At 53.8% G+C, this 137,553-nt stretch overlaps 7 protein-coding genes across 22 annotated transcripts; 4 read left to right on the top strand and 3 right to left on the bottom strand.

Moving 5' to 3' along the window:
* Positions 1-47,424: 47,424 nt before the first annotated feature.
* METTL27 (methyltransferase like 27) lies at positions 47,425-50,004 on the top strand. Of its 2 annotated transcripts, XM_075033329.1 has the most exons (5): positions 47,425-47,549; positions 47,617-47,745; positions 47,825-47,960; positions 48,045-48,137; positions 48,580-50,004. In XM_075033329.1, the coding sequence occupies exons 1-5, from the start codon at positions 47,442-47,444 to the stop codon at positions 48,816-48,818; spliced, it is 705 nt and encodes a 234-aa protein (XP_074889430.1). In that variant the 5' UTR covers positions 47,425-47,441; the 3' UTR covers positions 48,819-50,004. The 2 variants fall into 2 exon arrangements, with proteins under 2 accessions (XP_074889430.1, XP_074889431.1); XM_075033330.1 differs by lacking the exon at positions 47,617-47,745.
* A 398-nt stretch (positions 50,005-50,402) lies between these two features.
* On the bottom strand, positions 50,403-59,088 carry LOC142033399 (claudin-4-like). Of its 2 annotated transcripts, XM_075033328.1 has the most exons (2): positions 58,941-59,088; positions 50,403-51,256 (listed from the first exon to the last, which is right to left on the bottom strand). In XM_075033328.1, exon 2 carries the CDS (start codon positions 51,245-51,247, stop codon positions 50,603-50,605), a length of 645 nt encoding a protein of 214 aa, XP_074889429.1. In that variant the 5' UTR covers positions 51,248-51,256; positions 58,941-59,088; the 3' UTR covers positions 50,403-50,602. The 2 variants fall into 2 exon arrangements, with proteins under 2 accessions (XP_074889429.1, XP_074889428.1); XM_075033327.1 differs by lacking the exon at positions 58,941-59,088 and having other exon boundaries at positions 50,403-51,397.
* On the bottom strand, positions 54,406-55,101 carry LOC142033398 (claudin-4-like). Its single transcript, XM_075033326.1, has one exon. It carries the CDS (start codon positions 55,072-55,074, stop codon positions 54,445-54,447), a length of 630 nt encoding a protein of 209 aa, XP_074889427.1. The 5' UTR covers positions 55,075-55,101; the 3' UTR covers positions 54,406-54,444.
* Positions 59,089-62,359: 3,271 nt separating the features above from the next.
* Positions 62,360-63,005, top strand: CLDN3 (claudin 3). The gene has a single exon (XM_075033324.1). It carries the CDS (start codon positions 62,360-62,362, stop codon positions 63,002-63,004), a length of 645 nt encoding a protein of 214 aa, XP_074889425.1. The 3' UTR covers position 63,005.
* A 1,563-nt stretch (positions 63,006-64,568) lies between these two features.
* Positions 64,569-67,373, top strand: ABHD11 (abhydrolase domain containing 11). 3 transcript variants are annotated; one of them, XM_075033331.1, is made up of 6 exons: positions 64,569-64,683; positions 65,024-65,159; positions 65,262-65,435; positions 65,892-66,062; positions 66,336-66,517; positions 66,821-67,373. In XM_075033331.1, exons 1-6 carry the CDS (start codon positions 64,580-64,582, stop codon positions 66,957-66,959), a joined length of 906 nt encoding a protein of 301 aa, XP_074889432.1. In that variant the 5' UTR covers positions 64,569-64,579; the 3' UTR covers positions 66,960-67,373. The 3 variants fall into 3 exon arrangements, with proteins under 3 accessions (XP_074889432.1, XP_074889433.1, XP_074889434.1); XM_075033332.1 differs by lacking the exon at positions 65,262-65,435; XM_075033333.1 differs by lacking the exon at positions 65,024-65,159 and having other exon boundaries at positions 64,581-64,683.
* A 265-nt stretch (positions 67,374-67,638) lies between these two features.
* Positions 67,639-73,786, bottom strand: LOC142032958 (caspase-1-like). 7 transcript variants are annotated; one of them, XM_075032401.1, is made up of 11 exons: positions 73,688-73,783; positions 73,047-73,190; positions 72,602-72,656; positions 71,815-72,087; positions 71,350-71,486; positions 70,933-71,109; positions 70,493-70,727; positions 70,206-70,358; positions 69,452-69,561; positions 68,978-69,084; positions 67,646-68,251 (listed from the first exon to the last, which is right to left on the bottom strand). In XM_075032401.1, exons 3-10 carry the CDS (start codon positions 72,606-72,608, stop codon positions 68,992-68,994), a joined length of 1,185 nt encoding a protein of 394 aa, XP_074888502.1. In that variant the 5' UTR covers positions 72,609-72,656; positions 73,047-73,190; positions 73,688-73,783; the 3' UTR covers positions 67,646-68,251; positions 68,978-68,991. The 7 variants fall into 7 exon arrangements, 6 of the variants coding, with proteins under 6 accessions (XP_074888506.1, XP_074888504.1, XP_074888502.1 ...); XM_075032405.1 differs by having other exon boundaries at positions 67,640-68,251; positions 70,206-70,277; positions 73,047-73,786; XM_075032403.1 differs by having other exon boundaries at positions 67,644-68,251; positions 72,602-72,627; positions 73,047-73,778.
* Positions 72,857-132,722, top strand: MTMR4 (myotubularin related protein 4). 6 transcript variants are annotated; one of them, XM_075032395.1, is made up of 19 exons: positions 72,857-72,878; positions 95,657-95,730; positions 106,174-106,263; positions 108,721-108,837; positions 109,529-109,611; positions 109,837-110,003; positions 111,433-111,529; positions 118,057-118,170; positions 124,039-124,235; positions 124,510-124,638; positions 124,950-125,061; positions 125,488-125,683; positions 126,168-126,353; positions 127,122-127,292; positions 127,412-127,566; positions 127,926-129,171; positions 129,556-129,666; positions 129,958-130,046; positions 130,449-132,722. In XM_075032395.1, the coding sequence occupies exons 2-19, from the start codon at positions 95,728-95,730 to the stop codon at positions 130,624-130,626; spliced, it is 3,441 nt and encodes a 1,146-aa protein (XP_074888496.1). In that variant the 5' UTR covers positions 72,857-72,878; positions 95,657-95,727; the 3' UTR covers positions 130,627-132,722. The 6 variants fall into 6 exon arrangements, with proteins under 6 accessions (XP_074888496.1, XP_074888494.1, XP_074888499.1 ...); XM_075032393.1 differs by lacking the exon at positions 72,857-72,878 and adding an exon at positions 74,208-74,258; XM_075032394.1 differs by lacking the exon at positions 72,857-72,878 and adding an exon at positions 79,480-79,601.
* The last annotated feature ends 4,831 nt before the right edge of the window (positions 132,723-137,553 follow it).

The raw sequence follows: 137,553 nt of genomic DNA, 5'->3' as shown, positions 1-137,553 counted from the left end.
AGAGGAATTGGAGGTCTGGGGTGCCTCAGTGGGGTTGGGGACTGCCTGCTTTCCAACCAAGGCTTCTCTTGGTGAGCAGAGAGATGCAGTCTTCCTGCATGGAGGGCAAGACAGATTTGTCCCGTGTTTGCAAGGGCACATCTGCAGGCAAATGCCATGGTATGAGTGGGTTTGGACACCTCATCCACAGTCCGAAGCTTTCCCCAGCCCTTGCTGTCTGGAGGACCCTCAATCTTCGCTGCAAGACCTGGATCAGGAAGAGCCAGCAAAAGCAGATGTTTCTGTATCGTCTGCCAGGATCCTAGAGTCTGGCCAGGGGTCTGAGAGTGACAGAGGCACAGTTGTCCTCAGGCTACAATCAGTCAGAAGGTGATGCTGCCAGCCACAGCCATCCAGGTACTGCTGTCCTAGCATACCGGTGGCCAGCTCGCAGCCTGGTTTGGCCGGTTTCTGTCTCCAACATGTCTGAGGTTGCTCTGCTGTTGGTGTGACCTCCACTGGCTCTGGATCACCGCTTCCATTCCCAGATCCTTCTCCACAGAGGCCCGTGCTGAACAAAGCCCTTGGCTCAGTGGCCTATTTGGGCTGTCAAGAGGTATGCTCTAGGATGTAAGGACACAGAGGTCAGGATCTGCACTGCTGCCTGATTTCCAGGGTCTTTGTCCAGGAAAGCAGCAGCCCCGTGCATGTCACCATCCAGGACAAGCTGGGAGTCCTGCAGCTGCCCCGTCCGGCCCAACTCATGCTGGTTTGTGCACCTCTGACCCAAAGCCTGTGGGAGGTGAGGTCCATCCCTGCTGCTGGAGACAACCCCGCGCCCATCCCTGCCAGCTTCCCCTCCTGAGACATCTCCTCTCCATCTCCCCTCCAGCACGGCACATCACCTCAGAGCCAACACCCAGCTGGGCTGTTAGCACCTCTCTCCTCCCTGCAAAGCAGTCTTGTGCCTGGCTAGCTTCTGCTCTTATCTGCAACATCCCCCCCCTCCTGCCCCTCCCAGGGTCCCCTGCTGCAAGGACCTCAGAGGCAGCTGCAACCAGACTGAGTACATCTCTCCTGGTACCCTCTTAAAAGAGCCCCACAGTGCTCATCGCCATCATGCAAGGCCTTCACACTCACAAAAACTGGTATGAGTTATTCCCCTCTCTCTCCCCCAGTTCCCTTTTGGCACTTCCAGATTTATTCCTCCCATTGCAGAAGTGTTTGGGATTCCTCTTATCTCTGAACACGGGCTGCATTCATACGTGGGGAATGTCATTTGATTACATCCGACCCAAACTTTAATCCCTCTGTATAAAGTCTCCGTTGTGCTCAGTCTGCACCATTTGCCTATGTTAGGATCTTTTCTGAATTTCATTAGAGGAAAGACTTGCTTAAATAATTTGGGAAACAATTTGGAAATACTTTTACTTATAAAAGCAGTGAGTTCAGTGCGCTGTCAGTTGTGGATTTATATCGCCTTTGTTTGTGAACATCCAGATGGTATTCTCTGACTATTAAAATGCTTTTCATGATGTTCACAATGATTATTCACTTAGAAATTCCCACAGGAAGCTGACAACCCACAATTTGTCAGTCTCCTGCTTGAAAAGCCTCAGCCAGTCCGATGAGGGGCTGAAATGACCCCAGCCCTCCAGGTGACACAACTCCTCTCACCCGGCGGGGACCACGCAGGGTAGGTGCTGGGGAGCACCCCCTCGGCAGCAGGCACTGGTCAGGCATTTTGGAGAAGAGCCGAGCAGGTCGAGCACTCGGCTCCCCCGCAAGTCCATCCAGACACGTCCCGTGGGAGCCCCAGCCAGCCCCGTTACAAGCCTGGCCGCTGCGGTGGCTCCAAATGGGAGCTGGCTTTTCAGAAAGCCTGGCCCCGGCTGTGGTGCTGAGTGCTGGGAAACCTGGCACCGAGTCCTCTGAAATCTGGCTCTTGACACTTAATGACTTTCTCTTATACGATGTGCTCTTATTTAACTAGGAATAAAACTCGGATGTCGATTGCCAGACTCTCTCCATCCTTTGCTGTTTCTGAAGCTGCTCTGCATCAGCATCCCTCCCACGTTCTGCTGCTTTCACCATTGCTCATGATTTTACACAAGTGCAGCGATCAGCTCCTCGGGCAGTTTCTGTGCTCCTCCAATGCCTGTCCCTTGCTCAACTGCACTGGGATGGTTTGTCTACCACCTGCCAGGTTTGCACTCTGGCAGCCTGCCTGCCGTCTGAGGCAGGAGGAGGACAGCTCGATGCCATCTGGACCTGGCCAGGAAACACAGAAGACGCCACATTGTGCAACAGCCCCAATCCCCCACGGAGCCAGGCACAAGGAGCTGGTGAGTTCCCTGATTGCTCCTGCCAGACCAGGGTTTGCTCCTACTGACGAGTCACCCCTCCTTGACTGCACCAGGTGCCAAGCACCTTCTGTGTCCCTGTGCTGTCAACCTGTCCTGGCCCTGGAGAAGCAGGTGGTCCCCGTGTTGCAAACCATCAGTGGCTGATACCTCAGGACTCACTTAACCGTGCCTCAAACCCAGGGGAGGTTTTGGCACCGCTGCCTCTCTGCAGCACGCAGGAGAGGTGAGGGGCTTTCTCCAGGGTTATTCAGGTGCATCTCTGCCTCCTCTCCCACCCTCTCCCCTTGCCTTGCCTCAGCCTCTCTCCCTGCCTGGGCTCGGGATGGCTGAACTTTCGCCAGCACTGGAAAGCGGCTTCACCGCCACGGAGACAGCGTTTCCTCCTCTCCAAAGTACTATAAAGCCAGCTGTGAGCCGGCCGCTCAACTCCCAGACTGGCCGTTTCTGTCCAAGACCCATGCATCCCCAGGCGCGGCGCAGAGATGCCCTACGCGTAGCCTCGCCGCCCTTCATCTCGCTCCAAGCATCCCTGGACCAGCCAGCCAGCCCACCAGACCGCCCTTCCTTCCTCCTCAGGGGGAAAGAGAACAGCCCAGCGACCGCGCATTTACAAAGCGAGGCCTCGGACGCCTCATTTTTCTGCCGGCTCGGCGGGTTTGGGAATTGGCTCCAGGTGTTTTCGCTCGGGTCTCACATGGAGAAAGGGTGCTGCGGAGGGAGAGGCTGTCTGCTGGGCTCAGCTGCAGCCACCGGCCTGCAAAACATCGCACTTCATCAGCTCCCTGGGGAGTGCAGCGCAGTGGGGGGCATCGGGGGAGTGCCTCCCCCCTTCACACATCCCGGTCGGGGTCAGCTCAGCGGAGGGAGGGAGCAGGGACCGCCTTCCTAGGAATGACAGCCACATGGGGAAAATGGTTTTCAGCCCCAAATGCGTCTCCAAAATGAGAACGGGTCCCGCGGTGGGCTAGCCGTGCAGCAGGCGCGCCTTGCCATGTGAAGTCGCGCACACGCGTGGGCGGCGCACGAGTGCACGAGCATCCCCGCACTGCTAAACACATGCCCCGTTATACAAACAGCACGTGGCCAGCCAAGGAACGCAGCACCACTAGCCACAGCATGCCAGAATGAACACACACATCGCCGAGTGCACCTCATTTACAAAACACCACCAGACACACACTCTAAACACAAACCACATGTTGGCCAGCGCGCACGCCCTCCCTGTGCAGACCAGCACAACAACGCCTGCCGCCAGAGACGCGCATCGACGCATGTGCGCGCGCACCCCGCCAGGCACATGCTGCCCGACGCGCTTCCCACGAGCACACGCTGTGTCCCTGCGAGCCTCGCTGCTCCTGGAAGCATGCACGCCTCTGGCCAGCCCCATGCTGATGGTGGACCTGCCCTCCGCGTGGGGACATGTCCCATCCTGTCCAGGTCCCCCATGTTGGCAGTGCCAAAGGCCAGGGCTTGGAGATGCCCTCGAAGAGTCCTGGGGGTCCCCGGCTCCCTGGTGTGGTTGGTGCGGTAGGGATCACCCATCCCTGGGGTGAGGGACACCTGCTCCAACAGCCTCCAGGCTTCAGGGCACCCTGCCCTGCTCTGCTGCCCGTGCCAAGAGTGACAACGGGGTGAGGGATATCTCTGAAGAAGCAGCAGGAGCTTGAGGACCATTAGAAGCTCTCAGCAGAGGAGGAAACCCCAAGTCCCTCTGATGTGGATGCAGAGGAGCTGACTCTGTAGCGGGAGGTTGGGAGCAGGTCTACACCGTCCGCCAGAGAAGACCGCGGCACCGAGAGCTGGGGCTTGTCTTGCTGTGGACAGGGCATCTTGTCCTCTGCACGTCCAACATACCTCAAGGTTGGTTTTCATCTGCTTCTGGGCATCACCTCAGATCTCTTGTGTCAAATGCACACACACTCGGGGTTCCTCAGGCTTTGGTCCATGCAGCCCGCTGCTGCAAGAAGGGCTGGTGGGGCTGCTTGACTCATGAGGCACACACGCCATGCTCCCCTCGCATCCATTTAGGGCTCCTTGGGCAGCCCAGCACTGGTCGGATTCTCCTGAGGCTCATCAGACCCCAGGTGGAGAGTCTGGACCTGGGCTGAGATGGCACAGTCACACCTACAGCATCCCTAGCCAGGGCTGTGCCTTTGAAGAGTTTTTTCCTTCAGAAACACAGCCAGGAGGAAAAGTGAGAAAGCCGCCGCACGAGAGTTGGTCAGAAACATTTAGACAAGACATTTCTCCATTGGAATGTGCTGGCTCATCGCGATGTTTTGTGGAGACAGTTTGATTGCAGTCAAACTCTGCCAAGAAACTGCCAGACCTGCTGCCTGGCAATCCTCCGCCTCCCCCTGCTCCTGAGCTGCTGCCTGGGGCATGGGCAGCAACCCAAGAGCCTAGAGAGTCTGCAAGCCCCAGGTCTCCACTCACCGCTCCATGAGAAGCTCAGCTCCCATGGCTGGCCTGGGTTTTGGCTGGAGGACAGAGCAGCAAGAGGAGTAGCGTGAAGTCAGCGTTCCCAGGAATTCCCTGGGCCTGGGCGTCAGGGCAGCCAGCTTCAGATCCAAGTCCCCCACCCCCGAAAAAAATCTGTCAACTGGAGAAGCTCTGTGTCTTGGGTTCATTCTACATACAAACAAAACCAAATCTCCAAATGATGGATTTGGGGGGGAAAGCAGATTTGCTTCTCTCACTGGACCCAGCTGCCATGAGCACTGTGTTAGTACCAGGCTCCAGGAGCTCCAGGAGCTCCAGTCCCCAGGGAGAAGTGTAGGGACCTGATAGGAGAAAGCTGCCCTCCATGTCTGTCTGCTGTGAAGGAACGACAGTCCTCCCCAGGCAGGTTCAGAGAGAAACTTTGGGTAAAATGTGGGGAAAAGCTGTGCTACGCATCAGCTATGTGCAAAAATCCTTTTGACATGAAGAGGTAAAGTATATATGCTGTTGTGGCAATGAAACAGCGACTGGATCCCTGACCAAAAGTACTCTGCAGCACTGGAGAAAGATTTCTCTGCTCTTGGTAGAAAAGCAGAGACCATGCATTTTGTGGCCAAGATTTGGGGTGTTTATTCCTGTGGCCAAGATGCAATACTGACTCTGGGAAGGATCCCAGTGTGGGGACAAGCAAGAGGTGGGGGATGAACATCTTTGGAGGCTTTCAAGCCTCGGATAGACAAAGACAAAGCCACTCTGACCATGTATTGAGGATGGTCCATCCTGCTGTGAGTCAGAGACTGGAGCCCTCCAGGGCCCCCCTCCCACCACATCTTGGGGGTTTCTGAGAGAATCACCCCAAGGGGATGCTTTCAAAGGCTAGACCTTTCCTGCCAGGAGACGCAGGTGCTCTGCACGCAGGCTGAGGACCATGTTTCATACAGCTGTTTCTTCAGATTCACACTCCTGCCAGCCTGAGTCCAGTCACGGGCAGCCACAGGCCAGGCAAAGAGACTGTGTTCCGTGAGGTATGCGCGGACGGCTGACAGCCTAGCAATCACGGGCGAGGGATCGCCTCCAGTGAACGCTCTGTCAACGCAGTGTGCTGCTGTGGGACAGGTAATTCAATCTGGCCCCAGTTTTTGATTAGAGACTAAACAATATAAAAGCCACATGGCATACGTGAAATGCCATTGAACGCTGGCTGGCTGTCACCTCTCAGAAGCAGCTGAGAGGAGGCCCATCCCTTGTAAGCGAGTTCCTGCAGTTCCAGTCCTCCGCTGTTTAACATGAAGACAACATGATTAATGTTATAAGTGACTAATGGATGAAAACCATGATTAATATTGTCTGCAGATGGCATGGGCTGCAGTGGGAGAAAGCAACCACTATGCCCTGTGAGAAGCAACCTGTTTGTAGCTGCATGTGAAGCAACTCTGGCAGGAGCAGAGCGTGGACCAGGGGCTCTGGCCCCATATCCGCAGACTGAGGGTCCTGACCCCCATTCCCACGGGTGGGGTGCTCCCTCCCAGGAGGCAGCTTGGGGGTCTGTCAGGTAATCTGTCATCATTCTCCCCAAAGCGGTGACACAGGGGAGCTGGAGCAGAAGTGGGAAGGCTGTGAGTGTCCTGGTGTGCCCCCACCAGGGGCTGTGCTCAGCTCACACCCATCACAGGGGAAGCTGGCTGGATGAAAGGTCAGGGAGGAGTCACAAAAATGATTACAGAGAAGAAAGCAGACAGTATCAGGAGCCACTGAACTACAGGGGTCACTTTATGATGTCCACAAAGATGATGTGATGGGCAGTATATGGGGGCTCCATGTCTTTATTCATAGAATGGCGTTTGCAAGCCTGTAAGAGACTGGTTGCATTAAGCAGCCCCTCTTGAAGAAGAGAACAAAACTGTGTCCCTGGGGAGTGACAGGGAGGGAAGGTTCCAGGTACAGCAGGGTAGGCAGGAGCTGGTGTCCCGAGCCGGGAAGGGACAGCTCACCATGGTCAGCTGTCAGTGCTGAAACCCTCACGACGTAAAGGGGACAGAGATCATGGAAACCCTTTGGAAGGACCAGCAGTACAAGGATTCAGAGAGCAATGCCTGTTGTGTGAAATGCAACAGCTTTTCACCCAACAGTGCCGCAAGGGCTGGGAACAGGCAACCCCTCCTGGGAGCACTGGGTAGGTCCCAGCACCTTATGAGTGGTCCCAGCACCTTATGAGTGGTCCCAGCAAGGGACCTGGCCTGGCACTGAGCTCCAGAAAGGACCCTCCAGCTCTCCTTGGAGCAGACACCCCTGTGGAGCAGTGGCCACCCGCCAGCACCCCATAGCCACGGGGCAGGGAGGCACCCGAGCGCTCGTGCTTTGCTCCCCCAGGAGCGAGTGGGACCATCTCAGTTCCACCCCAGACCAGCAGTGACCATTCCCCCAGGAGGTGGCCAGGGGGATTAGCAGCACATACCAGCCGTGAGCGACCGCCGGGTCAGCACGGCGTGGATCAGCAGGGCTTTACCGGCTACCCCTTGGGGGTTATCATGACTCAGTGGCACACTTTATTAAATAAGTATTTTTCCCTGCAGAAATGGGGAATTCGGCCAAGCCATGCCACAGGGAAAGTTGGCGGGGGGGATGGCCCGGGGGGATGCGTGGCTGCCTGAAGGTGGACAGGTCCCCCTCCCCAGGTGCTGCTGGCACCTGCAGGAAGCAATTGTGGCACTGGTCCTCGGGGTCCCGCGGCTCCTGGGGGGATGGCTGGGCTGCCGGCGGCCAGAGGAAGCAGACGTGCGTGTGCAGGGAGGAATGTTTGCTCTGAGCAGGTCCAGCCCCTGCGCTATTTCTGATCCCAAGAGGCCCCGAGGGAGGGCTGTTTATCAGGGATAGACTGTACCAGATTGACTTGGCATCTTTAAAAAAAAAAAACAAACCTCATTTTTGGGTTTTTCTTTTTTTTTTAAGACAAGAGGTAATTACAAGGAAGGCTGAAGGAGAAGGAGGGTGACATGGGATCATTTGGGCTATAACGAAGAGGACAGGGTGTGCTGGAGGGCCAGGCACGGCAGCTAGCAGAGCTCCTTACAATGCATTTTTGGGGCCAGGTCGTCAGCATCCCTGAAGAACAAGAGGGACAGCAAGGAGCATGGTGGGTCAGGAGGCTTCAGGAGACCAGTGAATGGATGACATTGAGAACTGGAGTAAGAGAAAACAGGCATGGTGTGATGCTGCAAGAAGGTTTTGCACTTAGAGCCATCCATGGGAGCTGTGCCGTAAGAGGTGACTTTGTCTGGCAGGAGCCCCCAAGGCAAAGCCAGGCTGCAGACATCAACCCTAAGCCAGCAATATGCAGTAGCTGTGTCACGAGAATCAAAGGGTCAAAAGGATCCTGGGATCACAGAGGCTGGGGTCCTGAGATCAAGGAGATGGGATCCTGAGGCTTGGGATCTGCCAATTCTGTGCTGCTGCTTGTCCACCATGTGCCCTTGTCCTCTCCCTCTCCTGGGAAGCACCAATCCAAGGAGAAGCTGTGCACAAGCCTCCACATAGTTCCCTGAGGACCTGGAGGCTTCCTGCTGTCTCATGCCTGTCATCTCCTGTCCAGCCACGTGCTGGACTGGGTGCTGATGCTGGTGGTGGCGGGACCTGGACCACTCAGAGGAGGGGACAGAAGTACTGCATGGCCTTGGCTCACTGAAGGGAACCTGATGGTTGGGGTTTCATCACAGCTTCCAAGGAAACAAGACCTTGGCCACTGCCGAGAGACATCTCAGATGGGGATTAGGTACCTATCGAGTGTCCGTGTGGGACTGGAGGTGTCTCTGGCCCGTGGGATGGGCACCTAGAGGATGCACGCTGAGCATCCCAAGCATGTGGTGCAGCCAAGACAAGCTGGACTGCTCTCAAGTCATGGGGAGACTAAAACAAGAGACACCTGCCTTTAGCCCACCCAGAAGGAAAGTTGTGAGGACCCACCCTGCTGCTGGGAGCCCATGAGGGCACAGGACACGAGAAGGAGCTGCAGGGCTACAAGCTAAGGGGCATTATCAGCCACAGGACGTCCCGGCTGGCAGGTACCCGAGCCTGCACCTGGAATGATTTCCCAGCTGGGGAACGGTGCCAGCAGAGGCACGGGGTTGGGGACGGGGATGGGGATGGCGATGACGGCAGTTCTTGGCCACACGTCCACCGGGGCAGAGCCTGGGCGCAAGGTTGGTTTCCTTTGGGAGGTGAGCTCATGGCAGAGATCGTGGTGCTGGCTGCACGCGCACCCCTTGCCCACAGGAGCAAGCGGGGGACACGTGGGGAGAGCAGTCGTCCCCGCCGGGGCAGCCCATGGCAGGGCAAGAGCTGGCGCTGGGTGACTCCTTTCAGGAATGCTCACCCACGCAGCTCTCCAGGACTCGCTCTGGCACTGGGAGCCAACTTCCAGGAACTCCTGGCTGCCTGGGAAAGCCTCGGCCGCCTGCACGTCTCCAGCCTTTTAAGGAGCTTGTCCTCCACAGCTGAACTCCCCCTGCATTCTCTGAGCATCCCGGACAGCGTGACGCAGACATGGCCGGCTGCGCTCCAGCACACCGTGCACAGCCAAGCAGGCAGCCCCCACCATGGGGACTCGCTACCTGCACTGCTAGGCGCAGGCAGGATAAGCCGGGGACCCTGCAGCACCTGGGCTTCAGAGGCAGCAGAGGGGACTGCTGGGTGGGAAAGAGCCTGGGCAGGGACTTCTGGGCTCTCCGGACCTGAGCACTGGCAGAAATTGTTGAGGCGCATCACTGTGACACCTCCACTGACCACCGCAGTGTGCACAGGTAGAGCATACGGCCGCTGGGTTGGGGCTGTGTGTCTATGCAGGGGCACCGGGCAGCATAGCAGGAGGGCATCTGTGGCTGTGCATAAGCACACGCATGCATGCTTTGCTGCACCTCCTTCTATGCACTTGTGTGGACGTGGTCCCATTGGTGCACGTTTGCCTGGGTGCTCCCATGCACAGCCTTGGCTTGTGTCTGCGCCCTGAGACGTGCACGATCCATATCTGTGCTAACAAGCACGGCCCCCGTCTTTTTGTGTTTGTGTTCGTGTGTGCGTGCGGGCCTGCCGTGCCCAGCTGCGTGCAGGTCGTGTATGCAGATGTGTACGCGTGGCTCTGCCATCGCCACGTGAAGCCAGTGTACACAGGTTTGTGGGATCCCCGCAGGGAGCGCCGGGTGCTCACTGCCTGCGTGCACGTGCACCCTGCGGTGTGCGCGCCGGGCTGCCCACTGTGGCTGAGCCCCCCCAGCAGGTGTGGGAGTCCAGGCAGGGGGCTGCCTGTGGGGCAGGGGAGGGCACAGCTCCTGCTGCGCTGGCTGGGACCATGCTGGTCCCTACATGCGGCATCACCCCCTGCCAGCCGTCCCAGCAGTTGTCACTTACAGAAGAAATCTCAGGCAGGGTTTGCCGAGGGACACGACTTCCTCCAATTGTCCCCTGAGCAGCGGTGCTGGGCTGGGCACGGGACTGTGATTAGCCCACAGCCTTGGCACCAGGGACACCAGGGCCAGCACCGTGCTAGGTGGGGCAGTGAGATAAGGGGCCCAGACGCAAATAACAGCAAAGCCAAGGCTGCCAAGGCACTGGGACAGAAGATTTCAAGACATGCACCTTCTGGAGGGACACCTTGTCCTTACCAAGGAGGTCATGGCCAGGGGAGATCCTCCCCATGCCCTGGTGCTGTAGGAGACTCAGTGACACCTTGCTGCAGTGTCCCCTGTGTCCTGCTGGCTGCAAAACAGGGTTAGAGGGTGGCAGAGGACAGTGGAGCTGAGAGGCAAGGAGAAACCATTGCTGCTGGCCTCTGCCTCCCAGCTTGTGGCACAGATGAAGACCCCAGGGCTTGGCCACCTCTCTCAGCTCCTTGCAGAAAGTGACCTGGAGTAATCTGTGAGCAAGTGCTTTGCAGCTGGATGGGAGCATCCCCCACCGAGGGAGCTGCCTGGGGCTTGCAACAGGCACTGTGTCTGGGTGAGAGGCTCAGCCCCTGGCAGGCAGCGCGGGACCCCTCTGAAGGCAGCAGGGGTTGGGTGGCTCAGCGCCATCCCAGGGGGGAGCAAGGATGCTGGGTTCAAGCTGTAGGGCAGCCCCCAGCACCAAGAGGGGTTTGGAAGAAGGAGAAAGCACTGGGTGAGCTGAGTCCTCTCCAGCCATGGGAGGACTGAAGCCATGAGGAAAATCCAGGATAGGGCCAGGTGCAGGGAACCCAGCCAGCACAGACCACATTTTCCCCAGGATTGTGCCTGTTTAGAGGCACATGTCATGGAAAAAGTGACCTGTGGAGCTCCAGGTTTAGTTTCTCGCCACAAGTCTTGTGCATTTTTCAAGGCTACTTTGGTTTTTGATCACTAGTTGGGAAAAAAAGTTACTGAAAACTGTTTCATTGAAAACTGTTTATTTTGCACGAGTTGTTGTAACTGAGCATCCAGGTCCTCAGACTTACTTGTGACCCTCTCCATCTGACAACATTTTGGTAGAAGTCACTGCAAGGTCTTTCTCTGGTTCTGGCACTGGGATTTTCTGCAACCATGAGCAGAAGCCCAAGGGCGGCAGCAGCAGCTCTCCAGGTGTTGCCTCATAGCACCAATTTGGCAGTGGCCAGGGATCCAAACTCTGTGCTGCCCCATCCCCGGTCAGCTAGGTCCAGACACATACTGCAGTGCCTTGACACAGTATTTTCCAGCCTTTCCATGTACTCATTCCCCACATCCCTCTTCAGCATCAGGAACATGTCCTTTATCACCAGCTCTTGTCTGAGCCCAAACTCTGCTTGCTGCCAGGATCATCTTGGGGGGCTGGAAGTGGTCTGGCAGGGCTTGGTCCTTCTGGCACATTTTGGGCATCCCATCCCATCCCATCCCATCCCAGCCCCACTTCCTCTGAACACTGCCCATCCCATCCCGCCTGGCAGTCACTGCTGGACGATTTCTCATCCAGAAACAATTCCTGATAGTCGGGGTGACTCCTGGGCAGGAAGAGTTTCCTGCACAGCCTTCGATAGGCTCTTTAGCCAGCCAAAGGGCCGTGGGAAGGTGGAAAGCCTGGAAAGACCTGTCCTCTTCCAGGCAGTCGTGTCTCCGAGGCTGCTGTCCCCCAAGGTCCCCTCATGCAGATAACAGCCTCCTCACCCCATTGCCCAATGCTGGTGCCCCAAAACCACCAAAAGCTTGTTGAGGGGGTCAAGGTCATGGTTCTGCCTGTCATCTGCATGGTGGATAAACAGCCCCGACACAAAGGAAAGGGCTGGAGCAGGGGAGGGAGGGTTTGGACACAAGCTGCAGGGCTACCTGGGGAAGGAGAAGAGCTTCAGGAAACACGAGGAAAGGCCAAGGGGTCCCCAGTGTGGACACAGGACTGCTTGGCCTCCAGAACACTGGCACATGCCTGTCCTGGCACTGCTCATTAGGGTCTCAGAGTGTGCCAAGCCCATCGATGTGGTTTGGAGGTGCCCATGGGGCACAAGCCAGGAGGAAGAGAGGCTGAGTCCATGCAAGGTGTCCCCTGCCCCCAGGAAAGCCTGTGCCAGGCTGGCTTTGCCCCCACAAGCATCTGCAAAGGGGAGCAGGCACCGGCAGTGCCAGCCAGGCCCCTGTGCAACCCACAGCATTGCAGCAAGCACAGGGATTGTTCTGGTGCTTTATTATGCCTCTGGGAGAAGCTGTTTGAAGGCATTTCCCGTGTTGCCTAAGCACAGCTGTGCATTGCCCAGATGCCCAGACCCCCTCGTGCCCAGTGCATCGATCCACCGTGGCTTGCATGCTGCTGAAGAAGCTGGGGTGGACAGCAGGCTGCATGCTGGTGGGCAGACAGGAGCCAGCAGTGCCCGGGCAGAGGGGGCAGGCGGACTGCAGGCAGTCTGCCATGCTCTCCATCCCAGTCTGACCTGGCAGAGGGCCCAGGTGGGCAAGGGGGGAAGGCTGCAAGAACTTGATAAAGGGTGCGGAGGGTGGGGATGTGGGGCTGGCTCCGGGCTGCCCAAGGAGAGCCATGGTCGCAGCTGGGATCCCGGGGTCAGCAGCAGCTGAGGGATGCTGAGGGGCACGAGGGGCTTCTCTGCCTGTCCTCACCAAGCAGAGAAGGGGTCCCTGCAGCCTGGGCTGGCTCAGATGCACCCACACCAGTGCTCAGATCCCCTGTGCTGGAGAGACATGAAGATGCCAGAGCAGAGGAGTCATGCTCTGCCTAGGCATCACCTGCACATTTGTTCTGTCCTCCCTCCCTGCTCACAGGACCCCATGTTTTGGAGCTGCAAGGGGCTTTGGCTGGAGCCTGGTGGTCCGTGGGCTGCCTAGGACACCAAAGTCCAAGGCTTCCTCCTGATGCCCCCTGAGCATGCCCCCAAGATCATCCCCACACTGGCACTGTGCTTCCCATGAGCAATAGTTGTCCAATTAGTCCACCAGTAGTTGGGTGTGCTTAGGCCTTCACTCCACAGGCAAGGGGATGGTCTCCCACCATCACGGTGGTGCTGTGTGCCTCAGTTTCCCCCACTGTCCTAGACATGGGCAGATGGGACGCCAGAGCTTGAACACAACTTGTGTGGCCCGAGCAGAGCAGGGCTGGAGGGGTGATGGTCCGAGACCCACAGGACACCGCAGTGAGACTGGAGCCAAGATGGGAACCTGCTGGCACTCACCCCAAGGGCTTCCTGGCAGGATGACTCTGGCTGGTGCCGGAGCCGTGGGTCAGGGAGCTGGGGAGCAGTGCAGAGGGCAGCCCCATGCTGCTGCCGTGCCCTGCCTGGCCCTGGCTGCTGGTCAGACCATGAGCTGGTATGCTTCTCCTGCTGTATCCCAGCACCTTGCATTTCCCTATAGCATGTCCCAGAGGGATGCCCTCCCCATGGCACCCTGGGGGTCCAGCTCCCTGCTGCTGGATGGAGGCTGCTCAGGACCACCACTGCCTGCGAGGTCCTGCACTGCATCACCTCTCATCTCTGCTCCAGCAACCAAAACAGCCGGCGCTTTCGGAGCCTGCCCAGCCCCTCCTGTGACCCAGACAGGCCCTGCTGCAAGGGAACAGGGGGTCAAGGGCCACGCAAACATCTGGAGGGAGGCACAGCCTGTCCCACACCCTTGCAGAAGGGCTCCCCACAGACAGGCAGCACTTGGGGGTCAGGGAAGTTCCCAGGGGCTCTGCCCCGAGCCCCCTGCTGTGTCAGGGAGGGGTGTGCTGGCAGCAACCCTCAGACACAGCTGGTCTGAGGACTCCCAGCAGCAGCGCACAGCTGGTTCACTGGCCACCATCACATCTGGAGGCACTCAGGCAGGTCCCAGCAACTGCCTGTGGAGTGCATGGCAGCAAGGGCAGGGCTGCACGCTGCCACTCTGCCAGAAGGCAGGACAGGCTTGCGGCGATGGGAGTGCCACCACACCCCACTAGAGCCACACCAGGGCATGTTGCTGTCCCCACTCACTCCCTTGCTCCAGCCCCGGAGGATCCCATCCCTTGTCCCTGGCACTGGGATGGCACACGAGAGCAGCTGAGCTGGGGCAGGGTGCCATAGGGATGCCGTCCCAACCACCCTGTCCAAGGGGCAATGGGCTGCTCTGCCAGCACCCCGTTGCTGCCCACAGGTGTCTCCTGGAGGAACAGACAGGATGGATGGACAGGAACAAGGCACACGAGCAGATGGCATAGGGAGGAAGAAAGGCATGGGCACAGCTGGTTGGGGAGGGTCAGCCAGAGCAGCCCAACTGCCCCTTGCCTTGTTGGATGTGGGTGTTAGTATCAGCCATCCCTGTGGACCTCGGGGTCTGCCTCCCATGCATCCTGTGTCCTTTGCCTGGGATTCCTGCATGCTCCCAAGCAAGAAGCCAGGAAGTTCTCAGGCAGGCTTTGGAGCATCTCCTGGAGATGGTCACCCCATAGTGACAGGGCACATGGGTCAGTGGGGCCACCAGCACAAGAAAAACTTCCCCCACACCCATTCCTGCCTAACAACTCCACCAGCAGCCCAGTGGAGAGCCCCAGCACAGTCCTCCTACTCCACCATCCCTCTTTAGGCAACCTGCCTCTCCCCCTGGCCAAGTCCCCAGGCCAGCCAGGGTCTTTCCATACCAGCTTCCACCAGGGGATGATGCAGTCCCCCAGAGCAGATAATACCTGGGTGCCCTCCTGGGGGCTGGAGACTAGGTCTATCAGCTCTTGTTGTCAGTGCCACGAGCATCACTTCTGCATAAAACAGGCAAAAGCATTGAAAACAGGCATGTTACATTGAAACAGGGCACAGATCCAGAGGTGAAACCCATCCCCTCTCCTGGCCTTGCTGCCAAGCAAGCCCAGATCAGCCTGGTCTGACTCTTGAGCAGATGAGCCAAGTGCCCATGGTGTCACCACGCATTTCCCTACCAGGCACCTTCTACCCTGGAGGACAGCTCGGTACAGCCGGTCCACCAGCACGCTGCTCCCCAGCACCAGTGCTCGGCTCTGGTGAACAAAGCAGAGCAGAGCACAGCCACCTGAAAAAGGCATTCCTCCTCCCCTCTCCAAGGCATGGCTGACTGCTTTAGAGCAAAGGGTCTTGATCCACGTGGTTTCTCCATGCCAGTTTGGCCAATTTCTACCAAACTACCAGCCCAGGGAGGCTCTTGCCCATGCACATGGTGGACTCCGTGCTGCCTGCTATGACAGCTGGACCACTTCCAGAGCATCTGCTGAGCACCAGCCCTTCTCCAGCCACAGAGGAGCCACCGCTGCCCACCAACGAGTTGGCAAGGGAAGGGGAGAGAGGGAGTGGTGTCCCAGTGCTGGAGTAGAAAACATCATTAGCGAAACATCAGTAGCTCATCAGGGGAAAGCAAGGCTGTTCTCAATTAGTGCAGATCTAGATTAGGCAAGAGAGGTGAGTAACAGCGTGGGCTGGACCCATGTAAAGTTATTGGCTCAAATAGACTAAAAAATAAACTAAAAAAAAAAAGGAAAAGAAGAAATACCATATTCAGGTCTGGTTTGTTTATTCAGAAATAGAGAAAATTAAAACATAAGTACTAGGACAAAATATGCCAGCTCTAAATTCTGCCTGAGATGATGATTTTATTAGCAAAGAATCTGGATCTCAAGTTATGTCTCAAAACAACACATAACCAGATGCAGAGGTCAATACTCTCATGCTTAATAACAATGCTTTCAGTGACATCCTTAAGGAAGAGATAGACTCATCGGTATTGCAAGAGACTTTTCAAACAAATTTGGACAGCAAAGAAGACAGCAAGATTTCGCTGTTAGAATCTGCAATTTAAGTTGAGACAGAGCGTAATGAAAGCTCTGTTCCAAATGCAATCCCATGACATCACTACGACTCAACAATTAACATCAGCTGCTTCCCAAGTAGTTTGAAAAATTGAGATAAAGTCATAACTCATCAGCTAAAGTCATCCCATAAGAAAAATCAGCGGTATCCTGAAAAAAAGGGGGGCTTGAAGTCTCAACCTAAAGCCATTTCCAAAGGGACTAACAGCAAAACTAGTAGGAAATAAAAAGTATGTGAAAGTCATACAACTTGAAATGTTCATGATAGAACTAAGACAAATGTAAAAAATATAAAACTCTTGCAGCAGAACCAAGTCACGTGGACAAAACTCTCTCCACTACCAACAAAAGAAAGGATATGTTGAACATCAGCAGGGGCAGATCCTAACATTCCAGGTTTGGAAGAGACTACCCAGTTCCAGAGAATAATGTGGACAGGACAACAGTGTTGTCGACATTAAAAGAAGATATTCAAAAAACAAAACCTAAAGATTGTCACATAAATGTTTAAGAGATCCTGCAACAAAAACAAGTACTGGGGGCACTGGGACCAGATGGCATCTGTTATTTGTCTTAAAAATCTTTCCTTCATTGTGCTCGTTTGTGCACAAAAGTCGAATGTTTTGCACTTCATTGCAAAACTTTCCAAGCAGTCCTGTAAGGGAGGGTTGCAAAGTGACACACGGGAGGTGAGAGCTAATGATGAAGAATGAAGGTTTGGACAGTGATGTGTCTGGCTAACTAAATGTCTCCCAACTATTTGAAAAGTTGGGATTGATCGGATGAGAGCTATGACCACTTTGGCAGACACAGGTATCTCTCATGGGAACAAAAATGGAGAGAGATGGATTAGACACTCTGCAGGTCGACTTCTGGTTGCCTGTCGAGTGCAATGGCTCTGCATGGACGTGGCACGAGTGTCTCCTCCAGCTCCACTCCTGTGGATGTGAGAGGCCCAGCAAGTGCTGTCAGTGGTGTCATAGCTTGCTTTCAGCAAGCGAGATCTCTAATCCAAAGCTGCAATCTAGAAATGGCTAATGTCTGGCAGAGAATCTCCCAAGAGGCCTTCTTGGCTTTCCTTGCTGCTGTCTGTCCTGGAGGAAAAGCTGATGAGTTTCCACCACAAAAAATGCCACTATCTGTCCCTGCTCATTACTGGCATTTAAGATCCCATAGCAACATGCCAGCATTGGAGAAGATATTAAGACATTTTACAGTTTGGAATAGACAAATATGGTATTACAACCATTATAAAAGCATCCAGTGTGGGTGGGAATGGAGTCTCCAATACCATAGGGAACCCTCTCTTATCTTTAAAGAAAGCTACAAATACATGGCATTTGGCATTTTAGAGCGTATTTGTCAGCAATGCTGATGCTAAAAAGAAGCTCCTTTAACTCTTGAAAGTCAAACAAAAAAAAAAACCTGTTTTGGACACTTTGTACTACAGTCATGTCTTATGGTCTCAGTGTGGGAAGAGGAATGACTGAGATGGTTGGATAGGATGGCCAAGGAATAACCTATCATGACCTGAGGGCAGGTGCTTGCAGGACATTTGCAACCAAGCAGCAAGTAAAGCCAAGAAAAGCACTGAATGCTTCATGTTTAGGGAATCTCAGAGAAGGTACAAGGCTGCTATCGGTGGAGTGGTTAGCAGAAAAGAAGAGAAAACTGAAGGATGTGGTGTTGAAGGCTGCCTGTCTGCACTCAGTCAGTTCCTGGGAGCAAAGAGCCACCCCCACCCTGCACAGTCCCCTCCGTGGGTTGCTGTGGATGCTGCTTGAGCCCCCCAGTCTCCCAAAAGCTGCTGCTCTGGCAGCTTGTGCTCTCCTGGCTCCCGCTCACCATCGTTTCAGGTGGCCAGGGGAAAGCACGCGTAGTGCAACCACGGGGCAGGCTCCTTTCCCTGCGGAGTCATGCTCCTAATTGTGGGTTTGGTCTGCAGTTTCAGTTTCCTCCCTCATCCTGGGCCCTCGCGTCTGCAGACAGGAGCATCCAGCAGCTCTGTGCAGTGAGGAGGGTCCAGCCCCTGTGACACCCTGAGCTGGCTCTTGCTGCCCATGGATCCCCAGAGGAGTGACCGCAAGTTTCTAGAGGAAACCAAATCACATCGAGGTTTGGTCCCTGTCTGGCGGCCTGCCCTGAGCAACTCCAACACAGACAAGAAGACTGAGGTTAGCAAATATTGTGGCTTTTCCTGTGGTGCCTGCAGCTTGGCCATAAGGGAGGAGCTCATCCAACTGGGGAAACAGTCCCTCAGCACTAGGTCCAGGTCTACAGACTCACTGCTCTCCCACTTCCAGTGGCCTGGCTCTGACCATGCCCTCTTCTAATAGGAATACAAAGCCCATAGGAACTTTTTCCTTCCTTAAAAACAGCCACATTTTGCCTGGGGAGGGAAAGAGAGCCCAGAAGTTGTGAGACGACCACTGATCTGGTTGCTTGACTGCCTGGAAGCGAGCAGGTGGCTGATGGACATCATTGAGCAAGAGCCAGCAGCAGGGCACTGTTACTGCGCTTGCAGTCTTTCAAATGCACCAAATTTATGGCCATGAGGCCATAAATATGACTTGAACATCAGAGGCCTGACAATGTTGCCCTGTGACCATTAAGACCAGGAACTATCTTTTGGCTTACGATCCTCTGCTGGAAAGGCAGCCAGTCTGCATGTGATGATATTGAGGAGAAGTCAACCTCTGCCCTCTGCAATTAGTTCCAGTCATGGTCAGTGTTGAAATATGTGCTAGTCCACATTTGAGCAGGTCTAGCTTTAACTCCCAGCCTTTGGGTCTCATTGTATTAATTTCTCTGCTAAATAAAAGAGCTCCTGAGTACTCACTTCGTGTTTTGATTTTGCAAGGAAGCAAGCTTTATGTAATCATATGTCTGTTCCTCATACCTTCCTAATGTGTGAAGCAAATTCAGGCAAATTTGACAGACAGCTAGTGGCCTTAGGATGTAGCTTTTAAGAATTTTTTAAAATCAGGGAAATGTGTGGGAGGAGAGAAGCTCTGTTGGTTTCTCTCCCTCCCCATAAAATTCCTCCAGGGAAGAATGTGGAAAAAGCTTTCATTGGTGTCCACATCTTTATAGAGTAGATGATCCAGGAGAGGATCCATTACTCAGACCTCCATTATCTCAGTTAAAATATTGAGACACCCCCTTGGAAACCCTCTGCATGGAACAGGACATCCACCCCATGAGCTCCTTATCACTGGTAATGAGTCATCCTGCTTCTCCCATACAGCCCAGCACCCCGAGCTCCAGGTGCTGGCTTCTGCTCCCCCATGCATGGTCCCTTGAGCTTTGCTGTCACAGGAGGCACTCGCATGCCAGGGATGAGTGGAGACCTTGGAGACAGGCTCTCTGCCTGTACAGCACTCAGATGCTTCCCCCTCCCTCCAGATCTGCGCATACATCACCAGTTTTGCAAAGGGGATTTTCCAGGATAAACAGTTGAGATGAACTCATGGAAATCTGTGGCTTGTTAACCCTCGTTAACAACCACTGGCAGGAGCATGGGGACTCGGACTCCCGGCAGGGGCAGCCTGGTCAGGATTTTAGGGAGAGCTGCTGGGCACAAGGAGCTGCGCAGGTGACCACGGCAGTGGGGCTGGCAGGGCTGGACATCCTGTTCTCCAGTCTCTCAGCCCAGTTAACATCACCTCAGAGAATGAGGTCATTGTAGCGGCCAGACAGTCTGGGAAAACACTTTCACAGCTCCAGGAGGATTTCCTTTTTCCTCTTTTCAATTGTTCCTCTGTGCTGCCCCCCTCTGCTCCCCCCTCCCCATCCATGTCCTCAGGCCTCCTTTGCACTTGGGCAGAGGCAGGCTCCTGGATGCTGTGCTCACATTATTCCTTCGGGGAGGCAGGAGAGGCAGCCACAGCCTGCAGAAGGGCCACATGGGTGCTGGGGGAGACCTCGGTTGCTACAGTGGATTCTGCTCTGCCTGAGCTGTCGCGAGGCTGTGGGAAGGGGGTGGCTGCAGACCTGCTCCTGGCTGCTTCTGGTCAGCCCCAACAAGCGTGTCCCATCCCTGGGAGTGATGGGGAGTGACAGGGCCAGTAGCTCTGTTCTTATCCTCCTCTTGGTCACCTGTTTAGGACACTGATATCTGCTCAGTGTGACAGGCAGGAGAACCTCTATACTTTGTCACCAATAATATGGAAGTCCTCAAAGATGGAAGTCTTCAGAGTAGATATTTATCCAAAAACATGTCTTGCACCAGCATTTGCCAGGATGGCAACAAGGCTCCCTTTGCTTCCTCACTGCAGCTCCCAGATCTAGAGATGCAAAAGTCTGGACACATGTCTCAAGATCTGTCCAAGGTTCCCTCTGAAGTCGTTCCTGTGGGGCCCCTCCAGAAATCCTGTGGGTGCAGCTGCCATTGCCCTCCAGGACCATGCGCAGCCACCTCGGTCTCTGCACTTGGTGATGGTCCCCCTCCTCTGACACCCCGCCCAGCCCCAGCACACAGCTGCACAGCCTCGTGTCCTCCTGCTTCACCAGTGACTCCTTGGCAGGACCTAAGAGTTACTCTCATGTGTAACAGTGACCACCACATCCTCCATCTACATGGTGCTGGGTGTGCATGTGCAGGTGATGGGCAATGCAGAACCAAGCTGCAAGAGAAGTCCCTTTGGGTTGGGAGCTAAACCAGGGCATGGGAAGGAGGGAGACAGGCAGGGGGTGTGAGAGAAGGACTGGGTTGCACTGGCCAAGCTCTTGTGCAATACAGCGAGGCTGCCCTGGGGTCCCAAGGAAGACTCCTTCTGTCCCAGCAGGCCAGGACTGGGCACTTGAAAAGGATTTGCCTGCCCCCTGCCCCCCTGTAATGCCCTTACCATAAAGATGTGGGGATCTGCTTTGTCGGTCCAGATGTCAGGTCCTGCCTGCGAAGCACTCAAGGCTGCTCCAAGGGAGGTAACCCCAGCCACGGAGGACCCTGTGAGGCAGCTCCCAGGCAGGCAGGGCTGGCAGCACCCGAACAGGGATCCCTGCCTGTGCTGAGATGGACCCTGTTCCCCTGCCCAGATCCCACCGGTGAGCACAGCCACTGCCTGCAGGAGCCCCCACAGCCAGCCTCAGTGACTTGAACCCACCCGTGCCTGGGGGTGCAGAGCTCAGGGACTGCGCTAGGTGCTGGGTTTGGCTATGTCACCCACAGTTTTCCTAAAACGTTTGTGTACGTTGCTGTCTCACCCCTTTTATCACAAGCCAGCAGGACCTGACTCCCGATTTCCTTGCCTCCAAATTCATCCAACATGTACTGGCACAAGCTTTCTTGGGAAGCAGGCAACATTTTGAGGGCACTAACAGCAGTTTGGCAAGGAACTGACTCAGATACAGCAAGGTTTAACCATGCCAGAGTAGGGATCACTGATTCACCATCCACAGAAACATCCTCCAAGTGGTCCCTGGTATCCCCATCACCCCTGCCAGCTGCCCAGCTCATCACACTGCCGACCTACATCCATTCCACTGCTCACGGACATCCTAAGGCCTCGCACTGAAGGGCAGTAGGAGCGTGCAGGCAGCAGCTATTGCCGAATCATGTGGCGTTCATTCAGCGACATTGCTCTCCCAACTGCTGATGGTTTGTCTTGTGCATCTTGTTCTGAACTCCTCGGCTTCACATCCTCAGCACCCTGGTCCCTGAGCTGCTCAGGTGCTGCATGGTCACCGCAGTACATGAGGACCCAAGCAAATGAAGAAGTGGGGCATGACACAGGATCCACACTGCATGGAGTGGCTGGTTTGGGGCATGCAAAGGACAGTGTTTGGAGAGGTCGTGTGCCTGTGGCTTTCCAAGGGATCAGATTCTTGCTTTGGGGCACCTCTTCATTCAAACATTGAAGGGGAATATCCAATGTGGCCAAGACATCAAGTAAGAGGGACCCTCAGGACTTGGTATCCTGGCACTCACCTGAAGACAGAGAAGGTTCTGACAGTCCTGGGCCAGGCTGGCCTCAGAGGGGAGATGTGCCTACAGAAAAGACCGCATCCCACAGCCACCATTCAATGCTCCACAAGGCATCCAGGGAAAGGAGATCTGCAAATTCATTCTTCCAAAGGAGCTGCCAGACTTGTCCATGGCTCCACCATGGCCCCGGGCTTTTGCACTCACAAGCTACTGCTGCCTTATCCTTTCTGCACCACAGTGTTTATTCCCATCAGCGCCCACCATCTCTCCCCACCTCAGAAATTGCTCCCATATGCAGCACCACTCTCCCCTCGAGCTCGCCGCCTGCCCTCTGCTCAGAGCAAGCATTCCAGCAAGAGTTTGCCAGGCTGCTGTTAGACATGACCTCAGGCCAGTGTGCAACATGCTCCAGAGGTGCCTGGTTTCCTCTGGGGGGAATCCACAGAACAGCTCAGATACAGGGATACACAAACCCGTCTGATATGTTCAAAGAATTACTGAGCATCTGCAAGGAGAGGGAAAGAAAAACAAACATGCGGATGAAAGGATTCCTGGAACATGACAAAGAGGAAAGAAAAGGAGACAGGGATGAATAAGGCCACCCAGACAGGTCCCAGGCTTTTCTGGGAGCCCACCATCGCCTTGAGGAGAGGTACCCCAGCACCTGCTCTGTGCCCAGACTGTCACTGCCTGCCTGTCCCCTCTGTTCCTCCTCTCTGAAGCATGCAATCAGACAAGCCATCTGGTGCAGCTTCATCAGTGAAGAGCTCCTTTCTGCAAAGCAGGGACATTGGTCCTTAACTTCCTGACCTCTGCCCTGACCACTTGGAGCAGCTAATGGTTCTGCAGCTATTAAATGTGCCTCCTGTCCCTTTCAGACCCTCCCTAAGGAATTCTTCTTTGCTTTCTTTGCATGAAACATGCAGCCCAGCACAGACTTTTCTTACTGTCCTTGGCACCAGTCACATCAGGCACATCAGTCCATCTTCCAGTCTTCCAGGGCTCGCTCCACTGACATTCAGAAGTCTCCCAGATATTGTTCTATAGCTCCTGTTCCCTGCCCCAATATCAAGCAAATGGTTGCAACCATCAAGGGGAAAAAAAAAAAAAAAAAGCAACCTGTGGTCTTCCAGAATAACCAGAGAACCTGCAACTCTGGCTGTACCCAAGGATCACATTGGAGAAGGATGCTGAGAGCAGTTCACATCCCTCAGATATTCAGAACTAGTCTACAAACTCTACACTGCAGCGCTGAGTTTCCACACAGAGATGACACTCCTATGTTCCTGTGCTGTGGAAAATCCCATGGTCCCCAGCAAGAAGCAGGGATGGGGCTGCAGATCTCTAGGAAAGCCACCTTTGTCAGCATTAAGACCTGCTTGCCCTGATGGACCTCCCGTCTGCAGCTCTGCCTTTCCCCACAGAGCCATAACGCTGCTGAGGCAGGGCTGGGTCTACCTGGTGTCACCCACTCTCAAGTGTCCTTAGCCCTGGGATTTGAAGTCACTGCACTACTTAGAAGTTCAGAGCTGCTGTTCACTGCCGTGAGGATCAGGGCCACACTGAGAGATGTCTGGCTCACAAAAAAGAGGGATGAGGGAGGATTACTCCCGTGGTCCCCATGTGCAAGCAGCAGCACTGCAGTCAGGCACTGGTCACGGGGACAGAAACAGTCACTGCAGAAACTGCACTGCCCATAACCAATGCTGCCTTCATGGAGAGAAGCAGTGTGTGGGCACAGCTCGCTCAGCTGCAATGCACAGAGCTCTGACACGTTAAGGACACTGTTCTAAAGCACTGTCAATGTCTTAATGACCCCAAAAAATGGGAGCTGAAAAGGGGAGGTGAACCAGCAGGAAGCTGTTTGCTTTCAGGACTGGTTTTCACCCTGCGCTGTCTCGGTGTGTGACTGCACAAGGGAGTGCGGGTGGGATGGATGGGAAGCAGCAGGGGAACAGAGCTCTCCGGGCAAGGCTTTAGCCTTTGGAGAGACATTGCTGGCTTGTAAAACAAATCAGAATGGGCCTAAGAGAGCTGTCAGTTTGGGACCAGTGCTGCCTGAGAGATCCCATGGGAGACTGGATCACAAGACCAGCACAGTGGGGGAAAAGAGACAGGAAGGGACCAGCACCAGTGGGACACTGCCTGGTCCTGAGGAGCTGGAGGCTCTGGGGCATGTGGAGAGCTCAGAGGCACATGGGCAGCTCTCCACTGCTGCATGTGCAACCCCAGGGCTAACATCAGGTCCAGGTCCAGCTACTGCTCAATGCATAGCTGGATAGCAGGTGTCACTAGAAAGGGAGCACGGGGCAGAGCATGCCCTCAGGGTCTGGCTAACATGGGGACAGGAGGAGGGTCCTGGCAAGGAACCTGTCCCCACCACTTCTTGCCCACGTCCTCTCTACAGGGACCTCTCAGGTGCTCCTGTCTTTATCTACTCGCTCCCCACAGGACCCAGCCCCTGCCCTTGGTCTTTTTCCCACCACAACCATCTCCCCTGATGCTGGACTGATGGCTCCAGCAGTGAGCTGGTCTCTAAGGGGTGCTGTGTGGCTGCAAGGCCTCTTTGCAGCTGTTCCGTCGGGTGCTATTTGACCTCTTGAAGGGGAGACCTCCTAGGGTCCTCCCCCGGGAGGGATGGGATGGGGAGGAATCATGCCTTGATGTGGTGTGCAATGGCAATATCGGCCAGCGACAGCACAAGGCACCCTGACCACACCAGCTTATGGGGACAGCACCAGGAGAAAGCAGGGCATGGCCAGCACAAGACACAGACTGAAGCTCAGCAGCTCTTTCTGGGCTGCGCAAACATTATCGCACCTAGGTCCCAGGCTGAGCTCTCGAGTCAGCAAGTGCCAGGACCATTAATAGTGCAGTGACAGTGTTTAAATTGGAGCTGCCGCCACCACAGATACAATAACTCCTCGTGCCCGAGGAACTGATTAGCAATGGCCCCATGCTACATTTTCCATCACCTCCTGTGGAGCAAGTGAGGGATGTGGCTGGAAAGGAAAAGGTGCAAAGTGGACTTCTGGGGCTATGGTCCACTCTGCTATCACCAGGTCCTTCCCTATAGCTGTGCTCCATACCCTCTCCCTCATGTCCGGCCGCTTGAGCCCCTTCTGCAGAGCTTCAGGGCTGTGCTGCGACTTATTGTCGAGTGTTTACTGTCATTGCCGGGGAGACATTAGTTCAGATTATGTCAAAACAAAGTTATTCCAAGCTCAATCCTAGAGAAAAATATTATTGTAAGCACTGATTGGCGAGGGGCAGTGTGTCCACCGCCAGCAATCCCAAAGCCCAGGGGGTGGGGGGAGATAGGATCTTTGTTTTCAAGCCAGGCTCCCAGCCAAGAGCAGCCAAAGCCGAGGTAGAAGGGAGATTTTGTTCGGCAGCCAGCAATTCAGGTCAAAGCTTCATTTTCTCCAGAAAAAAAAAAATCCTTTAAACTGTAAAGAGAAAGTCCTGTTCCAGCCCCAGCCTTGGCCAGAGAGCATATGTGCCATATTGTCCAGGAATTGAATGTAAGGAATCCAGATATACCATGTTATCCAAGAATCACATGTAGGAAATCCAGGAGTGACTTGTTATCTAGGAATCACATGCTGGGAAGCCAGACACCGCCTGTTAGACAGGGATTGTATGCAAGGAATCCAGATGTGGCACATCAGATGGGGGTTGGATGCAAGGAATCCAGATGTGCTGCATTACCCCAAAGCTGCAGGGAGGGATGAGAAACAGGCAAACACATGCAGGCTGCACCTAGCCCAAAAGTGCAGGTACCAGCTGGCTCCAGCTTTAGCTCAGAAACAGATGAAAAGCAAAAAGCAGCCTCAAAAGCAGGCACTATGAGCAGGGCCAGGCCAGTCACAAGCTAGTAGGGTGGGGAACCCGGTGGCCAGCTTGCAGCAGGGCAGAGAGGAACTGGCTGGGGGTGGAGGCAGCTCTGTGGGTTCAGAGACCAGCCCTGGAGATGGGGGTCAGCAGGGAGAGGTGATGGTCCTTCTCACCAGCACTGGCCAATGGCCCCAGGACCACTAAAAGAGGTCCAGGAGCAAGAGGGCAGCTGGTGGAGGGAAGGAAATGCACTAAGGAGGAAAGGAGACGATGCAAGGGTATAAATGAGCCTGAAGAGGTGCAAATAAGGACAGCAAAATGCAGGCAAAGTCTCAGGAGAAATTCCCAGACAGTGAGATAGAGCGGGCAGCGGACACTTCTCCCTAGGGCTGGAGGGATGGATGGGAGCTGTGGAGCTGGCTCCCCGGGGAGGTCAAGGGGACGGAGACGAGAGCAGCCCAGCTGGGCCGGGTGCCCGGCAGTGGGAGCCACCTGGCCCAAGCCCCGGGGAGCTGCAGGGGGACATCTCAGTGGAGTGGTCACCAAGACCACCCCAGGTCCCATCCCAGGCCAAGCAGCAGATCGGGGGTAGCACAGCCCGCTCAGGCAGGGACACAGGCGCTGCGGGAGGCTGCATCCGCACAGGAAGGCAGGCGTGGATGCTACCACCACCCCAGCACCTCCGGAGCCCTTTCACAACCCTGGGCAGTGCTGGGAGAAAGGAGACCTTCCCCAACACATGTCCTCTGGGACCACCACCTAGTTTGGCTGGAGGGACACACCTCTGCAGAGTCACAGTCCCACTCTCAGCCCCTCCTGTGCTGCCACGACATCTTCCCAGGAGCTGGGCAGAGCTTCAAAGCAGCTGGTACCATTCCCTGGCAGTGGAAGCTCATCTGGTCCCATCCTTGAGACTGGGAATGGGTCCCATCCCCCCACTGCTGGGGCGATTCGGTGCCAGCCAGCGATGCAGTGCTGTGAGCTTCCCATAGCAGTGCCCTATGGGGCTCAGGTGCACTGCTCTGACCACATCCCCTCCCCTTCAGGATGTGGTTTCCCATCTGCTTTTTCTCTCAGCATCTATTTTCACCTCTCCCTCCTGCCTGTTGAACAAGTGCCACAGAAATAAAGAACTGGGTGGCTCTGGGGACCGGCCAAAGCACAAGCTGTGCAAATGGCACCAGGCAAAATGCCAGTATTATTCTGGCACTGAAACAGGCACTTTAGAGACTGGCCAGAGCCCTCCCCTTCCCCAGAGCTCCTGGAGGAAGGGGCACCCACAAGGTGGAGGTGAATTGTGCCCCAGCCACAGCAATGCACAGAATCAGTAAAGCCTCCCTCACTTTTTGAGGTCGGGCTGTAGGACGGAGGAGAGGAGGAGGGAGCGGGCAGAGGTGGGACAGCAAGGATGCCCCCAGGCAGATGGGCATCACCACAGCAAGCATCCGAGCACATTGGTGGATGTTCCGGGAAAAGAGCTGCACCCGGTGCCTGATCCTGCCCGTGCCATCTTCTGGGCACCTCTGCTGGGTGATGATGGGCAGATGGGAGACCGTTTCTCAGACTGAGTGAGCTCCTTTTGCAGACACACGGGTGGGTGTCAGCACCACTGGCTGTACCGTTGTCCCCAGCATTGTCTGCTGCTTGTCTGTATTATCATGTTTGGTGGCTTATATCTCTATCCCATAGCATCTTCCGTTCTTCTGCACTGTCTTGTCCATCTCTATTATTTCCAATGTCCACCATCATCCTGGTTTCATGGTCCTCTGTGGGTGGCATGTGTCCTGTGTCCCAAGCAGCTCTTTGCTGCTAGACCTGGACCCAGACCCACTCTCCTGCAAGCACTCTGACCCTTTGCATAGCTGGATACCCCCTACCAAAGGGTAAAGCCCTTTTCCCCACATTAAAACTGCTCTGTCCCCTCTCAGCAGCCTGTCCTCACCGGGGAGGAAGGGGACACAAGCAGGCACTTGCTCCTGCTCTGGGAACCTGCTCTATGCATGGTCTTGCTGGTCCTGTTGGACAGCCTGGAGTGGCTCTCAGCAATGTGACAATGCTGCGGCTTGTGAGCAGACACCATGCCTCCCTCTCCTCTGTTGCTTGTGGCCTTGCGCTACCTGGCCGAGGCACTCCCATCCTCTTCCAGTTCCCAACTGGGGTACCAGAGCCGCAGCCTTTAGCTCATGTGCACTGCACTGCCTTGCATGTGAACCTTGATAGTGGAGAGGTGACAGCCTGTGTCCCATCCTCTCATGAACCTGGGTCACAGTAAGTAGGTGTCCTCCCAGCCCTGGGAGCTGCAATGTGGTCCAAGATCCTCCAGCTCAACCACAACACTGTCTCCATGTCTTCCATCCTGGTGCTGCCTGGAGCCCTGAGGCTGATCAGAAACCTTCCTTTAACAAGAAACTGTGCACACCATGAACACACCAGCCAGTTCCCCACAAGGGCCATGAAGGAACAGGACGAACACCATAATTTGATCCTCATTAGCAAAGGTTACCTGGAGAATTTCTCCTACAAGCTGGCCCAAAGCCTGGCTTGCAGGAAGACATTGTGCTGCAGCGCCAAATCTCCAGGCAACGGTGAATCCTCTCAGCATCCAAAAATCTCCTCCAGTGCCTGGTGACCCTCAAGGAGTGGGAAACTGCAGCTTGTTTCAAGGCTGAATTTGTCTAAATTAAGTTTCCAGCCAGTGGACCGTAGCATGCATTTGTCAACACTCCCAAAAGCCTCCCCCACCAGGAAACATCTTTATGTGCAAGTACCTATAAAAATGATCACGTCACCTCCCAGGCTTCTCTGAGTGAGCGGGATAAACCGAGCCTCGCATCCTGCAGTTCATTTCCCAGCCCATGGGACCAGGGTCCATGATGAGTGGACACCGCGTCTGGTTGCACGTCCCCCTCCCTGGGCCATCAAGCCCTGGCTCCTGGCAGGTCTCCAAGTCCTCGGTATTGTCCTGTCTTTCCAAGACTTGTTCAATGTCAGTGTCAGCATTTCAGGGACTCTTCCAGCAGCTCATTCCCAGCTTGAGGGTGTAAGTTAACCAGGCCTCTTGGTCTGTGGTTGCACAGCCTCCTCCATTACAGATGTTAACTTCTTAAACTCCCCCCAGGCTTGAACGTGTCTTTATGCTTTGACACGAGCACAGGCTGGAGTCATCTACTGAATACTTATGGTTTTGCTTGTTATGATTTGACTCCATTTGTTTTGAGCAGGGCTGGGACTGGGGGTTGGCTTGATTTGGTAAATATATATATATATATATATATATATAAAAATGTATATTTTCAAACACTGCCATTAGCCAGCAACAGCTCGTTGATTTCTTTGGCTTCCCCTTCTACCACCAGCAGTTTCTTTATGTTGCTGCAGCCCTCCTTTTTCCCCATCCTCCCTGGGGTACTCCACCTTCTCCAGCCCATGGGTTGGACCTTGGGTTTTGACACATCCCAGTCTCTTGGCAGGAAGCCTTCTCCATGTAGGAGGAGAGTTCTCCTGCCTGCTCTGCACAAGAGATGGCAGGACAGATGGAAGCATCCCATGGACCAGACGGACTCTGCTTAACATGCTAACCCTAGGTATTTCATCACCACACCTACAAACTTATCCTGTGTCTGTCCACGGCCAACTTGTCAGAGCCCTTCCCGAGGTGGATGGAGCAGCCCAGACAGGAGGCTGGTTGCTCTGCTGGGTCTAAGGGTAGACACTTTTTGAGTCTTCACCAGCTGCCATGATCCTGTGGTCCCAGAAGATGCCACCAAGGTCTCTTTTCTCATCCAATGGCCACTCTGCTCCACACCATCAGCCTTCCCATCATCTGACTCAGCATGAGTCACCCCTCCAAAATGCATGGTTGAAGCAGAAGGAGGATGAGGAGGAGGGGAAGGCACGCTGCCCTCTCCAAGGCAGCAAAACAGAGTAAACACTTCGGCCTTCATCCAGCTTCCTTCCCTCCGCCCCAGATGCTGGCCAGGCTCCCGCCTGGTTCCCACCTGCTGCATCACTCAGGGCAGAGTGGTCCTCCCCCTCCGGCTGCGGGCCACCATGCTTACATGTCCAAACCGCTTCTGACAGCTTCTTCCCTGGGAGAATTATTTTGGTCTATGAAATCATGGCTTTTGGGGCACTGTTGGGATGTCCTTGAACGAGTCCCAGTTTTTGCTAACACCTCCCACTCTAAATTTACAGTCCCAGCTGGTCACGCCAGCGATTGTTTCGCATTTTAGCAAATTGACCTTTCAGACGTCCAAATAAACACTCTGTTCATTGATCTCCAAGGCAAGTGCAGCCACCCCACTCTCTAGTGCCTACGGATCCCCCACGACCAAGCCCAGCAATTAGCCTGTCATTAGCAGAGCAGAGCAGAGCCTGCCTGCTCATTACCCTGACAGTGTCCAGAGCTTTCCATAATGACCGGCACTTATCTGTGATTTTTAGAAACTCCCGAGAAGTTACATTGCTGGCTGCACAAGACATCCGTTAAGCCCCTACCAGGCATCTCCAGGGAAAGAGCTCTTTCCCTCCACAAGCCTTTCCTGTAAGCTGCAATCACGTTTCCCCTAAACGACCCCATCTCTAATTAAAGGAGCTCGGCTGTCTGCGGGGCTGCATGCGGATGCCAGAGCTCTCAGCAATGGTGTCTGTTCCTCTCCTGCCCCTGGGTCAAGCCAGTGCATGTCCCTGCAGCTGCTGTGTGCCCGGGGTCACAGTGTTCATCAAGCCTTTTTATCAGCTGTTCCAGTGCTTGAACAAGCCCTCCTGGCAACAGCGCTTCATTCATTCCTCATCCCATTTTTCCCTCCCTGTGAAACAGTAATATACTTTACCTTTGGGGTTTTTTTTTTTCATTATTCGCCATGGACAGCTCTGCAAACACCCTGAGTTCAGACTAGTCCTTTGCCACGTTTTTGGCAGCCCTGGGGACTGAGTCCTTCCAGCCGCCTTCGTTCCTAAGAGCCGGTTTGTTTGCTTCAAGTTGCACTATTTCTGGCAATAGCTTCACTAGACTGACTGCTGCCACTATATTTGTATCAAGTGTTGGGCAATAGCATGAGAAGACTTCATGTTTCTAAAACCAGCTATTTTTGGGACACGTATAGTGATGCTGCGGCAGAGGTCAGCCATCCAGCCATGTGCACATGCTGACCTCCTGGAGGCTCCTCTGCCCTGTCCCACCTCATGGGACATGCTCTGACACCCAGATGCCCCAAACCTGTGCCAAAGGGCTCAGCTCATCAGCGCAGATCACTCACAGTGGGGACCACCCAGCAGCAGTCGACTCGGGGTCCTGTGCCCACCCAGCTCCCCTCACTCACACAATACGGTCCACACCAAGCTCCCAGGACCTCCTTGATCTCCCAGGAGGTGGGATCATTTGCAGGAAGAAACTTGGCAAGGTTTGGATGCCAAGTTTATAAGGTCTCCACATGCGGTTTGGCACCGGGCACACATTGCTAGGCATTGGAGATGATGTGGGTAGTGCTTCCTTGTTGGTCACACCAAGAACTGCTGCTCCAGGAGGTGCCCACCCAGTGCTGCCTGCTGTCTCCCACCCCCATGTTACCCAACAGCACATGTGACTGGTCCATCAGCAATGGTATGAACCTGGCTCCAAGCATGTTGCAGGGACTATTCCCTCTCAATGCACCTTCCATGGCATCTGGATTCCTCCGTGGGGATCAGCCAGGGCAGGGGTATGGTCACGTCCTCCCCCAAGGAGCCACATCTCCACCATGAAGGTCCACATCAGGCCAAGGTTTCTGTACCATGTGGGAGCGGGCCAGATCCCACCACACCAAAATGGGCACTGCTGACGGATGTTCCCACACGCGGAAAGACAGAGGCCATAGCATCCCTTGGACCCAAGCAGACGGGATGGGAAAGGCCATCGGCTCCAGCACAATGCTGGTCTCCTCCAGGAGAGCCCTTGTCCCACAGGCAGACCCTTGACCTTGAAGATCTGCAGTGTGTTGTGCTGTCAGACTCAGGACCCTGGAAGGAAGACCCAGGTCCAGGGGACAAGGTGGCAAGGGCTGTCCAGGCTGCTGCTGGCAGCAGACAGAGATGTCCAGGGGGACTTATCAATCCTGACAGATGCCAGTGCCCATCTGAGCTCCCCATGGGTATGGAGCAGCTCTGCTCTGGGTGTCCACAGCACATCCGACATGCAGCAGCCCCTGGGCAACCGCGTGGGGTTTTGGAGGCGCCGTCAGTGACAGCGCGGGCGTCGGTGACTCATGGAGTGAGAACAGGCAGTTCTGCAGGACCGGGGAGCCCGGGGAGACAACAACAGTCTGAGATTTATTCCGCAAAGCAGCCTGAAAACAAACCCAAGGAATGTTTATTAATTTTCCTATGTGGCAGGGAAATAAAGCACGATTGTGTCTCGCCTGGAAATGCTGGCATCCCTACACATGGCTCCTCCACTGAGATAGCGTCCGCAGCTGGACACTCCCAGCCTTGAGTCAGGGCTGCCTCTCCATGGTCCACACTGCAGAGGAAGAGAGATTTATGGAGTGACTGAATCCCTGGGAGAGAGCCCACTGGAAAAGCTAGGAAAGGTCATCCCGAGCCGCAGGAGCACCTGCCGCAGATGCAGCCGCTTGGGTTTTCTTTTCCTGCAGCACAGCCCCTAGTGATGGGTATGCATCGAGAAGGCATGCCATCACCCCTTCCCCCGGAGCTGTTTCCCCCTAACGAGGGGAATGCATTGGTGGCACGAGAGGGCTGGGACCTGCTGTGGGGCCGCTGCATCAGGATGCTCATGTCAAGTCCACACCTTGCATGCCTGCTGCACGCTCCCTCGGCATCCTCCCAGCCCACAGCCCCGCTCCCTCCCCTCCCCAGCCCCCAGGCCCCAGCCCCCACCTCTCCTGGCTCCAGCAAAGGCCAAGGAAGGTAACACCTGGTACCTCATTGATCAAACAGCACCCACCCCAGCCCAGATCCTCTGCAATGAGCAGCCAGCAGTGCTGGAGTCACTGGGCAAGATGTTAGAGATTCTGCATATCCAGCACTAGCGCCCAGGCACCCCACAGACAGCACAGATTCACCCCAAAACCCAGCTGGTCTCACCCTACACCACACCCCATCCAGATGCTCTCTTTTGCTCTGCTAACACACCGCTTCCAAGAAAAGCAAGTCTTTGCATCCCTCCCTAGGGTGCCGTTCCCCCACGGTACCAGTGCTGCACCCTCCTGGGGTGCCATTCCCCAGTGCTGCACCCTCCCTTTCCCAGGATCAGGAATAGCAGCACTGAGACCAGTATGAACTTGGAGGGGGGGATATGCAAACATCGCTGGGAGAAGGGTCCTGGGAAGAGAAGGTGTTGGCAGCGCTCGGATTAGCAGTTCATCAAGATGTTAACACATCCACATGCAGCCTCACCAGAGCACCCAGGCTGGGAAAACAAAGGACTGGCTGCCCCAAAGGACGAATTGAAGCCACTAAAAGTTGATAGCTGGAAGTCGGAGTCGTAAAACTCCCAGGTGAGGAGACAAAGGACCACGAGCCCATCAGCAGCGCTGATGCCTTATGATTTCCAGAGGTGGGCCAGGACGCAGAGAATAAAGACTGCGGGCAGTGCCAGCCCGTGCATGGTGACTGCAGCTGCCCCCAGCTCATGTTTTCCACACCCCACCATCCCCTTGACAAGCCAGCCTGCAAGCCAGGCTCCTGCTGGCTGGGGGCCTTCTCTGCAATTTGGTCTTGCAAGTCTTTCCAGCTTTGACCTCAGTCCTGCTGCAGTACGTGAAGCCTCGGCAGGCTTGGGAGGGCTGGTGCTGGTCCCGCTCCCTGCCCTGTCTCGCAGGGCCCAGCCCTTTACAAATCAAGAATGTTTATTTAAAATAATTAAAAAAAAAAAAAAAAAGAAAAACTCACATAGAGCTAGGGAAGCCCTGAGACAACAAATGAACATGAGTGTGCTACTAAGCTTCAAAAGGGCAGGCAGAACCGGTCTGTGCCTCATAAAATAATGAGTGAGTATTAGGAAAAGATCCTTAAATACCACAGATAAAAAAAGCAAAAGCATCTGGCACAGACCATTTGCAAAGAACATCTCTTGCCTGAGAAACTTAATTGTTTTGTCAGGAAGAATTACTGGAAGAGGCCAATTAGAGCTGGATTTTGGTACGGTGCCTGGTCTGATGGCCCCAAAGATTAGCACCCACACGCATCTCAGTGTCCCGAGTAGTGTCACACCAGCCCTGGCCCAGCATATGGAGCAATTCCTGGGAACTGCTGGGGGGCACAGAGATGTGTCATGGTTTACATGGCCACCAGCCACCCTAGGAGGCGGTTCAGGATCCATTCCTGAGCCCTGTGGACACCAGGCTCAGAGCGGCTGGACTGCTGTTGCACAGAGACGTGAGAGCAGCGAAGCAAAGCCCTGGAACCCTCGGATCCCATGGCTGGTCCATGGGGGACATCCCCTGAAGGGTCTGAGAAACTGAACTGGGGAGAGTGGCCCTGAGAGCTGGAGAGGACAGTGAGGAAAGATGAGTTTGCACCGTGATGGGGAAGCAGGATCATCCCTGGGACATAGGCTCGTGCTCAGAGGCACCGTGTCCAGGAGCAGCCCATCACAACCTGCTCTGGTACCTGGGAGAGGATGTGCAGCTCCATCAGCAAAGCGATGCTGGCAGATCAGGACCATCCCAGCAGTGGGTCAGGTGCTGGAGCCAGTAGGAGGGTCACATCCCAGGCAACTAAGCTGGAAAAACACCTTTAACCAGAGTCTGCAATGAACAGCCCAGGGCTCAGTATCGAGGTCAGGGTCCCAGGGCACCCTCGGCGAGCAGCCCCATCCTGCATCTTCTTCACCCCTTTTCTGCAAACCTCCTTCGTGGTTTCCCCCTTCGTTGACAAGCCCTGGTGGTGCCATCTCTCAGTGCCTTCAGCCCCTCGGGCACGATTCTCACCTCGTTGGGCAAGCATCCCTGTGTGCTATCAGAAAATTACAGAGTAACTGGGGTTGGAGGGGGCTTGTGGAGGTGTCCGGTCCAGCCCCACTCCCCCAGCACAGCAGGTCTAACATGATGATGTTGGCTAGGGCCATGTTCAGTCAAGACTTGAACTTCTCCAAGAGCAGGCGTCCCACCAACCGCTCTGTTCCTGTGTTTGACCACCCTCATGGTGGGAAAAAAATTTCCAGCAGGAAAGATTCTGATGATTCCCCATGTTGCAACCAGTAGCCATCACCTCTGGTCCTCCTGTGCACCCCAGCAAGTGAGGTCACCAGACCATGCGGGGCATGGAATGGTGCAGCCCCTGGCACCCCTTCCCTGCTGCTCCCCTCCTCCTCCTCAACCCCATCATCCTGCTACACAGCCCTGGCCTGTCTCCTGGCCAAAACAGCCCTGCGCCCTGGTCAGGGGATGGGTGGCTGGTGGGAGCACTCGATTTCTCGGTACATCCAAGCCTGCAGGTGCTGTGCTTTCCGGGAGCCTTTGCCCTGCCCGCACTGCAGCGGCTTTGGGCTCAGGGCCGAGGGGACCATGGAGGTCTGTGAGGGCAGCACGGGAAGTGGAGAAGGGCAGAGACAAGGAAAGCTTTGGAACAGCCCTTGCTAACGGAGACATCGATTCACGGCAGACAGCGACCCAAAGCATGAGTGAAACCAGACCCTGGCGGAGAGATAACAGCACAGTTACAGTGAAACGGAATTCAAACCATGGCTTGCTTGCTCTTGTCTGGGAAAAGAGCGGAGAAAATAACAAAAGACCTACCACACGCACACGCACCCAGGCACTGGCCTCTGCCTGCTAAGCGCTGCCCCAGAGAGCTCGCCGTTGGCAGGAGCCAGGGCAGGGGGTCATGCCCACAGTCGGATGGGGCTGGTGGCACCCAGGCAGGCTTTTGTGGGGCTCTTTATGGTATCTGACCTCTGCAGAGTGCTGCCAGCCTGGGTGCCGGATGAGTATCCCACCCCACCCCGGGGGCTATGCCCACTGACCCCCACAGGTTGAGGAAAAGAGGGGTCTGAGATCCCACACACTTTCCCAGCATTGCCCCTCATGGCAGGGCTGCAAATGATGCCCAGGACCTCACTTATTTGATTAATGGCTGGGATTTTTTTTGCAAAACCAGCTGCAGTCATGGGGTCTAAGCCCTGTCAAGACACATCCCTGGTGCTTCACAGCTCTAGCCATGGGGGATGATCTGAGGCAATTCCTTCTTCCAAGTTGCACCCCATAACTGTGAAAATCACTGTTCTGCCTTCTGCACGAGTGGGAGACTGAGGGCCAAGCAGGGAAAAGCCAGGGCACTGAGCCCCCCTGTCAGCAGGGAGCTAGCAGGGGCAAGGGGTGAGTGGCTGGGGGCTGGCAGGGCGTGAGCTGGAGGCACATGGAGGAGAGAGCCTGTTCTCCACCCCAATCTCACCCTCAAAGCACTCAGGGATGCAGCCCTGAGCTTGAGCCTGTCTTGGTCTTCCCGTTGCCTCAAGCCAGGATGGATGTCTGGTAGGGCCATGGGGAAACCAGCTGCTCCCACCCAAAGCCCCATCAAAGAGCTCAAAATACTAGTAACCCCAGTGGCCATCAGGCCTCCAGTGCTTGCTCCCCACCGCAGTCCTGCTGCCGTGTCCATCCCCCCACCAAGATCAGTCACGCTTGCAGAGGGCAATCAGGGACAAGCCCAGGCACAGCAAATCCACTCATTGACTTTGCTCCGAGAGGAGCAGAGCATCTGCTGTGGATGCATTCCCCTGAGGTGTACATCACTGGCATTTTTAGGCTCTTGTGACACCCTTCGGGGCCATGCATCTGTGCCCAACAGCCCCGCACCCCAGCACAGCACCCACGTAGCAAAGGTCCTGGAGCAATGTACACCCTTGCACAGCCTGTCAGTTCCATCCTAGCAGTGACAGACCCCTGCAGAGAGCTGTACATCAGTGATGGGTTTCCCTGCCTGGGCAGGTTTCTGGGCTGGAAGCACCCTTCACACCAGCCTTGGAACAGGGCAGCAAGAGGGCTACAGATTTGGGATTATGGGGTGTAATCCTGGAACATCGGACCCCTGGCACTCTCATCATGGGACAGAAAACATAAAGTAGTCCCTGGGAAAATACATTGTGGGGGGTGCCTCATCACCCCTGACTCCCCAGGCTCCCAGAATTGGTAGTAGGCTGCCCCTCTCTGCCCACGAGCCCCTGCAAGGGGACAGGGCAGCTCCCCAGACAGCTGCAAGCTCTCCTCTCTCTGCTCAGTGCAGAAGCACACCTTCCCAGGATGTGTGCTTGTCAGGAGGAGGAAAGCAGACCATAAATCACTCCAGCTGTGATGGGAGCTGGGTCTGGGCCATGACCATGGCAGCTCCTTCTGCTCCCCTTGCCAAAGGGAACAAGCAGGGCACTGGGGTGCTGGCTGTGCTGCCACAAGACGCAATCTGTCTGCAATGCTGCTTGTCCAGCCAGGGGGCCGGGCAGCTGCAGTGTGTATTTATATCAAACAGGGGGAAGGGTTGTATTATTTAATTTTTATTTTTTTTTCAGTACAGCAGGAAATAGCTGGGATAGTTACATACCTGGCGAGATGGCCAAGGAACTGGGGGCCAAGAAACATAGAAGCTCTGGCATGACCTGGAGCATCTGTGCGGCACACAGCTTGCAAGCACTGGGGCCGTGCGTGTATCTGCGTGCCTGACAGGGGGGCAATGGGTCACAGCAAGGACCCCCACATATGGCCAACGCTTCGGGAAACCGGTGGTGAGCAGCCAGCATGCACTGGGTGGCTTGAGGTGAAGCACTGAGCTCCATCCACCCAGCAGTGAAGCGCGGCTCTCCAGCAAGCTGCAAGCAAGCACACAGAGCCCAGCCACCTTCCCACCTTGGGACCAGGTTCAGACACCCCCTCATGTCCCCAACACCTGGTTTATCTGCTGACCCACAGCCCAGGAGGGGACCAAGCTCCTCCACAGCCCACGGGGACCATAGGAGAGAGGTCCAAAGCAAGACCTGCAGAGCCCTTGTGCTTCCTCCTGTCCCAGCCAGAAGCTGGGACACTGCCACAGAGAAGTTCACTGCTCCTGTTGCCCATGGCCCACCAAGCCCCAGCACCGGACCTGGCATCGGGCTGGTCTCTGGGGTTGGCAGTAGCAGAGGTTGGATGAGGGACCTCCGGAGGTCTTTTCCACCCAGCTCTGCCATCGTTTGTTTCAGAGCCAAGGCACATTAAGCTCTGCCATCCATCCTGGACACCCCATGGTGAACCCCAGACCAGACATCCTCCTCCAAGTCCCGCTGGGCCAGCTGGAGACTCACTGCTTGCAGACCAGACCTGATGAAAATCACGTGGCTGTGGCACCAAGGGGTGACCTTCCTGCCTCATCCTCGTGGCAGGACAGCTCCAGCAGAGAGCAGACATGAGTACAGCTTGGTCTGGACGAGGAAGGCTGTCTCTGGCTTGGCCAAGCACATGATGTCAAGTGGGCTGCAAGAGACAAAACCTCAATAGCAGGGATAGGATGAACCTGGAGAGACTCTTTTAGGACTTTGGGCACAGAAGTCTGCTCTGACACTGGTACTTCACTGCTGCCATCTCAAACCCCAAATCCTAGCCCTACCAGCAAGGCAATTGTCCTTCCCTTGCTGAGGCCGATCAGACCAGGTCCCTCCTGGCCCTGCTCTCCATCCCCCATGGTGCTCCTCCAGCCCCCTTCCTTCCCAGCACGGTCAGCCTGGCTGCATCTTCCTGCCTGAGAGTTTCCTTTTACAGCATCTCCCTTAATGAGGTGGGTTATGGGCTGGGGTTTTTTTTATAAGATCATTTCTTCAACATGTCAGGATTATTTTGAACTCTGAGTTGGTCCTTCAAGGCTTCTCACAGGGCCGTGGAGTCTGCAAATGCATGGTCTTCATTCAAGGGTGTTGAGGATTTCTCTTTGGAAACCGCATCTGCACACAGGTTATAATAGTCCCAGGTGATTCATGCTCCCTGCTGACCAGCGTGAAACAGCATGAGAAGCCTTCCTACAGCCAAGGGTCAGACATGTGCCTTTTCCACCTGACTTTTCACTTGCTGCAGAAGGAGGTTCATTGCCTTCCCCCTGCACTGAAAGGTGGCTGCAGTGCCCCAAGGCACTGTGCATCCCACCAGCAGAGGTGAACAGCAGAAGCACAGGACCCACACAGGGTGACACATCCTCAAATACTTTCCCAGCTTACAGCAGTTTGCAGTTCACGGACCTACTGAGCCAGAGCTGAGCCTTTTTATGTGATAATCCCTGGTGGATTTTTCTTCCGTGAACTTGTGCTGAACCCACCCTTTGAACCCACGTGAGCTCCTATTTTTCTTGTTCTCAGAAATAATCCGCAGACGAGATTTCTTCAGCCAGTGTTCAAAGTGCCGTAAGACAAAACTCCATCATCAGGCTTTTAAAAATAGGGGGTTTATCCAAACACCCTTTGCCCACACCTCCAGCCCACCCTAGGCTGAGCTCTCAGCCCTGCTGGGAGGACATCGGCTGCACTCCCCACCCAATGCCGAAGCAGAAAAGGAAAGCAACCACCAGCCATCCCAGAGCCAGACATGGTCACACCTCCCCGGGACCACTGGGATCACCTTCACCTTCCCTGTAGACCCTTTGAAAGATATCAGCTATCTCCAGCAGGTCATGCTGTATCTGCCCGTGCACTCATGTTACCCTGTCTTTAATGATTTAATGTTGTTTCCGCTGTCTGGGCCCCTCCTCCTTGTTCTTGAGATAATTTCAGAGATTTCCATTTTGCCAGATTCCTAGCCGCTCTCTGAACTTACTCCCTTAAAGCTGTTTCTGAAGGACCAGGCAGCTGCCCTGAGGTATCCTCCCTCGCACGTGCTTCAGGGAAGTTATTACGTAGCAGTTCTCAGTCTGTAGTCTTCGTTTTGCTGCTCTCCCTCCTTCCTTTTCCAAAACATTAATTGCACATCCTCTTTCCAGCTGCAACTGTGAGTTAGGATAGACCCACCACTAGACTGCCTAACCAGGTCATTTGGATCAACATGGGTTGGAAAGCATTCAGACGAGCAGCTCAAGCCAGGAAATCCAAAGATGCAATCCTCCAGCAAAATCCTCCAAAGCTCAAATCCTCCGGCAAAGAGAGGGCAAGACTCAACAGCCAGGATTGCTTGGTTGACATCGTTTCAACCACAAAAGAACATGCCATCGAGCTCTAGGACGGGTGAACTCTCGGTCCATGGTCACCATCACCCAAACCATTGTCACCTCTCTGCCCATTGCTCTCTGCTGGTCAATCCAGACTCAAAGCCACTTCTTCCTCTATCTTCTGTGCATGCTTTCCCTGAATGTGTTACCTGGTCCATGTCTGGTGATTTGGCTCCAGTTGGAATTGGCAAAGCTCAGCTCAGGTTCAGCTCAGTTCAAGAAAAAAATAACAGTTTGACCTATTTGGCTCCACTCCCCAAGGGAACCCCACAATTCTCATTTGGCTAGGGTGGGCAGGGGGTGAAGCAACCGAGGGATCCTCTGTCCCTCTTACCAAAGGCGAGCTGCTGGCCTCACAGCAGAGCTGGGATTCACAGATGCCCCTGCGAAAGGAAGGCCTGGGCTCCAGGAGATAATGCAAGACCCTGAGGATAAAATAGCTAGAGGCAAATTCGGTGCAGCAGCCCATCCTCTTTCCTGAATATCTGTAGAGTTGGGTGCTAGTAGAGGGAATTAAAAATTGCTTTTTAAAATTCAGATACCCAAATACCACCTATGCCCCGGTGTAGACAGAGTTGAGATGGCTTGACCTCACCAAATGTCCAGAAGTGCTTTAGGATCATCAAGATGGACCTCAACAGATAAGGTCCAGACTACCCAGGGCTCCCTATGCTGTCTGCTTGGGCTACACCCAGCCTTACTGAAAGCACAGAGTCACCTCTTACAAGTCACAAGAAATCCTTTGTTTATTTATGGCCACTAATCCGGTCATTAATTCCTGCTCTGGTGAAAGCTTGCACCTTATTACTGAGCTGAACCTTACTGACTCCAGCTCTCACCCCCTGGATCTCATCCAGCCCGTCCCTGATGCTTCCCAGGAAGCAGCAGTCACTTCCCGAGATACACGGGCAAACCAGGGAAGTCTCAGGGATAAGATCTGGGAGCTGGGCTGAGTCTCATGGGGGCAATCTGGGCAGTCAGGCCGGTGGCAGAGAAGGCGGTCGAGGGGATTTGCACCCAGCTATGGGGTTGTGGTCTGCAGTCCTACCTGGAGTCCCAGGGACACGCTTCAGGACTTACACCACGTGGCAGGGACGTGATCAGCAAGTCACGCTGGATCTCAGGGTGGGAACGGGGAGCTCCTGGGGTGTGCCCGGGGAGGAATGCTGAGTCACGAGGGTGCTGTCCCACGAGGGACGCTGAGCCACGGGGCTGAGGTCTGCCGAGGTGGTCACGATGCGATGGCACTGCCTGTGGGCGTGGGAGCGGGCAGGCGGCAGCGTGGGATGCCTGGCTGCCAGCAGGGCTGCGAGGAAGGGGGAGTGTGTAGAGGACATGATGGGGTGTGACAGAGCGGGCAGGGGTTGTATGGGTGTGGGTGGGAGCTGAGCCGAGGGAGCAGGCTCTCAAGGTGTGTTGGACATGACCAAGGTGGGAAGTGGAAGTCTCCGGTCAGGGGAAGAGAGCAGATGGCAAATGAGGACAACAAGAAGGAGCAAGGGGGAAGGAGGAAAGTGCAGCTGGGGCAGAGATGGGAGTGAGGTCCATGGGCTGGGGGTGCGGACATGGTCTGCGTGGGGCTGCTCAGTGGTGAGGAAGAGGTTGAGCTGGGCAGCGGCTGCTCAGGTGAGAGCTGCAGAAGGAGCGCACATCGCGAGCAGAGTTGCTGGCATTTGAGATGGGGACGGTGAGAAATGGGAATGTCATCACTGTGGGAGCACCATGCCCCCATGAAATACCGACATGGGACTACTGTGCCCTGGGGGGGGGGGGGGGGCACACCAAGCATTAGGGGTACAGGAGGGGTGGGAGCACCGTGCACGAGGGGTGCAGGAGGGTTTTGGGTACCACACATTGGGTGTGCAGGGGGGATGGAGCCCATACACTGGGGGTGCAGGGGAATGGAGCACTGTGTCACTGGGGGTGCAGGGGAATGGAGCACTGTGTCACTAGGGGTGCAGGAAGGATGGGAGCACCATGCACTGGGGATACAGGAAGGGTGGGAGCACCATGCATTGGGGGTGCAGGTAGGATAGGATGCATGTGATGCTTGTACAGAGGCTGGGCCTGATGTGGAAGCACCATGGCCTGGGGATGTTCTCGGCATGGCAGGCATGTCTTGCTGCGACCTGGCCCTGGGGAGCAGCCGTGATCAGAGCCCTGCAGGGTGGCAGGCCACAGCCACAGGGACCATATCAGGTCCCCAGGGGCTGTGTGTGGTGTGGGCAGCACGGCTCGCTGGCGGGAGGACAAACGTTCCCAGCCATGCTAGCAGTCATGAATCAGCTATGTGAGCTGCTCCCCCAGTCTGTCTGCCTGCTTCGCCAGTCTGATCTCCGGCCAGCTCTGCGCCATGCCATGCTGATTTATATCTCAGCTTTTTCTTGCTACCTGGTTGTAAGCCATGCGGGCGTTAGGGGCCGGTGCAGATGGTTTAGTGACAGCAGCCCTGGCTGCCATCAATCACAGCAACGCTTGGATTTACAAACTGAGAAGTCAGGCAGGAGCCCAGCAATCCGGGGGGGCTCGTGGTGCTGAGTGGTGTGCGTTAGGCAGCAAAATCCTCCTGTCCCTGGACACCACAGGGCTGGGTTTTTGGGAAAGACTGGGCAGTTCGGGGGCTTGACAGATTCCAGCCACATTTGGATGCTGGGAAAGGAAAACGCTGTGTCCTCTAAGCATGCAAGTGCAGAGCCGTCCCAGCCCGCAGCAGCGCTGGTGTGCAACACCCCACCAGCTACCCTGTCCGTCCTGCTGTCTGCCACCTCCTGGGCCATGGGGAGATGCACCCTCCTGCCTCTGGCTCCCCACAGAGGCTCTCCAGGTCCCACCTGGCTGGCACCCCATGGGGTTTTCCTGCCCTGCCCTATTTTTCCTGCACCCTGCAGAGCACCCCACTTCAGCAGGGCAAGTCCTGCACCTTGTAGAGCTCAAATGCCCCACAGGATGGCTGTCCTTGCTGCCCCAGGCTCAGGATGTGCAACAGAGAGCTCAGAGGACCGTGAGGGGTCCCATCCCAGAGCTGTGCATGCCTTGGGGTGCCCTGAGGACATTCCCCAGCACTGGCATCCTTCCTGCACCACCAAGGAGGACCTGGAGTAGCAAGAGAGGTACAGAGATGCAGTCCATGACCCTGACAGCCTGCAGTGACAGTCACCATGACTGTCACTAAAGTCACCTGAGCCAGAAGCTGCCGAGTCCTCAGCTGGCCCCAATCAAGCATCTGTGCCCTTGCTCGACCCCAAGGAACATGTCCACCCCACAGCTGGACAGAGGGGCTGGAAAACACCTAAGTGCCAGGCTATGAGCTCCCATGAGTGTGAATATTTGGGACCAGAGAAGCACGTGCAAACCCCTGTGCAGCACGGACCTGCCCACGCAGCCCACGCAGCACACCCCAGCCCCTGCAGCACATCGTTACTGCCCATTCATCGTGTCCAAGAAGCCGGACTCTCAGCTGCTGCTGAAGGCAGAATCATGCTGCTGGGGGGGGGGGTCTTTTGGCCATTGTGGTACCCAGGACCTGCAGGGCCCTCGTCCCAAGGGGCTGTGTGGGGCAGAGCACCTCTGGAGCAGGGTGATACACCAGGCTGTGGTGCTGGGGTAGGGGAAGCAGAGAGGAGGCACCTGGGAAGGCTGGCAAAGTACAAGCTGAAGGCGTCTAATTGCTCCATAAACTCAGGGGATGGATGTGGGTGCCAAGGCAGCCCTGCCAGGAGAGAAACTGGGCTCAGGCTGGCATGCCTGCAGCTCCTGTGAGCTCCCAGCAGCCATTGCCAGCAGGACCTGCTCAGAGCAGGGGCTCACTGCAGCCTCCAGCCCACATCCCACCCCTCACAAGCACAGCCGTCGTGGCTGCCGATGGCCTGGGATGCAGGGGCACGTTTGTGGTGGATATCATCTCAAACTACCTGAATGTGTCAGGCTGCTCACAAAAGCACAAGCCTTGTGCACGTGCCTCCCTCCGTGCTCTTGCTGGGAACCAGCTGTCCACCTCTGATTGATGCCACTGGGCTCACACATGGCTGCGTGGGCAACCCAGCAAGTCTCTGGAGCACACAAGGTTGTGGAACCCAGCATCCTGCAGCTCCACCTTGATGAAGAGACTTAGGGACTTCCCACCAGCATTGATTTGTCCAGGGGACAGCGTTAGTCCCACTCAAGGGCCAAGGGCATGCCAGGGATGCCCTGCACAAGCCCTGGGAAATGCAAGCCCACTCGCCTGCTGTACTGACTGTCACTGCACACTTTACCCAGGGGTCCAGGACTGGCTCAGATGTGGGACCTGCAGGCAGTTTAGGAGACAGCTGATGTTGCTAGAGCTGGCAGAGGATCCAAACCCAGCTCAGACATGGTTTTTCCCATTGCCTGTCCTAGCTCAGTGGCAGGTTCGAGGGTGAGGGACCCACCTAAGCTGCCCTTCCACCCCTGCAGCTCTCTCTTGGTGAGGGAGGGCAGGTGAGGTCATGCCGGAGGTCTGTGGGCTCAGGGTGGCCACCCAAGCCCCTGCCTCGGAGACGTGCATCCCCTCAGCCTCCCCGTTGAGGGGTGACGGGAACACCCCACCGGAGTGGTTGCACTGAGCTGGTCCAGCCTCAGCTCCAGGGTCCCAGCAGGACAGGGCAACGTGCCCCATGCCGCCGGCACAGCCAGGGCACAGCCAGATCCCCAGCCACCAGGCAAGGGACAAGGACAGCACCTTAAGGAACTGCACTGCAGCAGCAGGATGGCACGTGCCCCAGTGGGAAGCCCTCCGGTGCCAGGCCACATGGCGGGACAAAGTCCAGCCTCGGCATTGGCACCGGTGCTGGGGAAGCTCTAACCTGTCGCAACCCGGTGCCACGGCCTGGGGGGACCCTGCCGTCCTGCCGCGCATCCTTGGGGGACAGCCCGTGGCCTCCGACATTGGCACTGGGTCTGGTCCAAAGCCTGGCTGGCCGGCGCTGGGTCCAAGCCAGCCCAAAGCCGCCGTGACGTGGGGCGCAGAGCAAAGCTGTTTGCACAGCTGTGCACAGCACGGTGGAGCGAGCCAGCCCAGGGAAGGCAATGTTTGGAAAAGCACTGGCTAATTTGGGACTGGATCTGTGTGGGTCGAGGCTCGGGGAAGGCACAACCCAGCTGCAGCCCAGAGGGCAGTGGAGACAGGGGTGGGGGGCTGCTGGCCGTGTACCCCGCCTCTGGTTTCTCTTGTAAACGAAGGCCAGGCTTCAATTAGCGGCAGGAACCATGTTGGGAGCGTGAAAGCCGTTATTAGAGGCCTGGCCACGAAGCCGTCTGGGGGTCACCGCAGTGCCGGGGCAGGAGGTGTGGAGCTCAGAGAGGGGGTGGGGGCAGGATCGGACCCGTGCGGGCAGCTGCAGAGGGGACAACGTGCCGGTGCACAGCGGCAGGAGCTGTGGCAGGGTTGCAGCCCCCCACGGACCCCCTCCAGGAGCCATCCGTGTGTCCTTGGCGCGGGTGGGGACAATCCCTGCTCTCCTGGGTCCCACCCCTCGCCGCCCCCCGCAGCCCCACGTGTCCCCTCTGCCCCCCCCCCCCCCCCCCCGCCCCCGAGGGATGCTCGGAGGAGGTCACCGGGGGTGACACCGGGCTGCCGCACCGGGCAGTGCCCCGCCGGCGGTGGCGGAGCGTGGGCGGAGGGCTCCCTCTCGAGGTCCCCGGCCAGCACTGCCTATCCCGGGGGCGGGGGCAGAGCCAGCCCCCACGCGTGACCGTGGGCAGGTCCCCACGGGGCTGCCGGCCCCGGAGCAGCTGGATGGAGGGGAAGCGGCCACCACCCCGGGTGGCGGCCAGGAGGACGCAGGGACGACAGAGGAGCGTCAGCAAGGTGCCCGAGGTGCCGAGCGGAGCAGGAGGTGATGGGAGCCACCAGCTCGGGGCAGCCACCGGCTCCTTCAGGGCACCCTCATTTTCTCTCTGTCATTAATTAGCGGCTGGATTTGTCTGCTTCGCTCCTGGAAGAAGCCAGAAGCCAAGTGATGGGTCACAACAGTTGAGGGTCGTTCCCCCCAAGCCAGAGCTTGTCTCACGACCTCCACCACAAACATCGAAGGTTGGTTCAGCAGAAGACAAGAGTCACTCCCGATGCAGCGCAGACTCACCACACAACAAGTGGGCAACCTCCCACAGAAAGTACCTCCAGCTGGGGTCCTAGCTACCCAAGAGCTAATAAACATCTCTCGTCAATCAGCTGGATACGGCACGTTACAACTGCTGGGCAGGTGGATCAGGCATTCCAGAGAAGGATGGAGGAGGAGATATCTTACCAGCTCCCCACGCATCGTGTTGGCACTCAGTGACGTTTCTTGTCGTGCTTCCCACGAGCAAAACCCAAACTTGATATAGCCAAGATGTTCTTCCTCCTTCCCAGCCCTGAGGGTCCGTGCTCCTGTCCTCCATCCCCAAGCCCTGCCCGCTGCTGCACACCTTGTCCACGGGCAAGGGGCCGCACAGAATGACCCCCCCATGGGAGTGCTTGGGCAGCTGGAGATGGGCAGACACGGCAGGAGAGGAAAGACCTGCCCCGGGGGGGGGGGGGTGGGGGGTGGTGTCCCCTTCCCCAGGGGGGCTGGGAGAGCTGCTCAGCGTTAGGATGTCACCTCCACCCGTGGTGGGACACGGTGGGTTCAGGTGGTGGCAGGGGAGCGTGGTCACCACTCGCTCGGCGCTGGGTGGCGAGTCCCAGCGGCAGAAGGTGCAGATGCAGGTGCGGAGGTGAGGGCACAGCACCAGGGCCCTGCGGGGCTGGGACAATGGGCCGGGCAGGAGGTGACCCGTCCAGGGAGCAGAGTCACCCCGCGTGGGACACCAGTGACGCGAGGGATAAGGCAGCAGCGCCTGAGCCGTGCAAGGGACAGAGCGGGGGGTCTTCAGCAGGAGCGGGGTGGGAGGGGGCCTGGGGACACCGCAGGGACAGAACGGTGGCCCTGGGGCACTTGGTGCCAGCTCCGCCAGGGCTCTGGGTGTCACCTCCCCCGGGCACGTGGTGTCACCATCCCTGGGTATCTGGTCACCCCCCCAGGGCACTTGGTGCCACCCCCTCGGGACACTTCGTGGCCCCCTGGGGCACTTGGTCACACCCGGCCCACCTGCTCCTTGCTCCTTGCCCCCTGCCTCCCCCTCCGCCGCACTTGGTCGCGCCCGGCTCGCCGTTCCCCCTAACGGCGCGGGACGGAGGCGGTGGAGGTGACGGCCAAGGTCCGGCAGCCAATGGGGCTCTGGGGGGCGTACCCGGGGCGGGGGCGAGGAGCAATAGAACGTGGGAGGGCGTACCCGAGGGAGGTGGCGCGGAGCCAATGGGGCGCTGGGGGCGTATCCGGGGCAGGGGCGCGGAGCCAATGGGGCGCTGGGGGCGTATCCGGGGCAGGGGCGCGGAGCCAATGGAGCGCTGGGGGGCGTATCCGGGGCAGGGGCGCGGAGCCAATGGGACGCTGGGGGGCGGAGCCCGGGCGGGGGCGCGGAGCCGGCGGGGGATGCAGCTGGCGGCGGGGGTGCGGGAGCGGGTGGCGGCGGTGCACGTCGGCGGGGGGCTGCCCGAGCGCCTGCGGCTGTACGACGGCTGGGCCGCCCGCTACGACCAGGTACCGGGGGCACCGCGGCCGTTCCGCTCCCCTCCTGGGCGCCGCTGACCGCCGTGTCCCCCCGCAGGATGTGGCGGCGCTGGAGTACCGGGCACCGGAGCTGGCCGCCGCTTCGCTCGCCTTCGCCTTCCCCGCGCCGCCCGCCGGGGCGCTGCTGCTCGACGTGGCCTGTGGCACCGGCCTCGTAGCGCGGGAGGTACCGGGGGAGAACGAAACGGGACGGGGCGGGGCGGGACGGGGCGCTAACGGTGCCGTGTGTCCGTCTGTCCCCGCAGCTCCACCGCCGCGGCTTCCGCTGCCTGCACGGCGTGGACGGCAGCGCGGGGATGCTGGAGCGGGCGCGGAGTACCGGCCTCTACCGGCGGCTGCTGCCCTGCGTCGTGGGCCGGGAGCCGCTGCCCGCTCCCGCAGGTAACGGGCCGGCACCGGGGGCGGGGATGCTGCCCCGGAGGGTCCCCCCACCGCCCGCCGGTGATGCCACGCGTGTCCCCACAGAGCACTATGATGCTGTGACGGTGGTGGGGGCCCTGGGCGAGGGGCAGGTGCCGAGCGCGGCCGTGCCGGAGCTGCTGCGTGTCACCAAACCAGGTGAGGGGGTGTCCCCGCGTCCCCCGCGCTGTCGCCTCCCCGCAGGGACCCCCGGGCTGGCGGGACGGCGACACCGGGTCCCGGTGGACGACGCTGGCCCCGTGGCACAGCCGGGACGTGGCCTTGTCCCTGCTGCCCGGTCCAGGCAGGGATGTGCCGTGGCTGCCCGGTCCCTGGTCCTGCCTGCCGGCCAGGCTCGGGCAGGGGGACACGGCAGGAGGTGGCGGTGGCACTCGGGGTGCGTGACAGCATGGGCTTAGGTGTGATGCCCTGCCCAGCCCCTGCCCGCTGGCCTCAGGGCCTGCCTGACCGCTGCCTGCTGGCCTGCCAGCTGACTCCTGCCAGGGTCCCGCTGCCTCCCCTCACCCCCTGCCTTTCCAAGGGGATGCCATCCCCAGCGGAGACACCCGGCGTCAGCATCACCCGTCCCCTCTCCCCACAGGAGGCTTCCTCTGCCTGACGACAAGGAGCAACCCCTCGAACCTGCAGTACAAGGTGGAGCTGGAGGCAGTGCTGGAGAGGCTGGAGAGGCAGGGAGCCTGGCAGAAGGTGCTGGCCCAGGAGGTGGAGCGCTGGGAGAGGGCCACCTCTGAGGAAGAGAGCACCCAGGGCACCGGCTACATCTCTGGGGTGGTCTACATCTATCAGAAATGCCCCATCCCCCCCCTCGAGGAGGGCTGAGAGCTGACACAGCTCTGGGGAGGGGGGACACCACTCGCCCCTCGTAAAACCCAGCCCAGTAACCCCCTCCCGGAGCAGAGGGGCTGCTGGAGGGCGATAACAGTTTTGGGGAGCGTCCCCATTCTCTTCCCTGGTTCCTTCCCCCTGAAGTCTGGCCCCTGGGGGCCTTGCCTGCTCCTCAGCATGGGGAGGGTCTCCTGGTTTCACCAGGGTCTCATGGGCACCACCATTAGCTCTGACACTCAGGTACTGTCCCCGACACCTCGGCCTTCACCGTGACATCTCACAGACCCACCTGGTTGTTCAGAGCCATGTCCTGTCCAGGATGTCTTCTCCCCGCCATGCCCACCTCTCAGCCCTCATGGTCAAAAACAGAATCCTTCTTCATCTTCCCCACCCCAGACCTCTGTGGTCTTTGCCTGGGGGCTGTTGGAGGTGGGTACCCATTGCCACATCCTGTGGTCCCCCCTGTCCTCATCCTCCCCAGGAGTTAACCCCACACACCCTGAGGTGCAGGAGACCTCCATGTCCAAACCAGGAGCAGCTGTGCCAAGGTGACACCCAGCCGGAGAAGCTTTTCAAGCACCACACCAGCCTTTCATCCTGCAACAGCTGCTTTAAGTCTCTCATCTTCCGACAGCTTTGTAGTTAATGGTCTGGGTGGGAAATGAGGCTGAAGGGGACTTCAGGAGCCTGTGGCCGCTCCCCACCCAGGAGCCACCCAGCATCGCCTGCCCAGCCTGTTCCCCAAGCCCCTTGCCATGCTGCCTCCACCCCTCCTCCTCCGCTGCTCCCTTGGGAAGTTTTTTACCCAAATCTCTTGCTGGGATATTTGGTTTTTTCCTTTTCTCTTCCCCCAGACCTGTTCCTGCTCATCCCGTTCCCATGGCCCGGGGGAATAGATTGCTTCCTTCCCCTCAGGAGCTCTTCACCAGTGAGAGACAGTGGTTGTGTTTGTCCCTGTCCTCCACCCTGGACATCCCACATCTCCCACACTCGTCCTCCCCGTGGCTCTTGTCACCCCTCCGCATTGCCCCCCCACGTCTTGGGGTCCCTGCACCCATCATGGGTAGCTGCCCTGTTCCCCTCTCCCCCTGTTTGTCCCCAGCACTGTCCCCTGGGCAGTTGGGGGTCGTGGCTGTCCCCATCCCTGCACTTGGCTGTTGAATAAACCTCCTCCCTCTGCTGCCTGCCTGCCATGTGGTGTTCCCCGAGCAGGGGGGCTGCGGACCCTTTGCAGGGGGCAGGCGAGGGAGCCCAGCATTCGGGGGGGGGGGGGATTTGGCCTTTCTTTGGGGTTGCCTCCCAGTCCCTGGGGGCTCAAAGGACCAAGCTCTGGGAGCCTGGTGTCCCCCCCCATGCCCCTCCTGGCTCTCAGCACCCTCTCCCTGCCTCAGTTTCCCTCCTGGGGGATATGCAGGGAGCGCCCTGGCTGGCTACTGCCCCATCCTCCTGGGGACGTGCCAGGCGCTGGTGCAGCAGCCCCCGAGCTGGCAGCAGGCTGGCAGGGCACAACACCCATGGGACATGTCACCACCCTCTCCCCACCGCACCGCTTCAAAATGAGCCCAGGCAGTCTCGGTGGCACCAAGATGTTTATAGTCCATCGCGAGCACAGCCCCTGCACGCTGGGGAAGGGCACACATGGGAGGACCTGGCCGGCGGTGCGGCCAGCATGGGGATGGGCAGGAGGAGGCAGCGTGTGGGCAGGGAGGGGGGGTGGCACGTGGAGGCAGGATGGGGACAGTGGTGCTCTCCGTTGGGCTGGCACCGGGCATGGTGGCTCACACATAGTCTTTCATGGGGTAGCCCATCGGACTGCAGGTTTTCACCGCTCTGTACTTCTTGGGGTAGGGGTCCTGCTGGGACGGGGGTCCGGAGCAGCACAGGATGCCCCCGCCAAAGAGCTGGAGGGCACTGGAGGCCCAGCCGATGTAGAGGGCAGCCCCCAACTCTCTCTTGAGGGCCTCGGGCACCATGGGGTTGTAGAAGTTGCTGACAATGCTGTTAGCAGACCAGGAGACGGGGATGAGCAGCATGATGCTGGCCAGGACAAAAATGGCACCTGCCACGATGGAGATCCTGGTCTTGGTGCTTTTATCATCCACACAACGGGTGCAGTCTGCACCTGAGATGGCAGTGAGGAAGGCAAAAAAGGCCACGAAGATGGAGGTGACCACCAAGGCACGAGCTGCTTGCAGGTCGGAGGTGAGCTCCAGCAGGGAGTCGTAGACCTTGCACTGCATCTGCCCCGTGCTCTCGTACACACAGTTCATCCACAGCCCTTCCCAGAAGACCTGGGCCACCACGATGTTGGAGCCAATGAAGGCCGTCACCTTCCACATGGGCAGCGCGCAGGTGAGGATGGAGCCCAGCCAGCCCAGCACAGCCAGCATCAGCCCACCCAGCTGCATCGTCATCGTCGCCATCGACAGCACCTGCGGGGACAGGGCACAGCCATCACAGACACAGCCCCGCAGCCAGGTGGGCTTTCTGAAGAGCATGGCCTTCATGCTGGATGCAACCTGTTCCCCATCTGGGTGGGAATGGCTGCAGGTCGGCATGGGGACACGTGTGGCACAGAGCATTGCTGCAGATCAGCATGGGGACGTGTGTCACGGGGCATTGCTGCAGGATGGCATGGGGACACGTGTGGCACAGAGCATTGCTGCAGATCAGCATGGGGACATGTGTCACAGGGCATTGCTGCAGGATGGCATGGGGACATGTGTGTCACGGGGCATTGCTGCACGTCAATATGGGGACACGTGCCGCACTGAGCACCCAGGTCCCGAGGAGGCTGAGGTGCAGGAGCCCCCGTGTGTCATGTTTCCCCCTACAACGTCCCCACGGCACAGGGCAGTCCTCTGCCATCGCCCCAACCCAGCTGGGCTGAGTGCATGGCAAGTGCTAGGGAGGGGATGGCTTTCAGGGAGCAGGATGAGGGGCTCGCTGTGCCCATCCCAGCACACTCCAAAGCACAGACCCCACCCACCCCACGTCCTGCCGTGGTAGCCACCCCACAGCGCCCACCCCATGCCCTGCTCTGTTACTGGTGCTTCAGCCTCCTTGGCCACAAGCATCGCACTGAGGGGCACGGGCAGGCGAGGCAGCCCCCTGCCCTCACCGTGGCACCGTCTGCTCCCTGTTCAAGGGTAGGTTTTGCTTTGCCCTTGGCACCCACCGTGCAGCACCCTTTGGACCCAGGATTTCCTCTCTGCGGTGCTGGAAATGGGTCAGAGCTCAGGTCTGCCTCTGATCCTGGCTGTGGTGCTCAGCACTTTCAGCAATACCCACTCTTCCTTCACACCGGGAGCAGCACTGGGAGGGCAAACTCCTGGCGAGGGCTTACAGAGCCCAGGGTCGTGCACCCCTGGAAGAGGGGTGGCTGGTACACGGGGACACGCCAGACGCCAATGGCTCTGCCGCAGTCACACACGGCCGCCGTGGCCCCTGGCTCAGCCCAAATCACGGCCCAGCCCCACATGGAGCAGAGCCCCTGTACTGCCACGGGGCAGAGTGCACCCACGGGTGCTTGCACTTGTGCTTAGCAACTGGGACCAGCTGAGTTTTTATGAGCCCCAAGCGGCAGCGGGGTATCGACTGTGCCTGGCACACCCTGCGGCACTTGCAGGAGGTTTCACCATCATTTCTCCAGTCCCAGTTTCGGTTTCTGCAGCCTCTCCTCCCCCGTTGTGTCCCCACTCCTTCCCCAGCACCTTTCATCCCTTGGCATCCCGATGGAGACACCCAGCACTGGGACTTTGCCTCCCCAGGGCCAGGAAAGCTCCTTTGGGCCAAAAATAAAGTCCCTCTCCCTGTGAAAGGGAGAGCAGCCTCCCGAGAGGTCAGGGAGCCAGGATGATGGGAACCCATCCCAGGCACCCCTCCCCAGCCAGCGGGACTGGGACCACAAGAGACACCCAAAATGGGGTGCATGACCACCCGCAGCAGTGACAAGCGGTGGCCCCATGGATCCCGGCAGGGACGCTTGACGGATCATCATGCTAACATTTCCACCCAGCCACCGGCGGCACAGGGCTGCAGGAACGTTCTCCACCATTCCCGTTCCCAGTGAAGGGATGGGGGAGCTGGGAGCCCTCAAGCCCCCTGACCCAGATGAGACACCCAGAGCCAGGCGGCTGGTGTCACCCATCATCCCCACGCACCCCGAGGCAGGAGGAAAGGATGTTCCCAAGCCAGCGGAGCGCCAGCTGCGCCCTGGCACAACTTGTCGTGCCGGAAGCGAGATAGGCAAAACACCCGGCGTTGCCCACACTGGCCCCGGGGTGCTCCCAGCCGGGGCTGTCAGGTAGCCCCGGGGCCAGCACGTCCTGACGCGCCCTTGCCAGCGCCCATCACCTTCTTCCTGTTCGCGTGAGAAGACCACGCCAGATCACGCCGGGACAGGCGTGGGGCAGCTCCAAAGCCACCTTTGGCACTGCCAAGGCATCGTGCCATGGAGGCACCCGTCGTCACCCCCTCCCAGGGAGCAAGGGTCTGCAGTGGCCCGAGCAGGGGTGCGGTGGGTGATGCCAGGGCTGGAGCAGGGGTCTGCTGGGATCGTGGGAGGCTCCAGGGAGTAGATTTGGGAGATCTCAGGGGGACGGGAGTCCACAGCACAGGAGCACCAGGCTGTCCCGCCACTGAGGCGGGTGTTGGAGAGGGTAAAGAAAACGAAGCACAGCGGGGTCTGAGCAGCTGCCGTTTAATGTGGGAAGGCTGCGACGCGGGGATGGATGGCAGCACAGTCGGGGGGGGCCACCGCGAGCCACCTCCTCCTGCCCCTGGCCCCGGCACCCCACTGGGGTGGTTGCTGAGGGGCACCGTGGATGGGTGCACCCAAGGGGATAGGGTCGGGTCCAGGAGTCACCCCCCCTCCATGCCGGTGCACAGTCCTGCTCCCGCCTCCCCGACCGGTTCTCCCAGCCCAGCCGCTGCCTTCCCACTCCCAGGATAATGATGCCCCCGCCCCGGGGAGCTGCCGCGAGAAATCACACATTTGTACAGCCGCTCCAAGCCCCAAAAGTAGGTCAAAGTCAAAATTTAGGGTACAGGCAGGTGAGAGCCCCCGCTGCCCCTCGAGACCCTGCTGGGGCTTGCAGATCCACCGCGACCCCATGACCGCGTGGGACAGGTTTGGTGTCCCCGCCAGCACCATTGCCCACCCCGATGGATGCGTCCTGGGTGGTTTTACCCGGCGAGAGCCCCATGCCACCCGCAGGACAGGCCCCGGGGAGCGCCAGGAGCTGCATCACCGCGCGGCACACCCCGATACTGGGAGCCAGCAGATGCTCTGGGTGGGGATCGGGTGGTTTTTCGGAGAAAATGCCACGGCTGGGTGCTCCAGGGCGCGCAGGACCCCCTCTGGGGGGGGGGGCAGCCAGGACAGGATCTCCCTGTTCCCTGTCTCAACCGAGATTAAAGAACCAGCTTCAATCCCCCAGTGAACAAAGGCAGCTCTGTCTGCCCCCCCCTTGCACCGCCCCGGCACCCAGCCCTCCCTGCCCCGGCTCCCGGCCAGCCCCCAGCCCGGCCGGGGGGGGGGGACTGTGGGCCAGGGGCACCCCGGGAGGTCCCAGCTCCCTGGTGTGGCTTGGGGGGGTCCAGACAAGCGGAGCAGCTCCTAGACGTAGTTGCTGGCTGGCAGCGAGCGAGCGGCTGTGAACTTGGCAGAGTACGGCTTCTCGCCCTGGGGGGGGCAGGTGCAGCAGAGGATCCCCCCCCCCAGCAGCAGGAGCGCGGAGGCCGCCCAACCCACGTAGAGGGACGACCCCAGGTCCCGCTTCTGGGAATCAGTGACCAGCGGGTTGTAGAAGTCCCGGATGATGGTGTTGGCCGACCAGGAGACGGGGATGAGGATGAGGATGCCGGCAACAATGAAGATGACGCCGGAAAGGATCATGACCTTGGCTTTGGTGGTGTCGTCCTCCACGCAGTTGGTGCACTTGCCGCTGGCGACGGCGAGCAGGGTGCCCAGGACGGCCAAGACGATGGCCACCACCACCATGGCGCGGGCGGCTTGCAGGTCCTGCGGCAGGGCCAGCATGGAGTCGTAGACCTTGCACTGCATCTGCCCCGTGCTCTGCACCACGCAGTTCATCCACAGCCCTTCCCAGATGATCTGGGCCGTCACGATGTTGTTGCCGACGAAGGCCGTCTCCCGCCACATGGGCAGGGCACAGCAGAGGATGGAGGCCAACCAGCCGATGACGGAGAGGGCAATGCCCAGCACCTGCAGCCCCATGGAGGCCATCGCTCGCCGCCTGCACCCCTGCCCACTTCCCACGGCGCAGTGCCGGCTGCCGGGACCATGGCAGGCATTATATGCCTTTGCAGAGGGAGGAGCACTGCTGCAGCCGCCGTCCTGCCGCCAGCACCGGACGGAGGGGTAAAACCAGTTTCCCGGGATTCCTCCACTCGCATTTCTCCCCGAAGCGATGACACTTATTATCCCGGCTGCTCCCACAGAGGAGGACACAGGGGACGGGCATCAGGCCACCCAGGCGCAGGAGTGCATCCCACTGCTGCCTGTGGGCAGGCAGGAGATGCCAAGGGCATCTCCTGGGGCTCAGCCTGGGATGCTGAAGGGGAAGAGCCAGTGTCCGGGCATCAGGATGTCTCTGCTGTCGCTGCCACAGCCTCCTGCTCCATCACCCAGACGGGGTCCCTCCACTATTTCGTGCCTCAGTTTCCCCCCAGCTCGTGGGGGTGGCTGCTCCGACAGCAGTCCACCCTCCAGCCCCCTGCGGCCCTGTGCTGGGGGAGCAGCACACTGTCCCTGCCCCGCTGCTGGGCTCCATGCCCAGCAGGACACAAGCGGCTCTTGTTTGTTCCTTGGCGTCCGTACCGGCTCTTCCCAGCCCTCCATCAGGCCTCAGGCGTGCGGTGTCACCGCCCAGACCCATAAACCGGTTGGAGCGGCTGCCGGCTCCGCATGGAGGAGAGACGGCGCTGCCTGGGGCGGGATGGGGGCAGACCCCAAAACCCACCCCACCTTGTGCTCCGCTGCCGAGACGCCGTTCACACGGCAGCCCTTGGTCCCAACCCTGCCGACGTCCTGCTGCCTGTGCTGCCTGCGCTGCCTGCAGTGCTGGCCAGGCTCAGCGAGTCAGGGCTGCAGGAGGCAGAGGTGGTGTCGAGGTGTCCCAGTGCCGCTGCTGCCCCACTGGTGACCAGGGTGCCAGGTGCAGGCAGGGCAGCGGGGCCGGCAGGGCTGCGTGTTGCTGACAGCATTTTGGCACAACCAGCCGTTTCCGCTGGCCAGGCTGTGCCGATACCGATGCCAATGGCAATACTGATGCTGATACTTTGGGCACTGCCCGACCTCTCCTCCTTTAATCCATGAGCCCCCCCCGCACACATCCCCTCCCCGCTACCTCCAAAGTCCTTCCAGCTTCTGCGCAGGCGCAGCACGAGGCCAGACAGACTGCAAGGACGGACAGATGGACATTGCTCCGTTCCCCCACGCCAGCTTAATCCTGGGCCTCCAGAAAAGATAACAGTGCCTGAGATAATCTTAGTTTTCACAAGCACTGGGGTTACCGATACGATCCAATCACTTGTGCTAATTGTTTAGCACAACAGGCTCAAGAGCTGTCGCTGCCCACTCCGGGACCTCCCTGAGCATCGTGCCCCAATGCCGTGGGATGAGCCAGGTGGTCCGTGCACCGCGGTGCCATGAGGATGCCAACGGCGCCCGGTCTGGGGATGCCAGTGCCTGGCACAGCAGGAGCAGGCAGGGCAGAGCCCAGGCACTCAAGGATGCTCAGGTCTTGCTGCAGACCCTGACCCATGGGGACAAGCTGGGGTCCTGCCTGCCTGACCTGTGCCGGAGGAGCCACCCAGACACTGGGATGCTCCATCCGTTCATCTGTCTATCCTGCTGGAGCGCCCGCATTGCTTACATACCAGTGTGCCCACCCCGGGGCTGGAGCCTCATGGTCAAGAGCTCCCTTTAATCTGTGGGGCTCTAGAGCATCTCCAGCGGGGCCAGACTCTGCCTGAGGCTGAGCATGGCTTTCACCTCCCAGCCAGCTGCTATAACCACCAAATTATTTGTGGCTGGAGACAGGCACGTGCCAACGCGTGTGTGCACTTTGCATGGGCCGTGTCCCCACAGGCATGTGGGAACTTGCTCCTGGGCTGCGGACAAATGGCAAGGTGGGGACAGGGACTCCTCTGTGCACTGAGCATCAAACACCTGGGCTGCTCACGCTCCCCCTCGGAGCCAGAGCAGGCGCCAGCACAGCCCTCCGACAGCCAATTACTGTAATTAAAGCTGGAACGTGACATATATTCAAACTGGCGGCTGCCACCTAGAAACAGCCCCCGTGCCCTTCCCCACACCCCCCAGCGACACGCTCGCCCAGCCAGCACAGCCAGCCCTGTGTTGCCAGCACTGCCGGCCAGCAGGACAGACGGACGCAAGCTCGGCAGGGAGCAGAGGAGCAACAGCCAACCCTTAGGGCAGCACGCCGTCCCCAACGCCCACTGAGCCAGAGGATGCTGGTGCGGCATGGGTAGGACCGTGGCACTGCCAAGCACCCCAGCACGTGTCGCTTGGGGCCGTCACTGCACGGACACCAGCCCCACAGCCCCATCCCAGATGCCTGGGTGCATCTTGCAGGACCTCAGCCCTGGCTTCGTCCTGGTGCCACCTACAAGTGGACGTGGCACAGGGACATGCTGTGATGGGACCACAGCCCACCCGCTCAGCAGGGAGCTCCTCCACTCCAAAACGGGGTGCTCGCCCCATCCCAAGCCTTTGCCACCCAGCACCTGCCCCAGCACCCAGGCGGGTGCGGGTGCCCTGCCCCAAATCCAGTGAGATTTGCAGAGCGGAGGGGCCTGAGCTCCCGTCCTACTCCACCACATGCTAACAGGGCCGGTGACATCAGAGCTCCCGTCCCGGCACATCAGCCACCAGCCTTCGTGGCTCGGGAAACGGGCTCCACCAATTGTCCCTGCTTCATCAGGATGGGGACGTGCCACAGCCCCACGGCTGGGCAGCGAGGCCATCCTGGGCAGAGAGGTGGCATTAAACCCGGCGTCACCGCGAAGCCAGGCACACCAGTTGCCCGGCCAAGGCTGCGCCGCCCTGACCTTGCCCACGGCAGAGGACACCCCACGGGCAGAGAGCTGGGGGCATGAGCCCTCTGCAAAAAGGCTTGGGGACATCTCCACCCAGGACACACGTGACATTCCCACCTCATGCGCGCACCCAGCACCGGCTCAGCCCCCATGACACTGAGCCAAAAGCCCCTCATCCCCCAGCACCCGCACACAGACTCGCCACCCTGGCTACCTCAAGGTCCTGAAAAGGTTGGCAAAACTTGCCGGCAAGTGGTGATCCACTGGGATCTCCGGCTTCACATCCACCGAGCGAGGCACAGCACCAGCCCTTCTGCTCAGCCGACACGGAGCTGGGCAGCCTCTCCCTGCCAGCGGCTGGGGATTAGTTACCGGCAGCCCAGAGACTAAATGTTCCCAAAAAAAGTACTTGCCCAACATAAAACCCCCGCGACGGGCTCAAATATGCAGAGTCAGGTTGTTTCCCACTAGGGGAAAGCAAAGTCTTATCGGCTCGGCAGGAGAGGAGCGGTGTGCCGGGAGCTGTGGGGTCCCCAGAGGGACACAGCCGCCAGGCAGCAAGTGCTGCTGCGAGAAATGGGACCTTCGGCCTGAAGTCGCTCTGAAAATAAAAGCCCTGCCCAATTTGCTGAGCAAAAAGCATCTCTGAACAGGGAAAATATGCCCAAGTGCTGCCGAGGTGTTTGTCAAAGGGATGGGGGAGACGACAGCCACGGCTCAGGAAGGGGGATGCCAGTGGTGCAATGGGGGTGCCCCCGCAGGCGATGCTCGGAGGAAGCAGGGTGCTGCAGCAAAGCCCCAGAGAAGCTGATCTGAAGCCATCGGGGTTGGGATGCCCCGGGCACACGGAGATTTCGGGCGTCCCGACATTCCTCGTGCGAGCTGCCAGCCCCCTCCAAGGTCCCACCGGACCGTGCCCCCCACCACCCTCCAGCTCCCCGTGTGCCGGTCGGGCGCCGGCGCTGCTGGCAGCTCCATCCCCACCCCGCCGGCAGACAGAGCTACCATTGATGCTTGGAGCTGCCTTACCTGCTCTCCGCCGCCGCCGAAGGGGCTTCAACAATGGGCTGCCTGTGTGCCCTGGCCGGGGCAGAGCCAGCAGCCCCAGCCTGAAATATAAGCAGCCGAGGCAGCATTTACCGCCCCGGCCCAGCTCCCCCAGGGGGGGAAACACGCCGTCACTCCCGAGACCGCAGGGGAGGGGGAACACCCCAAAACCTGTGCTGGCTGCTGGGCGCACGTGAGCGGGACGCGGCCCGCGATGCCCGGGGCGGTTTCTGCTGTCACCTCCTGCTCACCCCCGGGGGTGCTGGGTGCTGGGTGGGGATGGGGGGATGCCTGCAGTGGGTGTCCCCCCCTGCCAGCACAGGAGTCCTTCCCGCAGCGTGGGCCACCAAACCGGCAATGCTCCCTTGACCTTTGGGTCTGACTTTCATCTGGGGTCACCACATTACTGGGGGTGCAAACCCGTCCCCGTGTCACTGGTGGCTCCATGCAGCCATCCCACCTTGTCCCCATCCTGGGGGACCTGCTTTGGGTGATACTCCCCATCCCTTCCCGGCTGCGGGGGGAGAGCAGAACGGTTTCACCAGGGTGGGGGATGCAGCAGCAGCAGAAGGGATGGAGATGCTCCCAGGACCCGCGCAGGGATGCTGGCCCTACTCAGCTGTTTTCGGTAAACACCGGCAAGCCGGTTTGCTCGCCACAAGAATGCATCCTGAAGCGTGTGGCGGTGGCAGCCAGCACCCCGAAACCCCGGTGATTTGCCCCTTCTTCTGTCGTGAGTCAGGTAGCAGCTGCCCCGGGCCGGCACGGCAGCGCGTGCAGCCTGTACTTTGGGCAATTTGGGGTGACGAAGTGGGGACGCGGCGTGCGGGGCTCTGATTGCAGGGTCGGGGGCTGCGGGGCTTTGCCTGCCCCATCTCACCCCATCCCTGCCCCAGCAGCCCCTACCCCAGGGGCATCCCCACTGCCCCATACACCCACCTGGGGTATCCCCCTCTTTTCCTGCCCCACACACCCACCTGGGGGTATCCCCCCCTGCCCCACACTCCTACCTGGGGTATCTCCATTGCCCCACAGCCCTGCATGGGATACCCCCTTGCCCCACACCCCTACCTGGGGTATCTTCCTGCCCCACACCCCCGCCTGTCGTATAACTCTGCCCCTACCCCTGCCCCACAGCCCTGCCTGGGGAACCCCCCTGCCCCGCAGCCCCTGCAGCCATGCGTGTCTGTGGGTGCACGTGCTGGTGCATCTGCAGCCGTGTGCGCGCCCCGTGGGGTGCGCGTGTGAGCACCTGTAGCGCCGTCGTGTGCCTGTTCGCCTCTGTCTGTGAGCGTGTGCCTGTCTGGGTGTGCAGCTGCGTGTCCGGGTGTCCCTGCCGGCAGAGGGGGTGTGCGTTTGTGCGTGTGCGTGCGCATCTACGTGCCTGTGCGCGCCCGCACCCCAGGGCCACCAGCAGAGAGCTGCCTGAGGTGCACGCTGCCGGCACCCCTGCTTGCGGACCTGGGGGGCCCTCGGCCAGCCCAGAGCCCGCTCTGTTTGGGGGTTGGCTGTGTAGTGCCAGCTGCACCCCAGCAGGCCTGGCCCTGTACCCATCATCGCCTGCTGGCAGCACTGGCATCACGGGCACCCCAGGGTGCCCCCGAGGGCCGGGACCCCCAGCACCCCCCAGCAACAAGGGTGCAAATCCCTGGGGTGCTGCTTGCATGGGCTCCCCCTCGGCAGCACATATGGGGTCACCCCTGGGTACCCCCACAGCCACCAATCCTGGCCAGCTGTGAGGGGGTCAGGGTGCCCTCAGAGGGGTGATTAAGGTACAATGGGGTAGCAGAAGCCCACCCAACCAAGATACAGGAGGTTTTGGGGTGCCATGGGGTGGTAGAAGCCCACGTGGCCAGATAAGGGGTATTTTGGGGATGCCCCAAAATGGGGCAAGATGGTTGGCAGAGGCTAACCTGGCTGGATACAGGGTATTGGGGTGTCACAGGGTGCTGGAGGTCAGATACAGGGTGCTGCAAGGGGCTGGAGGCCAACCCAGATGGATACAGGGTGCTGGGGTGACATGGGGTGACAACTGCTGATCCAGCCAGGTATGGGGTGTCGGGGTGCTCTGGGGTGGCAGAGGCTGACCCCACTGGCTATGAGATGCTGCAGGGCAGCAGAAGCTGACCCAGCCAGCTATGGGGTTTCGGAGCGCTGTGGGGCACCTGAAGCCAACACCCCCCTGGCTATGGGGTGTCAGGGTGCTGCGGGGTACAGCCAGGCAGACACAGGGCTCCCCCCCATCGCAGACCTCAGGTGCCCGAGCAGGGAGGGCTCCCACTGCCGTGCCGGCTGCCAGCATCCTGCTGCGCTCTTGAATAGTTAATAAGTCATAGGGGAGATTTCGGTGCAGGCAGGGAACAGGCAGGAGCAAGCCCGTGTCCGGCGGGGGCCAGCAACCACATTCCTGGGGAGGGGGGGACCTGGAAATACTGGCACCACCACCGGCATGCAAGGTTGGGGGGGATGGTTGATGGGGGAGACACATGCACCCCCACAGCCATGGGGCTGCCACTGCCAGGTCTGAGCGTGACTGCCGGCAGCCTGCCTGCACCTGCCTTGGTTTTTTTTTTTCCCTTTGCTGGCTGCCTGCTGGGGTTGATGGGGTGACACTGCTGGGGCAGTTACGTGCCTTATCTGCTTCCTTCAAGGCCAAAATATATCAGCAGGATGAGTAAAGATATTTACCATCCGGTTGGGGGATCCCCACTGGTGTTCCCTGCCCGGCAGGGTGGGAGCAGGAGGGGGCTGGGCGGGGGGGGACCCCCCACCCAGCTCCCTCCTGCTCCCACCCTGCCGGGCAGGGAGACCACCCATGGCTCCCCTAGGACAGCTGTGCCAAAACAACAAGCATCATGGCACGGTGAAAGGGTTGCACTTTGCACGGCGACACAAAGGTGCTCAGCACTTGCCGAACCCCAGTTAAATGTGAGCACTGATAAGACTCTCCAGAAATAAACCAAACCCTGACCTGCTGGCACCTCTGGGGGGGAATAGCAAAGCCGAGGGATTTCCAGGTCCCCAAGGGGGTCCGGTGGGTCCGAATGAGCATGGTGGCCGTGTTTCCCGGTACCCGTTGCCCCGAAACCAAGGGGATGGCCGTAACAGGTGGAGTCTCTCCCCCTCCCGCCCTTCTCCAGTAACCCGGCGCCATCTCTGCAAACAAAGGGGAGGGTGTGGGACGTGGGTGAGGGTGACGGAGGAGCGGAGAGGAGCGTCCGGCGGTGAAACCCCACCCCGGGCGGGCACTTGAGCTGGCCCCGCCAGCCCTTATAAACGCAGGTGCACCCAGGTGTAAGCTGATCCCCCAAGGGCTGCGAGCAGCGAAGGGTGAAGGCGACGGTTTCGGTCCGTGGGTTCTTCTCCGCCATCGCCCGGAGCGCGGCAGCGAACCGGCCACCATGTCGATGGGATTGGAGATCGGCGGGGTGGCCTTGTCGGTGCTGGGTTGGTTGTGCAGCATCATCTGTTGCGCATTGCCCATGTGGAGGGTGACGGCCTTCATCGGCAACAACATCGTGACGGCCCAGATCATCTGGGAAGGGCTGTGGATGAACTGCGTGGTGCAGAGCACGGGGCAGATGCAGTGCAAGGTCTACGACTCCATGCTGGCCCTGCCGCAGGACCTGCAAGCCGCCCGTGCCCTCCTGGTGGTGGCCATCGTCTTGGCCGTCCTGGGTTTACTGGTGGCCATCGTGGGCGCCCAGTGCACCCGCTGCGTGGAGGACGAGAGCACCAAAGCCAAGATCACCATCGTCTCCGGCGTCATCTTCCTCCTCTCCGGCGTCATGACCCTCATCCCCGTCTCCTGGTCGGCCAACACGATCATCCGGGATTTCTACAATCCGCTGGTGATCGACGCGCAGAAGCGGGAGCTGGGCACCTCGCTCTACGTGGGCTGGGCGGCCTCCGCGCTCCTGATGCTGGGGGGGGCCCTGCTCTGCTGCTCCTGCCCCCCCAAAGATGACAGGTACCCCACCGGCAAGGTGGCCTACTCTGCCCCGCGCTCCGCCGTCACCAGCTACGACAAGAGGAACTATGTCTGAGCCCCCCCCGGCACCCCCCCACCCCCGGGATCCTCATCGCCTTCTGTGGGGACCGGGGACGGTGGCATCCGGGCGGGGGGGGCGCGAAGGAGGGGACGGGGACGGCTGCGGGGTCAGGGCTGGGCTGTGTAAATAGAGACGGTTTCGGTTAAACAAGAGGCGGTTTCGGGTCGGCGGGGGAAGCGGCGCCCGGCGTGCCCCTGCCAGCGCCGATGGGGCAGGATGGGGCCGGGGATGGGGATGGTGCCCCCCCCCCAGTGTCGTCGTCGTCGCCGTCGTGTCCCCCCCCCCCCATAGCCAGCGGCCGGGCACCGCCTGTCCCTGTTACGCGTGCTCTGTACCGGTTACATTTGTCAATAAACGTGTCCCGTTTTGGTAGCCCGAGTATCCTTGGGGCAAGGGGGCGCGGGGGGGCAGGACCCCAGCGGGTACGGTGAGCGGGCGCCGAGGCTACAGCCCCCCGCCCCCCCCCAAGCAGCCACCCCCACCCTCTACTACGGCAGCGCCACATTTGGGGTCTCACACCGCAGCCCCTCGTCGCCTCCACCCCGGGGTGGGTGGGGGGACACGGGAAAGTGTCTCTGCTGGGGGAGGGCCGGTCGCCCCCCTGCCCGTTCGGGGGCAGCTTTCTGGCAGCCGTCGTGGCGGGAGCCCCCGCGGAGCAGCCGCGGAAATCCGGCAGCGGCACTCCCTGCCCGCCCGGTCCAAAGTCTGGCTCCGCGGAGGGGAACAGGGGGTGCTCCCCCACCCCCCCCCACCCCACCGCAGCGGCTGGGGCGAGGCCTCCTTGCACAACCGCTCCCTTCGCCGCGGCACGGCCGCGGCACCTGCCTTCCCGGCCACGCTCCAGCGGGCAGGGACAAAGGGAGAAGGAGCTGCCGCAGGTGCACGGCCGGAGCCCGCGCTCCCCCGGGACCGAGCGGGCTCCCCAGGCGCCTGCAACCTTGCCCTGGGGGCTGCCCGCCCCGCTGCCCGCTCCGAGGGGGGGGGGGGGTCTCGGAGCAGCGTTTGGGAAAAGGCTGCCCGCGGGCAGGCGGGAGCGGGAGGTTTCCCCACCCTCGGCCTGGGATGCAGCCGCAGGCAGGAGCGGGCAGCCCGAGCCTGCCTGGCCCCCAGCGCTTTGTCTCGGCGGAGCCCCCGCCGCCCCGCTCGCAGGCAGGTGATCTGCGCGGCTCAAATTCCCCCGGGGCCGCGCCCCGCCTCGCTCCGCTGCCCGGCACGGCTGGCTGCCCGCTCGCTGCAGGCAGGCAGGCAGGCAGGCAGGCAGCTGCGATAAGGATCGGCAGCGCGTCGGCAGGGCGGTCCTGCCCGGCTCTGCCCGGCCCGGCGCTCTGCCTGGCACCGGCCGGGCCGGGGAACGGGGGGGGGGGGCGGCAGATGGGGCCACGGACCCGTTTCCCTGCCCGGCAGGCAGCGCGCGGGCAGGCGGTGACCTTGCCGCCGCCGCGAGTCTGGCAGGCGCAGGCAGAAGCCGGCACCCTCCCGCCGCCAGGGGGCGCCCGCCGCCGGCAGCCGGGCGGGGCGGGGCCGCCCGCGCGCGCACTGCGTCACGGCCCGTGCCCCGCCGCCGCCGCCATGATGCTCCGCCGGCTGCCCCGCGCCCGCGCCGCCGCCCCGCCATGGCGGCTGCGCCCCCGCCCGCCGCCCGCCGCCGCCGCCGCCGCCCGCTCCGTGGTGACGTAAGGGCTCGGCCGCGCGCGGGGCGGGAGCGGAGGGAGGGCTCCCGACAGGAGGGGCGGGGCCGCTACCCGGCGGGTGGGCCCCGCCCCCCCGGCGTTCACCCCGCCTCCGCGCCACGGTTCCCCCCGTCTCCCAAGGGGCTGGGCTCGCCTCTGGGGCCGGGACGCCGGCCACGCCCCCCGGCCGTGGCCACGCCCCAGCCCCCACTGCCGGTTCACCCTCCTTGCCAGCAGGGCAGCCCTTGGCCCTACCCCCTTCGCGCTGGCCACGCCCCCTTCCCCGACCACGCCCCCTTCCCCGCGTCCCCGGCCGCGCCCCCACGGCCCCCTGTCCCCGCAGAGCGGTGCAGCTGGCCCACGCGGAGGTGGGGGGCCGCGGGGACCGGCCGCCCCTGGTGCTGCTCCACGGGCTCTTCGGCAACCGCGGCAACTTCCAGGCGGTGGCCAGGGCGCTGGTGCGCCGCGGCAGCGGCAAGGTGAGGCCCTGGGGCCGGCGGGAGGCTGCAGCGCCCCGAGGAGGGGGGTCACGGGCGGGCAGTGCCCGGGGCTGGGGTGACACGGTGCCCCTGCCCAGGCAGGTGCTGACGCTGGACGCCCGGAATCACGGCGGCAGCCCACACAGCCCGCTGATGACCTACGAAGCGATGAGCCTGGACGTGCAGCACCTCCTGACCCGCCTGGGCATCACCAAGTGCATCCTCCTGGGACACAGCATGGGGGGCAAGACGGCCATGACGCTGGCCTTGCAGCGGGTCGGCAGGCGCAGGGCTCCCGGGGGCTGGTGGGGGGAGCTGGCGGGGGCCGGGGTGCTCCTGGAGCGGGAGGCTGTAGGAGGGGGGGTGGCACCTGTGGGGGCTGTTCACGGGTGCCAGCCTTGCCCACAGCCCCACAGGAGCTGGCTTTTCTCCGCCACGGTCGGGGGTGCTGTCCCGCTCAGAGCTGTAAGCTGGGTTGTGGGAGCAGGAGCAAGTCTCTGTCCACCAGCCCACACTCTGCCCTGTCCCTCCGGCACTGATGGTGAGGGAGCTTGGAGATCTCCCATGCCAAGGCACAGGGAAATAGGAACTTGGGGAGGGGCACGTGGAGCTCTCTGCTGAGGCAGGAGGGAGCTAAAAGCCTTCAGGGAGACTGGGTGGGAGCGGAGCCCCGTGCCCAGTCCCACTGGGGAGATCTCGGCTGGCATCCATCTGCCCCGCTTATGCCCCCAGCCAGACCTGGTGGAGCGCCTCATCTCTGTAGACATCAGTCCTATCTCAACTGCAACAGTCTCCGAATTCTCTGCCTACATCTCTGCCATGAAGTCACTGAAGATCCCGGATGGTCTGCCCCGCTCTGTGGCCCGCCAGCTGGCTGATGATCAGCTGCGTCCAGTGGTCCAGGTAGGAAATCCCACTCCTTGGATGGGGTTTCCGCTCCCAGCCTGTCCCTGGGACCAGAGCACAGGGCTTTAGGGCCACAAGATTCTTTCCACCCCTGCTCACTCACCACTTCGTGGGCAGCTGGAGGACATCTCACCAGGGCTGCAGGGGTGATGAGGAATGTGACAGCATGGGAGATGGGCGGAAGGGGGTGGAGGGGAGGATGGAGGGTGCCAGGACATCTTAAGGGCTTGTTGCTCTTACAGAAGAGTGTATGATACCCTTTTGTGGCAGCTCCCGCAGCTGAGACAGTTCCTCCTCACCAACCTAGTGGAGGTGGAGGGCCACTACATCTGGAGGGTGAACCTGGAGGCTATTTCCCACCACTTGGAAGATATTATGAACTTCCCCACCTTCCACAAGCCGTATCCTGGCCCTGCACTCTTCTTGGGAGGATCCAACTCTCCCTACATCAGGTGGGACTGGAGAGGAGCGGTTTGAACTCTGTGGTTTGACCCCTTGTGCTCTTTGCAGCTGCCGAGGGTGGGAGGAAACCCCTGAGATGGGGAAGGTCCTGGAGCGAGCTCTGTGCCTCCAGCAGCTGGTGACACCAACGTGCTGGAGAGCAAGAGGGAACCTGGGAGCAGTCCTGGGCTTTCCCAGCAGGGAAGGGGACATGGTCAGTTGCAGGATCCCTGTCTGCCTGGGGAGGGTGAGGAGAGACCTGGATGGATGGACCTCTGACCATACTTCCCATTGCTTGTTCCCTTGTCCTGCAGCTCCAAAGACTACCCGGAGATCCAGCGCCTCTTCCCCAAGGCGGAGGTCCAGTACATCAAAGGTGCAGGCCACATAGTCCATCAGGATAAATTTGAAGAATTCGTCACTGCTGTCTTCAATTTCCTGCCACCACCATAGCGCTGGGGACCAGGGTTTCTGCAAGCACCGTGTGGGACCTGAGGAGCCCCGGGCAGTGATGTGGGGCTCTGTGAGAAGGGGCTCGGCCTGGACCGGCTGCCCACTTTGCAGTCTGATCCTGCCTGCAAAGCCTTCTCTCACCCTGGGTTGCCGGGAGCCAGAGCAGAGTGGCACCTCCATCCCACTGGGCTCTCCTGCCACCTCACAGGGACGCGGGGTGGCAGTGGCCCAGGACACTGCCCTTCCCGTGCAGCCTGTCCCACCTGAGCTGGAGTGTCTCAAACACTAGGAGGGGGCAGGAGAGCCCTCTCATTTTCCTGCTGCCAGACCACCTGGTTGTGGATCTGGCTATGACTTTGCAGAACATGCAATAAAGCTGAATCCATGCCAAGGCAGAATATGGTTTGGATGTGGCCGCGGAGGACAGGGAGGGTGGCGGTGGGCACAGGAAGGCGCTCTCGCTTACCAGCGGGGATGCTGGTGGAAGGTGACAACTGAACTGGGCCTGTAACGTGCCGAGCTGTGGGAGCAGCGCACGTTAAGACACAGGTGTGAGGATCTTTCTTGGCTCCCAGGGGGATTCACATCCTTCCTTCACCTTGGGGGCAGCGGGAGGATTGGGGAGTGGGGGAAGCTCCCTTGTGAGCAAGGAGATGCTGCGAGCCTGCAAGGGTGAGGCATGGGAATCCCCCTGGAGCGCACCTGCCCAGCCTGCTCTGAAAGCGGGCATCCCCTCCTCCCTGAGCTCCCCCTGATTTCTCACCTCCCGCCTACTCAGCATCCCCTGAGAAGGCAATGTAACAACAGCTACTGCCAGTCAGGCTAAAGGCAGGGGTGCAGTGCCGTCTGCTGTGAAAATCCCTTTATTCGACAACAGGTAAAGCCAGAGATGGGGCGGAAGTGGCTCTGGGGGTGATGGATCATCTGTTGGAACTGGGGACCAACTGTCTGGGAACAGTTAAGAGAGACACTAACCAGCTTTGCATTTGGTGCTCCAGAGTCAGGTGTCTCTGCTGCTCCCTGACAAGAGTTGGCTCAGTTCGGGGTTGTTTGGAGGCCACAAAAGGAAGGGAGGACAGGAGATCAAGGAATATTTTATTCCAGGTCTGTAATTGCCTACCAGAGGAGGCACAAGTAGCTGGTTTAGAGATTGACTGTGTTTCTGCAGAGCTGCTTGGCTTTTCCTCTTGTCCTTTCTCTCTGGAACAGGGCTGTGTTCACCTTGAACTTGAGCTTTCTGCTGTGTTACACCAAATTCAAACACTTTTGCTGTCTGTGTATTATTTTTTCACCTGCGAAGAACATTAGACCGAGAAGCTCCTGAGACACAGGCTACTGAAACGCCTTGAGAGACTGAAAGAGTTAATATCTCAAACATTGTGGTGGGGCAAGTTCTGCTTAAAGATGAACTCTGCATAACAACAAACCCTGCAGCAGCAAGGAACCAAGGTGAAAAGCCCATCAGCTCAGACATCAGCAACAGGAGGGGGAGGATGTGCTGGAGGGTGTGCAGGTCCCTGTTCTGATAAGCTGTTCCGATACAAAGATCAAACAATGGCAGAGTCTGCAGGGAAGGAGAAGTTATTCCCCAAACGACCCCCAAGCCCAAAGGCTCACAAACTGCTCATTAGCCTAATGACTTCGAGTGCCCACCCAAAGGAGGGGCAAGGATGATAAAAGGACACAAACTGAAGCCCCAGGTGCACAAGTCCACTGGAACTGGACCCCTCAGCTGACTGAACCAACGCTGGACCCAGGACTGGTGAAATCTTCTCTCTTCCTTTTTCTCTCTCTGTCTTCTTTCTTTCCTTTTCCTTCTCCACAATCCCTACACTTCATCAGGCCACAGTCTAGCCCCGGCTACCAGCACACAAGTCCTTTGGATATCCTGTCTGAGCCACAAAGTCTGGAGCCCCGGAGCAATAGGGAATTTCTCCCTGCTCCTCCCCGCTGGCTGGGTATCAGGTGTAGGGCACAGACAAAAGTCTGCCGCAGAGGTGTGAGGTAAAGACACTCACCATGGGCAAGGAGATCAGCAGCCTGGGAAGAGGTAGAACTTCCTGAGCATTGTAGTCCGTTCTTGTGATGGCAACTGCTTAGGGAATTTTCCAAAGGAATATTGGACCTGGGGTGAGAGAGACAGTAGAGAGAAATGAGAGCAGCTCCATTCCCAGCATGGGAAGGGTGCAGGGAGTCATGAGGCATCCCCAGGGACATCCCCAGGCACGTTTCTGGTGGCACAAGGGATGCCACGGGCTGTGCCAACAGGCCAGGCTCTTGCATGCCGTGCCCACAACATAGCAGGGTGCTGATGGCTCCAGAGATCCAGCTGACTTCCCAGGCCAAACCAGATCCCTTTTTGACAGAGCCTGCTCCCAAGAGGCCTGCCGAGAAATGGCATGCCCTGGCCCGAGCTCTGCTCTGAGCAGTATTTCTGGCCATTGGCATGGTTGCATCTGCTGGCACACCTGCACTTAACTACAAAGCCACACCTTTCGGAAGAGCTCCTGTAAGTCACTGTTACAGGCATGGTTTCGAAACTGCTCTATCAGGCGCTGGATGAAAATGGAGCCTGTTTTTGGGCTTCTCCAGGAGACAGTATCTGGGGAGACAGAAGATGCCAAGTGTGATTCCACTGGTGTCCTTCACTGCAACAGTGATGAACGCTGAGTGCTGGAGCAGGAGATGGGCATCTTCTCTGAAATCATTATATTTGGCCCATTAAACCCACAGCATGGGAAAAGGACAGGGCATTTCAGGGAAGACAGAAGGGATGTATTTTCTTCAAGCCTCTCTGCTCTCCCATGCTCTCAGCCATGCCAGCTGCCAGGCTGGCATGGCCTGGAGCCATCTGTAACCCAGCAGGAGAAGATAATTCCCCCAGCCAGCCACTGTGGTGAGATAAATTGGCTGGGGGAGGAGTGCAGGCAGAGCTGGTGGGGAGGGCTGGAGCCAAGGCAAGGTAAGGGAAGGCAGCCAGGCAGGGGCACACAGCACTGGGCCCTGGTGCTGCCACTAAGAGGGATGTGTGGGTGTCCTGGAGCAGCATTGTACCCTGGCATTGGTGGACACTGCCTTTTCCAGAGGCTGTTGGAGCAATGCCCAACCGGTCACCAGATGGAGGGGACCCCCAGCAACCCGCCCTGAGGAGGAGGAGGAGGTGTGGAGGAGACCCATGGCATCAGGAATGGGAGTCCTCTCCTGGCCTGCCCTCCGGCAGGGCAACTATCTCCCGGAACTGCTTACCAGGTGTGGAGGAATGTAAAGTGGCGAAATCACTCTCTAGGTGGACTTCACAGATTGCGTCATCTTCCAGCCCTGCAGGGATCGTGTGAGCTGAGCTGGAAGCGGGCATGGCAGGGTCTGCGGAGTCGCTCACCACCACGAACCCTACCTTGTCTAGGAAGGGAGGGCCAGCCATCAGCGATGATGGGGTGTCCCATCCTGTCCCCACCCTGTGGTCAGGGCTGATGAGCCCTGGGAGAGCCTGGCCAGCTTGCTTGCCTCACAGGCACCTCATAGCAGGGACTCACCTCCACGGCAGGACTGAATAATGACCAATTTGGGTTTGCCCAGCAGTCCCCGGCAGTGCTTGTTGTTGAATTTCTCGTAGATGGTGTCAAGGGAAAGGATGTCTGTGGTCTCGCCTGTGCTTTTGGTCCCGCAGAGCCCAGCCCTGACCCCATGGGACATGAAGACCAGGAAGGTGCTGTCAGAGGTCCAGTGGTCTTTGTGATCTGCAAAATCCTTCATGACTGTAGCCATCCCCTACAAACCAGCATAAATAAGGAAGGAACATCAGCCTTCCATGACCAGCTGTGTGGAGACCCAGCCACCAGCTGTGGGCAGGAGCCACTGCCATTGGGGACAGAGGTGTCCCTGTGGTGCCTGAGCTCCCCATCACTAACACACGCAAGGAGGGTCTCTGCACCACTCCCAGGACTGGTGGGAGCTGCTTTGTGCAGTCCTTTACCTGGGAAGTTAAGTTGCAATGGATGTCCACTATGTAGCCCAGCCCTTCCAGCAGCTCCGTCATCCCCTTTACATCCACTTCAGCCCCATCCCGCCGGCTCAAGTGCTCAAACTCAATGTTGCAGATGAGCAGGGCCCTACGGGTTCGCGTGTCCCGCGGTAGATGGATGGGATAGATCTGTGAGGACAGAGGGAGGCAGCGCTCAGCGGTGGGTGGGTGCAGGGGGCTTTTCTTGGGAGGCAGCTAATAGCAGAGAAGGCCCACAGGTGCAGCAACGACTTCTCCCTGTCCTTGGGCCATCTCCCCACATCTCCTGCCCTGCTCCTTGGTCAGCAAAGACCCTGGCTCCCCTCAGCAAGCCCCTGCCCTCTCCGGCAGGGCAGCCAGCCCTCCTCTCATCTCCTCTGCCTGCAGCACCTGGTCTCCTTCTGTGTCCCTGATGCGCTGGTACTCGCTCAGGGAGCACTGCCGGATCCACTGCTGGCCATGGATGCTGATGGGGGGCCCAAGGGGGGCCTCAGTGCTGGGGGAGGCCAGCTGCGCACCAGTAGGGCCTGCAAGCAGAAAGCCCCACAGTTACATGGGGAAGCGCCTGCAGCAAGAGGGGGCTGTTGCAGGGCATGGGAAGGTGAGCGGAGCTGGGCTCTACCCCTTGGGGGGCTCTGTTCAGCCCCAGGGGGGACAGCCATCCCTGAGAGTCCTGTTGTCACTGCATGGCAAGGGGGCCTCAGTGCCACAGAGCAGTGACACTGACGACACCAAACAGCCACTTGCCTTCAGGCCTCAGACACTCGCCAGGGCCAGGTCTCCCTCTAGCATCCCGCCAGAGGCACCGGGAGCCCCAGCATGGCCGAGGGCAAACCACGGCCCTGAATCTCTCACCCGAGTCAGCAGCCAGACCCAGCTGCTCTGCCAAGGTGCCATCGTGCTTCCTGAGGTTGTTGATGAAGATCTGGCTGGCCTTGGGGCCCTTCAGGCGCACGGTGTCAATGAGGCAGCGAGCCTTGTCGGTGCGCACCACGTATCTATCCTGCACTTCATCCACCTCCTCAAGGCTCAGCACCCCTTGGGCCAGCAGCTCATCCAGCAGTCTAGAGATCAGTGGCTTGCTCACACGCTCCACAAAGGCTGTCCGCACCTTCATGAGCAGCTCATCTGCAGGGCAGCCCCGTCAGTGCCAGAGCCCCCATGCCATGGCTCCGGCTTCCCCCTGCCCCCCGCCCCCCCCACCTCCTTTTCCCCATCTCCTCCCCTCGGTGCTGATCCCTTCCCCATCACCCTTCTAGCTGCTCCCCCTTCCTCATCACCTTCTCTGGGTGCTGCCCCCTTTCCTATTGCCCCCTCCCCAGCTGCTGATCCCCCCCCCATCATCCACCCTGGGTGCTCCCCCTCCTCCATTGCCCACCCAGGTGTGCTGCTCCCTCCTTCACTGCCCACCCAGGGGGCTTTCCCTGCCATTGCCCACCTCCCCTTTTCCCACACAGCCGCAGAAAGTGCCCCACGGGATGCATTTGCAAGAAGCAGGGCCCCAGCTACTCAGGCATGCAGTGTCCCAGGCCCCAGGCCACATGCTGCACTGTGTCCCTGTGCATCGGGCAGGACAGGGCGAGCAGGACCCAGGGAGGCCCCTGTCCCACCACTGAGACCCAGCACCGTTCGTTGTACTCACCTGCCATCACCCCTCAGTCCCCGGGCCTGCCAAAGGAGCAATGAAGTCTGTTCCGCTGGGGCAAAAATGAAAGCAAGTCACAAGTCACTTCCTGTTTCCCTTTTCCTAGGCTGTTGCTACACCCCGCCCAAGCCCCGGTGGTCACCTATTGCTCAGCACATGCCTGTGAGCCCGCTGGGCATGAGGCCAGAGCCCCTGCACCCTTTGCAGCCATGCTTGGATTTCCTCCTGAGGGTGCTCAGCACATCTCTGTGACACCAGGACATCATAAACGCAGGTAACTGGCCCCAGTGTCGCAACACCCAGCACCCGTGGGGCGAGGAGGAGGCTGCCAGCCCTCCTGCACCTCTCAGAGCCAGGCACAGGGCAGCTCCGCTCACAGCTCGCAGTCCCAGGGCCAAGGACCAATACCCCCCTCATTCATATCCCCCAAAACCCTCCAGACCTGAGTGTGGCTGAGCTTGGCTCATCCCTTCCTCTTGCTGCCCAGTCCAGGTGCTGGCAGGGAGACCCTGCAGCATCCTCATCCACCCAAGGGTTTGCCAGCTCTGTCTCCATCCCACAGGCGCTGGGGGGACAGGGAGCCTGCCTGAAATGTAAAATCTGGACTGTAAGAAAGCCTGAGGTTGCACCATAACTATATTAGCAGCGCTGTTTTGCAGGGCAGGTTGAGTGTAAGGTGAGAATGGCAGAAGTAACACCAATGGTGGGGAAACCCAGGGGGTTGAGCCGTGGGGAAGAGGGACACCCAGCCCTTTGGGAGGTAGCAGCAAGCAGCGGCTGGCCACGGAGAACTGCAGCTGCCGAAGGCTGAGCAGGCCGGTAAAACAGGGAGGCCTCACGATCTTCTTTCCATCCAAAGGCTTCGGCAGGCCCGTTGGGAAGGCCTGCCGCACCGCGGCTCCGAGGTGCCCCAACCCCGCGACGGGAGCCCAGCGCCACCCCGCCGTGGCCAGGACACCGCTCGGGGCGGGGGAGGGAGGCGGCGCTGCCTGGCAGGGGCCCAGGCTCCCCCGATGCCAGCCCACACCACGGCCCTCGGCGGGCGGCTGCTGCCTGCGCCGGAGGACGGTGTGGGACACGTACCCCCGGGGGCTGTTTGGGACGGGGCGGGGGGTGCCTCTGCCCCCAGGCCCCCGGCCTCCCCCTCGGGCCGCCGCCCTCCCACGGGCCCCACCGCGGCCGGTTCCCCGCGGCCCGCGGGCGCAGGAGCGGCGGGCGGGGGGCGGGGGGGTGAAGGGGGCCTGGTCACCGGCCGGTCACTTGAGGGGGCGCCCCCCCGCTCCGGTTATGCCCCCCCCCCCCCGGTTATTTTCACGCCCCTCCCCCCCCGTGACCGCCCACCCTTTTCTGAGGGGAAAGGTTAACCGGCCGCGGATTGGCAGCAATGGGACGCGCTGTGATTTCTCATTGGGCGCCGGGCGCTGGGTCCCGCCCCGCGCCGCGCTCCGCGCCGGGTCACGGGATAGGCTTGCGGTCGAGGAGAAGGGCGTGCTCTGGCGGCCGGTGGCGCTGGGCGGGGACGCGTTCACGCCGTTCATTGGCCAGCGGCGCCGGCGGCGCCGGGCGCTGATTGGCTGCGCCGCGGGGGTCGGGGGGGGGCGGCAGGGCGGGGAGCTGCACGCGGCAGAGGCGGGAGCGGCGCGGACGGAGCCAGGTGAGACCCCGCCGGGTCCCCCCTTCCATCCCGCCGCCGCCCCTCGCCCCCCGGGTATCGAGCGCGGCCCCGGCCCTGCCCTGCCCGGGCCCCGCGGCGCTCCTCAGGCTTCTCCCCGCCGCCCGGCCAGGCCCCGCTCCTCCTCCTCGCCGCCGCCCGGTGAGCGGGGCCTCCCCGGGGCCTGTCTGTGAGGGACGGCTGCCGGCCCGGTGGCGGCAGCGCTGAGGCGGCGGGGGCGGACCCATGGCCCGGGCTCGGTGGGGCGGGCGGTGGCGGCGGGCCCGGGCCGGCCTGCGCTGCTGCCCGCCGCAACGCGGGATGGCCGGTGACCGCGGGGGGCGGCCCCGAGGTACCGCCGGGACGGGGGGGGGGGGGAGGTGAAGGCTGGCTCACGTTAAGAGGAAGGAAGGAGACGCGGGGCTTCCGCCGGGTCAGGTCCGGGGCGGAGGCAGCCTGCCCGCTGCCGGCCCTGCCGCTCGGTCCGGCGGCTCTGCTGGGCCTCTGCCCCGCCGTACCGGGAGCAGCAGCCCTTTCCCAGCCCCGCGTGGAGCCGTGCCCGCCGGCGGGAGACCTCGCCTGCGGAGCGGAGGCCGGGGGCCCGGCTCGCCTCCCCCGGACCGAGGAGATCCCGGCTGGAAGGGGCTGGCGGGTGGCGGGATATCCGTGTGCCACACCGACCGTGGTAACGGCACGGGGCTGGTTATTTTGCCAGAGACTTCTCCCACCTGGTGGGGTCAGCCCGGTGCTCACACACACCTTGCAGTTTTTTGGAGAAGGTGCTTCCCCTCCGTATTGGGTAGAAGCCGGCAAAGCTTTCTGTGCTGATTGGAAACTGCTGGTGGCTGAAGTTTGGTGTGGAGACAGTGTTGTAGGTTTGATGCTTACTGAAAAAAACTCAAACAACTATGTGTTGTAAACGTAGGTTTCCCTAAAGCATTTGATATGGCGCCTTCAGGTTTTCCTGCTGAATTAACTGAAGGCGGTGAGCTCAAAATAACCCATGTTAAATTGGTGGCTCTCAGAACTTTGTTTGGGATGTTATGTTAATGGTCTCTTAAGCATCCTACTACTGATTTTGTCAATGACCTGAGGAGAGTTTGCAGCTAAAAGCTGATGAAGCACAGAAGCAACTTGGAGTGCTGAGCAGAAGATAAGAGATGAGGATCCGATCCATTGGTCTGATTAGTTTGGCACTGTACCTCTGGTGAGGCCACGCATCTATTACCAGAGAAAGCAAACTGCTCAGGAATAGTCTGTTACACCAACAGAGAAGCAAGTAAGGACGGAGCAAGGCCTGTCCTAGGGAGCAGTAGTTTTTGCCTGGATTCATCACTATGTTGAACACGGAGTGGTGCTGGAGGCAGGCAGGCAGAGGTGGTCTTTGATACCTCACTGTGGCTCTGGAGGAGGAGGAGAAGGTGTGTTAGCTCAGCTCTCACTGGTGCAAATGCTTCTGCGCTGCTTCACCCAAGTTTGGTGCCTGTGCATGGTGTGAAAGCTGGTGGAAAGCTGGGCAGAGTTCAGAGATGATGTATGAAGGTGGAATTAAAGGTGAAAAAAGCTGCCATGTGGTGGCAAGAACTCCATCTGCTGCATCCAACAAGAAGTTGAGAGAGACTTGGTCAGTCTGCATGTACTTGTGGAGGACAGAAGTTGGACTGTGGGAATTCGGTGTGGCTGGTGATGAGTGTGTGCATGGAAACCAAAGTGTATAGTTGTAATGATAGAGATTGAAGCATGAGAACAAACTTCCCAAAGTCAAGTTATGACTTCATATTTGCTGGCAACTTTTACATCAAGCCTCAATGCTTTTCTTTTTTTTTTATAAAAGCAACAGCAAGTATGGCAGCTTGGCTAACAGCCTGGGAAGTTCTGTGGTCTGCTCTGCTTGGGAGTTTGTAAGGTGGCCATAATGTCTTTCAGAGTGTTTGCTGGAAGATGAATATCTAATGAGATGAAGATTGGGAAATGAATTTAAAAGTTTTACTTATAGTTACTAATTTCTGGGAACCTCTGGTTTCCCCTTTCCTTTGCTGCATTTACAGGAATCTGTTTACGCTGGCAGTGACAGTTATTTGATTTTTCTGAAAGAGCCTGAACTGAGGAAATTTCCTCAGATATATCATTGCTGTTAGTTCTGTGGTAATGTCCTTTCAGCCCTTCTGCCTTGCTGACAGCGTCACTGAGCTGTCAGATTTGTCTGTAGCAAGCTAAAAGAAAAAAAAACAAAACAACCAAAATCAAGGGAAGCTTTAGGGCTAAATCTTACCATGATACGGAGGCTTTGCAGAATGGTGCTGTGCCAGCTTTTATTGTTATCTCGATCTGCCAAAATATACGCTGGCTTGCTTTTGGTTTTTGTTCATATGGGGCTTTTCAAAGTCACCCTTGTCCCGGCTCTGGTGGGAGTAAAGAGGCTGATGTGTGCAGTGATTCCCCCTCCTGGTGGCCTGCATCTCTCTGAGTTTTGCTCACCTGAAGGCAGGCACCAGACCTGGATGGCTCTTGTCCTCCCCATTTGTGAGGATTGCTCCTGGAGCTGGGCAGTCTCCTCCAAGAGACATTACTTTAATCTGTGGTGTTTGAAACGGAGCAATTTCCACTCCTATTCTGTATCCTCAGCTCGTCTTTAGAGGCTGCTGTCATCTGAGGGAGAGAGTTGTTCTCAGTAATAAACTGGTAAGTGAAAAAAAAAATCAAGAGGCTAGAGAGAAAGTGAGATTGTTTCTCAGGTGTGTGTGTGCGGTCACATTGAAAGAGTGTTTGCAGTTGTGTTCAAAATGACTGAGCATGGTTTTACAAGAAAATGAAGCAGTATAATCTAACCCAGATTATTTTTATGAGGGAGAAAGGTGAACAGGAGAAAAAAAATCAGTGCTGCATACTTACACATCACACTCAACTTCCTAGGACAGGAATGTTCCCCCAGGAATTGATAACTAGCAAGCGATTATGAAAGTTCATACCTTTCTCTTCCATCCTTGCTTGTCCACCCTCCAAGGTAGCTCCAGCCAGCCAGTTTTCTGCTTGTTGGTGTGTTTCTGGATTTTGATGCGGGTTTTTATGGTGAGACTCTCCTCTATTGCTGCTTGCAGGAAAACGTCAACATTTGCAGAACTAGATCAGAATCTTTTTTAGATAACGATGAATGGAGAAGATTGCTATTTACAAATTACTTTGCTCTCAGCAAATTCGCGTAACAGGTTAATCCCTGTTTGTAATCCCTGACTTGCTCTCCAGGAGGATGCCTGGTGCTGTTACAGAGCAGGGAGGAATTTTGTCCTGGCACTTTTGAGTGTGCTCCTTGCAGATATAATTGCTTCCCTTCTGTTCCTCCCTAGCCATCCTGCGGAGACTGCAGTTACATGCGCTCTCAACAGCCCAAAAGGATAGGATTTCCCTTAGGAGGGATCAGATGATTAGCATATAAATAGTAAATGCCTGTTCAGGCCTACTTGTGAGTGTGTGTTATTTGGTTGCTGTCTTGCTCTCTGCCTTTGCAACAAGTACAGCTGCATCTGCACCTCATGGCCCAGAACCAAATTCAAGGAAATTGGGCATACTTTCTGTCGGAGATGATGAATTTCTGTGGGAAAGGGAACTCCCCTGGTGCCAGGTGCTTCACCTTTGCAGCCAGAGCTTTAGATGTTGTGATTGATTTGAAAAGCTCTGGCAGCAGTAATGCCCTGTGCTGCTGTGTACACCAGGGTAGTGCCTGGTTCCTTGCCTGTGCAGGAAAATCAGCTCTTTTAACTGGGAACGTGAGCTGAAATGAAACTGAAACGCTTTCAGTGGTTGAATCCTGTTTGAAATGAGCCTGTTTTCCTGCCAGAGAGCATGTGCTGGTACTGAGGAGCCCTTCTGTCTAACCCTGAGCTCTTGGAGTCCTTTTTGGGCTGCACACACAGACATTCCCCTTACCTGCCATCCTACTTCCCTGCAGCTTTGCTTTGTTTATTTCTGGTTTGGTCAGTCTTACAGCTGTTGAGAGGGTTTGATGAACGTGGAGGTTTAGAGTCCATCAAGACTCCTTCCGACTCGGCTCCCTGACAGCTCTCCTGCTGCATTTATGCTCAGCCTTCCTCGTGCTGAGGTTTTGGCATGGAGTCTCCATTCACTCTGATGTACCTGAGGAATGGAGGAATTCTGAGCTGGAGGAGCTCCTTCCCCTTCTCCAGGGCGCTGCACTCTGCTGGGGATGGGGATTGGGATCAAATTGTGGGAATAGTTTTGCATGGGATTTGTTCTGCAGCATCTTACCACAGACTTGAGTGATCTGTGTACGGTAGATTTGAAAGCAGTGTCTTGTCTTTCCTAGGGGAGATAATGTTAATGGGACATAGCAACAACAAAACTAAACAGATGGTTCCTGTTCTTAGCAGTGGTAACGACTTTGTTGTTACTTATTATTTTGATTTGATTTTGTTGCTGTTTCTCAGTTGAGAAATGCCCTCAAATTTCTTCTTCAAGAGGGAGAAGCCTGCCTAAAGGTAACTCTCCTCTCTTGGGATAGGCCATGTCTGTAATATTCTGTTTCAACACATATCGAGTGACTGGCCTCAGAGGCTTCCTTTTTTGTTGTGTGTATTTGTAGGTGCCTTACTCCTTTTAGTCTGTGATTTAGAGCAATACCAATCTTCCTTCCCTTGTGGATCATATCGCTTATCTTCTGGGTGGAGTGTTTGCTCAACGTCATGTTTGATACAGCTGATCCCATGCACTATAAACCCTGTGAAGGTCAGCTGTCCAGGGCATGCACAATAGAGTTTTGCTTTTGCCAATATTTATTTTCTTGGGGGAAAGAAATATCGTGCTGTCTCTTGCAAAGGTGTGGATCTGATTGCACTGTGGAGGACGGGCACGGCATTCACAGGAGGGGTGGCGATGAGGACTGAGATTTATGGAAGCCTTGCGAATGGGGTTAGCTAGAAATAAGGTGGATGGGACTGTTCTGATAGCAAAGTACAGGGTATATATTGGGCACTTCTGTCTGAGACCTATCAAGAAGCCAAATCTGGTGACTTTTGCTGAGGCTGCTAACCACCGTCAGCTCCACCCCTCTTTGGAGGAGTTTGTCCTGGCAGCAGAGACATAGGTAGATGCGGCTCACAACTTATCTGCTCGGGGGCAAAGTCTTGTATCTGAACTTAAGCCCACATTCCCGGCAGGGCATTCTCTAGAGCTCAGCTTTCTTCCATTTCATGGCTCAGCACTGACTGGAAAGTGGAGTCCTTGTTCCTTTTCCAACCTGACCAGTTCTTCATTGCAAAATGAAATTGTGGAATTGTTCTCTCTGGCAGAACGTGCTTGGACATGGTACTGCTTGTGAGTGACAGCTTAATGGTAAGGGCCCTCAAAGCATTTCTACTTTACAGTTGGTTCAATTGCTTAGACTCTGCCAGTCTTTCTCTGATGGTCTCTGTTGAAACTGAGGACTGCTTGGAGCGAGGGGTGCAGTTTGCATTGTTCCTTCTGGAAGCTTCAGAGGATTTTGTTGCTTTGTTTTATTCTAGAAACTTGTTGAAGTAGTCAGCTTTCTCTGAGTGGATGAGTGCCTTGTGGCAATCCAACATAAATGTATTCAGTTGTCTCTGTTATTTCAACTGTACGGCCTGGATTCACAGTATTTTTTCTTTTTTTTTTAAATCTTTCAAAGTAATCGGTGGAAGTGCACTTTATTGCTGGACCATGACTAGCACGTAGCACTTGTTACCACCAGCGCACAGCATGACAGAGCCAGGTAGAACTTTGTGTCACTATTTTAATGTGAACAAGAGAAGCCATTGTCCTGTTAAGTATCTCATTTATGAGGCACCTACATCCAATTTTGAGAATATCTCGCCAGGGGTACTCGGGGAGAGCATGGCTGGCTCCCAGCCCGGAGCTCGGGTTGGTGCCTGTGCTTCCTGCAGCACGGCTTGCCTGCCGGTACCTCCTGGCAGCGTTGTCACCCAACGGGCTCCTCGTGACCCGGGGTGTTCAGGTGTAGGTTTAGGAGGACAGAAGGAGCCCCGGAGTCATTGCTTCTCACCCCAGTCAGCATTGTTTGGGCTTGTACTTGCTTCTGCTTTCTGGCCAGACTGCACAGCCCCCTTCCTGCCTCCCACCAGGTCAGGGCTGCAGCTGCCCCAGTGCCAAAGGCACTTCTGCCTTCCTTTCCTAATGGTAGACTGAATTTCCCAAAGGCTAAAATGTTCTATTCTTACTGAAAACTTTGGAGCAAGTCCATGGCATCTGGGTGCAAACCAAAAAGCCTGTGCTGCTCTGAAGGTCAGACTTGGGTAAGTGGTAGTGAGCCTCTTCAGGCACAAGGCTCGGGGAAGCTGAAGTGGGATGTGAAACGGAGCAGCCTGTGTGTGGTGGGGCAGAAAGCTGTGTTTGGGTGGGGGAAGTACAGCTGTAATGTATTGGAGGGGTTGGTGAGAAGATGCACAGTGAAGTGGGATTTGGTGAGCTCCTTTGGAAGCATCAGTATTGGGTTTTTTTAAGATGCTTTATTTACCACTGAGGATGCTGTGTCTGCTGTACGTTACCAGTGACCTGGGGTGCTAAATTTTCCCTCTGGCTGTGCTGAAGTACAGTTCATGTTTTGGAGTCCTTTTGTCAATTTTTCTGTGCCATTGGGTAGATCTGGGCCCTTGTCAGCCCCTCATTCCCTCTCCAGTGTGATGAGCAGTGTGACTCCAGGGTTTGTCACAGCCTGATCCTTTTATGTCCTCTGCATGTGGGAGTTAGTTCCTTTGATGCTACAGTTCAGTCCTGGTTTTGAGGGTGTTTTTTGTTGGGTGTTTGGTTTTGTTTTTTTTTTTTTTTTTAAAGCTGAGGCCCTGTGACTTGGGGAACTGCTGCTGAGTTCTGGTGTGATGAGTATCTGCCTGCCTCTGTCTGCCATGCTCCTGGGCAGCCATTTCCCTACAGTACCAGTGGGTTAGACAGTCTAATGGCTGGGATCCATGCAGGGTGATTAAGTCTGTCTCGTTTTTCTGGGGTATCAGCTTTTTGTTCTATGTATTTGAATCCTTTGTGCTTCTAGACAAAGTGCCTGGTTCTTCTCAGTCCACTGCAAACATATCTCTCACCTGAACAAGGCTGTTCATCACCTGCCTGGTATGGAGGGGAGATCTTCTGCTTCTATACAGTGTCAGTGCTTAGTATTTCTCTGTTAGGGGAGCTACTGGCTTGTGTTTTTCCGATCTGTGCCCTTTACAGCAGCTGACAAGAGGCGACTACTCTAGGAAAGGGAAGCTCCCAGTGGCCCCTGTTTCTGCACACCTTCTCTGGTGACCTGGTGATACCCGGAGGCCATGGATGTGTGTGCAAACCCAGCAAGTAGCTGTGGATATAGAGAGAGGGAGTCTGAGCAAAGAGAAATCTCATCTTGCTTGCAGCAAGGAAACTTCTCTGTCTGGAATGGGTTTCCACAAGGTGTGAGGGACTCTGTGTGCTGCCTCCTTCCCTTTTGCAGGAAGAAGGAATAACACTGTGTCCAGGGAGAGGGACATTGCTGAGGTCAGTGGTGGCTCTTCACATAAAAGTTATAGCCTACCTGAGCTGATGATCTGTTAACCAAGTGATCGTGAATTTTGGTACTGATGCCAGCTCTGACACTGCTAGGCTTGGCTTGGTACTAGACCTTGCGCAGTACAGTGCCTTTATAAATTAATTTTATTACTAGATTTAGGGAGTTTTATCATCCCCGGGCTAACCCAGTGCTGTGTATCCTTTCCGTTCCTGCTCCAGCTCCCACGCTGCTGCCCTGCTAGGGCCTTGTTGCCTCTAACTCAGGCAGGTGAAAAGTATATTGGGCTCTGAATGTCTGTTATTGATGTATGCTGGGCTTTTGTGTTTGGATTTAGCTGCCTATGCAGAGAGAAAGTACATTGATTTCAAAGGAGAAGTGCTTGTTTAAGCTGTGAAGTCCCTATTTTCCAGGGGTTTTTGAACCTGTAGTGCGTCATCCTAATGGCAGTTGTAACTAAAGGGCATATAACAGTGAGAACACACAATGTTTTCATTAGAAGTCCTGCGGTAAGGGAAGAGGCTGTGGTGGGAGACTCCCAGGTATTGGACGTATGTGCAGAAATCCCCGAGAGGACCTAAGAGCAAGTCCCAGACTTTCCCTGTAGCTTTGCCAGATTGCCCTCTCTTATAGGGCAGTGTCAAGTGCTCCTCTGCCTGGAGTGGAAATGGTACCTTAAACAAAGTTGTTGCTGGAGCAGCTTTGCTCTGATCCTTCTACTGATGTTGGCCCGACAGCTGTGACAGCTTCTTTTCTGTTCCTCAGCCTGGCAGCCATGATCCTTTGAGTGGGTGTCTGCAGTGCCTGGTGAGAATACCAAGTGGGAATTTTGGGGAGGCAGTGTCTTTCAGAGGGGTGACCTGGGCAAAATTAATCTTTGCCTTAAACATTAAGCAATCCATGTTGACTCTGTGTTCCTGTATAATGTTGTGATTCTGTGAGTTATCATAGTGCCAAGCCGAGAAGAGCAGATGCTTTATTTTTGTAGCACAGCAGGTTGGTAGCATGAAGAACCATGTTGGAGAGGAGCTTTTCTGCTTGCTGAAGGTGAGGGATGAGACTTGGTGCAGGAAGTGATAATTAATGGAGTTGCCTCAGGCAGAGATTTGATGGACTTAGACAGGAGCAGGGCCTGCAGGAAAGCCCCTGCAGTACTTTAAGATGAATAAATGATCAGAAGAAATGAATGAACGGGCATGCTTTTGTCTGAAGAATTGGTAATGTCCTTTCTTGTGCCTGTGGCTGACTCACACCACTGACTGTGCCTGTTAGAGCTGGTAGCTTCTAGCATCCAAGGTACTGTGCTCATTATAGGGCAGCCTGGAGACATATTGCAGGCAGCTGCTGGAGGGAATGCCATGTTACCGGCAGGCAGCCAGCACGAACTGGATGCAGAATCACAGGGGGAGTGGATGCCAGGGCTGGTATGTGCCAGCAAGCAACTCATACCCCTCCCTCCTGTCCTTTGCACTTCCTTGGACAGGGGCAGAATCATTTCTTACCTACTCTGTTCTTTGCTCCTTCCCCTTTCTGTAATTTTAAAAGTTAATATATTCGGTCTGCTAGCTCTGCTCTCTGGGGAGTGTTACCACTCCTGGCATGCCAGCAGGCAGATGGATACCTTTCTACTGCTTGTTCTCAGCGTTTCCGTCAGAAAGAGGGTAGCCAAGCACCTTTGGATGCTGGATAAGATGATCCTAGACAGAGCCTGTTTTGTTCAGCATGGAGAGTGAATGGAGATTATTTTTTTAATATAAAACTGTTGAATGCAAAGGTTCTGTGCAGGTCTTCTGGCTGCCTCATTAGGAAACAGTGTGCAGAGCTTTCATTGCCATTGCCAAATGAGGCAAAAGAGGAAGCAAAAGTGTTTTCATCCTGTAAAGTGGACTAACAGTTTTGTTTTATAATAAAACACAGACTTGATGAAAAGTGAAACCCCCTCCCTCTCTCTTCTGCTGCATCTTTCCTTCTTCAATAGGTGTTTCTACTAGAGGAATTTCCAGAAGTATGAGAGAGACTGTTCTGCCTGTGGGCTTGCCTTCTTTTCTTGAAATATGAGAGGAAGTTACTCAGACTTCTCAGACAAGGTTCAATAGGTCTTGTAGCAGAGGAAGTCACATTTTCAGCATGTTTTACTAATGATGAATCGGTCAAAATCGAAGCTCGAATGAGCAGCCAGTTCATCTGTTGGAGTTCCCTGGGGAGCAGGGAGCCCAGCGGGTGTGATCCCACCACACTTGTGCTGCAGATAGCCGTGCTGCAGCTCCTGCTTCCTCCCACCCCCCAAAAATCACAGAGCAAAGGGTTGTTACTGGAGCGACAGAAGATAAGTGGGATACCTCCTCGAGTGCTGCGACTTCAGCTTCTTTCAAAGATGCAGCTTTCCACTCTGCCTGTTCTCCATCACTGCCAGCACCCAGAGCTGTTGTGCTGCAGCCCTGGATGCTGGCTTGCATTGCAGAGCATGTGCTGAAATGAATACACAGTGCTGGGGAAAATCTGGTTTCAGCTGAAATTGCCAATAGATCTGCAGCTGGTTTCAGTGGCAGTGGCATTTCCTCTGTGCGTATCAGTGATGTGCTGATGGGAGGAAGGTGACTATCTCATATTTGAGCAAAGATGATAAAAATCCCCTTGTCTCCTGAAACTTGTCTTTGTGTTTAGATATAATAAATCTGATCCATTTCATTTTTGTCCTAAACCTTTTAGAGGCAGGAATTTGATGCTTAATGAGTTTTAATACAGTCAGTTATTAAAGGTAAGAAATCCCAGGCTCTGTTCCTAGCACTAAAAAAATTTGTGTGAATTGCAGCAGATGAGTATAAATCCTTAGGCTCCTTTCAGTACCAAGTTTGTCACGTGGCTGTCTTCATGCCCTGTCCTGGTAGAAGCTGGCAGCGGGGAAGGGACAGTGCGTGTGAATTTATGCAGCTCTTACTGCTAGATAAACTGGGGACTTGCTATATATATCGAATTGCCTTCTCTTTCCCTTTATTGATTGGCTGGGGATTTCCCTTTCTCAGAGTGCCTTTTGAGAGGATGTCATGGACAGCACTGTTTTTAGAAACAGTTAAGCTCATGGTAGAGAGCAGACATGGTAGCAATTAAGCTCACCTCAACTTGCTTTCCTGCCCCTGTCGTTTGAGGTGAGTTTATTAATGAAAGCAGGTCAGTGTGCAAGGCAGTCCCTTCACATGATTTTCCACTGCTAAAGTGCAACACATTTTCAAAGGCTCCAGATACCTAGAAATTAAAGAGCAGAGGCTCCAGTTTAAACAACCAGAGATTTTGGGGTCTTGGAGTGGCAAAGAGGAATTGTTAAAGGTCAGGTTAGGTATTGGTTGGTATTGGGAGGGATACCACTCCCAGAAAAAGCCTCATGAAGTGCAAGTTTCTGAGTTCATTGCTGTACATGTCTCGTTGGGAAGAGCAGCAGTGACAACATGAAGCCCTGAGACGGCTCCTCTCTACAGTGGCATGGGGAAGGAGGACATCCAGGCTGTTGTTATAACACACCATCCAGAGAAGCTGCCCAAAAACCTGGCATTTCCGCAGGAGCTGACAGCTTTGACCATTGGATGACTGTGCTCAGCAAAAAGCGAGAGATTTCAAGTTGAACATGTAATCAAAAGTGAGCTCTTAACTTATTAATAACAGCTCTCAAGGCTTTTCCTCTCATCTTGTGGTCATCTGTCTTCCTGTAGCTTGATGGTAGAAACCGTGAGCAGATGTTTGTCGCTCTGTTTTAGAGCATTCTTCCTGTGGAAGGTGGAGTTGTGTACTTAATTTGATAATGGTGCAATTACTGCAAGTTTTAGAGAGGAACTGTGTTTTCACCAGGAGCAGGGAGGAGCGTTGAGCAGAGGTGTGTGTTCCCAGCCATGTTTCGAGTGGTTGGACATAGCTGTCAGTGCTGCAGACTGTGGCACAGGATCCTCCTCATCTTGTTGGTGCAGCTGGTTGGTGGGGTGCTGCCAGGGAACATGGGCTTGGTTTCGGTGAGTCAAGAGAAGAAATCTTGATGCTTTATTGTCCTCTCAGACCTGCTGTAGTTTTGGTTGTAGCTTTTTCATGTACATTTTTATGTGGGTAACTAAAAAATGCTTCATTTTAATCCCACAGAAGAAAATGACCCTTGGAGAGAATAGGCTGTCCTAGAAATTTTGTATGCGAATGATGGAGCATGGGCTCTGGCCTGGGGTCTGCCTCTGGTCAGCAGCACATGCAGAACAACCCCTGGGGTCTGCCTCTGGTCAGCAGCACATACAGAACAACCCCTGGGATCTGCCTCTGGTCAGCAGCACATGCAGAACAACCCTTGGGGTTTCAGTGCAGAGGAGGCACAGCTGGAGCTGGAAGTGCGGCTGCCTCAGGGCTGTGAAACCCAGTAGTGTTGTGGGACCACTATAGGGCATGTGATCACCTGGAATAACAGCAATATTTTTTTTTCAGACACTGTTTCTATTGACTGTCTGTCCCAGGGAGGATTCAGATGCTTGCAGGCAGGTACCAGTTTAGTCTAGCACCAGTTTGGATGCCAAATGTATCCTGCCTGGTCTCCAGCTGCTTTTACCGAGGGGTATGGTTCCCTTGTTGGTCCAGTCCTCTGGCTGCAGGCAGATGCCTTAGAAACCTTAGGACTTCTAAAATAATACAGATGAGTATGTTTATGCACCTGTATAAAAGAGTAATAGAAGTTATATTTGTAATAGCAACTGGGCTGAAGTTGTGTTGCTGCTATTTAGTCAAAATTATTTTAAAGTACCCAGATGGTGAGTATGAGTATATTGCAGGTGGGTGCTCCAAAGAGCTGTGACCTTGGCTGGGGAAAGTTTGTGCACACTTCAGGACTTTATCTTTTGATTTCTGAGCCTTCTGGTGGATTTGGATCACATATTTCAGGCTTTTTTCTGCAGTCACAAAGATTGCCTTTCAAAGAAAACTGCAGCTGTTAAAGAGTCCACAAGTTGATGGGAATTAAAAGGTGAATTCTCCTGATGCATAAGAAGTGAGTGTTTGCAGAGACCAGTTTAGACAGCGCTTCTCCAGCCTGGAGACTCCAGCCTGGGATGTGACCTCAGTAGCGCAAGCACCATTTCCTTGAAGTTGTTGCTGCTTCCTTCCTGAGATTGAGTTAAAATCTTCGCATGGTGTGGTGTGGAGGGAGGTAATGGGGCTGCCAGCGGTGGAGTGAGAGGGAGCCCAGTGCCCACATGTCTCTCCAGGGCTACAGGCAGAGAACCAGGAGCAGGCAGGAGTGTGGATTGCAGCTGGGACAGGTCCATCTGCACTGCTTTGGGTAGGGACCAGGCAACTGTTTGTACTTGAATAAAGGCTTAATTGTGACTCGAAATGTCCCAACTGCTTTTTTAAAGAAAAGCAAACAAAACTGGAGGACGACAGGCTGGAGTTACAGGGGGCTTTGGAAATGCTTGCCAAAGCTGTGCTTCCTGTCTCCGTTAGTCCGGTGGTTATGAAGTTTAGCTTGGAGCCTTGGCTTTGAATCCCTTCTCTGCCGGCTTGGGATGAAAGGCCTTGAGGGTGGGGACGGCATGGAGGCAGTGAGGGCTCTTTAGGTCCATGGTTCCTCCATGTGCCACTGAAATGAATGAGGGGTCTGTCTCGCTCTCTGCTGGTGTCTCAGCTTCTCGCTGGCTGTGATGGCAAATGAATCAGCGCAGCGATGGCAGCGCGTGTGGCATCATGCAGAACCTTTGCCAGTCCCTGTTCTCTGCCAGTTCCTTGGGAAGGTGAAGGAGGAGGAAGAGGCTGACCTGGCAGGGGAGCATCCCTGGTGTGCTGCTGCCACCTGGTGCCACCGGCTGCCCCCAGTCCCTTGGCTGCTTCACCTGCAGAGCAATGTATTTTGCTGCCACAGCCTTGGTTAAGAGAAAAGAGATGATCTTAACTAACACGTGCTAATGGTTCTTGCTGTGCAGTATGTGGAGCTTCCTTCGCAGTTACTGGTTTCCCCTTGAAATTCTGATTTCACTGTCATTAATGTAAAAAGTGGAGTCAGCTGGCAGGCAGGCATGCTGCTGAAATTAATTATACTTAAAATCACTGCAGTGATGGATAGTAGTGCTCATTAGGGGTCTGGCAAAGTGCTGGGCTCTGTTCTCTTTGCTTGTAATCCTGCACACTTTGACATCTGGGTGGCCCTGCTGGACCCTTCTTACTGTAGGTGTCCTCTGAACTGGAGTCTCTCAGTCTGTCTGCCCGTGCACATGGTGTAAACTGTTTACTGGCTCCTCTATGTATCCACTTCTCCTGACTCCTTGGCTGAGCGAGATGTGGCAGGGCAATCTGGGCAGAGGAAAGGACGTGGTGGACAGAATGGTGCTGGAGAAGTGGTCCTGCAGCTTGGATGGGCCATAAGGATCTCCCCCTCTCCTTTTTCTTCACTCTTCCACAAAACAAGTTGTCATTAGACCATTTTCATATTGTCCCCAGGCTAAGCTATTCCCTGGGCCTGAAGCGCAAAGGTGGGTGGCAGATCTTCACTGCATGCTTATCTCTGGCCCAGCCTATCAAGTTAGGCATTTTTCAAATTCTGGTGGTGTTTTCCTCCCCCAAGCTCTACTCTTGTTTGCCCGTTTCCCCCTCCAGCTCTCCCCACGCCCACTACATTCCTGCATCCTTCCTTCCATGGCTGCTGTTTTCACTGTTTCTTCTACCCTTGGCAGTCCTCACTTCTACACCATTCACCAGCATGAACCCCAAAACTGCCCATGCCCCACTGCAGCTCCAGCCCTGGGGTCACTCACCCCAGCCCAGCTCAAGCAGAGACCCCTGTTGCCACCAGCATCTCTGCCCTTGGGGTCTGCATTGCTCTTCCCAAGCTCTGCAATCTTCAGCCCATCTCTCCTCATGTATTTACTTTTGCAAAACTTCTTATGTTCATTCTCACTTTTGCAGCACTCGAGGGCCAGGCCTGCTGGCCTGCTGCAGCATTGTGGGTTCGAGGCTCGTAATGGATCTGCTCTGGTCTTTGCTAAACAAGAGCTTTGCTTTTGTCAGGTATTAAGCCCGGGCTGCTCTGGGCACACCTCTGACTTTTCCAGTCTTCTTTCCTCTTCCTTTTTACTGCAGACGACCCTGTTTCTTTGGAGGGAAAAAGACAAAATACCGTATCGACATCCCTTCCTGCCGCTCTGCATTTCTCAGGGCATTCTTCTCCTTTCCCTGCACCAGGCCCAAACAAGTTCTCTGGTTTGTCCTCTTGCCTCTGATCACATGCTGTCTCTTCCTCCCTGTTACACCATTCTCCTTCCCCCTTATTCTCAATTTCTCACCTGCCTCTGAATCCTTCCCCACGCTGTGTAGTTTCTCCCTTGTTAAAGGCAAAGTTCACCTCTGCTCCTGTTCGCCTCCTGTGGCTGATTTCTGTCCCCCACCGCACTTTCATGGTAAGTCCCCCGTAAGCAACCTGTTCAGACTGAAGTCCCTTGCCTCCTTAACCTGCCTTACCTGCTGCTGCAAAAACCTTGAGCTTGGCAAAATCTCCCTGTTCAGGAGTTTTGACTCTACAGCAGTTGTGCTCCTGAAATCCCTTCCCTGAACTCGCTCTACCTGTTCTCTCCCTCGCTCTGCTGCTCCTTCAGCACTTCCTCAGGGATTTGCTCTCCCAACATGGCTCTGGTTTCCATCCTGTTGCTCTGTGCTCTCTGTAATCTTATCCATGCGCACATGTTCAACTACCCTCCTTTGCAGCTGGCGCATACATATGCTGTTTCTCTCCTTGTTGATGCCTAGCTGTCAGTCAAGCAGGGCTGGATAATCTGTCCTGATGTTACCCGCATGACTCTGACCGGTAATGGCACTGGTTTGGAGGATGGCCTCTGACATCTTCACTGTACAGCTGTATAAACTTGGTCTCAGAATGTGCATGAGGACTAGCAAAGCACCAGCCACATCTGGGTATGTTTTTGAGGGCCAAAAGGTGAATTTCTCCTGTAGGGTGGTGCTGTGTAGTCAGGAGTGTTTCTGGCTACAGCAGCTTTCCCAGGTGTCTTTGCAGTCATGCAAAAAGCTGCTTTATGTGTCCTGGTCTGATCTTTTGGGTGCAACCCTGTGTTTGAAACCTAGATGTTCCTGCTTCGAATGCAAGAGGAGCCTAATCGGTCTTCAAAGAGGTCTTGATCGTTTTTAAATATGAAGGAAAACACTTTCAGGGCATTCTAATCACAAACTGACTCTTAGACTGGATGGCCAGGAAGGGTTTGCAAGCTGTTATCCTCTCCCGGCTGCTGCGGTGGCTGTGGGTAAGCCAGGGTGGTTCCATTCTCGGGCAGTACATGGTTCTGTGCCGTGGACTGAGCAAGATGAAGTCCTTGTCTTGCTCCTTGTTGGTCTGAGACCATCCCCTGGTACTCGGGATGAGTAACGCGTGTGCAGTGCTGCAGTGCTGTGGCAGGTACCTCCCACCCCTGGGAGAATGTCTCTTGCCCTCCCCACATCTCATAGGCAGGTTGACTTTGAACGTGAGATTCAGTCTGTAATCCTGAGTCACTGATCTCCTTGGGAAGAGCAGCCGGAGTTGGGGTGTGCCAAGGGCATTGCGGCTAGCTCTACTTACTCAGAGGCATGTGGGGATTCACATATTCAGACCTGAACCAAAAAAAAGTGTCTGATCTGTTCTAAGTACCCTAAGCAGTAAAAAGGATAGCTTTTTTCATAAGCTTGATAGAATTTATCCAATTCTGAAACTTCATCTACCAGTAATTGGATTGAGTTATATCTTTGTCAGCAGGGTTGCCCAGAGCTGACTATACTTTGCATAAATACTTAAACATATTGAACAAGTCTTCTTTTTTTTTTTTTTTTTTTTTTTTAAGCTGCATATGTGAGCTTGTTTTGCTTTGGATTGCTAGATGGGTTTTGTCTTTCTGCTTCAAACTTGCTGTCTTAGCTCTGGCCACCTGGAGGCAGTTGTAGCCGTGGCCCCAGCAGCACTGGGGACAGAAATGCCATCAATTTTACGCTTCTGCTGCTTACTACTTTTATGTATTGCTGCAATAGACTCTTTGCCTGCTACTTGTCCTGCAGCTCACGCAGAGGTGACTGTGGGGTCCTCTAAGGTACACAATGTGCTGTTTTCCAATAGCCCTTCATCTTGTGAGTAATTCTGGATCTCTGAATTCATACCTTGCCTCTGGTTATACCTGTATGCAGTTAATTTATGATCACTTAAAGTTGCAGAGCAATCCGAATACTTTGGCAACTTGTCATCATCATCTGGTATTACTGTGACATTCTTAAGCTCTGGCCGCCCAATCTTTTCTTTTTAATAGTTACTCATCAGTAAAAGTTTTTTGTTGTTGAAGACCATCTGGTAGCGGCCTTCATTAGGAACAGCCCTCAGACCTGTAATTTTGCTTAAAATAACAAAGACTGTCCCATACAATCTGCTTTGCATGTAACTATGTGGTCTGACAATTGTAATTTTAGCCCCTTAATTAGTTGAGAGGCTTGAGATGGCTGTTCTGTTTCATTTGAGGTCGAAATAAGGCTAGTAGGGTTCCCAGTTGTTTCTTCTAACATCCCCCGTTTAATATTGGGACTTGTTTTTCCCCATTAAGTACATCAGGACTAACTCTACCATTTTAGCTGAAATTAAAACAAAATCTCTGCCTGGGGCAGGCACTGAGCGCAGAGAGCTTTGCTCCAACTGCGAACAATTGGTGAAGTTTTATAAGCAATTAAAAACAAGTCTCATAGTGGGAAGTGTGGAGCTGCCAGAGGGGCCACCCACCTCGCCTGGGGTGCGCACCAAAAACTGCATCGCAGCAGCACTAACGAGGCTGGAAGCTGTAATCGGTGCCGGCTGCGTTTCCCACCTTTCCAAAGCTCCCCATCCATGTCTGAAATACCCCTGTGCGCCCTGATGGGCATCCTTCCTCCCTCCCAAAGGAGCTCTGCTCCCCGCAGTGTGCCAACAGCAGGTGATCGCAGGGAGCGGCCATGCTGTGTTTCCTAAGCCTGGCTGGCTGTTGCTAAACAAGCTGTGCTGAAGGCAGGGCTATTAAGCTTTTCACAAGCTTTTCTGTGAGGCTCCTGTAAATACACACTGGTGAAGCAGCGATACGCTTTCGTGGCACCTCTGTGAGATGTGGAGAGGCAGAAAGAGTAAATGTTTCTTCTGATTTTTGACAGTCTAATTGTTTGTTTGGAGAGTCAGGTTTTCCAGTGCATGTACAGTTTATATTCCACCTTGACTTGAGTTGCAGCTGAGAGGCAACCCTGGGTGTTTGAGTCTGGAGCTGTAATTCAGAAAATGGAGAATAGTCACTGGTCATCTGTGAAATGTCTGGCTTGGGTGGTGGCTGAACATCCTGGAGGAGGACGGGTCCAGCTCTGCAGGCAGAGCTTGGTCCTTCTGTCCAGGCTCTTTTCTTGCAGCTCTCGGGTCTATTCTAGCATCTGCAGCAAACGGGCAGAGGTTTCAAGACAGCTGCTGCTTCAGTCCCCGCCACTCTGTTTTGCACTGGGAGAGGCAAAGATCCCTGGAGGAAATAATGCGGTTGCGTAACGAAGTGTACAATAACACGCGTGAGTCACGTGGGCCAGAGGGCTATGGGGAGAGCAAATTAAGATTTTTACAAGTGTTCTCAACTCTGACACTTCCTTATTATCTGAGGGATTGGCTCTGAGATTAATAGTTCCAGGGTAGGATACAGTCTATAAAAACGCTCAAGTGAAGTGAGTTATTTTCTCTACTTCCCCCAACCCAGGTGTGTCAGGCAGCATCACCCCGCCGGCCTCATCAGCAGGACCGGCACCTCTAGTGCTGTCTGGTGCCTCCCTCCAGTGGAGCAATGGGGAGGGCAGTGGGCTGCTGGCTGTGGGGCATGAGCCCTGCACTCTGATTGCACAGCAGCAGAACAGCATGAGGCTCTGGGCTGTGGTTTCCATCCATGCTTGAAAAGGCATTGTGTTTTTTTATCTTCTCTCCAGTTTCATCCTTTTTGTCTTGCCTGTCTCTGTCTCTGGTCCCCTCTTCATTTACTTCAGCAGCATCAGCCTCTGCCTTGGCTGGGCATAACAGGTGGCCAGCTCTAGCCCATCCCCTGTGACCAAGATTTTAGGGGAGCTTCTGACCTGGATTTTGGGGGAAGCCAACCTCCTGCATGAGAAACAGCTCCTTGAGCAGCTGCAAACCCGCATGCCTGACTTCCCCAGGAGCGGTGGTAGGTGCCAGCCCAGAGAGGTGTCGGGCAGTGGTGCTGGGTGTGTTGAGCAGCTACCATCTTCCCTCCTGAGTGCTGGAGACCGCTTGGCTGGAAGTCACAGCAGCAGAGCCAGCAGCCAGTCAAATATGGCAGCCTTTGAAAGGAGGAGGACCACAGCCAGCCCTGAAACAGGGGGGATGCATTTCCGATGCCAGTGGAGGAGCACGTGGAGCTGCACATGTACATGAGTGAAGTTGCCTGCAGATGGGTGGACTGGACCAGATGTAATTTGGGTAGTGCTGGAGGCCCAAGGCTTTCCTTGGTGGTCCAAGCAGCACTTGGGTTTTTGTGGTATCTCCTGGCTTCCTTCACCCCATAAATCTTCAGGAGCCCCTTCAGCTTCATCCTTGCTCCGTCCAGGATGAGGAAGCCCTCCGGGGCGGAGGAGTAGTGGCATTCCTTCAGGCTGAGCTAATGCTGCTGCAGGAGTCCCGGCTGCCGTGAACTGCCTTGCTTTTGGGAATTGGGCTTTCAAGAATAGCTTGGGGGATGGGAGCAAGGAGGAACATCCTCAAATATGGTGCAGTCAAAGAAAGTTGCAGTTTCTAGCAATTACCAACTTCTACGAGGAAGGAAGTGAGAAACTGAAGTAGCCATTAGCAATGATTTAATAAATTGGTACAAAGCGTACCACAGGAAAAGTACTCATGTGTCATTCGGTGTTATCAATAATTCAGATATCTTCAGACTAGTGAACAAAGCATACTTAACATTTTACTTCCCTTGCTAATTGTGCTTTTCACCTAATTTGTAAGTCACCAGATGGCAGTGACAATTCCTGGTGGCATGGTAAGCTGCTACTAGGTTTTTTTTCTCTATATGAAGTCTGATAAGTGTGGTAATTTTGCTAAATAGTGGGGAAAAAGGTGGGGAAAAAGGCTTTTATAGTTAAAGAGAGACAGGCTGGATCTGCGTTTGAAGGGAGATATTGCAGTATTTGGTTTTTTCTATTTTCCAAGGAAAAAAAGATTCCCACTGTGGGTTTTTTTTCATATTTCCTGAAACTTGGTGATCTGCTTTTAAATGTAAGGTAGTATAGTGCACAAGTTTTTAATCCTTTCTGTACTCCATTCCTTTCTCCTGTCCTTTCTCATCAAGTGCATGGCAGGACATGGGAAATTAACTGAAAGTACAAGGGTAATTATTCCTACCTGACAGCACTGCTAGAGCAGGGTGGGAGCTGCCTCCCGCATTGCGCAGCAGTGCTGAAGGACTTGCTTACGTGCTGCTTGCTCACAATGAAGATTATGTTTCAGAAATGACTCCTTAGTGCTGGCATTCAGCTTGGCCTTCTAACGTGTGGGTGTCAAACCTCACATAATTCTGGGCTGGGAAAGAAATCCCTGAGTGGAAGGAAAGCCTTGAGTAGGTATTCAGAAACTCTTCTGTAGCTGACCCAATTCCTCAACAGCGGAAGGAGGAGTAATTCTCAGCTGGGGTATGTTGTGCAAGATGTTTAGACAGTCTCTAATTCCACATTTGTTGATATTTGTATTTAATCTAAGGAGGAAAAAGGTTAAAAATGCATGGTGGCAAAACTTACCAAAGACCTTGAGCGTTCCTGGAGCTTTGTCGTGCTACAGGCTGCTGGTGACTGGCAGAAATCAGGTTTGGTTGATGAGCTCTAAGCCATCTTCAGGCTACACTTAAATACTGAACATCCCCACTTAAAACATTGTTATTTTTAAAAACCATTGGGACACGTGTGTGCAGATTTCCATGCTACTTGTGTGCACAGTGAAGGGGCTGTGCAGCTGGGTGAGTGGCACCGGGAATGGGAGTGCACAGAGCAGCTACAGGGCTGTCAACCTGTTTCCAATGGGAGTGTTTGACTGTGTATAATTCAGTCCCCTGTGTGGGGCTGGAAGAGGAGAACAGAGGGCAGAATTTGTACAGATGAGAGATATGTTGGTGATCAAATGATCCCATATTGGAGAGAACTGAAAACCTCAAGGGTCTGTTCCTCTATGGAAATCCCAGGATCACCTGTGGGACCATCCGGTGGTATTGGAAAGGATCTTCTCAGAGCAGGACCTTGCTCAAGTCTTGCTGCTTGGCTTTTTCCCTTCTACGAAACACCTTCTGTGACCAGTCCTCCTGCTAGCAGGGGGAAAGCTGGCAGAAGGGGCTGCTAGTTTTTGCACAGCACTTTGGTCTCTTGCATCTTGCCCTACTTCCTAGGCAGGACAAGATTTGATTTTAGAGGTGATTTCCTGCCAAGACCACAACGATCTTTTCCAAGCACAGCAGTTTCGTATGAAGAAGGATCTTCCCCAGGTCCTTGAACCATAATGACCAAGCCTTTCTTCTTTCAACTCCCTCCTGTGCTCCCCCGAGGTGTGGGTTTTGTGCCTCTAGGGTACTGGCTGGTGTGTGCTGATGGGTAACAAGTCCTGCATGCTGTGTGTAGTGGCCAGCTGACTAAAAGGATTTGGTGTCTCCCCGGTGATGCTGAATCTAATTTCCAGCAGCTCCTGAAAGGGCACTAAATAGAGGTTAGCAGTTATAGATACAGGGTGCTGGCCTCTTGATTTTTTTTTTTAATTTATTTTTTTCTATTTTTTTTTTTCCCCTCCTCTGTGTTCATACTGAAGTATCATTACTGTTGATCTAAACTTCTGCTCTGGGTTTTCTCTGTTTTGTTGCAGGTGAGACTAGTGGAAGAGCAAGAAGAGACTGAGCTGTGATTGAACCAGAAGATTTTGGACAGTGTCTGAGGATGGTGAGTATACGTTCTAGTTTGCCTCTGTCCTCTGTGGGTGGTTTTGTTTCTTTGTGCGTCCAAATCTTGTAATGCTGCTAAATGTATGAGAATAAAACAGGAATGGGAAGGAAGAGTGCTATAGTATTGTGTGTTATATATAATAATGTAATATAGAGAGGTTTTATGACTGTGGCCAAGATATACTGTTGGTAGGATAAGTTTACCCCTAATCTTGTTATTGGAATATACAGGGAAAAAAGTAAGAAAGATTGGAATCCCCTTCTGCCTCCTTGGACTACTGACATAGTCATCCAGTTTTTGTGGCTTACTGATTTATTTTTACTTTAAAACTTAATGCTGGGGTTTGTTATTCTGTTCCTCTGTCACCTCTCAATGAAGATTTAACACCATGTTAATAATGTGCTCTGGTGCCACCAAAGTAGCAGAAATTTCACAATAATTAGTCACAGAAAAATATGGTATAAAAGAATCTGGAAAGACTGAAACACAGCCAAAACAGCCAGATTGCTGATAAACTTGGGTAAAGTGCCTCTAATGCCTCCAGCAAGAAATAACCCAAAATATGCACGATCTGATGAGAGGAAGAAAGCTGGAGACCAGGAATGTTGAAAGATATGCTGAAAGTGTCATTAGGGTGGTAGTTTGAATAGGGGTTTGAAAGCAACATGGTGATCTGCATATTGGGCTTTGGGTGGGCACGGAGCCTGAGCGTTGCTGCAGTAACATGGTATTATCATCAGCTTCATGCTCGCCGCTGCCAGAAGTGTATCATTATGTTGGAAGGAGTGCAGAGAAGAATGGCAGAAATAGTCAAAGGGCTGGAAATTCAAATTGAGGACATGAAAATTTAGGTTAAACGTTAAAAGAAAAAAATTTAAAAAAATATGGCAGACTGCTCGAGGAAATAGTGATGTCTCCTATGGGATTGTCCCCCATGTGATCTATTAACAACTGGAACAGAAAAGGAAATGTGTTCTCTGCCTTAATTGAACTGTCAGCTCTAGGAGTTATGCGCGCAGCATTTTTAGTGTAGTCCCTATTCTCATGCTCTCTGGTTTTGTCTCAAGATCTCCTGTGCTTTCTGTTGGAAGAGCTTTCTGCCACACTTCAGGTTAAGGAGCTTGCTCTGGGGTGGAGAGGTGAAAGCGCGCCCTTGTAACCTGATAAAGTGTCTTATGCTTCAAGTTGGAATTACCCTGGTGTCAGACTGGAAGTGTAAAAACCCAACAACTTCTCTGTATGGGATTGAGTTGAGACTGATGCAGATGTATCCAGATATGAATGAAAAAAAAAGTCAATAAACACATGAAAAATACATCAAAAATTCCTCCAGGTAACATGGAAAAGGTCAGCCTGGGTCCATCGAAGGCCTGGTTAGTCAGATACCCCATTGATGGGGGGCCACCGGTAAATGCTGCAGGGGAGCCTAGGGAGAGCATCTCTCTGGTGTATGCCCTCACCTGTCAGGATCTGCAGCTCAGTGACTTGGTAATCCAGAAACAGTTTATTGATGTCTTATGAGCCTTTGGCAGACTTTTCTTCTGTGAATTCATCTAGCTGCTTTTCAAAACCAAGTAAAGATTTGCAGTTGGCAACACGTTGCAGCAAAGAGCTGTCCTGTCGAGTTGTGCAGGGTAGCCCCTCTTGCTTTGTTTTTGAACCTGCCCCATGTCATTTTGGTTGATGGTTCCCAGTTCTTGTACTGAGAGTAATGGTGAAGTGTGGTGCTGCCTGTGAGCATCCCATGCCCTTTGGGATTTTGTAGATCTCTGTCACATTCCCATTAGACATCTGAAGAGCTCTAGTCTTTTAAATTCTTCTCTGTAGAGAAGTCATCTTTAATCCTTGTCACACCTCTCTAGACCTGTATTCTTTTTGGGGTGTGTAGACTGGAACTTTGGACTTTTAAAACATGGAAGCTTTTACTTTTCACTGCACTCCTTTCATGTGTCTTGACAGATACTTATCCTGACCTGGCCATGGGCTGCCCTTAGTTTGGTTTCTTCCAGACAAGAGGGTCTTCTGCTCCTTATGAATACATGAAGATGACTTTACAGTTTCAAAGGACCTTCTGAAAAGGATTTATGGGGTTTTCATATTTTATTAAAATGTTCCTTTGATTTTTTAAATTATTTTTTCCTTTTGGGAACAAAAAAGGAAAAAAAAAAAACCAAAACACCAAACCCCACCCATCTCACCCACTGTTTTGGGAAGAGAGTATAGGCTTTTTATCTCCCATGGCAGGGGAGAGAAAGCAACTTATAATTGTGAGCTGTAGAAATAAGCACTTGCCTCCACCTACCTACTTGAGCTTCTGTCAGCTGTTAGAGGTAGAGAGATGGTGTAAACTCTTGACAACCTCCTTTGAGTCCTTTTGTGACCTCTCTGGAGGGTTGTGACTCTGAGTTAAGTGCAGGTCTGCAGGGAGGGATGGAGGTCAGTTGCTGGTTAATGGATGCTCCGTGGGGTAGTCTGCTAATCCGTGGGTACTTCTGGGCTGGCCTTCTTCAGCCAGCTGCTGGGAGGGTTGGCTGGAAACCCTGTTCCCTGCAGGCATGCTGAGCACTTAATTACCTGTGATCGCTACAGTCAGAGGGCACTGCACCAATGTCCTCTGGTTAGCAAGGGCATGCCCAAAAGCTTCTGCCTTACTCAGCAGCACCCCAAATGTGCATTACCAGCTGCTCTCCCCTTTCTGCCGCTATGAATGCTGGGTCTAGTGTCAGTTGAGAGTTTTGTTTGCTTTGATTGTAAGACTCTTCTAATTTATTCCCCAAAGACTGGCTGCTGATGAAAATGACCTTGAAGACAGCACTAGTGGTGGTTTAATCCTTAACTCTGGTTCATGGAGGTCCTAACAAGCATCCAGTACCTTAATACATTACTTAAAACTAACCTGGCAGGTAAGTTAGTGCAAGCTGCCGTGCTGCTCTGCCAGCAGCTCAGGGCTTAGCTCTTAGTGTGCCATACAGCTCCCACAGCAGCATTCCCTCTTCTTACTGCTGGGGATACTGGGACTGTAGACATCTGGATTTCCACAATGGTTCATACCCTTTGGAGGGGACCATGACTTAGTATAGGTGGGGTTTCGCAGGTTAGCCATCCCTTGTCCACTCTTGCTGGCATACAGAGTTGGTAGCCTTTGACTTCTGTTCTTTCATCCCTCTTCTCGAAGGCTTCTTGCTTCGTATTTCTGTTATGTGCTCATCTCTGGGCAGCTTTCTGAACAAATATTAAATGCGGTATTACAGATCTATATAAGCTTTTCTATCATCCTATAAAGATGAAAGGATGGCACTTACCATCCCAGTCCTGATTTACAGGGTATAAAATAGTAACTTCTGCTCTCTTCACACAAGTTGAGGGGTTTATTTCTGGGAGGCCACCTCTGGCTCAGCAGCCTTTCAGTTTACCCAAGGGCCTCCTTAGGCTTTGAGGAAATGAACTATTTCTTTAGAGGCACCTGAAAAAAGATGCCCTTTGTGCAACAAAATAGAGGAGGCAGAACAAGAAGTCCCTTTGGCCACAGCTAGTCAGCTCTCTGCATCAGCTCATGTAGATTCTCTGCCTAGGCACTGGAAAGAAATAGAAATACATGTGCAGTTCATCTCACCCTGATGTAGGTATCTGCTAAGCAGAAAGAGGATAATTTTTAACTTTTAGGGTGAGGTCAATGATACAAGTCTCTCCCTTCCACTCCTTACCTGTAAAAAGATCCAGATAACCAGTTCCTACCTTGATCTTCATCAAAAAAATTCAGACCTGAACAGATACAAAGTAGAGTACCCTGATAACACCTCTGCTGCTGGGATCATCTCAGCATGCAGCAGCAGGCGAAGGCTTGGTGACTGCCGGAGCCCCAGGCTGTTGGGCAGAGCTGCCCCAGTTTCCGTCAGTTTTCTTCTGATGTCCTGGGAGTACATTCCCAGGACAGTCACCTCTTCCTGCCAATTTTTCGGTCATTTTTCTCCAGCTGGAGGCAGATTAGGGCAGTCAGTGCAATGGATGTGCTACCAAGGACAGGGCTTCGGATTCAGATCTCTGCCATCCATGGCCATAGCCCCTTGCTTTGCCTCCTCTCCATCTGCAGGGTGATGCACCATGCTGTGGTGGTGAAAAGCCAACCCTTAATATGTAGGAAGGATGGAAGTGGTGCCCTCTGCCTAATGAAAGAGTATTTACAGTAATTTTAGTTGTGGTGCCGAAAAGAAATGGAGGATAAAGATATGTCAGGGTTGGGAAGGGTATACCTGTACTCAGAAGTCTGAGTCCAGTATGCTGGCAGTGGCACCTCCCTGCACTGGACTGAACCAGTTTTCCTCTTCTCACCCCTTGACTGCTTGCTTCCACCTTTCTGCAAGTGTTAGACTGCCAGCACCTGTATTTCACAAGGGGTTTGGGTTCCTCAAGTGCATCTACGTGTCATTCAAGCTCTTTGAAGCACTTGCAGATCTTTGCTTGGGTGGATAGTAATTTTTGAAGGGGAGAGATTGAGCTGCAGACCTGCAAAGAGGAATTGGAGGTGGCCAAGCAGGGTGGGCATTAGCTGCTCTTTGGGACCACCCTTTCTCTGTCTTGCAGAAAGCTGAGCTAGCCGTTGATGAAAAGGTGCAGTTCACGGTGTTGACTGGAGAGATTTCAGCATCACAGTGGCTGTCTGTGCTCCCAGTACGAATTCCCTGGGCATGTGGGACCAGATGGCAGCTCACCCCAATGCTGCAGGCTGTGCTTCTGGTGCATGCAGGCATGTCTCTGTAGGGAGTATTGTCTCCCTTGGAGGCTGCAGGATGGCCCCTTGAGTGCCAGTCCTATCTTTGCCAAGCACTGTGCTATCTCAGAGCCTCCAGATCCCTTCTGGGACCTTAAAGAGAGGTTGCAAGCTGTTTACCTGCAGTGTGCAAGCAGAGGCATATGGAGGGGTGGGAGGAGTGGCACAGGAGAGCGCCACTCTCAGCATGAACAGCATGCAGTGCTAGTGGGAGAAAAAAGGGTTAGGTACTGCCAACTGGCCTTAAGAATATGCTGTCCATGTTACAATCATCTCCTCTCTTCCTCAGAGTACATGAAACCTTTAGAATTGTTGTTTGGGAGAAAATGAGGGAGGTTTCTCCCTCCCCCTGCATGAATGTGCATATGGACGACACTCAGAGGAGCCCAGTTATGTGAAAATAACCTTGTCTTCCTTGTTCGGTCTGGTGGTGGTTAGTGATAATGGAGCAAATACCAGCTGTTCAGCTGGGGAAGCATCTGAGGTGGCATTTAGGAAATCCCTCTAGCTAAGCCAGCTAAACGAGGCTGTGAGTGCTCTGCGTTCCTGTTCCTGGCCACCCAGGCTGCCCGGCACCGGGCAGTCTCGCTGCCGCTGCTCCTGTCCTCATCTTGTTGATTGGATGGAAATGAGAGCAGGTATTTTGTGAACTGTTGGAAGAGGAGGTGAAAGTGGCAGAGTTTGAATCAAGTTCCCCCTGAAACTGTGAGCCTCTGAGACGCTGCTGAATGCTCCAAGATGCAAGGTCTACTTCTGCTCTGCACCAGGCTCAGCTCTTGGGCAGAAGTTTCTAAGCCATGTGTGAGTCTTTTTCTAATGCTAGAAGTGCAGAAATATTTCAGTGAAAGCGGGAGATCTATTTGTGGATGTTCAGGTCAGCTTAGGTTGGAAATTCAAAGTAATGATCTGATGACCAACGTTTTAACTCTGCGCAGCTGCAGCTTTGGGTTACAAAGGTCCTTCTGCAACTCGAGCTGGAAGCAGTCCCCGTGCCAGGCCCTGAACTGAGTGCTGGTCCTAAGAATCTCACCGTGGGTCAGAGCAGAGCTCTTACCTGCCTTGTCCATGGTTTTGTATGTTATAAATGCTGGTCGCGTGTTGTATACACTTAATATGTTAAATAGCAATGTATGCTCTGACTCCACATAAAAGACTTCTGTGCTTCACCTGTTATTGACCGACATGCTTTGTTGCTTTTCTCCTCATACATGTCAGGAAAAAAAGTAATACTTGTTTTACAGTTTTTATAGCTACACTTTCTTTCCAGTACAAAAGGTTCCTTCCACCTTTTGCTGCTCTGGTTTCTCAGCAGACCTCTGGCATTCACCCCAGAGGAGAACCTGTGGGGAGCGGGACATCTCTCCTGCCGTTCAGATTTGGCCAAGACAAATCCGTAACCTCATCCATAACCCTCTGTCCTCATTGTGTTGACTTTGTATGTAATGCAAACGGGTTTTGGTTTGTGGGTGCCCAGGTGGAGTCGGGTGCCCCCGAGCCTGGGCAGTGCCTGACATTTGCCCACCATGCACCACCTAAATGGTGGAGCTGGATGGAGCCAAGATGGTAATGATGGGATTTCATGGCTTATCTCCAGGCACGGCCTCATTTTCTTCTAGGGCTTTTATCCTGAATAGCGAAGCCTGTGTGACCGTGGCCTGTGGGGTAGTCCATGGTGTCTGTTTTCTCAGCAAGGGATTTGGCTGAACGGTTTTTTGCCTGGCCATTGCTGCCCTGCAGTGACAATGGGCAGCAGGCCTGGGTGTTGGAAAGCTGTCCCTTGGTCAAAGCAGCTCAGAATAATTAACCCTTCACGATTTTGTGGCGAAATGCCCAAATCTTTTATCTGTCTTGAGAAAAACCTTTGGAGATGCTGTTGGTATTGCTAGGTAGAGCTGTCTGTGGTGTCTTTGGGACAATCACATTTAAGAGGAGCTTAATGGCTGCGGGCTGTGCTCTGTTTTGAAGTTCCAGGAGCAAAAAAAGCTGGTATGATTTGAGCAAAATAGTTGGCCCTGGGACTTGGAGGATTAATGAAGGGCTGGGTTTTAATTTTGCTTTTTAAGAAAGAGATTCTCACTCTGGCTCAGTGGTGGGAGGTGGAGGGCAGGGTGGCAGCTGATGATAGAAATGGAGATGGCATTGACCAGGAGGCTGCTGTCCTCTGGCTTCTGGAACAGGCTCTGGCCTCGGGAGCTTGCTGTTTGCTCGTGGACTTGACAAACGACAGGTAGTAAAAGTCAGCTCCTGGGGACTGGGGTGGGGAGCTGGGTGTTCAACCCACAGCGTTTCCTCCGCCCGAGGCATTTCCCCAATGTCTGCAAGCATTGAAACCGGAGTTGGTGAAACTTCCCGCGGGAGCTAACCATCCGAGCGGTCACCGAGGGGAGTTGTGGCCCTGGGGAGCCAGAGACGCCCCGCTACTCCCTGCGCACACGGCAGCTCCTGGGCAGGAGGACTTTTCAGCAGCGAGGAAGCGGCAGGGCCGCCCCTTTGTCCTCCTCTCCCTGCCCGGGCAGAGAGGACCGCGGGCGGATGGCAGGCGGAGGTTTGCAGCAGGAAACTCCCGGCTGAGCGTCCGAAAGCACCGGCCGGGGCGGAGGAGGGCTGGCGGCCGGGGCGGAGGAGGGCTGGCGGCCGGGGCGCGAAGCCTCCTCGCCGCTATTGTTCCCGGGGCTGCCGGCCGCGCCATCAGCGCGGCACTGAGGCGTGTGCCGGCAGGGAGGAGCGCCGAGGGCCGGACTGCATCTCCCGGCAAGCCGCTCCGCCCGGCGCCTCGGCGAGGAAGGGACGCCCGGCCCGCATCCGCCCGTCGGCGGGGTGCCGGCTCTGCGTATGGGGACGGGAGGGGGAGAGGAGGGGTGATCCCTCCGTCGGTCTCTCCATTTTCTGTCTCGCCTGTCAGGGAGACACTTAGATGGCAGAGTCGTGCTCGGCGGCCTTCGGAGGTAGGTGGAGTCTGGTCGTCCTCCGCCCTCCCTCCCTCCATTGTCAGCGGCAGCGAGCGGCGGCGGTGGCGGGCACCTGCTCCGGCCGCCGGCGGCAGGGATGCTCCTGCCCTTCGCGGCGGAGCGGGGAGGCTGCGGCGATCCCGGCGCGACGGTTTCGGAGCCGCTGCCGGCAGCAGCAGAGAGCCGGAGGAAGGAGATGCTGCTTGCGCGTGCCCGGCCCAGCTGCCGCCTCGGGAAGTGAACATGAGTCTGCCAGGCCGCGTCTCCTGCTCCATGCTCAACTGCTTTGTAAGTGCTGCTTTCCACCCCCCCCCGCGGTCCTCCTCTCCTCCATGCAAGTGGGGCTGTAAGCCAGCTTCTCTCTCCGGCCCCCGTGCTGAGCCGGCTGTCCCAGATCAGGCCTGTCCTTGAAGCTGGGCTGCGTGGGGATCCTCCTGCCCTGGATCTGCCAGGCCTGGTGTGCCGCCCCCCTGAAAAGGGGGATCCCCTTCTCCTCCCTCCCTCCTGCCGCTGGAAGGACGCCGTGGTCCACCATCGCTGCTGTGCTGCTGCCCTGCCCGGGCCCAAGGGCACAGCAGCGCCCGGCACCGCAGGTTCAGTCGGCCAGAAGGCCCTGGTGAGCTTTGCCGTGGCATGCAGGCTCCAGCCGGTCCTTGCCCGGAGCTGGAAAATTACCGTGTGAGAGCAGCTGACCCCAGGGGAGCTCTGCACTCTCGCTGTGGTTGCTGCGGCATGCGAGGCAGGGGTGTGCAAGACCCCTCCTGCGCTGATGCTGCCAGGATGGCGGTGTGGTGGGAGGGGGACCTGAGCTCTGTGTCTTTTATGCCTTCCGGGAAGGGAGTTTTCTTGCTCAGAGGAGATCTGATGCCCCTTCGTGCAGAAAGCCCCCCCAGAAGGACTCATGGCCAAATGGGCTCTGAGGGCTTCAGGAGATGGCTGGCTTGTGAAGAGAGTGGGGTCCTGAGCCCTCCACCCTGCTGATACCCCAGGGCAGAGAGATCTGAGGAGATGCTTAGCCTCTCACCAATCTGTGCTGCAGGCGAGGAGGAACTCAAGGACACCCAGGCCAGTCGAGAGCTTGGGCTGCCCTGCCCTGTTCCAGTTCCTGCTGCTCCCTGGGATTTCTTTGCAACCTGCAAAGTGGTGATGGGAGAGGATTTCTGCTCCCCCACTGCTGCACCGGCACACAGGCACACACCTTTCCCTTGTGTTCTCTTGGGATAGCGCCTCAGCATCAGAGCGAGCCGCTGGCAGGAGAGGCCCCCAAACCCCCCATGGTCTCCAGTAACTGGTGGCTACTGGAGCAGGTGCTGTGCCCCGTGTCCCTCACAGCCTCACGCAGGGACCTGGTGAGTGGGTGAGGAGGGGCAGTGCCTTTGCCTCCAGCTGGGGTTGATGCCTAGTCTTATGCTAGCTACAAGCAGTGTGTGCACAGGTACCTCTGGACCCGGGGAGGAGGAGGGCTGTGTGGGGTCTGTCTGCCCCAGTCTGAGGTCCAGTGAGCTCTTCAGGCCAGGCTATACCTGTGGGTGCTGAGGTTTGAGCGGCTGTCAGCAACATAAGAGGATTCAGCATCATATTAAATATAACCGAGCCCAAATGGTAGGGTTCTTGTGTCTTCAGATTTGAAATTTGGGGTTCTGGCTTGGGTGACTTACCCAGAAAGATATTTCATTTTACAGTATTATTTAATACTTACAAAACAGAATATTTCCTAATAAATGGTGAAGCCTAGAGGAGCTATAGTTTGAGAGCAAGAGGCATTCTGAAGAAAACATTCCCACACCAAATACATGCAGAATTAACACCATCCGGGGCTCCCAGCAGTTAGCATCCTCAGCTGAGTGTCTAGATGCTGCTTGTTTGTACAGCAAGCCGGTGGTTTGACAGTGTGGGGTGAGGGTTGGTGAAAATTGGGATGGAGATTTCATGAGTGACTGAAGATTCACAGGGCCCAAACTGAGATACTCTCTCTACTTTTCCAAGGAAGGCATGTCCAGGCTCTGTCTGTCCTCTGACACCACTTCTCTGAGGCCTCCATGGGCTTTCCAGGGTGTCCATCTGAGCAGGTTAGACATGGTCAGCTGCCCTGAGAATGAACACCCTCCTTGGGTGCTGTCACCAGTCAGTAACACATGTTGTGAACTGGGTGCACTTAGATACAGTTGTTATAGGGTTACGTTTCACACTTGCATATTCTCCTCAAAAAGCATCAGACTCTTCCCAGATTTCTTTGGGCTAAGAGTGAAAATGGAAACTCCCTAAAGAAAGCAATCCTTATGAACATAAGAGGAGGAAGAGTAGGTCAGAGCTGCACTGTAGATCAAACTCTGTGTTACGGTGTTTCTGCTGTGGTGCCACAGTGAAGGTAATGGGGTAACATTTGACACGACAAATTACTGTCACATCAGTCCAAGATCCGGTGCATGGTCGAGGTGTGTCTGCTTGGCTTTCCAAATACCACGTGGTTGGAAGAGATGGGACTCGGAGGCCTGCTTCTAGTCTTCCGCTGTGCTGTGGGTATTCTGCAACAGCCAGAGGAACTGCTGGGGTCCTGCAATGTAGCGAGTATGGTCTGGAGGCAGAACAGGCATTTCCATGCACAGGTCCAGGGGATCCCCAAGGTATTGGGGTGCCAAGAGTATCCAGCAGCTTCGATTTTTGGCTTTTCATAACACCTGCTGGCTGGGGCCTGTCTCAATGTGTGTTTTGTTTGCAATGCAGGGTGAGGAGGGCCCTCCCAGTTTGGAGTATATCCAGGCCAAGGACTTGTTCCCCCCGAAAGAGCTTGTAAAGGAGGAAGAGTCATTGCAGGTAAGGAAGTAAGAAAATCGAAACAGCTTTGGGATGCGGCAGGCTCGACTCTGGTAGCGTGAAACCTGAGAGCAGTTCTCCAGCCCAGGACGTGTTCTGGAGGCCGTGGCCTGGGCGGTGCTGTAGGTCACATTCGGACCAGCGGTCCTTCTGCCTGCGTGGAGGCTGCTGACGGCAGTTCTGTATGCCCTGGCCCTGCCTCCCCAGCCCTGCCAAGACAGTGCAATTTGTACAGCATCGCATATGCCGCTTGATGCAATACAGAGCCGTCCTGGGTATTCCCTGTCCTCCGCCTGTGCTGACAGTGAGAAATTGTGATGCTGCCTGCGTAGCTCTCTGCAGCAGGTAGATGCTCTCCAGGGCAGGTCGAACATCAGGGCTAGGCTGTGCTCTGTGTAGGCATAGCATGCAATTGCAATGGCTGATCTGGCCCTAATACATGTTGCTCCTGGCGTTTTCCTGCTGCAGAGCTGTTGGAAAGAGAAACCTCCGTATGGTGCCAGCCTCCTGCTGCAAAAGGCCCTTGAAAGAGACCCGGGTACTGTTGCTGCTGTGCAGCAAGGTTGGTATTCTGAACGGTGGCAGCCAAAGGCTCCGGGTGTTTGTTGCTTCCTTTAACATAGTCCACTGCCACCTTGTCCCAGTGCTTGTCAGCCTCCCACTATGGCTGGAGCCAGGCTCAGGTTGTATGTTCTCACTGCTGCTGCAGTATTTGAGTTTGCTCTGTGATTGGCATCATCTTGGTAAATAGTGCTGATAAAAGCAAGGACTGAAATGTGGCAACAGGTGGATTGACTTGATGGAACAAACATGGGCTGAGGAGTTGCACGGGGTCAAGGCTGCAGGTCTGTGGCCTGTGGGAGGTGAAGCTGCTGAGATGACTCTGAGCTGAGACTACCTGGAGAAGAGCAGAATCTGCTTTAGTCTTCTGTGTGGAGGACCGTAAAGTTCATCCCTCCCAAAGGGTAATTTGCCTTTGGTAAATTGTTATTCTCTTAATGTAAAGTGAAGTCTAAAAGGACACCACCATCTTGATTACAAGCTGTATTCAGGCACCTGTCAGTTTATTCCAGGATTTCCCTCTGTCAGTTCTTGCAGTTTTACCATCCCGTTTCTGATCTGTCTCCCTTCTGTTGCTGTTTGAAAGAGCCATGTAAGCAGAAGAAACACATGCCAACTAAAACCAGCTCTGACAAGCATGCATAAATAAACTGCAGAAATAAAGAGAGTATATTCTCTTAATGTCAAATAATTAACATTTTTCGAGAGTATTCAGACATGCCAGTCTAAGGCTATTATTTTTGTACAAGTAACTTAAGAAGGGAGAAGTTGTTAGTACAATTGTCACTTGCACATGAAGTCTAAAATACAGGAAATTCAATTTTTAAGCAGCATATATATACCCAAGCCATAGAAACAACTTAGAAGTAAAGGCAAGGTGGTCTGACTTGTACTAATTACAGCCTAATGAATTGTTTCATCAGATGCCCTGCCTGCCAAGTAAAGGGCTCTGGCTGAAATGACAAATCTTCATGATTTTTTTGCATAATTGGCTACCAACATCACCTGGTGTAGGTGGCATTCAGGGAACAATGAGGAGTCTACTTAGCTAAGGAAAAAGGGGCCTGGTGAATTTTAGGCTTTTTTTTTTTTTTTAATACAAGCAAAGAAAAGTCAAACTTGGCCATCTGCCAGGATCCCCTGTTTTAAAAATAGCTATGCCATGTCCAGGCTGATAGGGAAAACCAGAAAGACACTTGATTATCTGGATGGTTTTGTTTTTTTTTTAATTCTAATATAGGTAACTTTAATGACGTTTCCTCAGTCATACACAGAGGTTCCCTCAGAGCCTTGTTAGCAGAAATTGAGCAAAACTTTGATTCATTTGTTTACCTGGATTGGTACCAGTGAGTCTCATAGTGCTGCTAAGAGCCCCCTTCATTTAAATGACACAGCAGGATCACGTATGCGATGCTGCCTTGGGGCAGAGGACTCTGATCCTATCAGGCTCTGCCTGGAGCTGTGCAGAGCACTCCCCAACTCATGTCTGAGCTGTGCCCGAGGTGTGTCCTTTATCATGCCACTTGCGCCAGGGCTGCGTTTACCCTCTCTGAAAAGCAGGGACCATAAATCCCTCTGCCCCCATGCAATACCCTTGCTGCCAGATACCCGCAGTTGGTGTACATAGCGTTTGTGGTCACTCCTCCCCTCCGCAAATAATTATCCGTCAGGAGGTGCTCAGTGGCTCCTTGGAAGAAGATCTATCTTATGGGGCTGGGCAGCGGGTACCAGTGCTGTTTCGTGCTGTTGTCTGCTCTCAGTGCATGAAGAGCACGTTGCTGTGAATGATTTCCCGCAGGAGATGCACTGTGAAGGTAGTAGGAGAGGTAGCTCTTGGCATTTATGGTATGCAAAGTACTCTGCATGTGTCTTGAATTAGTGATGTCTCCCTTCCAGGTCCCATTCACTGTGTTGCAGGGCGAGGGCGTGGAGTATCTTGGCCATGCAAACGATGCTGTGATCGCCATCTCCAACTACCGGCTTCATATCAAATTCAAGGATTCTGTGATCAATGTAAGTCTGGATCTGCCTGCTCCTGCTGCCTGAATCATAATCTCTTGCAGTATTTCGGGGAGGGGGGAATGGGGACATAAGCCATTTCTGTGGTCTGTGACATGGGAACTGTGCCTCTTGAAGGATGCCAAGCCTGATGCTGTCTCTACTTACTGCTGGTCATGCAGTTGCTGTTTTGCTCCTGCATTGTGGTGTGTGGATGGGGTTTTATTTTGAATAATTAGGTCTTTCCTGTGCTGTTCTCTTTAAATTCAAGCATTGAACTTGGTGGTTTTAAGACTGTTAAGGTCTCTTGCAGGCCAGTTTTAATGCGGCTTTTCCTACCTGGAGACGAGCAACTGAGAGTCAGACAGTGGGAGCCTGAGGCTCTCTCGCTGTCTTGACTTGCCATCTTTTATTGCAGCTTTTGTCTGCCTGTTACCTGTGCTTGTCTGGATGCGATTTAGTCAGTAACTGGCCCCAGGTGGGAGACTACCCAGGGACAGAATAGAAATTGGAATAGTAATTGTTGAAGGAGGCTCTATGCTGAGTCATGAAGCTTCATAAACCTTGCAGTGGGTTTGCAGTTTGAACTAGAAACTCGTGGTTGTTGATAGAGCCGTGACTGTGTGTGGTGGGCCTGCGGGCAAAGCTGCTATGTCTGCTATGTGATGTGGTATGTCTTGTCATGCCCTACATCTGTCCCTCACAGGTGCCTTTGAGGATGATGGAAAGTGTGGAGTGTCGGGATATGTTCCAGCTTCACATCGTCTGCAAGGACTCCAAAGTGATCAGGTATCCGTTTTATTGCTATGTTGTAGATGCCACTGCAGGCCAGTTGCCATGATCTGCTCTGGTGCCTCCCTCTGTGCTGCCGTTGGAATTGAACTGTTCATGGACAAGGTTACTAAGACTTGGTACTTTGTTCCTTTTCCTGGTTAAGTGGAGCAGAGCTCCCTATCCGTGTGTCTTGGCTGGATGAACATACCCACTGAGGACGATTTACATTTGGGTTTGCAGGTGCCATTTCTCCACCTTTAAGCAGTGCCAGGAGTGGCTAAAGAGGCTAACTCGAGCCATTGCCCGGCCTGCTAAGCCTGAGGACCTCTTTGCATTTGCCTACCATGCGTGGTGCTTAGGAGTCTGTGTTGATGAGGAGGATCAACATGCACATCTCTGCCGTCCAGGTAAGCTCCTGGCTTGTCCCCTTCCTGCTCTTTTGTCCAGAAGCACTGCAATGCCATTTGACCTGTTGTTCATAAACTGATGTCTGGCTATATGTCTTAAGCTCTGCTGTAGCCATAGCCTAAGTTCATCTTGCTAAGGAGTATCCTGTACCTGGCCTAGAGGTCCAGCTGATGGCCAGGTGTGGCTGGATAACAAGCACAGTAAAAGGAATAATAGTAATAAGCACAGTAAGGAGCATTGTGAGGCAGCAACACATAAGCAGCTTTTCCCTTTCTCCTTGTGAATGGAGAAAACTTCACATACTTTAGTACTCTCATCATGATGACAGAGAGCTCAAGCAGCCTTGTCCCTGGATAGTAAACATCATCAGCTTTGAGGCGGCATAATTAATATGAGTCCATTTGCATCTCTCCTCCAACACCTCAAGATACCATGACATTCCTGGGATCACATCTGTGGAGATGCCTGCCTCATCCTTAACGCAGGCACAAATAAAATCTTTGAATCCATGAAGAGAAAACCAGAGCTGTGATGGTGCCCTCGTGTGGATTGGGAGTTTCCCGTCTCTGGGAACACAAAGTTCACTTGCAGTTGCTTTGTCTTTAAACAGCTTCATCCTGAGTAAGGGGGGATGAAAATGAGTGACAAACCTGGCTTTAGACTTAAAAATGTGCTTCTACGAGAGAAGCAGTAGCCTGAATGAAATGTTCAAACACAGGTTGGGATTGAGGAATGGGGTTGAATAGTATAGCTGAAAGAGATATCGGAAAGAGGCTGATAGAGAAAAGGTATACTACGTGTTCTTACCATGTCCCAAACACCAGCAACTGGGAGATATTTGCTGTCTTTTCCTTTAGAGAAAGTATTATTCTCTAGTATAAATAAACTTACCTGTGGAAATTGTTGCTGCAGGATATGAATGAGGTGAAGAGCTTTGCAGTATTTATTTATTAACAACATTTGACACTCGAGCAACAAAGACATCCAGGATTTGTAAGGCGAGGCTAAAACATAAGAGAGCAAACCCTGAGTCAGCCTCTGAGAGCAGTCTGGAAGAAGGAACTGCCTGGGGTGGGTGCTCAGTACTCCTCTGCCGTGGGGTTCCTGACATCCACTTTGGAAGCCATCTCTGTCAGAAGGGCAAAAGTGGATTAAATTAACCCCCCACAGTCCCATATTGATGTGAGAAGGCTGTTTCCATGCCACTCGGTGCCTTGCAACTGAGAGGTGATCTGACTTAACGAAATACGCAGAGGAAGCCCTGTGAGGGACAACTCTTTATGGCTCCTGAAGCAAGATCCCTGCCATCCAGCTGTCCTGTAGTTTTTCTCCAGCCTATGGTAGTTGCTACGGAGCTGCCACTAACATGTTTAGATTTCATCAGTTCTGTGTAGCTGTCAGTAAATACCCTGTTCCCTGTTCTTCCAGGAGACCATGTGAGATACCGATTTGAGATGGAGCTGGTGAGGATGGGCTTTGACTTGCAGAACGTCTGGCGCGTTTCTGACATCAACAACAATTACAAGTAAGTGTTTCACCACTAGGCTCTCCCCATTCTCCTCTTTCCTTACCTTCTTCCCTTTGCAATCCCTGTGCAGAGCAGTGGGTGAGTCAGACTCCAGCTAATCCTCCTTCCTGGCCTTGATAACCCTCAGGCAGATCAGCATACGAGCCAGATCCCCTTTCTTTCTGCCTTTCACATCGTGGAATTGAAGAAGGAATACAGCCCAAATATCAGAGCTAGCAGCCACTGTAAATGCTGACTCAGGTAGTTTATAATGTGGTGGCCATAATTCATCCTTGAAGACATTTGCGAGTCTCAGAGGAACTGTCCATTGTAGGGTTGCCTTTCTGGTCAGTCATTCTCTCTAAAATGCTTGCGCTGTTTGAAATGAAAATCACAAAGTTGTCATGAAGTTGGGCAGCTATTCAGAAAGTTTACTATTTCAGCACACACAGTTTTCATTAAGTCGGGCAGCTATTGAGAAACTGGGGGCAAGCCAGTGGAGGGCTGTCAGGATGCTCAGAAGTCGGCAATGAGCAAGGCTTGTTCATTCTGGTGCAAAAGAGGCTAAAGGGTGACCTACTTGCAGCCTACAGCTGCTGGAAGGGGATTTACAAAGGTGATGGAGTGAAACTCTTCTGACAGCGGCAGACAGCTGAACCAGAGGCAACAGCCACAAGGTGCAGCTTGGGAGGTTCAGACTGGACATGGGAGGAAGAAAAATCATTTCCCAGGATTGTGGTGCTGTGCTGGGGCAGATCCTCAGAGAAGTGGGGGTTCTCCATCACGACAGCGTTTCAAGTCTCAGATGATCTAGTGTTGGAGGTGGTCCCCTGTGAGCAGGAGGTTAGAGTGGAGGTCTCTAGAAGGTCTTTCCCACCAGCACGTTGGTGATTCCAGCGTGCCTTCTGCTCCTAGAGAAGAGCAGAGGAGCTCTTGGAGAAATGCTGCTGCATTCTTTGCAGCAGGTGTCATTAAGCCAACAGGATTTTATTAAGCTTTGATGGACATATTCATTTCTGTGTTCCCTATAATCCTTTTCTTGAAACAACTGGTAACCCTCAGTCTTTTCCCTAAGTCTCAGCCAGTAAAGGCATCCCAAACACCTATATATCAGACAGTTTGAGGTCACTGGTTTTTTGTAGAGACCGTGAGGACCCTCAGGCACACTGGCCTGGGGAAATCCCGGTGGAGTTTTGCAGTTTACTGCCTGTTCTTTTCTCTCTTTCTCAAGAATTCAGACAGTAATCACTAGATTTGGGGGTTGATTTACAGTTTCTACTTAGCCCTTCTGACCGCATCGTTGCTTTTGAACTGTTAACATGACTTTGATGGCATTTATGCAGTTTCTCCAAGGATGTCAAATAAAAATTGTTTTCCTGAACTGCTCAGTTTTGGAGTGCACAACCTGTAGGTGCCTGCTCTAGGTAGCTTCTCTGTATGTCTTTGAGAGCAGTCAGGCTTTCTCCACTGCTAGATTTTGGGATGTAGTTCCCTCTGACTATTTCAGAAAGTTCAGCTTAGGTAGACCATCCGTGGTTCACTTCCTGGCCAGTGATACACAGCAATTAGCCAACTTGTCTAAAGGCAGATGTTTTATTTCCAACCAAACCAGGGAAGAAAGAACTTGAAACAGACCTCAGCAAGCTGGATACAGGCTTGGGTTTGGTTTCCTCCATCTGCTGAGTTCCCACCTGGGGATCCTGGCAGGTCGCAGCTTCTTGCAGACATCCCAAGATCTCAAAGGTGGTGTAATTTGCTTGTGCAACTCAGAAACCAGTTCTCTCTTGCTGCTTCAGAGAGTGTGTCTTTAAATCCTGCCCTGGCTTTTGATCATTACCACCTGCCTCTATTCACAGGAATCAGGTTACTTTTTAACTGTTTATAGTCCTTTTATCTCTTATTTCCCAGCACTGGCAAAACAGTGTTGTTAGAGACAGGATACTCCAAGGTAATGGCTTTGTTCATTGTCTTTCAAGTCTGTTGCGAGATGTCCTTATCTGGAAACTATTATCTTCTTCCTGGCGACAGCCATCATAAAATTAGAGCAATACAAGCATATAATAACCACTCCTTCAGTCTTGATAATAGTATACTATTTCAGCACACGATAATGAAATTATTACATGATCTGTCCCTGGCTTTCACATCTTCAGTGATCTGTATAACCAAAGAAATGAACGCATTCTGGCATTCCCCATCTGGTGCGCCCATGCTGCCCAGGGTAGGAGTTGTTTCATATCGGCCTTAATGCTGGTAGATTTGGTGCACACATAGTTCCTTCAAAAAGGAAAAAAACATTCACCTTTCCTTCAGTGTTGGTGCTTGTTTTCAGCTTTGATCTTTTTACAATTGTGGGTTTGTTTATTTTTGACTTTGAGGAAAAAGCTGTCTGGAGTTCTGTGTTACTGGTTTAGGCAGCTGATGTTTCCTGCTTGTTTCTGTGGGTGCTGTTAATTCATATTTTGTCTTATTTTGTTACAATTCTTTACGAATTTTAGTACCATACTTTGCTTTTATGGGAAAAGTGATAATTAGTGTTCTTGCTTGTATTTGCCATATGAATGTGTAGACAATAAGTCTATGAGGACTGTTAGTGATAAAGCATGTGTGTTTGCATTCTGTGAAGGGAGGTCTCTCTCACTGGACTGGCTGTTACCTTTGTGGTAAGAAGATGCTTTGTCAGTCCTTGTCCGTAGGTGTGGTTTGTGCTGATTTATACGTTTGTGTTGTTACAGCCACCTTTTTCTGGGATCAAACCTCACAGTTTCAAAAATGTTTCCTTCAGTGTCCTGGGTCATCGTGGTCCCAGGGGTGTTTCAGGCCACCCCTCTGTGACCCGCATCACTTCGCTGTTCATCTCTTTCTTGTGGGACACGTGAGCATATTGCACAACACGGGGACAAGCATGGTTCCCCCTAGGACTCCCTTTGTTGTGAAAAATGACCACTGAAGTTCTGTACTATTTCTTATCTTTTCAAGAGTTACTGTTTCATAAGAGGAGCTTCCTTCAAGTCTATGGTGAGCGACCTGTAAAACAAACAAACAAAAAATTCAAGAAAACCTTTCTGAAAATCCAAATCCAGTCAGCCACGTGAGCTGTATCTGCTCGTACAGTGATGTTTCCAGCAAGCTCCACATAGGTGGTGCGCAACCTCCCTCCACAGAAACTGTGTTGACTCTTCCCAAGTGCACCATATTTACCCTTGTACCAGCTGTGACAGTCAGTTGCTTTGTACAGAAGTCAGACTCCAGTGGTTTCCCACATTTGCCCCAGAGACCTTTTTACAAAACTGATGCAATGTTTGCCACCTTTCACTCCTCTGGCACCCAAGCCAACGTAAGCAACAGCTTACACATCTCGGTTAATCGTTCACCTGGTACGCATTTGGGTTGCTGTAGAAGTGTTGAGCATTATCTAGTCCTGGTGATTAGCCACTCCTCGTTCCTAGCAGATTGTTCTAAAACTTCCCCTGCAGAAGTTTCCGCATTAATCTCTTCTTGTTCCTTGTCCCTTATAAGACAGGGTTAGGTCTGGCAGCTTCTTTGTGGGCTCCTCTGCTGAACACCAGCGCAAATAGTTTTGATTTTCTGCTGTGATCTTGCTGATCTATTAGACCTTCAGTTTCAGTAGCAGGCTGATACCTCCAAGATGTTTGAAAAATGTCTTCAGAGTTTTAATCTTTTAACAGGTCATTTCTCAAAAACTGCATGACGTGTCTCATTTTTACTGTTTTTTAAATTCAGGTGCACATTTAGCTTCTCATGTCCTTTGGAAATATTTCCCCTCTTTGAAGGATGTCCTTTTGTTTCTGAAATACTTCTTTTGTTCACTATTTAACTCTGCCAACTCCTCTGATCTTTTTGATGCATTTTATATTACCATTGAGTAGCATGTTTAAATAACCATCATATCATCTGCAAGCTTCCCCCTGCCTTTTCTGAAACTCATTGTTACTGGCATGGGAAGCTTATCCCATCTAAAAATATTGCTGAATTCTACTGTGTGATGAATACTGTAACAAAGTGATTTTTCCGTTATTCTATTTTGGAGCAGTTCAGGACCAAGGGAAGAGTTATGTACTTTTCTATTATTTGGCTGGTAGCAGCAAGAAGCAGCTGATCGCATCTAAAAATGTCGCCTTTGTCTCATGCATTATCGTGATGCTTATGCATTTTATATGGAAGCAACACAAGTCTCCCATGGCAATTTCTGCCCTTACAGCCTTTCTGCTTCTCTTCCAGACTCTTGTGGACGTTGTTACAGTTGCTCCAGTGGTTGGTAGTGTAGCCTCAATGCTATCTTGTCTTTCTTTAGGCTTGGGATTTGAATCCATGCACATTCTGCATTGCTTGTGGATGCTGATAACTCTTAGCCTCACACTTTTACCTTCACATTTGCCTGGAACATACCACACTTTGTTCACTAGCACAATCTATTTTGGTCTTCCTACAAAGCTTGTACTCTGAAATTTAGGGTACCACTAATAATCTTCCTTGTATCAAGTTTGTAAGATGCCGTTAAGCCAACATACTTATTTGTCCTGGCTTTTCAGTTCCTCTATTTTTTGGAATTCTAGCCTAGAAGCACAGGTCTGTTTGTCTTGACCTCATTGCCTGTATTTATGTGCCCTGCTTAAATTTGGCTTAACTTCTTGAGGCTGTCCTGTTTCCTACATGAATTTTACTGAATTCTGTCTTACTGTTTTCCTAACACTACAGAGTTTTAGTGACTTAACTCTTAGAAGATATGCTCCTGAACCTCTCCTGTGCTGACTCTCCCCAATTTTTAGTTTAATCTAAAACATCTCCCATAATGTTTCCTCTGAAGTGCGAGGGAACTGATTCTGTTTTCATTTTGATGAAGCCCATTCTTGTATAGACTTAGCTATTGCAAAATTTTCTCCAGATCTTAACAGGTGCTAACCCTCTTCCACATACCTTTATTCTCAGTCACACTTCAATGCTTCTCTAATTTCCTCACCAACTTTACACATGGAATCTGAGGCATTTCAGAGATGTCCAAACCTAGACGTCCTACCACAGACATCCTGGTCTTCAGCTTCTTACCTGACAGCTTTAATTTTGCTTCCTGGATTCCTCTTCCTCACCCTCTTGTTTTTATCCTGTAAAGCAATCTTGCTTTCTGCCTGGGGCTTTCTGAGCAGCTGTCTAGACACTGTGTGAAGTGCCATCTTCTAACATGGCAGGCAGTTCTTTGCTAGCATCACAAACTAAATGTTACCAAGTGCTGTATTGTGCCTATTGTCATCAGCTGGGATAGCTTGGACTCAGGAGAACACCAGGCCACCCTCTGGAGCTTACCAGCTGGATAGTTTCACCCCCCTCAGTTTGCTTCCCATCTGCCCTGAAACATTCCTTCTAAATGATGTGGATTATAGCCTGGAGTTAGAGCTGCTCTTTGATGTCCCTTACCATGTACGGCTTTGTCTGCCTGGGCTGCTGGAGCTCAGCTGGTCCAGCATCCAGGCAGTGCTTTGTCTCTGCAGCCTGCGACCTGCCCTGCGTGCAGCGGATGCTGTGAGCGGCAGGGACAGGAAGCTGCAGGGGTAGTAGCTGCAGTAACCAGGAAGCCCCTGCACTCCTGCATTTTTATGTGTGCACTGTTTGGCTGCCTCCCTCTTTCCCTTGGCTCCCCTCTTGCCCTCCTGTTAATGTACTTGCAGTTGGGTTTTTAACATTTTTCGTGGGACTTAAGCATTCACAATCTCATTGCCTCTTCCCATCCTCCCCACTAACTGAATTTCCATTTCAGCTGAACTGCTTTGTGCTTAGATTCATTCAGATGTGGGGCTCCTCTGGTACTGTAGCTCTGCTCGTTGAAGAGTTGGGTGCTTCCTGCTATTAGCTGTGCATGCTGTGAGTTTTTTCACCAGGGGTCTGGGTTGGGTAGGGGCTTGTCCATCACATTCCTCTCACTGCTGGCATGTGTTCAGATGTGTATTAGGAATCTGATTTCTGGCACCCCACCAAACAAGATATTCTTTTAGATCTCCCTCATGTCATTTTATTATAACATACACCAAATCCACACTGCTATTTTTCTGGGCAGAGTTATGTCTTCCTTGCAGAGAAATGTGTAAAGCTTCTCAGTGGTGATCTGTTTTTCTGCCTTGCAGAAAGTGGCAGATCATTTACCAGAAGCTGTGTGTGTTTCTGCATTTGCAAGTGCTGCAAGAAAACCAAAACCCCACATAAATTAATGACTGTTCCCCTAAAGCCTCATGAATTCTTAAATCCAGAGGATGCTCCAAAGGCAACCTTGGGAATTACTGGGGTACTTAGTATGGGCCTGGAGGTGAGGCCTGAGGTGAAAGGAAGTTGTTTTCTCTCAGCTCATTCCTGACAGGATTTTTTGGGTCACTTTTCCCACATTGAGACTGTACGGAGACAGATATGAAGAGGAAGAGCCAAAGCCCTGCATGCTGAGTTTGAGGAAATGTGAGCTGCTCCTGCCCTCTCTCTGCGCAGCTTCTCTGGTGCAGATTTTTGATTGCCAAGTCCTCATCTTGCTTTCTTTTTTCCAGGCTTTGTTCCAGTTATCCCCAGAAGCTGCTGGTCCCTGTCTGGATCACCGATAAGGAGCTAGAGAATGTGGCTTCATTTAGGTCATGGAAAAGGATCCCTGTGGTGGTGTACAGGTAAACGCAAAACCAAAGCAGTGCTCTCCCCCAAACCCACAACAGCTGCCCTCTTCCTCGTAGTCTTGTGCCGGGTATTGTGAAGCCAGGTTAGCAGAGCATGTGTACAGGGCTGTGGAGCTATGGGGTTGACAGCGATAGCGGCATTCTGGTCCTCGTGCTGTGTATTCCTTTTGCCTCCTACCTGAAAACGTGCTGCTCTCAGGACTCCTCCTCCCAGCACACGCATCAGCCTCTCTAGGCACACAGTCTGTGACAGTAGCACAGGGTGTTCTCTAGAAGGGAGAAACAACGTTCCGGTAACTGCTGCTTCTTTCCTGCTTCCAGTTAGCTCTGAAGATGTGGGTGACTTTCCTCCTATGGGAGATGGAGCAAGAACACTATGTTAAATTAAGGTTCTCTTTCTCTGAGTTTCAAAACTTTTTCACAGATTGGTACTTGCCTAGCTGCTACTTTGAAAAGAAATCTCTGCCAAAATGAGCCTGCTGTGTGGCCCTGTTCTCAACTAGGTGTTCAGGCCTGGACACACCTTTTAATACCCAAGTGCAAATCACTTCTGTTTTGACTGATTTCTGAGTTTGACAGCATTTAGGTAACAGAATGAAGTGTTTGCATGTGGCTGAACTCTGTTGATTCAATAAGTGGTAAATATTCTATACAGGGGGATGCAGGAGGTTAGGCAGCAAATAAAGCAGGGCTTTTCAGGGTAGGGGGGTGGTTTCTCATTAAATGTGTCTTCTGGGAGACTTGACATGTTTGAAACAAATGGGATGCTGGTTGAATAGGTGCACCCAGCCAGCGTGCATGTTGTAAAATGTATGTTACGGTTTCTAGCCTTAGACTCTGTGTTAGCAATTACTAAATCCAAATATAAAAAGCTTTGAAAATAACAGAGCTGCACAGCAAAGGACAACCCTGAGAATTACAAAAGCCAGGAAATAAAACCAGTGAATTTACACATACCTTAACTCTACACCTTCAAGTTACATGGTTTGCTGTTAGGTGCTGGCAAAACACAGTGTATTACTTCTTGTAGAAGAACTAAATTCTACAGCAGAGTAATAATGAACTCTACTTATCGTATGGAGCCTTTCCCTCTCTGTAGCCAAGTCAGCTAAGAAGTTAATTGTATTTGTGATTACTTTTGCTAAAAATGGCTGGGTGCTGGAGACGGTCCCAGTGTGACTCCCCACCCGAGGGCAAAGCTGTGTCTTTTTGCTACTCTAACAATTATTTTGTTCCTTGCTTTATAATATCACTGTAATGGTACCCAGTAATTTACAAGCTGAGCTGCAACCCTTTGCAGCCTGGGATCAGATTAGAAGATGCTGACAAGTGATGTTACAAGATGGGACAAATGCTTGCCCATACGTATTTCTCGTTTTCATGCACTCTTTAGCCCTTGCCCCTGAGATTGAAGTCTTTTGGCCAGGAGGGTCCATGAGGGCCATGGCTGCTTCTGCACTGCCTTGTGCTGTATGGAGGGGGAAGAAATGAAAAGCCTCATGCTCAGCTCCTCCTCCTCACTCATAGCTCAGGAGAGAGTGGACAAGTGGGCTCAGGTACATGCATCCCAGGGACTCTGTAACCACAGGACTGTTTGGTAGACTTCAGAGCTTCTTGAGAACAAGGCTGAATTCTTTGGGTCACAGTCAGGTCTGTAAAACATGACACCAAAGGTACCACATTATCAGTTTTCTTTAATAAAAGTATAATTTAGCTTTTAAGCAAAGCAGAAGTTCAGGTCTCCATCTCCGAGTCCTCAGTGGAGATGCACAGTAGAGATGCAGGAGCCTCCAGGCACAATTCACTTTTAAAACAACACAAAGGATGCAATTAATTATTTAGCTGACTACAGAGGTAGACGGGCATTGTATGTGAGCCACTCCTCGTTATTACTCTGTCTACACAGCCACCTTCAGAAGACCTTGGGACTAAGTTAGCAAGAGAGCTCCTCGCAGATGCTCAACATCACCTTTGCCCGTGTTTGTGCTGCAGTGGCTGTCAGGGAAGTGGTGGGCAAACAGTGGATATTGCTCCAGCCCCATGGCTGAGCGCTGGGTCTTAGGCTTTCAGATCATGCCAGAGTGAGCCAGGAGCTTAACCCAGAGACTGAGGAAATGAAACCACTTGCATACGTGCATCTCAGTTGAGAACCTTTAGGTGACAGCTCTGTAAACCCTCTCTCAGCACTTTCTTGTGTTTTCAGCTAAGCTACTTGACTTTGTATTGTGGATGAGCCCTCTTATGGCCAGAAAATAACAGAGAGGGGACTTGGGAGATATTAGTTGATGCTTTCTGGATGATTGTTATGGGTTAAATGGCATGTACTAACAGCAGATGTGCTCTAACCTTGGCCCTGAATGAATCTGGGAGTAAAAGCTCAACTGATAAATTACAAAGGCACCTCATACTCCAGCTTTGGATTCTGAAAGGGTCCCAAGTCATTAAGACTAAAGTGAGGATCCCTAAGAAATACTTTTGTCCACGTAAGCTAAAACACTATGGCACCATCTACCATTCCAGTTTCAAAAAAGGAGCTTTTTTCTTTGAGGAAAACCTCCAGAAAAATCCCCAGGAAGAAAAGACCAGAAATGCTTCATATGCTTGAGCTGGGGAGATTAGCAAGGGAATGCGGAGTCAAGCTATGGCTGCTGCCCTGACCTGGGAAGCTCATTGCAAGCTTAGTTGTATTTTTGTTCATCCACTGGCACCTGCTACACTTTCTGCTTGCTGATGACTTCATGCTCATTGATGCTGGTCATATTTCCTTGAGTTTATTGGCATGTCATAATGTGTCTTGAAACTGGCTACCTCAAGGCCATCCCCTGTGCAGCATTTGTTGCAGTACTGAGAAGTTTGTGCCACCAAGAAGTTTTCTGAGTTTATGGTAACTCTTTGGTAATGTTTGTAGTATTGCATTAAGCAGGCTACTGCTGACTTCAGGAAGTCTACACAGCTAAACTCTTTTTCTACCCTCTGCACCCCAAAACAGTGCCATTGCATCCAAACAGCCTGTTGGGAGCAGTCCCTGGCACAGCATCTGCATTTCCCAAAAACGTGCTCAGGCGCTGTCTGGGAAAGTGCTGGTTGGCACAGGCCAAAAACTGTGGGTGTGCTAGCAAACAAGCTTGGAGGATCACAGGCCAGCGCTTAAGTCCACACCTTGGCTCTGTTTCATTTACTAGTATAAACAAAGCCTTTGCTGCTGTCTGCATTAACCATCCTTGAGTGATCCTGAAGACAGGAATAGATCTCCTGAGAGTGACTGCTCTGTAAGTCACCTTGCAAAACAAAACAGCAGCAGAGGAGGGCACTGAAAGAAAAAGGACCTCGCGGTATTTTGACTTAGCTGAACATGTGGAAGTCTTCAGTTTAAAGTCTTTGTCAGTACTGTCTATGAGGTGTCATTAACGATAATACATTTTCTGCATTTATTGATAAGTTGCCTCAGGAGAATAAGGGGACCTTGTCTTTGGGAAGCAAAATCATTCCTGCAAACTGCAGTAGCTGCTGGCAAGATACCATGCACCGCTGTTAGAAGGCATTCAAAGCCTTGACTAATTTTCTTGGTGTGCTGCCTTACAGCAAATAACAGGAACAGGCACTGTCATCCTCTGTGGAACAGCAGAGCCCCTCATAGCGGAGTGGGATGAGAAAAAGAGATACCTTCAAGCGTGCTTCTAATAGCCCTTACTGGCAACTACACAGCCTTTGGGTGATGGGTTGAGGCTTGTGCTAGTGCAGTTTAGGATCTAGAGTGTTATGTCCCCTACTTTGCCACTGATGCAACTTTTTCAGAGCTGTTGATTTACAAACAAAAAAATAATACTTGGATGTGGTTTGTTAGGTGCTTTATCTACATCTTTGTTCTTATTCCAGCTCATCTTCAGAGAGGTGCTGCATGAGGGGTGGTGGGATAGGGAGGGGCAAGCACCGTTGTGAAGAACTGAGGTGCGGGGCTGTCCAGTTTATTATCCTGTCTCCCAAGAAGGGCCAGGCACCAGGAATAGCATCTTGGGGAAGTGTAACAAATGGGACAGGTATACAGGTATTCTTTCCTGGTGCATCTTTGGAGCAGCCAGTGACTTAGATTTCCTACAACAGATATTCAGGAGAACATGATTGTGTTTTGTGGTCACTTGGTGGATCTACTTTCCATGACTTTAATGTATTTTGGAACCAGTTTATACTTCCACATTGCTCTGTGGCAGTGAGTCTGCTGTCTGTTTTGTTTGTTGTCCAAAAAATACTTCTTGTTTTTCTTAAATGTATGGCATGACCATTCCAGTGCTTGTTTGTGTTTCTGTCAGGGAAAAATAAGACTAATCTTCCAAACTCCCTTTTTTATATCTTCCATGACCTTTTATGCCTCTCATCCATTCTTGTCCTTCTCTCATGGTGGGGAGTTGTTTCCTATTTAAGTTGTCCCTATAGCGAAGCTCTTCTATACCTCAGATTGTCCTTGCCACGTTCTCTGGAGGTTTGGGTACTACATTATCCTTTTTGAGATGGATTAGTGAGAAATTTGTGTCATTTTGAAGGTGCGTAAAATGTGATGCCATAATATTTTCTGTCTTGTTCTTTTCCAAATAACTGCTAGCACATCCTTAAACTTTTTGCTTCTCTTGAGCATTGAGCTGAGGCTTTTTGATAGCCCCACAGTGACTTCAAAGTCTTTGAGATTTGGCTGCTGGTTTGTACCGAACTGCTCCATGTCATAGCTGAGGTTATGTTTTGATCATCTTTAAATACTTTTCATTTATTAATACTAAATTTCAGACTCTATTTTTATCACCCAGTATCATGAGATCCTTTGCAACTTTTTCCAGACAGCCATAGACTCTCTTGGATAATTCTGTATCACCAGCAACTTTGTCACCTAATGGTCCATTCCCTTTTCTAGGCCATTTGTGAATGACTTGACTGGTGTGTTCATGTGGAAAATGAACACTTCTTCCTACTTCAGGCCTTCTGCCAGGTGTCAGTAAGCAACAGCCAGGGTAGGGTTCACATTTTAGGGATTGTTAATAAACACCAGCTCAGGCCTCCACCCAGAAACTAACCAGTCTGATGCCGAGTGAGCTAATCTTTCTAACTTACAAGTGATAAATGAAATGGTTTAACAATCAGTACGTACTTTAAGGGAGGAAAAAAAAGAAAGAGAATGGGAGAGCAGAAGAGCATTAAAATAAATAACTATTACTTTCCCAAAGTACAACCGTAATTATTTAAAGTTCTCATCTCTGGTTTAACATATATAAATACTTACCTATCTATATACAATAATATATATTTTATGTATTAGATATTTATAGATAATAATATATATGTATGTATTACTGTAAATAAAAATATAAAAATGGCTTAGCAGAGTAATGGCTAGAACAACTGGCAGCTTTCCCCTTGCTGCAGAAAATCCCCATTCATTTCAGTGGTAGTCGAGTCCCAGGGCACAGCCGTCAATCCTGGAGGTGACGTCCCACGAGCTGCAGCTGATCCCAGAGTTGCCACCATCCACTGGCACTGGCTGTTCCCAACAGCCGCTCCAGCAAGCACTGCAGTGACCTGCTCCTCTGCAATCTTGTTTTGCCAGCTGTTCCAGCTCCATTAGCTGCTCCTGTGCTACTCACAGCCGTCTTCTGTTCCTCACCACTGTGATGCGAGTGACAGCCTCCGTGTCACTGCTGTTGTTATGAATAATGGTTATTTGAAATGCCCTGCCCCGTTTCACCGTTTGAATGCAAGATTAAATGCAGTAGATAAAGCAGTGAGGAGGGTTGCACAGGTGCTGACTGTAGGTGAAGTTTGCTGGGGTTGTTCCTCACCGTTCCAGGGGGCTTCATTAGGCTCTCCCTTCCTCTGCAGACATGTGCGCAATGGAGCGGTGATTGCACGCTGCAGCCAGCCTGAAATCAGCTGGTGGGGCTGGCGAAATGCTGACGATGAGTATCTTGTGACATCTATTGCCAAAGCCTGTGCCTTGAACCCTGGAGTGAAGGTATCTGGTGGCTTGCCGCACAACGGGAGCAGCGATGGCAGTGAGGCCTGCGATGCTGACTTTGGTGAGACAGCTTACTGCCTTCCACTCTCTCCTAAGTGTGTGAATTATTTAGTGCTTCCTACACCCCAGTGTTGCTGTTGCTGCTAACGGGGCTGTAACAATGCAAGTCTTAAACCCGATATCCAGAGGGATGCTCTGGGCCCTGTCACACCTTGACAGCGTGCAGTGTGTGGGACAGGTCTCTGGGCTCGTTCACAGCCAGTGTTGGGTGGCACTGGAGGCCTGCCATAGGAGGGAGGAAGGTGCTGGGAACTCAGTCCATGCTGTCTCTGCAGACTCGTCCCTGACCGCGTGTTCAGGCGTGGAGAACGCAGGAACTCCTCAGAAGCTGCTGATTCTGGATGCCAGGTCCTACACTGCAGCTGTGGCCAACAGAGCGAAGGGAGGCGGCTGCGAATGCGAAGGTACAGAGGGCTAAGCACATCCCGAAACATCTTCCTCTTGGATCTGCTGTGTCGAGTGGGTCCTAGAGCACAGTTGGGGGTCGGGTCAGCATTTTCGTACTCAGTCTCTGGGAACGCGTTCCCCTTCTCACTTGCAAAAAAAGTCCATTACTCCAGATAAATCGCTGCTGGTCCACAAGGCTTTTGTAGAAAAACTGCCTAGCTGGAGACCAGAACTGGTGCTGTGAGGGGACAGCTAAACGAAGCATATGGAGGCAGTTGCTGCAGTGGCAGCAGCTCTTGCTGAATGTTTCTGTCTCTGTTGTGTTCAGAGTATTACCCAAACTGTGAAGTCGTGTTCATGGGCATGGCCAACATCCACTCCATCCGGAACAGCTTCCAGTATCTGCGTGCTGTCTGCAGTCAGGTGCCAGACCCCAGCAAGTAAGTGACTGTTCTCTAGCCGAGTTCAACTCATCTGTCAGTGTCCTTGGGGTTTTTCCCTCCCTTTTCTTTTTTCCTATCCCAGGGTTCTACCTTGGAAAATGGAGGGATAGAAAAGTGCTTACAGTGCTTGAATGCTGCTTATTTTGATCCCTGGTAACCCAGAAGGGATTGTAGCACTGCCTCAGTGTCACTTGGTTGTGTGTGTCCTCTGAGGGTTTCTAAAACGTATCTGGGAAAAATTGAAATTAGGGGTTGGATTCTTTGCACTTATTCCCAGGCTGGCTGGCTCCTCTTGAACATGTTTTAGAAAAGATTGATTTTCACTGAGGACTCCAAAAAGACTTAGCTTAAAAATTTTTTTTTTTTTTTTTTTTACACTGGATAGCTAAGCAACCATTTTCTTGCTTTTTGCACACCTTCTAGCTGGCTTTCAGCCCTGGAGAGTACCAAGTGGCTGCAGCACCTTTCTGTCATGCTGAAGGCAGCAGTGCTGGTCTCCAATGCAGTTGACAGAGAAGGGCGTCCAGTGCTGGTTCATTGCTCAGACGGCTGGGACAGGACTCCGCAGATTGTAGCACTGGCAAAGATTCTTCTGGACCCTTATTACAGGACCATGGAGGTAGGATTTGTGCTATGCTGCTATTTCATGTCTGTTAAAAGGCAGCTTTTGTCTCGGAGTCTCCGGAGAAAGGAGCATGATCGCATTTGTCAATAAGCTTAGTGGTGTCTCAGAGCTACTGTTGTGGCTGTTGGGTTTTTCCATGTTCTCTTCGTGCCCTTTTTCGGTGAACTGTACCTCACTCCTCTGCCCAACTTGAAGTACTGTGGTAAATAACCTGTGTTCAAGGTTCAGCTGCTTCCCTACTCTTAATTGTGCATATTCTCTAAGCTGTTTATTGTATAGAAATAACAGCTGTTAGTTTGTGTTTGGAAATGTCTGACGTTCAGGTAGCTTCGCTCCCAAACCAAGCACCAATGTAGCCTCCTTTCTAGCCCTTCAGAAGTCCCAAGTTTGCCTGGCACTGCTGGCAGATGGGGCTTGCCTTGTCCTACTACATGTCTACGGCAAAGTGTCTGCAGTTAGTCTTTTCTTTTATTCACAGGGTTTCCAGGTGCTGGTTGAATCAGATTGGCTGGATTTTGGTCACAAGTTTGGTGATCGCTGTGGTCACCAGGAGAAGGTGGAAGATCAGAATGAGCAGTGCCCAGTTTTTCTCCAGTGGCTGGATGCTGTTCATCAGCTTCTGAAGCAATTTCCTTGCCTCTTTGAATTTAATGAAGCTTTTTTGGTAAGAAACATGCACACAAACACCTCTCTATCCCTTACCAGATGTGAGCAGAGGCAGAGGGAGTGCCATTATATTTTACAGTGTTGTAGTTGAAAGAAAACAAAAATTGAATTCTTTAAAAATGGGAAAGTGTCTGAGTAGTGCTTGGGCTCTCTGCTGGCATTCCTGCCATACCTTGACTGTGTGGGTCCAGCCCTGCCCTTCAGTTGCGGTATCTTGACTTGGTTCTGCATGTGTGATGCTTCTGCCAGCTTCTGTTAGCTGCTTGCAATTTCCTCCTCCTCCCAGTGGGTGCTGCAGGCTCGGAGTGCCTAGCAGATTGCACAGCGAAGGGTTTATATTCTCTGATTTCTTTGAATCACTTCTTCTCCAGGTCCCTTTCTAGCCCAGTGAATTCAGACACCATCAGCAGCACTGTTTTGATTAAAAGCCTGATTTGCATATCAGAGCAACAGGAATTGGAAACATTTAAAAAAAAAATATCAGGGAAATGATAGCTATTAATCCCTGCCTTATCAAATAATATAGGTTTGGGTTATAGAGGGATGGGTATGGTATCAGTTGACTGTTGCTTTCAGTTTAATCTAAGTGATTCCTGTTGCTATCCCCTCTCTGTCCTGCCCTGTGTGGCAGAGAGGACAGCAGCAGGGTCAACGGATGGGTAGGGAGTACGTGAGCCATCCCAGAGGAGTGGAAGAGGTTTCCCCCGTAGACAGGAGACACCGTTTCCCAATGGCCCTGACAGTTGTTCCCCTTCTAATACTGCAGGTGAAGCTGGTGCAGCACACGTATTCCTGCCTCTATGGGACCTTTCTTGGGAACAGCCCCTGCGAGCGAGAGATGCACAACATCTACAAGCGTACCTGTTCCGTGTGGTCCCTCCTGCGGGCTGGCAATAAGAACTTCCACAATCTTCTCTATATGCCAGGGTCTGAGCAGGTCAGTAGAGCTCCTGCCCAGCTCTCCAGGCTCTCTGCCTGCCAGGCACCAGGAACTGTCAGGAGAGACTGGAGGGGTTTCCTTTTGCATTCATCTCTGATTGTAAGTGGTTGTTGCAGGTGCTGCATCCAGTGTGCCACGTGCGAGCGCTGCATGTCTGGACAGCAGTGTATCTCCCAGCTTCCTCGCCACATCCTCTGGGACAGGATGATATGAACATCTACCTGCCCCCTGGATCTCAGAGCCAGGAGTTCAGCGGCAGATGTTTGGATAGGTAAGAGCCTAGCGCTCCAGGCCCAGGTTGCCACCTACCCACAGGCCTTCTTTTCCTCTTTGCTCATTGTAGTTCCTCTGTTTTACCTGTTCTTGTCTTTCCTGCGGAGAGCAAGAGCTCTGTAGCATTGTCTCAGCCACTTGAAGAAGAACATGTACAGCTCCCTGCTGCACCTAAAAAGGCAGATGGTGGAGGCCAGGCTGTAATGTGCATTTCAGCTCATGCTGCTGCACCGCCCCTCCCCACCCACCCCATGATCTGTAATTAGGAACATTTCCCTTCCCTCACCCCAGTTTTGACTAAAATGAGGGCAGTTTCAGGAGTTTTGTTAGGAGATTTGCTTTGCTTTTGGGTTCTAGATTACCAAAGACAAGATCTATGGATGACCTGCTCTCAGCCTGTGACTCCAGCAGCCCGCTGACCCGCACTTCTAGTGATCCCAACCTGAATAACCACTGTCAGGAAGTCCGGGTGGGTTTGGAAGCCCGGCACACCACCACTGAGGGAGCCGAGCCACACTTGGGCGAAGGCAGTGCGGTGGCTGCAGGAGAGACACAGCAGGCAGAGGAGCAAGAGGAAAACGCTCCCCTGCAAGCCAACAGCACTTGTAGCAGCTGTGCTGAGCACGAGGGGCATAGCAAGCAACTGAGCAGCCGGGCTTCTGTGCCAGCAAGCGGCATCTCTCTGGAGGCAGAAAAGGGAAACAGAACATGCACGGAGGAACTGGATGGTGCATGTCCAGCTCCAAATCCTTCTGGACAGGAAAATGTTGACAGGGTTTCCACCAGTTCTGGAAAGCAGTTAGAAACCTGTCCCCAGGAACCTTTGAAGGCTATTGGCATGGTGTCCAATGGAGGAGTCTGCCCCAAGAGAAACACCTCCTGCCAAGACATTCCCAGCCAGGAGTCCCTGGCACCAAGTGCTCCGTGTGGGGACACCCCAGGCCCTGCCCGGGGCATCCCCTGCCTGGATGAAGACAATGGGAAAGGCGATGCTGGAAGGAGTGTGCCCTGTGAGGAGCCTGGCCGGCTGGGGAGAGTCCCACTAGAGCAATGGCGTAAGCCCATTTCCCAGAGCCAAAGCAGTGAGTTCTCCTTCCTGGGGTCCAACTGGGACAGTTTTCAAGGAATGGTGACATCGCTCCCCAGTGGGGAGCCTGCACCCAGACACCTCCTCTCCTATGGCTGCTGTAGCAAGAAGTTGAGCAGCAAACCTCTGCGGGCACCAGGCCTGTGCCTCAGTGGCCAGTGGTCTGCCAGAGAAGGTGCGAAACCCTCAGTCTGCTCTGGCCACATCGGCACACATTTTGCAGGCCCCACAGGGAAGCCCAGCCATTCGTGGCTACCCTGCCACCTGAAACAAGCGCCTGGTCCCAAGCACATGCCACCAAAATGTCCTTCTCCTGTGCCTCCTCTCTACCTGGACGATGACGGGCTCCCCTTCCCCACGGATGTGATTCAGCACAGGCTGCGGCAGATCGAGGCCAGCTACAAGCAGGAGGTGGAGCAGCTGCGCAGGCAGGTGCGAGAGCTGCAGCTGCGCCTGGACATCCGCCACTTCTGTGCCCCTCCAGCCGAGCCTCCGATGGACTACGAGGATGACTTTGTAAGTAACTGCCTCTAATACGCCAACTCTGGCAGCTTAGCTCCAGCAGTGGTGGTCCCTGCACCCCCCCTCACACTGCCCTCTCCAGCCCACAGTTCTCACTCTCTTACTTTCAGAGTGGGTGGTTAAGATTGTTCCTATGTTTCCTCAGCCCTGTTCCCCTCCTGTCCACATACTGTGTCCTCGTGCCACCTGGAGGTATCTCTGCTTCTTGAGGGCCAAGCAATGGCTCCTACACAGTCATGAATGCTTTACCTCCTTTGGTGGAGAGCTGTGGAGCCACCCATGTGCCCCCCACAAACACTGAGCGTGGTCAGAGCAGGGAATGCCCTTGACTGCAACTGAGGCAGCTGAGGGGATTTGTGACTTTGTGTCTTTTTGCAGACATGTCTGAAGGAATCGGACGGCAGTGACACTGAGGATTTCTGTTCTGATCATAGTGAAGACTGCTTGTCAGAAGCGAGCTGGGAGCCTGTTGATAAGAAGGAGACTGAGGTATGTGTCCTGTTACAGCAGCAGGAGAGAACGTTTCTTTCCTGGCAGCTAACTTTGGTGGTTACTGCAGCAGATAGTGGTCTGGAATCAAGGCAGAGAGCAGCCACCAACATCCTGTAATACATCCTCTGCATCCTCTGCTGCTGTTGTGTCCGATAGAAGGGGACCTGTGGGATGGGCTCGCTCTGGGCTAGCCTGTTGTGGCCCAAAGCCTGCACTGGGGTCCTAAGAGAGACCTAGTCATTATGGCGTTACAAACTGAAAGCTGATGAGGATTGGCGTTTGCCCTAGGTCACGCGGTGGGTTCCGGACCACATGGCCTCACATTGTTTTAACTGCGATTGTGAATTCTGGCTGGCCAAACGGAGGCATCACTGCAGGTAAACAATACTATCGCTGTAGTTTCACTCTTCTTCTTAGCCTGTTTCTTGCAGACCTCACAAAATGCTCGTCTGTGATGTTTGTTCCCTCCAGCTCCCAGGAGAAAGTTTTAGGTCTTTCCTTTATTCACCAGGCCTTATAAATTCCCTGCAGATTTCCATTCCACATTGTTCTTGTTTCTCCTTTACCAAGGCCTTTGATCCTTCTCCTGGCTAGTAATGCCCGTTAGTCCCTTTTTCATGCTAGCCACTTTTTAGCTTGCACTCGAGACCACAGTATATACTTTAAGAAACATGTTGACAAGTCATAAGTACGGCTGGTACTTCACCCCTTTGTGCCTGCTGAAGTCTTGCTGTGGTGTTCCCAGCTCTCTTTTCACTGTTTTTCTTGCTCCTTGACAGGAACTGTGGGAACGTGTTTTGTGCTGGTTGCTGCCATCTGAAGTTGCCCATCCCTGATCAGCAGTTGTACGACCCTGTCCTCGTTTGTAACTCCTGTTATGACCACATCCAAGTGTCTCGTGCCAGGGAGCTCATGAGCCAACATCTGAAGAAACCCATCGCCACAGCTTCCAGCTGAATGCCAGACAAGAGACCTGTCTAAGCCCAGCCTTTTCTCTGATGGGTTTGAAGGGTGACTCTGCCTCCACTGTAATCGTGAAGGCCATTGGTGCAACACTTGAACGCCAAGCTTGAATGCACTGTCTTCAGCAGTCTTACTATCAGTGTGGAGCAGAGGAGCTCAGATTAGAGAGTATGGTGTGTGTCCCCACTCTGGTACCGGTGGGCCCGTACATTGTAGTCTGACAGCCTAGGGCTAAAGAGGGGATTGCAACCTCTTTGTTTTGTGGGCTGGAAAGCAATGTTTTCACAGATATTGCCTGTGCAAAGTACCCCCAAAGCAATAGAAAGGCATGTTTAGAACCAACTCCCCCTACAAAGGCAGGCTGCTGTACAAGAAGGAAGAGGGCAGACTCCAGGTGGTACCGTGTGCTTTGGAAGGGTCTCAGCCTGGAGCAGTTCTGTAGATTCTCTTTCCATGAGTGTGATTTGCGATCAGCTTGGTGAACAAGACTCAGTAGCCATCACTAATTGATTTTCTCTTGAGCGTTGAAGAGAAATTCATTCTGGCTGAAAACGGGCTGAGCAGATTTTGCCCGTTTTCACGCTCCGCTAGGATTGGTGAATGCATTTGACTTTGCCCCTGCCCCCCAACACTGTGGGGAGATGGGAGATTGGCTTTTTCACTTCTGCTCTGCCCGTCTGCTTTGTCTGCGATCGTGTCACAGCCTGGTGCTAACACAGGAATGGCACCCTGATCCTCTCCTGGCATGGAAACAGAACTCGTGTTCCTGTGTTGCTCCTCCTCCCCTTTTCTGCCCTCAGCTCTCCACTTTCTACTGCTCTTTATCCTGAAAACTTGATACCTTGAGGGTATAGGCCATAATGTGTTGTTTTACCTCCTGGAATGTGCTGTCTGGTGTATGTGAGGGTTTCAGTCCAAATGCTGCTATATATTTCTGTGCACTTAATGTAACCCGAAGAAGGGAGAATGAAGCATCGATACCAAAATGGGGGTGGGGAAGGACACTGGCTGACATAGACACTACGGTCTGTGCTTTTCACTTTAGGATGTACAGCCAAGCTACAGAGATAAACATGACATGTGGCATCTGTTCAGTGGTGGAAACAATCTCTCTGACTTGCCCCAGTGATACCTAAAATGCCTCTTGAATTTGACTTCTTTTTTGTCTCCTGTACAGTGGTCAAAGTTCAGAGTTGCCGACTTGTAATTGTCTCTCTACTTCCTCTTTAAACTAGAGAGCAGGAATCCCAACCCGTTCTAAGGGAAAGGAACTGGGTTTAGAAAGGAAGGAAGGTTTAGAAAGAAGGTGGGCTTTTAATCCCTAGATCCCTTGGGAAGTATCCATCCTGCCTCCTTTCTAAGAAAACAGCGGATATTAATGAGGAAGAAAAGTTTGAAAGTGGGGCATTTCTTTGCAGAAATGCAGGTTTTCTTTCCAGCTAAATGAAAATGTCCGATATATTCTGCACCTCATGAGCTGAGACTTCATATGTGGGGGGGAGGACCTGTGAGGACATTTGATCTACTAACAAGGCAAAGTACTGTACACTGTTGTGATCTCCCAATTCTTTTTGCTAATGGTTTGTCATCTCCATCGGAGGGAATGGAATAATGACCCTTTCCTGCACTTTGATATGTCAGCCTCTGGTTTCGTAAATCCCAATAGTGCGAGCAAAGCTAGCATCATCTGAAGACCCTGTACTTACTTGGACTCTGCTTCTTTTCCATACTGGGAACAACCAATATGGCTTTGGGAAGAGAAGGCACCTTGCTTCGGATTCTCCCCTGCCTTGTACCTTGCAGTCATTGCCAGACATGGAAGGGTGACCATTGGGCTGGCAGAAGAAACTGGATTTGCTCCTGTTTTGCACATGTTGGAATGACTGCAAGCAATAAGGAAGCCAGAAACTAGGTACTCCTGGCCCTTCTGTTCAGGCCGTTAGTCCAAACTGCTTTTAGCTCTTGTGAGTTTCAGCGTCACAATGTGCTGGCCAAAAACTCTAAAATCAGTTTGATAGCATTGTGACAAACAAAATGTGCTGTACAACTCAATACAGTTGAAATAAAATCTCTATATTAGTGCTGCTGGGTTGGGAGCCGTTCTTTCGTTTGTGGTGAATTCTTTCTTCTTGCACAGTGTTTCCCAGGCTGCCGTTACCTGCTAACTTTTCTCTCGATTAAGGTATGTTAGGAATTTAATATCCCTTCTCGCAAATAAGAATCAAGGGTAGGACACAAAGCACCCTATGCTATGCTCTTCTGCTCTGAGGCCCTCTGCTCTCTTCCAAACAAACCTCCAGCTGCCCAAGATACTAGCCCCTTCCAGCCTCTCCCATAATGACTTGGTGAGGAATTTTTCTTTTCCAAGGAAGAGCTGTTAGGCAGGATTCACTAGCTCTTCACCAATGTGTTTATACCACTTTTTTTGCTTGGTGGGCTGTATGGATGTGTTCCTCTATGCAGGATGAGGGATGGGAACTGTTGTGCTCCATCAGCTTGATGTGCAAACGGTGTTGCAGGTAAGTTACAGTTTGTGGTGGAGCTGGGGAGAGTCTTCTAGAAAGCTTGTCCTTAATTTAAAGCATCCAGGGATCTTAAAATTAAGCTGTTCCCTGGTAAACTACTCCCATAGTTCAGGTCAGTGTTCATGTCAAGACAGGTAGTACCTAAATGCTTTGTTGCATTAGAAACGTTGGGAGCAAGGTAGCTTGTCGCATTTAAAAATTAACCATTGCTTCTGAAACAGTAACACAGAAGAAGGTCATTTTTGTAGGCAATGTTGCTGAATATTAATCATGAACGATGCCTTTACAAGAAAGGACAGTCTACTGATTAACTTCCAGGCTCTTGTTGTAACAGTTCCAGTGTCAGCTTGACAGGCGGTGGAAGGCTGGCTGCTGAGACTGTTGTATGACCCTTTGGCTTCTCACCACCAGCTGGGATGATGCTTCAGCAGGATTTCCCCCTGTGCATTCAAAGCTGAATACAGGCATTTTGCCGAGACGCTCATGACAGTTGTAATGTCAGGCTGGCCACACCAGCGAAGGGCACTTAATGCTCGTGATCATCGAGCACAGAACAAAGCATTATCACTTAAAGAATATAAAGCCATAATTTGCCAACACATTCAGCCTGAGGTAATCTCTATGTGCACTGAAATGTGTCTAAACCTAGCACAGAGAGTGAGATCAAAGCCTTCCCCTATCAGTGCACTAACTGGCATGAATTCTTAGAAAATTAACAACCGGAACTGCTTATGTTGTACCATAATACCTCATCAGCCACTGAACAAAATAAACATAGATTTAGGTGTAGCGAGAAGCCAAGTCAAGCTTGCGATGGTTGGTGTTATTTCACTGCTAAGCCATTAATAGATAATGCTGAAACTGCAGGGGATGTGAGGAGATATGTTAAGCCTTGGTTACAAAGGAAGAAAAGAGGAACGTGATGTGTGGCCTTGTGAACCCTGTGAGTGCTGAGCAGGAAACAGTTTAAAGTGAGAGACATGGACAAGAAGGATGTAGGCTTTCTGAGGGTGCATTTGATGTGTTTCTGTCCATTCAGTTTTCAGTGTAAGAAAGAAATAGTATGTTTCTCTCCCAAAACATTAGGCTTCTGTGAAAGTGAACTTCGAGCACTGCTGCTTTTTTATGGTACAGAAATACCCAAGGTATCTCCCAAGTTAAAACTAATATGCCAAATTGTCCTTAGATGCTGCACACAGTCTCCAGTGTATTTAAAATCGTAACTAGAAAAAAAGTTGCCCAAAGCAGCACCCTTCAGTCTCACAAAGTTTAGACCAGTCATGCAACTTTACTCTCCCACACAAGCGTAGTTTTTACTGACATGGTTGTGTGCGATTCTTTCTTATCAAATGCCCAGTCAGTTCCAAGTCCCTGTGTCAGCCTCTGCGTTGAAAAGCCAGGTGCTGTGTGGCCCTGCGGGCCTGGCCCATGCTAAGTGGAGTGCTCAGGTGGGGCGACAGCAGCCTAAGGATAAGCCTTGGTTGGGGGGTATTTGCAAGCTTTGTATGTCCTGGGACAAAACATTCATCATTGCAGCTGCCACTACTCTTTCCTGACAGAGTGTAAAGCTTTGTCACCTTCTAATAAAGTAGTCATATTGTTCAAAAACCAGCTAGAAAATTTGATAGAGTGGCAAAGAACAATGTATCTTCACTTGTAGTCAGAAAAAATTGCAGATTTTGTTTAGATTTGCAGAAAGATGAATTTTTTTTTTTTTTTTTTAATGGCTGCAAAGACGCTTGCCAAGGGAAAGCATTTGGTACAGCTGTGTCAGAAATAAAGACTAACATGTGTGGCTTAACAGATTCAGGATATACACTGTGCAGAGCATCTTCCTTTTGGATGCACAGTAAGCTAGATATTTGCTAAAATAGTTTACTTCAGTGCTATTGAAAGAAGGGAGGCACACAGCATCACAGACTTGTAACAGGTGTGTATTTAAAGAGGAACAAATTTAATAGTCAACAAAGCCAGAATTCCTGCATAGAACTGCAGTTCCCAGTTAGTGATCGAAATGGGGAGGCAGCAGTAGTGCTACCAGACCCACAGCTGTGCATGAAGAAACTGAGGCCACGGGGAGGAGGGAGCCCATGCTGCTGGGCAGATTGTGCATCTTACCTCTCTTCAGAGCCAGAGCATTGTAATTTGGGGAAGAAAGAGTGAAAAGCATAGGTCAGCGTGGGGCTGGAAGGGTGACAAGGCAGGTGTTGAGTGAAGACTGGAGAGGGAGTTAAAAGCGTGCATGAAAGGAGAGGTAGAGAGGAAGCAGCTGTAAGGCTGGCTGAAAAGGCAGGGCAATGTTACCTGTAAATCCTGTGCAGTCCAACAGCTTTTGACTGAGCTACACAATTTCTTGCTAAAAAGCATTTCATTATTATTGTTCCGTTCCAAGTGAGAGGAAGCTTCCAGTGTTCCCCAGAATAAGTTGTTCTGGGGAGCCCATGTGTTAAGTCTAAGGCACGAACAGTTCAGAGGCCAATCTACCAAGAGAGCTAAAGGGACCATTATCTCTCTTCTCATTATCAGGCTTGCTTGGTGAGTCAAGCGCACTTGCTGCCAGAGAGCTACAAAGCTGTTCCCTTCGTGCTGTACCTCCTGCCACATCTGCTGTAAGATCGTGTCTCGTGTGACCTGGCATGACTAGCAAGGCGCTGGAAGGTGCGAGCCATGGCTTTGCCGGGAGCTTGCGGCACTCTGGATGCTGATGAAAAACATGATTCTGCCTTTAAAAAGTCATCTGTTTTGCAGCTATGGGCTCAGCTTCAAAGTACGGAAGGAAATGCTTAAAAGGGACCTATGTTTCTGGGCTTTAGTTTCAGGGGGTTTTTAGTTTCAGGGGCTCAGTCTCTGCATTTCAGTTATAGACTACATATTGCTGGCTCTGACCTCAGTTATGGATGATACAGTAAAAAACTCACCTATCCCACTGTCAGGTAATCTTCTTGGACTCCTGCTGCACAGGGAGAGAAGAGAAGCCTTTTAAATCATTTCATTGAAGTAATGCAAAAGACAACCTCAGGAATGCTGAGAAAATGTTTTTGTGAAGTGGGCTTTTTTCTTGGTTTTTCAGGTTTGCATTCCGTATGCTTTACTTAAGTTTTGGCTGTTTACACTAAGCAACCATTACATAATTCTTAAGTGAATAATTACTGAGGAAATAAAAATGCAAGGCCACTTGGGAAAACGGCAGCATGAGTTCACTAGAATTGTAGGCCATTAATTCCTTAGGTAAAGCAACATTCTTCTGTTGTGCAGGATTTTAGCTTTAATGATAACACTGACAAAATTTCTGCTCCTTCCTGCTGTTGCTACTGACTCAGAATAATGATAAATGTGCTAAATGTGCCAAAGACAGGCAGAGACTGAGAGAAACAATCAGCCAGTCTGCTGAAAAAGAGGCAAAAGTAAAGTCTTCTAATCTCTCCTTATCATCATTTTTCCTTGTCCTGTTTCCTGTTTTACCCGTCTGCTTTAATTTCAAGTGGGGAACTCTGTTAGCAACCCCACCCAAAATATTTAATCTAGACAGTCTAACATCTTTTTCCTCACTTCAGCTATGCGGAAGAGCAGAGTGAGTTTGCTTTCATTTTACAAATAGGAACAGTTTCCCACCAGTTCATTCAATTTTGTCCCCTCTCCAAAACTTACTGCACTTTCACTTGCCTTGGTGGTTTGAGGCTGTGCTGCAAACCAAAGCAATAAGGATGATTTCAGTTAAAGAGGTGTTTGGTTTTGTACCTTCTTGCTGAGAAGTCTTATGACAACTCTAAGGTAGTTTATTTAAGGCCAGGAAATATGCAGGTGCTCAAACTTCTCACTACTTTTTTGCTCTGAGGGCAGCCAAGACAGAGGAATGTCATTTTCTTCTGTCACTGCTGGTGACCCATGGATAGGATGCAAGCAGAGAGAGATTACCACACTCTTCCTTTCCCAGCTCCTTGCTCTTCTTCCCTTTTTGATTCATAGCAGATTCTTGTTTAAAGTGGTAAGAATGGTTATGCTAGGGTAGGGGGAAAAAAAAAAAAGTCCTTGTAGCATGCCTCCAGTCATAGCTAACAGCAGAACCCCAAGAAGAGTTTAGGAGGGCAGATGTGTACTAGTACATCTCAGGTAAGAACTCTGAGCTTCCTCCAGTGCACAGTTTGGGGACTAGCAGTGACAAAGGTGCTGCCTTTAAGAGCCCTGGATGTACTTTTCTTGTGAATATAGCTTATCTCCCCACCACCACCCCCCAGCCAAGTAACATTCTGGTACCCAAAACATCCTATAGCAATTAGTTCCCCAGTTTCCATGTGATTAAGTACCTGATTTGACTTCTTCTATTTGGTGTGCTTCATTAGTCACGCTCAGCTCCTTTACGTTACCTACAATTTTACTACCTACCTTTTTATACAGT

This window comes from Buteo buteo, chromosome 7 (assembly GCF_964188355.1).
Source record: "Buteo buteo chromosome 7, bButBut1.hap1.1, whole genome shotgun sequence".
NCBI lineage: Eukaryota > Metazoa > Chordata > Aves > Accipitriformes > Accipitridae > Buteo > Buteo buteo.
Note: the sequence above shows the minus strand (reverse complement) of the source record. Positions and strands in the feature narration are given on the sequence as shown.

What these genes read in the sequence shown, in the direction of transcription:
- METTL27 (XM_075033329.1), top strand. Translation starts at nt 47,442, where the DNA reads ATGCAGCTGGCGGCGGGGGTGCGGGAGCGGGTGGCGGCGGTGCACGTC. An exon ending in GGGCCGCCCGCTACGACCAG is followed by an intron (nt 47,550 to 47,616) that starts GTACCGGGGGCA and finishes GTCCCCCCGCAG; the next exon opens with GATGTGGCGGCGCTGGAGTA. An exon ending in GCCGCTGCCCGCTCCCGCAG is followed by an intron (nt 47,961 to 48,044) that starts GTAACGGGCCGG and finishes GTGTCCCCACAG; the next exon opens with AGCACTATGATGCTGTGACG.
- LOC142033399 (XM_075033327.1), bottom strand. Translation starts at nt 51,382, where the DNA reads ATGCCGACCTGCAGCCATTCCCACCCAGATGGGGAACAGGTTGCATCC.
- LOC142033398 (XM_075033326.1), bottom strand. Translation starts at nt 55,074, where the DNA reads ATGGCCTCCATGGGGCTGCAGGTGCTGGGCATTGCCCTCTCCGTCATC.
- CLDN3 (XM_075033324.1), top strand. Translation starts at nt 62,360, where the DNA reads ATGTCGATGGGATTGGAGATCGGCGGGGTGGCCTTGTCGGTGCTGGGT.
- ABHD11 (XM_075033331.1), top strand. Translation starts at nt 64,580, where the DNA reads ATGATGCTCCGCCGGCTGCCCCGCGCCCGCGCCGCCGCCCCGCCATGG. An exon ending in GCCGCCCGCTCCGTGGTGAC is followed by an intron (nt 64,684 to 65,023) that starts GTAAGGGCTCGG and finishes CTGTCCCCGCAG; the next exon opens with AGCGGTGCAGCTGGCCCACG. An exon ending in TCCAACTCTCCCTACATCAG is followed by an intron (nt 66,518 to 66,820) that starts GTGGGACTGGAG and finishes CTTGTCCTGCAG; the next exon opens with CTCCAAAGACTACCCGGAGA.
- LOC142032958 (XM_075032401.1), bottom strand. An exon ending in TATTCAGTCCTGCCGTGGAG is followed by an intron (nt 70,359 to 70,492) that starts GTGAGTCCCTGC and finishes CTCCCTTCCTAG; the next exon opens with ACAAGGTAGGGTTCGTGGTG. An exon ending in TTTACATTCCTCCACACCTG is followed by an intron (nt 69,562 to 70,205) that starts GTAAGCAGTTCC and finishes CTGTCTCCCCAG; the next exon opens with ATACTGTCTCCTGGAGAAGC.
- MTMR4 (XM_075032395.1), top strand. An exon ending in GGCCTGCGATGCTGACTTTG is followed by an intron (nt 124,236 to 124,509) that starts GTGAGACAGCTT and finishes CTGTCTCTGCAG; the next exon opens with ACTCGTCCCTGACCGCGTGT. An exon ending in CAGGTGCCAGACCCCAGCAA is followed by an intron (nt 125,062 to 125,487) that starts GTAAGTGACTGT and finishes CACACCTTCTAG; the next exon opens with CTGGCTTTCAGCCCTGGAGA.